This window comes from Nicotiana sylvestris, chromosome 6 (genome assembly GCF_000393655.2).
Source record: "Nicotiana sylvestris chromosome 6, ASM39365v2, whole genome shotgun sequence".
In the NCBI taxonomy this organism is placed as follows: Eukaryota; Viridiplantae; Streptophyta; class Magnoliopsida; order Solanales; family Solanaceae; genus Nicotiana; species Nicotiana sylvestris.
Genome location: NC_091062.1, coordinates 188,461,906 through 188,606,084, shown reverse-complemented (window position 1 = coordinate 188,606,084; position 144,179 = coordinate 188,461,906). Strand labels below are relative to the sequence as shown.

Sequence of the window (144,179 nt, the reverse complement as noted above, 5' to 3'; positions counted from 1 at the left end):
TCAGCACGGCAGAGGTCGTCCATTCATGCATGCTCAACCAGCTTGCCCAGGTTATCGTGGGGCGTCATCGGGTCATGGTTATCACAGTTCTCATCAAGGCCAGTCATCACTTAGTGCCTTTGCAGCTCAGAGTTCATTCCGTGCTCCATTAGTTCAGGGCTCTTCTATGCCGAGCGCATCTGCTAGTCACTTCGGTGCGAGGGGTTCCCTTAAGTCCCCTTCTCCAGCACCTGGGAGTTGTTATGAGTGTGGTGAGATGGGTCATATATGGATGCAGTGCCATCATCGTCTTGCGAGCTCATCTCAGTAGAGGGGTCAGTCATCGGCTTCAGCGCCAGTTACTTCACCACCACCCGCCCAACCAGCTAGGGGTGGAGGTCAGTCAGCTAGGGGTCTCCCCAGAGGGGTAGGTCGATCAGGTGGCAGTCAGGCCCGTTTCTATGCACTTCCAAGAATACTCGATGCTATTGCTTTAGATGTTGTTATTACAGGTATTGTTTCAATCTGCCACAGAGATGCCTCTGTATTATTTGATCACAATTCCACCTTTTCTTATGTGTCATCATACTTTGCTCATTATTTAGGTACGCCCCGTGAGTTTTTTGCTTCACCTGTTCATGTATCTACCCTAGTGGGCGATAATGTTGTTGTAGACCGTGTGTATCGGTTGTATGTGGTGACTATTGGGGGTTGGAGACCCGTATGGATCTTTTATTATTATATATGGTGGATTTCGATGTCATTTTGGGCATGGATTAGCTATTTCCGTGTCGTGCTATTCTGGACTGTCATGCTAAGACAGTCACATTGGCTATACCGGGTGTGCCACGGATCGAGTGGCGAGGTGTGATTGATTATGTTCCCAGTAGAGTGATCTCATTCTTGAAAGCACAACGTATGATTGGGAAGGGTTATCTTTCGTATCTAGCCTTTGTAAGGGATGTCGGTGCTGAGATTCCCAGTATTGATTCTGTTCCAGTTGTGAGGGATTTTCCCGATGTGTTTCCTACAGACCTGTCGGGCATGCCACCGGACAGGGATATTGATTTTGGTATTGACCTGGCGCCGGGCACTCAGCCCATTTCTATTCCGCCTTTTCAGGAACTAAAGGAGCAACTTCAAGAACTCCTTGATAAAGGGTTCATTCGGCCTAGTGTGTCACTTTGGGGTGCGCCGGTTCTATTTGTAAAGAAAAAGGATGGCACTATGAGAATGTGCATTGATTATAGGCAATTAAACAAGGTAACGATTAAGAACAAGTATCTTTTGCCTCGCATTGATGATTTATTCGACCAGCTTCAGGGAGTGAGAGTGTTCTCCAAGATTGATCTCCTTTTAGGTTATCACCAGTTGAAGATCGGGGACTCGGAAATTCTTAAGACAGTTTTACGACCCGATATGGTCATTATGAGTTCTTAGTGATGTCTTTTGGGCTGACCAATGCCCCAGCAGCATTCATGCATTTGATGAACAGTGTGTTCCGGCCTTATCTTGACTCGTTTGTCATAGTCTTCATTGATGATATTCCGGTATATTCACGTAGTCAGAAGGAGCACGCAGAGCATTTGAGAGTTGTGTTCAGAGATTGAGAGAGGAGAAGCTTTATGCAAAATTCTCCAAGTGTGAGTTTTGGCTCAGTTTAGTGGATTTCTTGGGGCACATGGTGTCAAGCGAGGGTATTCAGGTTGATCCGAAGAAGATAGAGGCGGTTCAGAGTTGGACCAGACTGTCCTCAGCCACAGAGATTCGCAGCTTTCTTAGTTTAGCGGGTTATTATTGTCGTTTTATTCAGGGATTCTCATCTATCGCATCGCCCTTGACCAAGTTGACTCAGAAAGGTGCTTCATTTGTATGGTCGGACGAGTGTGAGGAGTTCTTTCAGAAGCTCAAGACAGCTTTGACCACAGCTCCAGTGTTAGTTTTGCCATTAGCTTCAGGTTCATATACCGATTATTGTGATGCTTCGAGAGTTGGCATTGGTTGTGTATTGATGCAGGAGGGTAGAGTTATTGCTTATGATTTTCGTCAGTTGAAGCCCCATGAGAATAACTACCTCGTTCATAATTTGGAGTTGGCTGCCATAGTTCACGCGTTGAAGATTTGGAGACATTACTTGTATGGTGTGTCTTGTGAGGTGTTTACTGATCATCGTAGCCTCCAACACTTATTCAAACAAAAGGATCTTAATTTGAGGCAGCGGAGATGGTTGGAGTTGCTTAAGGATTATGATATTACTATATTGTACCATTCGGGAAAGGCTAATGTGGTGGTCGATGCCTTGAGCCGAAAGGCGGTGAGTATGGGGAGTTTGACATATATTCCAGTTAGGGAGAGACCTCTTGCGGTTGATGTGCAGGCCTTGGCCAATCGGTTCATGAGATTAGATGTTTCAGAGCTCAGTCGGGTATTGGCTTGTGTGGTTTCTCGGTCTTCCTTATATGATCGCATCAGAGAGTGCCAGTTTGATGATCCGCATTTGCTTATCCTTAAGGATAGAGTTTAGCATGATGATGCCAGAGATGTAACCATTGGTGATGATGGGGTGTTGAGGATGCAGGGCCGAATTTGTGTGCCCAATGTGGATGGGCTTCGGGAGTTGATCTTGGAGGAGGCCCATAGCTTGCAGTATTCCATTCATCCGAGTGCTGTGAAGATATATCAAGATTTGAGGCAGCACAATTGGTGGAGGAGAATGAAGAAAGACATTGTGGGATTTGTAGCTCGGTGTCTCAATTGTCAGTAGGTCAAATATGAGCATCAGAGACCAGATGGCTTGCTTCAGCAGATGGATATTCCCGAGTGGAAGTGGAAGAGGATCACTATGGACGTTGTTGTTGGGCTTCCACGGACTTTGAGGAAGTTCGATGCTATTTGGGTGATTGTGGATCGGCTGACCAAGTCCGCACACTTCATTCATGTGTGTACTACCTATTCTTCAGAGCGGTTGGCAGAGATCTATATCCGGGAGATTGTTCGTTTGCATGGTGTCCCAGTTTCCATCATTTCAGATAGGGGCACTCAGTTTACTTCGCAGTTTTGGAGGTCTGTGCAGTGAGAGTTGGGTACTCAGGTGGAGTTGAGCACAACTTTTCACCCTCAGACGGACGGGCAGTCCGAGCGCACTATTCAGATATTGAAGGACATGTTGCGTGCTTGTGTCATTAATTTCGGAGGGTCATGGTATCAGTTTCTACTGCTTGCAGAGTTTGCTTATAACAACAGCTACCAGTCGAGTATTCAGATAGCTCCATATGAGGTTTTGTATGGGAGGCGGTGTAGATCTCCAGTTGGTTGGTTTGAGCCCGGCGAGGCTAGGCTAATGGGGACATACATGGTGTAGGATGCTTTAGAAAAGGTGAAGGTAATTCAGGAGAGGCTTCATACAGCGCAGTCGAGGCAGAAGAGCTATGCTGATAGGAAGGTTCGGGATGTGTCCTACATGGTTGGCGAGAAGGTTTTGTTGAAGGTTTCACCTATGAAGGGTGTTATGAGATTCGGGAAGAAATGGAAATTGAGTCATCGGTTCATTGGGCCTTTTGAGGTGCTTCGGAGGATTGGGGAGGTGGCTTATGAGCTTGCTTTGCCACCCAGCTTGTTAAGTGTGCATCCGGTATTTCATGTTTCTATGCTTCAGAAGTATATTGGGGATCCGTCTCATGTTTTTGATGTCGGCACGATTCAGTTGGATGATAATTTGACATATGATTTGGAGCCAATAGCTATTTTGGGTCGTCAGGTTCAAAAATTGAGGTCAAAGGATATAGTTTCAATGAAAGTGCAGTGGAGAGGTCCGCCCGTGGAGGAGGCAACCTGGGAGACCAAGCGGGAGATGCGGAGCAGATATTCTCACCTGTTTGAGGCTTTAGGTATATTTCTTGACTCGTTCGAGGACGAACGTTTGTTTAAGTTGGGGGGGTTGTGACGACCCGGTCAGTCGTCTCACGAGTTACCGCTCTGTTTCCCCTATTCCTGCTTCTTATTACTTTGTATAATGATTCTACATGTGATCAGGTTGATTGGTTAGGGTTCGGAAAGGATATGGTAAGGTTTGAGATACTTAGTCTTTTTTTAGGAAGGTTAAGTTGGAAAAGTCAATCGTATATTGAATTATGTGTTAGAGGTCTCGGATGTGAGTTTCGATGGTTCGATTAGCTTCGGGAGGTGATTTGAGACTTAGGAGCGTGATCGGAATGAGTTTTGGAGGTCCGGAGTAGATTTAGACTTGAATTGGCGAAAATGGATTTTTGGCGATTTCCGATTGGTATGTGAGATTTTGATACAGGGGTCGGAATGGAATTTCGAGAGTTGCAGTAGTTCCGTTGTGTCATTTGGGATGTGTGTGCAAAATTTCAGGTCATTCGGGCATGGTTTGGTTGGGTTTTTGATCAAAAGCGGAATTCGGAAGATTTTAGAAACTTAGGCTTGAATCTAGTGTGTTTTGGTTGATTTGATGTTGTTTGAGGGATTTTGAAGATTGGTACAAGTTTTAATAAGGTTTTGGAATATGTTAGTGTCTTTGGTTGAGGTCCCGGGGCCTTGGGTGAGTTTCGGGTGGTCAATCAAACCATTTCATGAAGTTTGGAATTGCAGAAATCTGCTGCTCAATGTTGCAGACAAATGACCTTCGCGTTCGCGAGAGGGGAGCCGCGATCACGAAGGGTTAGCTAGAGAAGGCTGAGATTTTGGCCTTCGCGTTCGTGAGGAAGGCTCCGCGTTCGCGAAGGGCTGAGAAGTGATTTATCGCGTTCGCATAGAGGAAATTGGCCAGCTGGGTTTAAGGTGTTTTGTTCATCGCGTTCGCGGGTGAGGGAGCGCGTTCGCGAAGAGTCAGGTTATGGAACCATCGCGTTCACGGGTGGCATGACACGATCGCAAAATAGGAATTTTGGTCAAAGGTGATTTGTGCTTCGCGAACGCGAGGCTTTGACCGCGTTCGCGAAGAAGGATTTCAGGCCTGGGCAGAATGTTTAAATACTCGTCTTGTCCGCGATTTTGGGGTTTATTTCTTCCATTGTTGATCGTTTTTGGAGCTTTTTGAAGGGGGATTGAAGAGACATTCAAGGGAAATCATTTGGAGGTAAGAATTTTGGGCTTAAAACTCGATTTTATTGTGAAATCTACCTAATAAATCATGGAATCTACGCCAAAAATTGAGGGATTAGGGCTTGAGATTAAGAGACTTTAAAATCAGAATCTGAGGGGTCATTTGGACTTCGATTTCAGTGTTCTTGGTATGTATGGACTCGTGGGGAGATAAGGAATCTATTGATGTAAAAATTATCGAATTCCGAGACGTGGGACCGGGGGTCGGGTTTTAGTAATTTCGAGATTTATGTTGTAAATTGATTATTTTTGTTTGGGCTTCGTTCCCTTAGCATATTTTGACGTCCTCGTTCTGATTTTGGATAGATTCGACACGAGTGGAGGCCGATTCGAGGGGAAAAGGCATCGCGAGCTAGAGATTTGACCAGTTCGAGGTGAGTAATGATTGTAAATGATGTTCTAAAGGTTTGAAACCCCGGATTGCACATCGTAGTGCTATATTGAGGTGAGGCACACGCTTGATGACGAGCGTGGGGTCGTGCACTATTGGGGATTGTGATTTGGTCCGTCCCGATTGATGATTTTACCGCGTATTTGACTGAAATCTATTTGCTATCATCATTATTTGGGTTGAATGCCATATTTGGGCCTTGTGCCAACTATTTGAATCCTTCGGGGATTTTTACTGATATTTCTTCACTGTTTTGACTTTATACTTGAACTCAGTCATGTTATATTTTACTGTTTTCGTACTCAACCATGTTTACTCTGTTTTAAACACGTACATGATCTTTTAAATGATATTTTTGGGCTGAGAATCATGTATTACTATTGCCCGAGAGGCTTCTGAGGATTTTGACTGAGTAAGGCCAAGGGCCTATATTGAGAGGAAACATTTGATACTGATTATGAGGCCGAGGGCCTGAGATATGTACGCCACGAGGTGGCTTGATTGATATGAGGTCGAGGGCCTAGTGATGACGCCATTAGATGACTTGATATTGCGTTTGGGTCGTAAGGGGCCCCTCCAGGAGTCTGCACACCCCCAATGAGCGCGGGTACCCATTGTGATGTGAGAGTGAGCCCGAGGGGCTGGTATTGTTCTGAGAGGTTTCCCGAGGGGCGGATTGTTGATACTGTGCCCGAGGGGCGAACTTCCATGTGTTCATTTTTCCTTAATTGCCTGTCAATTTCCTGTTACTTGTTGAAAAAGGATTTTTCTTATCTTTTCACTGGTTTACTGTTTTCAAATGGTTTTTACTGCTTCATGATAGAATGTTTTGTGTCTTACGTGTTTTCTTGCTTTCAGTCTTTATTTACATTTGTTACTCACTGAGTTGGAGTACTCACTTTACTCTTTGCACCCTGTGTGCATATTCAGGCGTAGCTGCTCCCCCTCCCGAGTGCTGATCATTTCCAGCTTTAGGTGGATCCGAGGAGTCTTTAGGTAGCTATTGGCGTTCGCAGCCCGAAGCTCCTCCCTATTTTGTTGCTTCATGTCTTTAGTTTTTGTATTGAACTCTGTAGTTGCATTGGGGTATTCCGTGTTGTTAGATGCTCGTGACTTGTGACACCCCGGTATCGGGCTGTGTTTGGGTTGTATTCCGCGTATTATACTATCATTTGCTTAAAACTTTGGTTTATTTATTCATGTTTAGATTGTTTCTTAAATGCTTAACTGTTAATAATTGAAAAATGGGAAGTGTCGGTTGGCCTTGTCTTCACAAGAGGCGCCATTACGACCGGGTCTGGATTTAAGGTCGTGACATTACCACACACACACACACACCCAACACACACAAAAAATATGTTTTCGAACAAATTAAATATATTATTGATAAATGATCTTTTTATTTCTTTTAAACCTCTTCATTATTTGTATATTGACTAATTTATTTTTTTTATGTAGCAATTTCTTCCCTCGTAAACTAGGTATGCGGGATTAATATTTTTAAATTTTTAGGAACATACACTTTTATTTATAATAACTCAACTATAATTTTTAATATAATATTAATATGATTTTTTAAAAAAAATAACCCACTTAGATAAGATTCACGCGCAACGTGCATATCATAAAACTAGTTATGGATAATAAAATCCTTTTTTGTGATTACAATTTTATTTATCAATAAAATCCTTTTTGTTTAAAATTATTTGTGATTACAGTTTTATTTTTCTGTATAAACTTATTGCAAACACTTAGAAACTAAATACATTGTACTGTTGCTATGAATTCAAAAATTAATAATTATTAAACTATTAGTTATTTTTATGATATATTTATACACTGTGTCGAAATAACTGAATTTAGGTGAATACAATTGTATTTGTCTCGAAGGAACCATGCGGGGGGGGGAGAGAATTTCATAGGACCAATGACATCAACATTGAATCACAACTGCTAATCATTAGACAAAGGTTGTGGTGAAGTGGTAATTACTTCTTCATCCTTAATCGAAGGTCTCGGATTCAAGTTCTGTATATGGAATCGCCTTTGTGAGAAAGCGATTTACCCAAATGTAAAACTTCTCGATACAAATCAAGATCTAGTCGGGCCTCAATGCAAATATACTGAACACCGGGTGAAAAACCAATAATCTAGAATTATTTTTTATTTCTTCACTTTACACTTATAACTAGATCTGTTGTACAATAATATTGGAAGTAGAATAGCGACACTTTTTTATGAAGTTTTGGTGATTATCAAATCATAGGCTCATGATACTCTTTGGGGTCAGCTTTCTTGGATTTTGTGTATTAAAGAAAAAACACAAGGAAACGTCCAAAGCAATTCAAATCATGTTACATTCAAAAACAGTGTGTTCTCTTCTTCTCTTATTCGCCCACGTTGCAGATTTTTGCATTAATGACCTCTAACTAGAACTTACCGCACAATATTTACAACAAATCATGTTATTTCTTTTCCACTATAGCACATCGATAAATTGAATCAAGGCGACACAATATTAATTACGATTATATATATAACAACAAGAACAACATACTGAGATTTAAACACAACTGAAGAATGATACGTAAATTTAGATGAATAGTAATGTTAAATTGAGTGCTCCTAGAATTTGCCTCAAAATACATTAAATTCAACAAGTAAAGATTAATTATCAAAACACATTAAACTCAACAAGTTAAAAAATTTCTTGCTATACAAGTCCATAGAAAGAAAATAAGGACGAAAACACAAAAGTCAGTGAAGAGAAAAGAAGTTCAAAATGCTAGGTAACAATAGTGACGATAACAACAAAGTTAGTACGTAGTAACAAACTTCTCGTCAGTGAAGAAGACAAGTAGCATTAATGGCTAATCAGAATAGGTGATGAAACAACAATAATAATAATAAGCGCCGGTACAAACTTGATATTCACCTATGTATATCCTTAATTTCAAGCTTACTTTTGCTAATCTTCTTTGTCGGCCTTTGAAGAGGCGGATCCAAAAGGAGTTCAATTGAACTTACTGTTTTCAACTCTGAACTATCTATGCATAAGAAGAGGCTATGGGCGTTCAATTGGACTTATTGTTTTCAACTCAAACTATCTATGCATACTGAGCTGCCGCTATGTGCGGGGTTTGGGGAAGGACCTATTGTATGTAGTCTTACAATGCATTTTTGCAAGAGGCTATTTTCACGGTTCGAACACATGACCTCCAGGTCACATGATGAAGAAAAGGTTAAATATGTAATTTATACATGTAATAAGATTACATTCATTACTGACTATATCCTGGAATCGTAATGGAACTGTCGACTCTAGATCCTGGAAACGCAACAACAACAAACTCAATGTAATCCCATAACCTTGTAGAGATAGAGAGGCTATTTCCGATAAACCCTCGGCTGGAACAGTGGAAATCTTGGAAATGCCAAGAACAGATTTAACTTACCGGTTTGATGTTGGATTCGGCCCGCTAGGAACTGCATGCTCACTAGCTTCAAATTGTCTCTTAGTACCACTAGAAGAAGAAGATGATGAAGATCTACGAGGATTTGTGGGGATCTTTCTTGAGTTCAAGTTAATCGTAGCTGTAGCTGAAGAGGAATGATCATTGTTATCATGATCAGAAGAAGACTGAACAAAAATGAGGAAGAGGAAGAAAAGGGTGAAGAGGAAAATGAAAGAGTGAGAGTTAAATGTGGAGATTTCAGATTTTCTCAATGTTGCCATGCAATAATTAATCAATTGAAGACAGCAGAAAGGGAAGAGAGAGAGAGAGAAAACAAAAGACAGAAAGAAGGGGGACGAAGCTTTAGTTTGGAGAAATTAAAGTGGATGAAAGCCAGAAAAAGGAGAGATCTTATGGGATACACATTTGCTTAGAGAATTGAAGAACAAAAAAGAAACTATCCAACATGCAGGGATTATATATTGAAGGTGCAAGATTATGTTGAAATTGACTTTGGTGACCCTTCTTAATAAGCATTTATATCAATTATTAACTAAAGTGATCACCCTAATATATCTGCTAAATTACATTGAGTGTTTTACCTTTTGTACGTGAATTTTATAGTATTTGGTCGCCTAAAATGTAACTATTAGTAATCATCCATAATTAGTAAGATTAGTAACCTATTTACGTGGATTTTGCGACAAGATTTGTGTGGTCTATTTAGTCATTTGATTTCACTTATAAGAGAAAAAACGACTCATTGATTTAGGTATTAAATCAGAAGATGAGAAAGAAAACAAGCAAACCAACAGCTGTAGATCTGCTATTCAAATATTGACAATTAGTGTCTAAAATAGGAAAAGAAATTAAACCAACCAATAATGTTTTCCATGACAAAGATTTAGGACTCAGAAGTCAAAGGAAAAGACCATTGACAAGATTATTTATGCAAATAGAGGATTGTGAAACGCACCAAAAAATAAGGAATATTGTAATTAGCACTTAACAGTATAACACAGCTTCTCATCCTTTTTTTTGTGTAATAACATTATATTCATTAACCCCAAGTTGGTACTGGTATTTAAGAACAAAAAATGTACAGATTACAGGGGGTCTTGTATCTTATAAGGAATCTAAAAAATTACAAGTGATTCTGCATCCTCTATAGAAAAAACAATTCAGCTTAATTCTTTGTATGGAACCCGACACAATTGGTTTGGTTTGGTAATTGTAAAATCCGAACCAACCCGGCCTATGTATACCCATATCTATAGATATGCAAGTGAACCTGGATTTTACTGGCACTATTTGAATATCATGACCCACTAATCTTTATTTCAACAAATGCTAAATAATCTCTCGAGTCTAATCTTGGTGCCAACTTGACAAAAATATTTATCTTATACTTAGCCATTTTCCAGGCTATTTATTCTATATCCATAACAAAGTAAAACATGAGTAGATATATAATTGCCAATAGGCATAAAATAAATTCCAATACCCCGGGGTGGGGTGGCGGGGTTGCAGTAGACCTGTCTTAATCTAATTTGGTTGATGAGGTACAGATGAAAAAAATCTTAGTACTATTTTTAGGGCCTTTGCATGAAACCATAAAGCAAAATAATAATTGTACCTGTAGGATCGATATAAAGCTTTAGCACCTAGTTTTTGCTTTTTTCTTCTTTTCTTTTCTTTTCTTTGTGGGGACTAGAGAGGGGCATGGGGCCAATAATGCAGAAATAGACGTATATATTGGTCCCTATTTCATTTACTTTTTCAATTAATCATTTGGTATTCAATGACCCATGCACTGACCCAACTAATTCGAATTAACGTGGTATAGGCCTACTATGTGGGAAGAGGTAAAGCACTCCCTACTGAACATTATTCATTCTCAGGGCTCAAAGCCGAGGTCTCCAATTACGTGTATTGAAGGGCTCGAAACTGAGGTCTCCAATTACGTGTATTGAAGGAATTCCATCCTATCAGACCTCTTGGTACATTAATACCTAATTGAAACACTGATTTTGAGCTGCAGATTCTTTTTTTCTTTTCTTTTTCTGGATTTTTTGGAGCATCTTGATTCACATACGTTTCTTTCTCCTTAGTTCTGATCTTCAAAATTGAAACATGAAGCAACAAACATCTCAAGAGGAATTGAATAAAAGTAACATATGCTTTTTCTCTTTTGTACTGTCAAATCTTGCATGCCTGTATGACTGATAAGTATTGACTGAGCTAACTAAGCATGCATCATAAAAGTACCATCTGCCTTCATCTTCCATTCAAAGGCAGATTATCTTGTGGTCCTTTACTCCACAAAAAATTGATTATCGTTTATCTTGAGCACAATATATTGTTCAATGATTAGTCTCTAATATCAAGAAAAAAGAAACGAGACCAACTGCAATGCCACCCCATCAGAGACAATTTGAAACTAACTATATTACACCCCACCTGTTCTAAACTCAACTTAAACTAGATTCTTCGTAAAGTGAGCACATTTACAACAACAACAAACCCAATGTGATCCCACATAGTGGGAGGGCAGTGTGTACGCAGACCTTGCCCCTATCTCGTGGAGATAGAGAGGTTGTTTCCAATAGTGAACACATTTACAAATTTCAAAATCTATTTATTTTAAGATTTAGTACCACTCAAGAAATAGTTGAGGTGAATCCATGATTTGTATTTGATCGGCTCAATCTTTAAAATTCTTAGCACTAAACTCGCTATACTTCAGAATTTATGGGTTCATATACATATTTGTTGAAAGCAAACTGTATAACCCTGATAATTAGGTCTCCTAGGGAAAGTGAAAGTTCAAAGTGGGAAAAGGTTACTTTATGCAAAGTGAAACACTATGAAATAGTGTGAATTAATTAGTGTATAACAAGAATTTTCTTAGAGACTTATCGTGTAAAGGTGGTAGGACACAACAGAAAGGTTATCCTCTGAGATTACTTTTGCTTTTCTACCCACTCTTATTACCTACCCTGGTCTTGTCCTTGTCTCCAATGTTTGCATCCATTGGTTTCCATAATACTTTAGTGATTTGTGCAAAGTTGCAAACGTGCTAACAATTTTGTGATTTATGAGCTGAAGATTCTCTAGCTTCGGTTCTGGTCCTAGCCAAGAGTTCAAATACAGAGTGCAACTTCGAGCTTGACAAATATTGTAGATAACAGAACACTTCCAGTAATGCTCATACTCGTGATCTACGAAAAACTTTAGCACAGTTTGAGACAAAGTGGATAAGTAGCAACCAGAGATGCTACTGAAATCAAAATGATGAGACTATAATTATATATAGCAGAAGCTTCCGAACTAGTAGTATTTAAAGTGTGTGATCAAATGGAAAAACTTTTTCCCAGTAGCTTGACTCACTCGTTGAGAAAAGAACATGTAAAACAGATAAAGTTAATAGTGCTTTCATTGAGCACTGAGGCTCTGGAATTCTAAAAGCATTGATTAGCTTTCTTTTTAATTTGTGTTTCTTATATATAATGGTTTTCAGACAGCTAAATAAGTTGGGATTAATCTTGAATGAATTTGAAAGTAAATCTGCAGATGAGAGATAGAACAGTACCTTGTAGGACTTCCCTTCAACTATTGAGAAAAAAACTGAAGAATCCCAGCTACAGATCTCAGTAATACTGTATTCTTTGTCAATACATGTTTAAGATAATGCATCGGGAAAATTTTGTAGCAAACACAAAAAGGAGACTGGCCAGTGCCTAGTTCTTCCACCGCAGGGATTGTCTTATCCCAGTGTAAATAAGCCCCAATGATCTCCCTATCAAACAAACCAGAAAGAATGAGATTGCATCACTCACCTTAGCGATAACAGTTCTCACCAATGGCATTGCAATATCAGCCAATTCAAGGAAAAGACTGTAGTAGTATCTCCTGTAAAGGATAAGAAAACACAGGTTGGTAAGTTAATTTTCTTTTGGACAATGCCTCCACAGGCAAAGAAATTGGGACCTATAGAGAATTGGAACATATTCAGAAATATAACAAGATGACGAGACTAATAGTAACTAGCATCTGATTTAAAATATAAAAAAATAAGAGCAGTTTTCCCAAGTATTCCAGGAATAAGAATTTTGACCACAAACCGCAATTAATCATTCAATAGTTTCATATGCCACATCGACAGCACATGAAACCTCAATACCAATTAAAGACAGCTTGACAACCTCAATATTTGAAATCAACCATCTCATGATTCAACATTTAACAGTCTTAGGACTAACTTTTTTATATAAATTTGAACTGTATTTCATAATCAAAAACCACTAACTAATACAGTTGCCAACCACGAATTTTTATAAATTCCTCAATCATCAACACTATTCTGGATTCCATTTCTTCTTTTGTACACTAACCCCCGCATTTTTGTAAATAATTTCTTAATTTGTCAAAAATGCCCGAGCTTTTAAGGTACCATCAAATCCTTGGTTTAGAACTATACATCTTCACCTGAATGTCCAGAATTACAAAATGTAACTCTCAAGTAAAGAAGTTACGCATTTCCTATTCCTACAATTGAAATAATCTCAATCGAGTTAATTTTCAGTCTGAGTTTGATACTTTGTTTAGCGAGTCAAGAACTGGAAAACAAAAGCTTAATTCTTCTAACAGTTGAACTTTTATTCTTTTAAATGTTAAAAGTAAATGTCCTGTTCTAACATCCAGTCTCAAATAGCATGAGTAATGAACTAGAATACCATAAAACATTATCACTAAGAATCTTGCAAATAGCCGACGAAGACCCAGAGGGCTTCACAGTGGACATAAAAGAAGAAAAACAGTCAATGTGATATGGAGGAGGTATGAGCTGTGAAGGCCTCTACTTACCACCCAGTCAAAGCCCTTAGTTCCTTGGTCCGCTTAACAGGCACAGATATATGGTCGATCACAAGAACATTCAATTGACGTGACACTGGTCTAGAACTTATTACATTAAGCTTCTTCCACCAATTAATAGTTTGATCCTTGTCCTTGCTAGATTCCTCAACAAGTTGGTATTGAAATGTGCACAAGTCAAACCGATCTTCATACATGGAGACAACTACTTCCATGTTCTGATGCAACCACTGATTGAGAGCAACCTGTTAAAATGTTTTAAAATGTGACATTAATCTCAGCATCTTTATAGTACAAAGAGTATGTTCCTTCATTCACTGCTGGTGGCTTATGGTAGTATACTCCAAGCCATTTATTTTCTCACAAAGCAGTAAAGCGAAAAGCACAAAGAACTGATAAGGTCCATGCAACTTGAAGCAAAAAGCAAGAAGTGAAGCACATGCTTCTTTGAAGTGAAGCGCACAATTGTAATTATTCTCAAAAAGAGCAAATGTGACTGTGTGAAGACTGAAGACAAGTTCTATATAATGCAGAGAGCATTCGGTCTCATAGCATGAAGCATTGACTTATACATGAATGCAATAACCAAATATATGGTGCCATAAGCAAAAGTTAATACCTCGTTGCGTAACTTCTGAAGTGCTCTGGTTGACATTGTACATAAACTCAAACCAAGGTTGTTCATTTCATTTGACATGCTACTATCAACAGAAATAAGGCCCAAATACATACTTGCAATCCCATCTGCCAACATAATCACCAGATCCTCCAGTATAGAGACCCCATGCTCCATAAACAAGCTGTTATCATAAAGGTCATCCTTCCTGTCATATTCAGCATTACAGCACATTAAGGCATCTTTTTGGACAATTTTCTTTCTTAATCAGGACTGGTTCGAAACTCAGAAGGAACATCTAATTAAACCAATTAAGAGGAAAATGTAACATAGTAACACATTAGAAGTTCCAGTTCTATTTATGTGGAGCTACAGTTTACCGCCATAGATCTCCATGTGAAAAGCACTTCAAAGTCTGCACATGGTAAAATCAGCATTGTTGAGGCGCGCTTTAGCGCGCGTCAGTCCTGAAGCTAGGTATAGTGCAACATAGGCACTCCCCTTTCCAATACAGACACAAAGGCGGTAAGCGCCGGAAGATAGAACAAAACAAAAATATAGTTGACAAAGTAATATCTTAATTGTTACAAGAATGTTAGCAACATGTATGTTAATGATAAGGAATTGAAAATCACAAATTTAGAATAGGAAATTAGCCACTTAATTTTATGTGTTATTTTTATTTTTTGGTAACTGAAAAATCTGTTGTTTCCAACTTCGAAACTCGGTGCATATTAGGCCCGCCTCTCTACCTACTCCACGTAAATACCAAACTTGGTTCAGCCGCCAAGATTCAAACTCGTACTCATGATGTGCGACTACACGTATTTCAGTTGTACAGCCTTAGCCCTTGAACCAAAGATCTAAGGGCTCATCTAAAATAGAGAATTATCTAAGGAATTCTCACAAAAAGATAAAAGATGCAAATGGGTCAATGACTCCTCCAACAAACCAGAGATGTAAGAAGCTTTAAGGCTAACGGTAGCTCTTCAGTGACAAGAGAGATTCAAACTGCAAATGAAGAGTAGCTATTTTTACCATATCTAAGACCGTAAGGTACACAGCTTAAATTAAGACATGGAATAGTGTTTAGGACCAGGTAGCAGTTAGTGAACCAAAGAAATCAAAGCATTCTCAACCCTCTCAAGGACAATGGTTAATAAAAGAATACAGAGTGATAATAACACCCAGTTCTGCTAAGTACAAGATACATGAACAATGCAGAAATTATTGTTGATGTCAGGGTTAAAATACTACTTCATTTAATTAAAAAGAAGGTAAAGAAACAAAAGAACACATCCTAAAATCATAGTCATTCTAAATTCACACGACTGGAAGAAGTGATATTACCTGATAAAACCAAATCTAAGAAAACAAATCAGTTCTGCATACAGATCCTCCTTCCCTGACTTTTTTATATTCATCAGGACATTACCATGTCCATCTAACTTATCAATCACAATGGAGAGACATTCCTGACAATATATTGGAAGAAGAGATACCTAAGTAAGTCACAAGAATGTACTTAACAAGAAAAGGATATATTTTTCAGGTCATACCTTGTTGGTTTTGTTACTTTTTAGAAGCAGTTCCTCTTCCAGCCAAGTTACACATAAAGGCTGACATGAGTTCTTAATGACATCATTATAAATGGCCAAGAAATTTCCCTTGCTTAAGGTAGCAGCATTCGCGGAAATACAATCAACCTGTAAAAGTTGCAAAATCATAAGTGATGACAACGAAACCACCTGCTTGTGTAGACAAAAAGAAATGGAAAATAGTCAAAGTGAATAATCATGAGTACTCCCTGCTAAAACCCTACTACAAAATTAAAAAGTACACTCCCCTTGTGTAACGACCCGGCCGGTCGTTGTGTGTATTTGATCCCCGTTCCCCATTTGATACTCCTCTTGTGTGTATTTGTTGTTATGTGACTTGCGGGGATAGTTGGTTTGATTCCGGGAAGGTTTTGAAGTGAGTTGGAACACTTAGTTCCATTGTTGGAAGCTTAAGTACCTCCAGTATCACAAAAAAGTAATATTGACCACGGAAAAAATGACTTAGAAGTATTCTTAGAAAAGGTCAAATCCTGAACACAACCTTGAGGGATGCAAAGGCATGCATCAATGAAATGGTAGTGCACCAAATGCATCAATGAAATGGTATTTAACATTTTCCTTTATCTTCTATAAGTTTCATTAGTAATTACATTTAAACAGCCTTAATTACCTAATGTGTGATCAAAGAGAAATCTTCCATTCTAAAAAATCACCAACGTTCTATTCAAATTCACAGGGCAATAATAGAGACAGTGCCTGCCTCTTTCTTGAGTAACTGAAAAGATGCCCAAAGTAACCTCAACCTTGGACCCTCGGCAAGAGCATATAAATTTGAAGGCTGTCTTCTACGGTTTTGTTCGAATTCAACAGCTGCAGCACCAAAGTCCAATTCTTCTTTTGCAGAAGACAGAGAACTCAGGAGTTTTCCTTTCACTACATCCCAGGCAAATTTTGTGTTAATGTCATTGTCCTTTCTCCTGGCACAGCAAATAAAAGAAGAAATATCAGCAATAAAGAATGATACGTAAATTAAACCAAGTCAAAGAAAGTGAGCTACTAATACTACTTGCATCAGTAAAATGTTTCATCTAATACCGTTCTTACCTACCATAAGAGGAAGTCCCATCACTGTCCACATTTTTGCTTTGGATCTGTTCTCTAGTATTTGAAGGTATTACACCAGCTAGATATGTAAGAAAAATACTAGTCATCAGAAGCATTTGATCAATGGCAGGAACCAATTCAGAAGTTATTGCTGCATCAGCATTAACAAGAGAAGCGACGCTAAAACCCCTCTTCCAACTATGCATGTTTGGTCTGCTCTCCAGTTTTGTTAAGCTAGGAGTAATGAGCTTTGATATATTTGATGAAGGCAAGCGAGATACTCCACAATTTCCAAAGCAAAATCCCCTGAACCAAAAAATTGCAAGTATCAGACTACCACATAAAAAAAAATTCAAAAAGCTGGCTGTTGAACAATAAAAGAGGAGAGCATATTAAATCAAGAACAATTAAACAGCGTAAAGGGCACGTATCTTTGAGCATTCCCATCAAGTCTAACAACCAAAATACTAAGAGGATAAACAAGCTTCAAGCTTATAATAATGGTCAAATAAAACTGGAGTTATTGAAAGAGGAAATAAGACCTGTGTATCAACATAGCTAAGCTTTTAGACACAGAGAGCTGCTCTGAGAAATTTCCTTTGACCAGCAGCCTAGAACTTGATGGAAAGGCCACGAGTTCTGCCATCTATATTTTGCAGTCTTCCCAGTCAGAAGATCCTGTTGCTGGTTCGCATCCTACGAAAGGCCCAATCTGTCTCGGTTTCCCAAGCAACAGATACATAAAGCAAAAATAAATTTCATCGGTTGAGAATGTAAGAAAATTATGCTCTCCTACAATGCAAGAATAAAACCACAAATATGCATCCTAAGTGATCTACAGAAGCCATACATTTATACACATATATTCCATAAGAAAACATATTTGCTTTCTGTTTTCTGATAAGTACATATTTGCCTTTGTTTGTAATTGTATTAATACAGGGCTCATGGGATACTAACAAACTGTTTTACCATTTTTGTGCTCAGAAAGGCACCAGAGTCACTCCTGTACCCCTACTCCCATTCCCTCTCTTTGAAGAAAGAGGCAGCTAGTAGAGGTACGGGGATCGATAATTGTCACAAATGTCAATCTTACATGTTCTTATCAGAAAAAAGAAATGAGGAAGCCAGCTAGCTAGGTAACTCACTAAACTCAACATCCTGCATCAGAAATGACCTAAAATGCACCTTACAATACATGCACATTGTAACCAGACTACGGAAAGCTAGAACTGACACTTGAACCCTTCAAGCAAATTACAGTCTGCTCTTATCAGCATGACACAAAAGTATGACATAAGATACACAGGTGCACTTATCGAGGACCGCTAACACTGGTAATTCACAGAGTTCACTTACTGCATTCTGCTTGAATTATAACAAATAATTTTACAGATTTTTTAAATATATTTATACTCAAGTCCAAACTATTTTCCCACGGATTTAAAGGTGTTAGGCTCCTCCTCTATTGCACTATAGAGAGTTCAAATGCACAATGTTGCAGAATGCGGTTACAGTCGTGAAGCACATCAATAAGCTACGGTTCATTTACCGCCTCGTATTCATCAACTTACCTGTACACTTGCTTGAATTGATTGGTGCTTAGACATTTTAAGCAATTGAAAACTTGAAATTGAGAGTGAACAATGAAAAATGCATTACCTAGAAGTGTAAAGCTGTAAATGAACTTGGAATTGGAAACAACGACATAGATCGTAATTACATAGCTCCAGTACAATGAAAAGTAGCATTAATGGAGAAGTCAAAGGAGAAAATGATAGCGAAAAGCAGAATAAGGATGAGGATTTGTGGATGAGAAATGTGCGTACCTTGAGCTGGGGATAACCAACAGAATGACCCGACGAAGCACCAAAGGCCCACTCCCTAGGCAACGAACAACCACTCGAGGGTGAGCTATTTTCCCCTCTCTTTTTTTTCTTTTTTTTCTTTTTTTTTTGTTTTTTTTGTTCTTCGCCCAAAGTACTTTTCGAAATTAAAAGTATTACACACCTCATTAGTTCATTAGTGTTATAAATATATTATATTATGGATGTTCATTTAGTATTTCGTTGTAAATAATCTTCCTGAAGAAGCTTATTCATATGGGACTCCACCGTAAATATATTTATCTATTTAGTACTCTATTGTAAATAAGCTTCCTGAAGAAGTTTATCACTTCGGTACCCGGTTATGGATAAACATTATCCTAGGTAGAAGATTATCCATACCGGGTATAATAAGTTTATCCATTCAGTACTCCGTTATGGATAAACATTGCTCTCAGTAGAAGATTATTCATATCTCGTATAGTAGCAGCTTACACAACAACTTGCGTAGCAGCTTACACAGCAGCTTGTAGTAGCAGCTTGCGTAGCAGCTTACACAGCAACTTCCTTTCTTCTATAAATAGAAGAGATTTCAGTTCATTATGTACATCAGTTTGAAGTTGAATAATATATCAGTTTCTCTCTATACTTGTCTTTACTTTATAGTCTTTATTTTATAACACGTTATCAGCACGAGACTCTGCCATCTCGAGCAAATATTTTGAAAGTATTTGAGGTAAGAACTTTCTTTTCCTAAATAATGTCAAATCTTTCTAAACTTGAATTTGTAGCCCTGGATATATCGGGCAAAAGCTACATGTCTTGGGTGCTTGATGCTGAAATTCATCTTGATGCGATGGGTCTGGCAGACACCATCAAAGACAAAAATCAGGCATCAAACCAAGACCGTGCCAAAGCAATGATATTCCTACGCCATCACCTTGATGAGGGCCTGAAAATGGAATATCTTACTGTTAAAGATCCAGTCATACTGTGGAATAATTTGAAAGATAGATATGACCACCTGAAGATGGTCGTTCTTCCACAGGCACGTTATGATTGGACTCATCTAAGGCTACAAGATTTTAAATCTATCAGTGAGTATAATTCTGCTATGTTCAGAATTATTTCCCAATTGAAATTATGTGGTGATAATATTACTGATCATGATATGTTGGAGAAAACTTTCACCACTTTTCATGCCTCGAATATGCTCCTGCAGCAGCAATATCGAGAGATGGGATTCAAAAGGTATTCTGAACTTATCTCACATCTTCTTATAGCTGAGCAACATAATGGGCTATTAATGGAAAATCATGAAAGTCGATCTACTGGTTCTTGTCCATTCCCTGAAGTGAATGAGACGAACTTCCACCAGGCTAAACGTGGAAAAGGTCGTGGCCCCAGTCGGGGTCGGGGAAGAAACTCTAATCATGGTAATAATAATGCACCAAAGAACCCTCCTCGCCACCAGCAGTGGAAAAGGAAGGAACAAAAGCATGAAGCGGTGCAAGCACCAAATGCAGAAAATGCATGCTATAGATGTGGAGAAAAAGGGCACTAGTCACGTACCTGTCGTATGCCAAAGCACCTGGTTGAGCTTTATCAAGCCTCCCTAAAGAAGACAGAGAAAAATGCTGAAGCAAATTTTATTTCTGAAGATAATTTAGACTTCATGCATTTGGATGTAACTGATTACCTTGCACTCCCAGAAGGAGAAACAAGTCATGTAATCGGTGGTGAATCTGTAGAAATGTAAATATTTTAATTTTTGTTGTTTGTAATAGATACTATGATTATGTAATTGTTGTACGTAAAGAAAAAAAATTATGATTTGATAATGATGTTTACTATAATATATCTTATTTATGTCATTTTGAAGAATATGGATAATATTATTAGATCAACTTAAACTCTAGCAGAGTTTGCAAGAAATATACAACCACCAGAAGTAGTTATATTTCATATATCTCATTGTAATTATATTTTGTTAACCACCAGAAGTGGTATATGTCTATGATCACCAGAAGTAATAATTTAGGCTTTCTATGGTTACAATTGAAGATAAGCTACATAAATATTCTCTATATTAAATGCACGTCTCGATTTGCTCCTGAAGTAGTAAATATTTTAAAAGAGGTTGAGGCATCACAATTTGATGTGATTAATGCGCATTCAGATAATTATGTTCGATTTCCTGAAGGATGAGAACTTTGGATAATATTAATCCATTCCCTGAAGTGAATGTGACAATATTAATATTCGGGTAAATATGAACACGCTCTTGATGTGAATATATTACAATTCACCTTCAGAAGAGGTAATATAATTAAGAGAATATATACTCAATATTTCATATTTTAAATTTGCTCCTGAAGAAGTAACACAATTGAAATTGCCTCCTGAAGTAGGAAAATATTATGAAGAAGAGTTTTCTTATGCTTAAACAATTATTTTACATTGTTTATTTGATTGTGATTTTCTCTCATGATACAAGAAGTGTATGAGAAATATTTGATAGTACAAAATGTATCAACAACTCCTGAAGAGCTAACTGTTTGCCTAAAGGATACATGACACCAGTAGTGCCCGATAAATATTAGACTGTGGATAATTAATGAAGGCTCTCGAAGAGCTTATATACAAATATGTCATTTATATTATATGATTATGGTCAAAACATATGTTGTAGTAAACCTGAAGTTTACTAATACAAATGGCTATTATATTGAGACTACAAATGATTGGAAGATTGATAATCTTCATGTTTCCACAATCATAGGGGTAAAATAATATGTATGTGAGAAGTTACCTGTCTTATTCTTTAATTTGTACTATATCATGTATCACAGTAAACCAGAAGTTTACTAAAGCAAAAGTTTATGCCATAGTAAACCAGAAGTTTACTAAGAGATAACACATGACATGATAAACTTGAAGTTTTCATTTGCCATTTTTAAATGAGCTATTTGAGAATTCAGATAAGCATATACTAAAGAACTAGAAGATTCTTCAGGAATTCTCATGTGTTGCTTGTTCTCATAATGAATTGATTATACCAGCTAAAGTTGGGACTAAGACCCCTGATTCTGAAATATATAAAAGGTGAATATGGGCCCGTTCACCTATCATGTGAACCACTTATAGGTGCATATATGAGATGGTTACATGTGTAATTATTGTCAACCTGCAGTTTGGCATTTGGAATTGCTTTTCTCGATTAAGAGCATAATTTTCAGATTATGAAATCAAGACAGTTCATCTTGATAATGCTGGTTTATATCCAAGCTGGTTTAGCATTGAATACCTCCTATTAATGGCTAAACCATTGCTTATGAGAACAAAGCTTCATGTGTTGGTCTAAGATTTTCTAAATTGCATATAGCAGCACTTGTATGCATCAGATCAACAATATATGATAAGTCCTCCCTTCACAATTGGTTTAGGATCAGAAACCAAATATTTTTACTATCTTTTGTTGCGTGGTATATGATTAATTTCTCTACCATAATACACAAAGATATGTTTCCCAAAGATGATTGGGGATATATGTTAGTTTTTCTAACATTTGGGGGATGGAATAAACAGTTGAAAAATATGCTATATGAATCGAATTATCATGATCCTCACTTAGAAGATAATTCAAGTCGAATGCCAGAAGCATTTGCTGATCCAAAATTAAATATCATATTTCAGCTGCAAATGCTCCTATTAAAATTAAAGTCCCTGAAGGATAGAGTTTACTGTACGCATGAAGCGTGGTAGACCAATCGGTTCCAAAGGTAACAATCCTTGAAAAATAGTAGGAGCTAATGATCAAAATGATCATAATGAGGAGGAAATAAGCTCTAGAAGAGCCCACGACATAACATTTCATGAAACTCCCGAAAAAGTTCAGGTACCTGAAAATAAAGAAAGTGATGAGATCTCCACAAGTTATGTCGCTTCGGAACTGACAAAAAATGATCGTCGACGATATATTTAATACAATATAGTGCACAATATTGTAAAAGATTATGAGGATCAGACTAGCAGTCCGACACTTGAAGATGTCATACCATTTAGATACAAGTCTTCACCTATATGACTTATTTGACTAAATCTATATGAAGATCCTTGAAGGACGGCAAATGCCTGAAGCATATAATTCAAAGTCTTGAGAAATGTACTCGATCAAATTATAAAGATCTTTGTACGGTTTAAAGCAATTTGTGCGTGTGTGGTATAACCGCCTCAGTAAATATTTGCTGAAAGAAAGTTACATAAATTATGTTATTTGTCCATGTATTTTTATAAAGAAAATGTCATCAGAATTTGTTACACTTGTTGTTTATGTTGGTGACATAAATTGGAACTCCATAAGAGCTCCAAGAGGGTCTTAAAAATGCTTTTACATAGACAAAGTGTACCCATTAAGTACGCCAATGGATATTCAATCACTTGAATTGAATAAGGATCCGTTCCAACTTCTATAAGAGGATGAGGAGCTCCTTGGTCCTGAAATACTTTCTCTCGGTGTAGATGGTGCACTTATTTATCTTGCTAATGCTAACAAAAGTGGTGTAGATCGTATTGGTAATAAAGATGCAGGTTATTTATCTGATACTCACAAAGCTCAATTTCAAACCGGCAAGCAGAGAGTGCATATGATTGAGATCAGTGATTCATTCGAGAAACACGTGGGTTGGAATGTGATAAAAGACCCACAATATTATACGAAGACAATGTTTCATGCATAGCACTATTAAAGGGAGGATTTATAAAAGGAGATAGAACGAAGAACATTTCACCAGAATTATTCTACACACACGATCTTCAGAAAAGTGGTGACATTGATGTGCAACAAATCCGTTCAAGTGATAATCCAACAGATTTATTCATTAAATCTTTGCCAACTTCAACTTTTGAGAAGACGGTATATAAGATTGGAATGCAGAGACTCAAATATTTGAAACAAGATTTTCATTAGGGGGAGTAAAATATGCGATGCGCTCTTTTTCCCTTATTAAGGTTTTTTCCCATGGGGTTTTCCTTATAAGGTTTTTAATGAGGCACCTAGCAATGCGTATTACTAAATATGTGTACTCTTTTTCCTTCACTAGGATTTTTCCCACGTGGTTTTTCCTAGTAAGGTTTTAATGAGACACATTATATTTTAATGAACATCCAAGGGGGAGTGTTATAAATATATTATATTATGAATGTTCATTTAGTACTCCGTTGTAAATAATCTTCCTGAAGAAGCTTATCCATATAGGACTCTACCGTAAATATGTTTATCTATTTAGTACTCTATTGGAAATAAGCTTCCTGAAGAAGTTTATCACTTCGGTACCCGGTTATGGATAAACATTACTCTAGGTAGAAGATTATCCATACCGGGTATAATAAGTTTATCCATTCAGTACTCCGTTATGGATAAACATTGCTCTTAGTAGAAGATTATCCATATCTGGTATAGTAGCAGCTTACGCAGCTTACACAGCAACTTGCGTAGCAGCTTAGACAACAACTTGTAATAGCAGCTTATACAACAGCTTGTAGTAGCAGCTTGCGTATCAGCTTACACAGCAGCTTGCGTAACAGCTTACACAGCAACTTCCTTTCTTCTATAAATAGAAGAGATTTCAGTTCATTATGTACATCAGTTTGAAGTTGAATAATATATCAGTTTCTCTCTATACTTGTCTTTACTTTATAGTCTTTATTTTATAACAATTAGTCCCTTTTTACATGACACACTTTACTTTTTAATTTATTCAAAACAAATTATTTTTTTCTCTATTTAATAGGAAAGCCATCGCATTTTATCTATATCGTTTCGCATAGTCCGGACTCCGGAGCAACAAATCGTGTTTTATTAATTAATTTTATTAATCAATAAGGACGAAAATATAGCTCATTTTTGTAATAATAAGAGCATAATTAACTCTAGAAATTATCAAGGCATATATACGGTCAAACCTCTCTATAATAGTCTCATTTGTTCGCAATATTTTTGGATGTTATAGCGAAATGTTATTATAGAGAACATATATTATAGCGTAACATGAAAATTGGTTCCGAAAAAACTTCACTTTTATAGAGAAGAGTTGTTATATAGGGATGTTGTTATAGAGATGTCTCACTGAAGATCATTTTGCATAGTGCATGAGCAAATCTAACCGTTTTAAACACAAAAAATAAAATTAACGCAAATGTTACAAGTAAATAAAAATATGGCATGAGAAGTCTATTTTCACCGGATGATTATAATTTTGAATGTTCATCGACGAGTAAATTGTACTTCAATGGTTATATTGTAACGACGTGCATACATATAATTCGAATTTCGATCTTCATAAATAAAAAAAATAAAGGAATTTTCAAAAAGCATTATAGTTTAGTGGCTATTAACTTCCTATAGCTACCATATATACCTTTGATTCCTATAGCTAAGATTTTGTTGCAACCTGACTGTATTCGTTGTATTCGCGCTACTGTATTCATGAATACAATTGCGAAATACGCCTAATAAGTAGTGATTACGGGTGTTTAATAACGGAAAGGGATCAATTAACGTGTATCACTCCTAATTTCCAGTTGTTTAATTATGTATTCCATCTATTCACGCGAATGTATTTATAAACATAGTGAGGTAATACGCCTAAAAAATAGTGATTACGGGTGTTTAATAACGGAAAGCACAATATTGAAGTGTATTTAATTTCACTATATTGAATTTAGTTGTATTCAAAACAATAAAAAATCTTGAAATAAGGTGTATATCGTTCTATTCAATACGACTGTATACATTGTACTCAATTCACCGATATTCATTAGGCACTATTATACATTGTATTCAATTCACCATATTCAATTCGATTGTATTCAAACAATAAAAGATCATAAAAAATAGTAATATTCGGCTGTATTAAAAAATATAGACCTTAGGAATACATAAAATATAGGCAAAAAAATTAATGTATTTATATAAAAATATAATATCTTTGAGCGTATTTGTACAGAATACGATGTATTTGTATCATTGTATGTGGCTCAATAGCAAAGAAGATAAGAAATCTGTCCAAGCAGAATACTATATACATTGTGTTAAAGCTAAAATGGAGACGAATAAAAAATCCGGCCCTCAAATCTTCTCCGGAGTCTCTATTTCAGATTCCAAAGGCTCAATCTGTAGTCATGGCTAGATCCGTTCGCCTACTCTCTCTTCGCTTCAGATCTATTCTCTTTCCTTCAGAAAGTCCACCACCACCATAAAAGATGGCTGCTACGACGGTTGCATTGATGGATAAGAGAGAGAGATTTGAGGGAGAATAGAGAGTATTGAGAATCTTGATGAAAGAACATAACAAGCATATTTCACGCGTATGATATAAAATAAGTACCCATTTTGCTATAAAATAGAAAGGGTAGCTATAACTAATAATATTTTGAGCTTACTTTGGTTTATAATAAATAGGGTGTAATAGTTTGTCGTAGAAGGTAAAATTTCCTAAAGAAAAATTGGAGTTAGATGTTAGCAGTCAACAGGATTATAGGTTAATAGTAAAGACAAATGAGGAAACAGACATCTGGGGTGGTGGCGCAGTTGGCTAGCGCGTAGGTCTCATAGCATATCGAGTGATCCTGAGGTCGAGAGTTCGAGCCTCTCTCACCCCATTAATCTTTTGCTGTTTTGCAGTTTCTCCCATTTAAGGACCCTTCCCCGCTTCGAATAAACCCGAAGACCATTGCCTATTTGACCCGCGTATACGAAACCCGACCTTTTTGGATAGTTCCCCCTCCCAAAACCCTACGCTTAACTCATAAACCCTAAATCAATTTCCCACTTCCTCTCTGAAACCGTACAGTTCTTTTCCAGCAAACAAAAATGGTGAAGAAAAGCAAGAGTAAGCACAATTACTACTCTAATTCTATCAATATTCAAAAGTTTCTTTTGATTTTTGGTGTTGATTTTTTTTTTTTTTGGGTGTTGTAGAGAGTAAGAGCAACAGGGTATCACTGAAGAAGAAGTACAAGATTATAAGGAAAGTAAAAGAGCATCACAAGAAGAAATCCAAAGAGGCGAAAAAGTTGGGCCTTAATAAAAAGACTAAGGCAGAAAAGGACCCAGGAATCCCCAATGATTGGCCATTTAAGGAACAAGAGCTTAAGGCTCTTGAGGCTCGTCGTGCTCGTGCTCTTGAAGAATTGGAGCAGAAGAAAGCTTCCCGAAAAGAAAGGGTAATAATTTTTTTCTATTGATGTGTTTTAATTCCAAATAAAGTATAATATATATTGAGGATTCATATAGCTGACTTTAACTAGTTTGGAGTTGAGGCGTAGCTGTTGTTATTGTTGTAAGATAGTTTTGATGCGTTGCTTTACCAGATTATCTGTTATTGGAATGTTATCTTACAATTGAGAGACCGCGCAAGGGTTGCACTGGCTTGGGTATCATAAAAAAGAGATCTTTTTTGCTAAATTTTCAAAATTTTATTGATTGAGGCTTGTCACTTTAATCTTGCTTAACTTGAAATGTTGAATGGCCTTTGTGAGCTTGCATTTACTTGGTATCATAAAAAAAGATATTTTTGCTATATTTTCAAAGTTTGATTGATTAAAACTTGTCGCACTAATCATGCTCAACTTGAAATGTCGAATGGCCTGTGCGGAATCTATATTGGGGACTCAAATAGCTGACTCCAACTAATATGGAAGCATAGTTGTTGTTATCGTTGTAAGATGGTTTTGATGCTTTGCTTCTCCTGATCAATCAGATATTCTGTAATTGGAACATTGTCTTACTATTGAAAGGCTGTGAAAGGGTGCCTTGACTTGGGTATTCTAAAATAGAGATATTTTTGCTATGTTTTCAGAGTTTGATTGACTAATGCTTGACTTCTTGTCATGTAATCATGCTCCACTTGAAATGTTGAACTGCGTTTGTGTAAATCATACAAATAATTGTAGAATTCACTGATTTTCACAGGTTCTCTGCAAGAATAAATTGATTTAAAAATGCTTTACTCAATTAACACAATATCCTTGAAGTGGGTAAGAGACTGCATGGCCATGTTCATTTTATGGTGGGAAGAACTTGTCTTCCCTAGCGGATAGCTTTTCTTGCTGTCAGAGCTTTATCGTCCCACAGTTCTTTTTCTTCATGGTATTTGTGGCAGTTATTTAACTACCATGCATTGGCTTCCAGGCTAAGAAGAGAAAGCTAGGACTGATCGAGGATGATGATATGAATAAACCTCCCAACATGGCTTCGACAATGGAGGAACGAGGAAAGGGCGATTCAACTACTTTTGTTAAAATCCGTGGTATGTCAAAGCCTTCTATGCTTCGCATTGTCATGGGTCGGTTGTGGGAGGAAGTTTAGTGGGTTTGCTTTTCTTCTCTTTGGTATATTACACTTGCTTGTCTGATGCAGATAACTCGGAAAGAGCTTTCTACAAGGAGTTAGTCAAAGTGGTTGAAGCTTCTGATGTAATTTTGGAAGTGCTTGATGCCCGAGATCCTCTTGGTACTCGCTGTCTTGACATGGAAAAAATGGTGATGAGATCGGGACCTGAGAAACATCTCGTGCTACTCCTCAATAAAATTGGTATCCCTTTTCTCGTTTAATTTATAGTAGCATTATCATGTATCCGCTTTAACTTTCATTTTATGGAGAATTAGATGAAAGCTACCCATGTGTCTGTGCTATTCTAAGTAAAAGGTGGTCAGCTCTGTGGTTCTTGTTTGACCAGTGAATGAGTGACCAGTGACTTATAGAAGCAAAAAAGAAGTGGAATGATTTTTTCCGTGATACAAGTATATGTTTGGATAAATTTGTATATATATACCTTGCTAAAAAAAATGTACTATATATTTACACCTCTGTTTCTTCTTTTTAATATATGTCAGCAGACCTTCTCCAGGGGGGGCTTTGATTATGCAATATTTTGATAGCAAGCTTCAATTAGTTTATGCACTATCTAATATGATGGTTTGAAAAGTTACTCCTTACATTTCATAGGGATGACATTATTTACTTTTTGACTTTGTAATCAGATCTTGTCCCTCGGGAAGCCGCAGAAAAGTGGCTAAAGTATCTGCGAGAGGAACTACCAACTGTTGCTTCAAGTGTAGCACCCAAGAGCAGAAGTCAAATTTGGGCTGGAAGTCTTCCTCAAGGGCTGGAAAACCTACCAATCTTTTGCAGACAAGTGATTGTCTTGGAGCTGAGCCTCTCATAAAGTTGCTAAAGAATTACTCACGGAGCCATGAGGTATTTTCAGCATCATTTTCTTTGTTGGGTTCTCACCTATTTATCTTGCTGCTCAGCTCTGGAATACGCCTTAACTTTAACTTCTATATTTTGTGTACTGTGTCTACTCATGCTTCTTATTTGGTTGCATGTGCAAACTCAGCTACGTTTGTTCTCACCTGGTTTTCAATGTAATCAAGTTGAGTCATTGTTCAACCTACAGCAACCCTCGTCCTTTATGTAGAGAGACATCTGGCAATGCCAAGCTCACAGTTGTGGAATTTAAATTGCTGGTTTTGTTACAGTTGCAATAGGTCTGGGGTTTGCAATGACTTGTACGTCTATGTAGGGATAAATATGAGATGTAGAGAACCTAATTTGCCTGAAAAGACAATTGTTGCAGCATTGGAATTAATTGGGACCGAATAGAGCAGAATTGAAATAAAGGATTCATATAGCCGGCTCTAACTAGTTTGGAGTAGAAGCATAGTTGATTGATTGAGATTGATTGTACAACTCTGCTTGCCTCTTGGGACCACAAAGTTCCATGGGGACATCAGATAGATGCTCTCTGATTCTAGTAGATAACCCTGGATAAAATTCAAAGCTTGAAGAAGCTTCAACTCTTTAACTGTCTCTCCATCCTCCCCTTCACCTGGATATCTTTCGACACTCTTGTCTCTCACTGGCTCAATCTGTCCAATCATGAACAGTAACTTGCTTTTAGGTCAGTATCTAACTTGCACTTATCATAGCGTTTCAACCTCGAAAATCCGTCATGGTGTGCAGCACCTATAATGGTTTGGTGCCGCCACCAAATGACTGTCTTAACTCTTTTTAGTGCACTTTGAGTAATTTTTTCCATAATGCCTATGGCATCCTTTTCTCGATGAATTTCTTGGCTTTCTGGGTGTTTGGGGAAAAAAGAAGGGAGTAATAAATGAAAATAAGGAAATTTAGCGTACTGCATTGGACTTTGGTGTATGGGACATGAACTACCAACCTGTCTTTAGTCAATGCTAATGTAATTTTAATTGCATTTTTTGCTTTAGTTATGCTGGTTCTATGCTAATGGTAAGTCTTTCTGCAGATTAAAAAATCAATCACTGTTGGTATCATTGGTCTGCCAAATGTTGGTAAAAGTAGTCTGATTAATAGCTTGAAGAGATCTCACGTAGTCAATGTTGGTGCTACACCTGGATTAACTAGATCCATGCAAGAGGTCCAGTTAGACAAGAATGTTAAGTTGTTGGACTGCCCTGGGATTGTGATGCTTAGGTCATCATCACAGAATGATGCAGCTATTGCTCTTCGAAATTGCAAGAGGATAGAGAAGTTAGATGCCCCAGTTGGTCCTGGTAACTGGATTTGGTTTTAGCATCTTGAAATAACTTTTATGTTCTATTTCAATTAGTATATCAATGTGGCTGACTTTGCTAGTACTGTGGTTTGTGCAGTAAAGGAGATTCTTAAACTATGTCCGGCCAGGATGTTGGTAACTATATACAAGGTTCCTAGCTTTGATTCAGTCGATGACTTTCTTCAGAAAGTCGCTACTGTTAGGGGTAAGCTGAAAAAGGGTGGAGTTGTTGACATCGATTCTGCAGCAAGGATTGTGCTGCATGACTGGAATGAGGGTATGTGTGATAACTGCTAGTTTTCCTCCAGGAAAGATTTGAATTTGAAATAAATGCATATTTATGCATATGCTAGTAGTTTGATGTCTCCTTGACAAATTTCAGGGAAAATACCATACTACCATGCCCCCGTCTAGGAATGAGGGGGAGCATTCAGAGGTAAAGATAGTTTCAGAACTTGGAAAAGAGTTCAATGTGGAAGAAGCTTATGGAAGTGAATCCTCGATTATTGGAAGCCTGAAATCAGTCAATGATTATCACCCAGTTGAAGTTCCATCTAATCACCCTGTTCAACTTTGACGAGACCGTGCTAGAGGTGTGTGATTTGCTTCAAGATTGTTTTCTTTTTTAATCAGTCCTTTTATGCATTCTTCTTAACATCCTGTTGATTCTGTAACTGATGTTCACTTGCTCTGCAAATTGAAATGTTGCCTACAGTGCTCATTATGCACTAATAGCACTGTAATATTGTTGATTCCTGAACTAACAAATGGGATTTGATCGAATGGAATACATCACTTGTTATGAATTTAGATCAGAAGCTGCATAATTAAGTTATAGAACTTCTTGTCATTGTTTAATTATCTTCAGGTTTCTGTTATTCAAGAATTTAGGTCTGTTCAAAAACCTTTTTTTTAAGTCTTTCAATATAAGAGCACCTATAAGTAAAAAAGAAAACAAGAGAGGGGCTTCTCTTGAATCCAAGTTTGTTCAAATTATCCTCTGCCTCACCCATGTCTGAACAAGTCGTGACATCTATTAACAATGCATTTTTAAACTGCAGGACAATTTGGAGCAGCCAGTGACTCGGAGTGCTAATGCAACGGACAACCTTGTTAATGAAGACAGAGATGAGGCGATGGACGCAGGAGAAGATGATGTAGGCCAGACAAGTGGCAAGAGTGCTAGTAGCAGACAAAATGAGAAGTTATATGCTGAGGAAGGCATGTTAAATAACAAACTTAGAAAAGCTGAGAAGAAAAGGATGAGGAAAGATAAAGCCTCTACTACCAGTGATATGATGGATGATGATTATGACTTTAAAGTAGATTATTTCAGTAAGGAATCAATCATGGATAATGCTAAAGATGATGTGATAACTGGTGAAAGTAAGAAAAACAGATTTGAGATACCATCTGGATTGGGAGTGAGTTGGATAATGAATGAAGAGCTGCCGCAATGAAATATCGTTTTTGGCGGTGGACAGAATTCCTCGGTACTTGTACTGGTGGAAGATATTGGTGCGTTATAGAACTCGAGGTGCGCCTAAGCTGGCTCGACCTCTACGTTTTTGGAAAAAAGAAAATTGTTGTTTTTTATAAGATCTCATGGTGGAAAGTTATTTGCCTTGTAAATTTTTTATTTGAGATTAAAATTTTCCTGTTAACTACATAAATTAAGGCAATTTTAATTTAGGTAAACTTGTCCTGTAGATATGTATTTTGTTTCTCTGCTAAACAAATTTTATCACTTGGCAAACCAAAAAAGGAAAAAGGAGTCATGAAACTCTAATCATTACATAGTTGCAGAAGGGAACAGTTAGCTTAGATGAGAAAACGTACTTAATTTAGATGCATCTTTGCTTGAAAAGATCATTGCCGAATAGTACGTTCGTTTGATATGGACTGAAAATACGCAAAATCAGGAATCCAAGAATACAGTAAATTAGCACAATCCGTGCGTGATTGTAGTATTAAGTCTTCGTAAATATCTAAAAAAACAAGTCTTTTAATTAAGAATTTAGCTTCTAGACAATGTAAAAGAAAAAATATTTGTGCGTAATTGTTGTATTAAGTCTTCGTAAATATCTAAAAAACAAGCCTTTTAATTAAGAATTTAGCTTCTATATGATGACAGTGTAAAAAAGAAAATATTTGTAAGCTGTGTCAGCTAGCACCTAAGGGTGTGACTTAGTGGTCAATGAAGTGAGTGAGACCTTGAAGTCTTTGGTTCAAATCCCAGCGAAGACAAAACACACTAGGTGATGTCTTTCCATGTGTCCAAGCCATGAAGATCTTTGATGCTAGACAGTTGATGAATTATTTGATGAAGTTGCAAATTTTTCATAGCCACTTCATACCGGACTTTTGTAGCCACTTTTTAGAGGAGTTCTATATTCAAAGAGCAAGAATTGCATACCAACTAATAGTTTTTATTTGATAAAGAAAACAAAATTAAACTTTAAGCATATTTTATTCCTAATCATGCATCTTGAAAATCATGTCGCATTCAAAATCTTTAAGATCTTGAGTAGTTAAATATTGTTATTGAACAAGTGTAATTTCTGGTAAGAAATATCTGTCTTCCTAGCACACGGATTGTCATGGAAAAGAAATGACCATTCAAATCATGCAAATTAATGTATGACCTATTATTATCTTGCAACATCTGAAGTTATTGAGGTGAAAGATAGGCAGTTCCTACTGCTTGAGGAATTAGCAATTTGCTTTTCTTTTTTACAATCATCCGAAGCACTTAACACTTTTGTTGTAAGAAGAGTTACATTAGCCCCACCAACATTGTCAATGAATTGTTGTACCTCATCCGACACTTCTGCTATTACAACTGCTGCATTTTGATTTGGATGAACCTCACCAGCCCCACCAACATGCTAGACTTCACCTGCTGCATTTTCACCTACAAATTGCCCATTTCCAATTTCAACGTTTTCTAATCCAACACCAAACCCTTCATTATTTCCACCAAGTCCAATCAAATTACCATAGTTCCATAAGCCTATTAAGATCATGATGATTGTCTTGGCCATTGATAATTTCAAGATTGTTAATACCATCAAGATTATCAAGGTCTACACAATCAAAATTGTTAACACCATCAAGATAGTTAACACCCAAATTGTTTGGCAAGAAAATTTCTTCAGATTTTGGAGGTATTTCCTCATTTAAGAGGTGAAGAAAATCTAGAAGTATTTCTTGGTTTAGTTTTTTTTTTTAATTGTATATCAAGAGCATGTGGAGGAGGAGCAACTTCATCCATTTTGGAAGAAAGAGAATCCCAAGCTTTAGATAATATGAACACTAAGATTGAGCCATCTTACATCCATCTTCATCATTCACCGGCAACATGCAACCTCCCACTAATAGAGGTATATGATAACTCTTGCAATATTTTAAGAAATATTTAAGGTTAATGTAATATTTTTCAAATTCTCATCGCCTAATAATGTCAATTTTTACCATTGAGTAGAATATAAAAAATAATTATATATATTGGGATAGTGCAAACTTATTTTAAATTAAAAAGTTAATCTTTAATTTAAAATATGGTGGAAAGGTATTTGCCTTGTAATTTTTTTTATTTGAGATCACAATTTTCCTGTTAACTACATAAAATTAAGGCAATTATATTTTAAGTAAACTTTTCCTGGAAATATATATATTTTGTTTTTTTTTGCTAAACAAATTTTATCACTTGGGAAATCAATAAAGGGAAAAGGAGTCATGAAACTCTACACTATTAAATAGTTGCAGAAGGGAACAATTAGCTTAGATGAGAAAAAGTACTTGATTAAGATGTAAGCATGTACGAAGTGCATCTTGCTTGATGTATTGGATGAGAACTAAAGTAAAGCCAATGTATAATCACTTCCAAAAATACTTGGCATTTATATTAGGGGTGGTAAATGAGCGGGTTGAGCTGAATTTGGGCAGGGTGATAATTTGAACCCAAATCCATCCAACTCGCCCAGAGATTAATGGGTTGAGCTACAAATATTTTAGCTCATGGGTTTATCTGGGCTGAGCCCAAGTTAACCCATTATAGCCCATTGTGACCCATTAAGCATCCCAAATACAATCAATGAAACTCACCCAAAGGCCAAAACAAACAAATCTCAACCCAACTTATTTAGAAATTTACTTAGTTGCCCCAATTTTACCTTTTTTTTTTTTGTGTTTTCAATTTTTTATTTTTTTGTTTTTCTGCACCACCCACCCACCCCTATCCCCCCAAACCCACTAAAATTTTTTTTACTTTTTTTTTGTATTATTAATTTTCTATTTTTATTTTTGTTTTTCTACACCACCCACCCACCCTACCCCTATCCCCGTGCGCGCTAACCCCCTCAATTTTTTTCTTTACTTTTTTTTTGTATTTTTAATTTTCTATTTTTTTTTAATTTTTCAGCATCACCCCCCCCCTGCGCTAACCCCCTCAATTTTTTCTTTATTTTTTTTGTATTTTTAATTTTTAATTTTTTTATTTTTCTGCACCACCCACTCACCCTACCCTCATACCCCCCTTCAATTTTTTTTTATATTTTTAATTCTCTATTTTCTATTTTTTCGTTTTTCTGCACCACCCACCCCAATCATCCCACCTCCACCCGCAAAATATTTTTTAAGTTACACATATTAAGGTAAAAGGCCTTTTTTATGTAAGATGAACATGATTCTAAAACATGGGTCAAGTTGAGCGGTTTGGGCTATGACCCATTGTTTAGCCTATCTTGACCCATCCCATCTTAGCCCAAGTACACTTTGGGTTGGGATGGACAATGACCCATTTATTGACCTAACACATCTTGACCCGCTCAAATTTAGCCCAACCCACCCATTTGCCACCCCTACAAGAAATGCACTAGAAGAGAAAGCTTTAAACAACAAGATGTCTTTCCACAAATTACATCGAATATGCAATTTGTAATCCAAAATACACAAGAAATAAAAGGTCCAACGAATCTAAAAAAGGACTATTATGTCCCTGCAAAAGCTCTAAGAGTTGATGTAAGTACAAAAGGGGCTACTTATTTGGCAGAGTTCGACTTGTGACAGTCAAACCTTATTATTTCATCACTATCTTTCCATATTTGACAAAAATGCATACAATATAATCAACAACGACAACAACAACAACATTCAACCTGCATTCATTGTCTTTTAGCTCTTTATTTATTTCTTTCTTTTTCTGTGCTATGCATAACCATACCAAGTGATAACTGGAGTCTACAAGCTCCAAATTACCAGTTTACATACAACAACACTAAGAGCTAAATTATCAAGAATAAATAACATAATCCATAAGGAAAAGGTTCTCCAAAAGCGCTCAACTTTCCAAACAAGCAATCAACGCAATAAGATCTACTCCAAAATCACCTACTCGGTTGAAAATCATAGCTTTTATAGCTACTTTATAAAATCTTAAGTAATCAATTGAAATCCTAACTTTAAAGGGGGGAAAAAAGAAACTTTTTTCCCGAGCTCAATTCAAAACCCTATGACCTATTTTCTTGTACGATCAAAACTAGGTGATCCATCAATATAAATGTAGATAAGGAAGGCGAGACTACAAAGAGAGATGGAGAAAGAGAGAATGTTGCGATCCTAGCGAAGACAATTGAATTTGATCAGAAACAACACCGTATATCAACGGAATGTAAAAGGATGATTAATTGATTATTATTCACAAACAATAGTATCAGTACAAAGAATGATCTTTGCAATTGAACACCACAAAAAGAATTATTGTAAGTCTCTATGACTAAAAACATTCCCACTTTATTGACTTATGGAAAAATTACAAGTTTAGTAAGACCCTCTTGGTTTATATATGACCATAGCCTCACTAATTGCCCTTGCTGCAGTCCCAATATTTGAACAACTCTATTCCAATTTCCGCAAAGAAACATCTGTCTTCCTCGCATCCGGGTTGTCATGGAAAATAGATGACCATTCAAATCATGCAAATTAATATCTGACATATTATTATCTTGAAACATCTGAAGCTGTTGAGGTGAAAGATAGTCAGTTCCTACTACTTTAGGAATTAACAATCTGCTTTCCTTTTTACTAACATCCGAAGAACTTAACACTTTCCTTGTATGAAAAGTTACATGAGTGTCACGACCCTAAATCCAGACCCGGTCGTGATGGTGCCTCTCGTAAATACAAGGCCAATCGACACTTCTCATTTTTTCCAATTATTAACAATTTAGCATTTAGAAACAGTCTAAACATGAATAAATAATCCAAAGTAGCAGATAATATCATAAATACGCGGAAGAATAACCCAACACAGCCCTAACCGGGGTGTCACTAGTCATGAGCATCTATAAAACCTAATACAAAACTAAAAGGTCTACAACTAGTACAAAAGTCTGATATGAGATAGAAATGATAAAGAGGGAGAAACACGGGTCTGCGGACATCAAACAACTACCTTGTGAACTCCGAATGTCCGCCGGGAGCTCTCAACTCGCACTGGCGGATCATCAACACTTGAATCTGCACAAAGGGGTGCAGGAAGTAAAATGAGTACTCCAACTCAGTGAGTAACAAATGTAAATAAAGACTGAAAGCAAGAAATCACGTAAAACACAAAGCATTCTATAATGAAGCAGTAAAACCATTTAAAAATCAGTGATTTAGTGAAAGATAGGCAAAATCCTTTGTATCAAATTTTACTTCCTGAAAAGCCTTTTTCAACAATTAAGCAGGTAATTGACAAGCAATTATGAAAAATAAACACATAAAAGTTTGCCCCTCAGGCACAGTATCAACAAATCCGCCACTCGGTCAATATCTCAGAACAATACCAGCCCCTCGGGCAATCATATAGAACAATACCAGCCCCTCAGGCTCAATCTCACATTATAATGGGTACCCGCGCTCACTGGGGGTGTGCAGACTCCTGAAGGGGCCCCTTACGGCCCAAGCGCAATAACAAGCCATCTCGTGGCATCAAACTAGGCCCTCGGCCTCATATCAATCAAGCCACCTCGTGGCGCACATATCTCAGGCCCTCGGCCTCAAATAAGTATCAGTGTTTCCTCACAACATAGGCCCTCGACCTTACTCAGTCAAAAATCCTCACAAGCCCCTCGGGCAATAGTAGTGTCACACCTCCTTTATATACCCCCCTAAAGAGCATATATAAGGGAGTTTTTCCAATTAAAGGACAATCGAAACGAGATCTATTTATTAAAATTTAGAGTCGCCACTTGAGATATTTAGGGTGTCCCAAGTCACCGGTTCCAAATCCCGAATCGAGGAAATTGACTCTATTTATGGTCTGCGAACACAGAAATCCGGGTAAGGAATTCTGTTAACCAGGGAAAAGGTGTTAGGCACTCCCGAGTTCCGTTGTTCTAGCACGGTCGCTTTGATTATACTTGGCTTTGACTAAATTGTTTAATTACTGACTTTAGACCCTATATGCATTTATCCTTTACCGCTTTTTAATTAAGAAAACTATCTTGAAACGGGTCACGCGTACGTGTACCCATTTGTTTGGCGTGCGAAAAATCATGTCACGCGAACGTGTCCACAATTAATAACACTTTATTATTATAAAAAAAAAAGAGATTTGGCTAAAGTTGCACGTGTCTAAAGCAAACTATAAACATTTGTCATTTTGTATGATTAAATGGTAGACGACGCAACTCGAACTATATGAGCTAATTTAATTAATAACCTACGAAAACCCATTTGTATTATTAAGAATGTTTGTTCGAAGTTGCGCGAACGCATACTACGAATTGGTTTTTAGAATTGTAATCATATCACGTGAACGTGTACACAATCACAATTGTATTTTAAACGGCCCTAAAGGTTTCTCTACGAATATTTGTTACTGTACCTTTATATTATGAGATTAGCACAAGAAGACATTTCTTACTAAGTGTCTAATTATGGCTCACCTCTTAATTACTCGGAATGGCCTGACTCAAATAAAGAGGAAGCCCAAAAGAACTCAAAAATGATAACTTAAAACTAAGCTTAAAAGGGGATAAATAAACAAGGGATCCGTTCCTTTTGAGTCTAAACCCCACGACGTATTTGCAATTACAACACTTAAGAATTGAAATAAGTTGGGCCAAACTCGTTAACGGGCCCAACTTGTACACACGAGGCGGAAAAGGAGAAATTCAGGGTCAAGGCTTAATGCCTTATTCTCATCCCAGACCAACCCTCTGAGGAGCCCAAATGGGCATTTCACGTTTCCAATTTCACATTTCACCATACCAAATAGGAGATTGATCTTTACCATTTTTACATTTCCAATCATCAAACAAATGGTCAAACAAATATAAGCTTTAACGTTTATGGACAGACCATAATGCATGAAATGACCAAGTACAAACACCACTGAACTGAATTTGACAAACTGCAGCTACCAGTTATCATCCTCTAAATATTTGGATAGCGTATATGCTTAACCCATCACAGTCAACTTGAGATTAATCTATAATTTGCAAAACAGAAGCAACAAAATAGCAGATGCAGCGAAACTCATACCCAAAAGCACAAAACTGCATGACTGTTTTACCAACACAATTAAGCTGAGTGTCTTTCCCAGTCCTGTTAAACTACTACGCAACTAATCAAACAATATTTATTGCGGCTAATTTTCATGTTAGCAACCTATTAATTACAACCATCATAATAAACAATCACTGCACTAAGTAGACACCAAATCATGAGACACGGAAACAGTAGCACTGATCAAAGGAGCCCAGACATATTGGAACTATTTCATTTCATTCTGCAAATCAAAGCTTCATACATAGCTTCTAAATTCAGAAAATGTATACCTAGAGAGCAAAATAAGATAAACGATGGGGATCAACACAACAAGATAGTATCAGTAGATAAGCAACAACACCAGCTAGAACACAACCCCGGATTGAAGGAATTGAACCCACAGAATCAATTAAGTCCAATGGAACAGTAATTTTAAGCAACTTGACCCAAAACTTTCCAGGAATTAACCTCAAGTCATGTTAAATCTATGTAAATCAGAAAACAGCTCCAGAAAATCAGAGAAGTTTTTAGATTTCTAGCTTTTCCCAAATCTCCTGTGAATTTTTTTTTTGTATATATTTTTTGATTTCAGTCTTTTTTTGGTCTCTCTAAGGTGTAAAAAAAAACTGTCTTGAATGAGAAGAAGACTTTCTTTTAAAGGCTGAGGGTCTGCTGTGTGCTTTCCAAGGCAAGGCAGTTAGATTTTTTCCAAAATACCCTCATAGTGCATCTTTCAAAACTGATTTTTGGACAGCTGTCCAGTTCCTTCAGATATTTTCAATTTGCAGCCTGTTTTCCCTAACCATTTTGGGCAACTGTCCATTTAGGAAGCTTCCCATCAGTTATTAAAGATTCTTTAAGTTGAAACAATCTCCAAAATTACCCCCTAAAGTTCCCCATTATTCACTTACCCCCCTTAAATTCTGAATGCTCACAATCACAATAGCTTGAATACCCTTCATACATAAACATGAATTCAGAAAATGTTCTTGAAACAAGAATTAAGGCGAACGATGAACTATACTTGACTCAGTTCCAAAATTAATTCACAAATATGAAATGAAATCCAGCGGAAAGAAGAAAATCTCGTGAATTGAAACCAAATTAAACTCAAACCTTACGAAGCCGATTATCATCGACAACTATGCAAACAAGCTAACTAACAAACTTACAACCAGAATATAATGCAATTAAGCAAGAGACGAAAATTCTGAAGAACGAAAACTGGAAAAACAAACAACCAAGCAAACAAACAGAAGAGATCAACAAGAAACCAATCGACGAAAAGGAAATTCTCCCAAACCTGCTTCGGCAAGAACTGCATGAACTTGAACAACCTTGGAGGAGACAGTGAACCTTTAACGGTCATTAATCGGTTGTCCTTAGCAAAAGACAAACGGTTAATGACGGTATTGGGTTCACTTGACCTTGCTAAGCCAGAAAGGAACCCAGGGAGAAACTTGGCTATCCAGACCTCTGCTCTACTACTGACGGACCATTTTGAAACGAAACACACACGTATTTGTGGCAGGAAGGAGATGAGGGGTTGCATGGTGTGATTTTGATTCGAGGCGATGGAAGGGGATTTGAGAAGAACTGTTTGGAGATTTGGGACGGGGAGGTGGAAGGGAGTTCATGGTGTTAATTCGGTGGCGATTGGACGCCGATGCCGCCACCGGACGGTGGGGAATTCTGGGGCGGCTACTAGGGTTTGGGGGGCAAGGTTCTGAAGTTGGGGGCATTGGGACGAAGAACTGAGGGTGTGTGTGTGTATTAGGACATATATATATACTCCCCAGGCTTTAGTTCCGAGCCGTTCTATCAAGTGGGGATCAACGGCTCAGATTGACACTGGTCGAAACGGCGTCGTTTCGCTTGAAGGGGAATTCGGACCGGGTCAGGCGGGTTTGGGCTGGGATTGTACAGATATGGGGGGCAATTGGGCTGAAGGGGGGTTTGATTAAATGGCCCAAATCCGAATTTCCCTTTATTTTTTTGAACCTTTTCTCTTTTTCAATTTCCAAATTTCTTTTCTTTTCAAAATTAGAAATAAATCCTAAATTAATTATTAAAACTAATATTATCCTATAAAATTAAACTAATTAAACTCTAAAAATAATTACCATAATTAATTAAATACCAAATTAAAGAAAGCTAACAAAATTCAAGAAATTAAAATTATAATGCAAAAATGAACTATTTTTGTAATTTTTCCATTTTTATAAAACACTAAATTACTAATTATTTCAAACATGCAAAAAATTAAATCCTAAATGCAAATACAGCATATTTTGTATTTTTCATTAATTAACAAACGAAATGCACAGACAAAAAATGCAAATAATAAATAGCAAATGCCACAAAATCCACAAAATTGCAAATAATGAAACGAAATTACTTTATTTTGAATTTACGGGAGTATTTCATGTAGGGCAAAAATCACGTGCTCACAGCTGCCCCTATTTGTTCGGAAACACGAAGAGTTTTCGTGCAAAGATAAAGTGAGCGGATACGAGCGATTTTTGCCCGTTTGAATACTCCGTGGAAAGCATTTTTGAAAGATTTGACTGCACCCTGCCTCTGAGGTTGCCTACATATTCTTGGCTAAAAAGGAATCATGTCAGTGTAGTTCGGGAAGTTTTAGTAGCTGGGACTACCATGAAGCTGTGATTTCACTGTTGTTGTTGTTGTTGTTGCTGCTATTGCTTACTGAACCTCCTTATTACACCATGTCAAAATAAAACAAAAAGCTATACTAGACTATGATCTATGGATTACAAAAGTCCTATCTATATCTTCAAACTTGATCTTGTGCTTCTTGTTGCCTTGTTGTTCTCCATTCTTTTGGAGACATCCGTTTGTTGTCATCTTGAATTGTAAACTGAGATGTTTTCCCCTTCTTCAGGTGGGTGCCTGACTGCTGAACTTGATATGTATTCCCTACTCTCCAGGCGGGCTCCTGACTGCTGACTTGAAAGTATTCCTTGCTTTCTAGGCGGGCTCCTGACTTCAACTTGAAATGTATTCCCTGCTCTTCAGGCGGGCTCCTGACTTCAAAATAAACAAAACAAAGAATTTGAAAGCTAAAACTTAAATTGTACTCCCTTGTTCTCCAGGCGGGCTCCTGACTGCTGCGCTTGAATGTATTCCCTGCTCTTCAGGCGAGCTCCTAACTTCAACTTGAAATGAATTCCCTGCTCTCCAGGCAGGTTCCTGACTTCAAATAGACAAAACAAAGAATTTGAAAGCTAAAACTTAAATTGTACTCCCTTGTTCTCCAGGAGGGCTCCTGACCGCTGACTTGAAACATATTCCCTGCTCTCCAGGCGGGCTCCTGACTTCAAAATAGACAAAACAAAGAAAAATTTTCCGCCCCAGTTTGGTGGCTGGGCACAGCTGTGAGTGTAAAACTAAATCATATTACCAAGTATTACTAAGAATTGAAAGCGAAATCCCATTATTCAGGGGATCCTGACAACTCTTAACTAAACGACAATTTAGAATCTAAGTTATATCTTCTACAGGTCTGACTTCTGCTAAATCTTGCTATCTAAGAGGATCTTTAAACTACTCCCCATTATCCAGGAGGGTCCTGAAAATCAAAAGTCCAATTTATTTTAAGAGTGACAACTTTTATGGCTGAATTATACTACCCTACAACAGACTTTACGCTAAATGTTATTATCTAATTGAACTCTTAAACTAAGTCCAATTATTCAGGAGGGTCCTGAAAACTCCTAATTGAATTCTATCTCGAACATGCACACTTCTAAGTCAACTTATATTCCTTTGGGATACATTTATGCTAAATTATGCTATTTCTGAACTTTTAAACTAGGTCCCATTTTCCAGGAGGGTCCTGAAAATCAAAACAAACCTGTTTTGTGACTGCCTTTCTCCACGGAGAGTTTCTCCGAATCCAACGAATTTTCTGCCCCTGTTTCAATCAAAGAAAATTTTGTTAGTTTAAAGTGGTGGTTAGCTGATGACATTCTTGCTGAAGGTCTTTCTGCTGCAATGTTTGTTCTGACTGGCTTCTCCGAACTGGCCCTGAACCGCTTTGACTTTCTGACTGACTTTCAAACCCCATGACTTTGACGAGCCGAGTGTTCTATACCCCCGTTGTTGTCTTACCTCTGACCCCTTTATCTGAACTTTTGCGTCTCGCATGACATTACCAAACCATTCCACCGATAAAGCTTCCGGTGATTCCTTGTATTCCCCTCTTTCGTCGTGTTATCCTTAGTATGCTTTGACCACTCCATGCTTTGCAATTTTGGAAGTAGGTAGTGAGCTTTGAAATCCTTTTCACTCGATTTGAACAAGACTGACATTGAAACATCTTTAGATAAATACCCAAAAGAAAATGAAATGTAATAACTTCGCGGGTTAAGGATAAGAAGAATCCAAAACCAGATGACTGCTACCAAAGGAGAAAGAAAAGAAACTTATCTGGGTGGACAGCTGGTACCAATGATCATGACATGCATTTCGGATTAGTCGGCCCAATCTGTCCAACCAATCAACTTTCAGTTGCCGTACTTTGTTGCCCCATAATTTCTATGACTTGACTACTTTTTACCCAAACCTCGGCCTTGTTCATCCTGCGGTGCCTTGAAACAGTTTTCCCACCAACAGACCTTTCTCACTTGTTGACTTTTGAACTCACTATCGCCTCAAGGTGCCCGTGAGGGTTTTCACCAATAAGACTCTCTCGTTTTAATTTCTCTCAACTCCCGTCACCTTACGGTGCCCATGAAGGTTTTCACCAATAAGACTCTCTCATTTTATTTCTCTCAACTCCCGTCGCCGTACGGTGCCTGTGAAGGTTTTCACCAATAAGACTCTCTCATTTATTTTTCCTGCTGGAACCAGAGTGCTGCCCCTGACGTGAATTACCATTAGCTGCTTGACTTGGAATTTCTCAAAGACTGATCAGAAGGTCTTTCTTTGGACCGTAATGTGGGCTTCTGGACGGGGTTAGAAAGAAAGGGTATAAAAGGCTCAAACAATTCAAATGAGTTAGAATTACAACTTTCGGAATTAGATTTCTCACAACAACCACAACTTCTGACCCAGTTTCTTTCTTGGGGACTTTCGGATTTTTGTTTTGATGAGACCAACCGTGAGGCTGCCTACGTATCCTTAAAAGGAATCAGGTCGAATGTAGTTCATGTCATAGAAATTACTTTGTTGTTGCGATTTTTCTTTTCTCTCTTTCTTTTCTTTCTCTCTTTTTTTCTTCTGTTATTCTTCTTTTCTCTCTTTTTTCTTTTTCTCTTTTTTTTTTTCTCTTTTTGCTTTTCTCTTTTCTTTTCTTTTCTTTCTCTTTCTTCTCTCTTTTCATTTTCCTTCTCCTTTTCCTTTCTTGTTCGTTCTTTCTTTTTCTTTTTACTTACTTATCCTCCGCACTTGCGTTTCTGAATTGTGTCGTTGATCTCGAAAGAGGGGTATGAAAGAAAATAAATAAGGCTCAAAAGGGGTGACAAGGGATAAAGTGTTTAGATAGCAGAACAAAACGTCTTCGTCATTTCAATCTTCAAAATATGCCAAATACAAACAAGTTCAATCAAAGAAAGGAATCATACATAGTATCTCTTGACTGCATCGGAATTGATAGCCATTTCTATACATTTTCCTTCTACATCTGTCAAATATAACACACCATTGGACAACACTCTAGTTACAACAAAAGGCCCCTGCCAATTTGGGGCGAACTTTCTCTTTGCTTCAGCCTGATGAGGCAAGATACGTCTCAACACTAACTGACCCACTTCAAACTTCCGTGGACGTACCTTCTTGTTATATCCCTTGCCATTCTCTGTTGGTACAATTGGACGTGACACACTGCTGCCAATCTCTTTTCATCAATCAAACTTAATTGTTCCAAGCGAGTTTTGACCTATTCAACGTCATCAATTTTTGCCTCAGCAACAATCCGAAGGGATGGGATTTCAATTTCTGTGGGTATTACTGCCTCCGTGCCATACACCAACAAATAGGGAGTAGCCCCTACTAAAGTACGGACAGTAGTGTGATATCCCAGCAATGCAAACGACAACTTTTCATGCCATTGTCTAGAACCTTCCACCATTTTTCTAAGTATCTTCTTTGTATTCTTGTTGGCTGCCTCGACTGCTCCATTCGCCTTAGGGAAATATGGGGTGGAATTGCGATGTATAATCTTAAACTACTGACATGTCTCTGTCATTAGATGACTGTTGAGATTGGCACCATTATCCGTGATGATTACCTTCGGAATCCCGAACCGATAGATGATATTTGAATGCACAAAATCGATCACTACTTTCTTGGTCACAGATTTGAAAGTTTTCGCTTCAACCCACTTGGTGAAATAATCAATGGTTACCAGAATAAACCTGTGTCCATTTGATGCTGCTGGCTCGATCAGACCAATGACGTCCATGCCTCAGGCAACAAAGGGCCATGGTGCCGACATTGTATGCAATTCAGATGGTGGGGAGTGAATCAAATCTCCGTGTACCTGGCATTGATGGCACTTGCGCACAAAACTGATGCAATCTCGCTCCATAGTGAGCCAGTAATAACCTGCTCGGAGAATCTTCTTTGCCAGAACGTACCTGCTCATATGCGGTTCATAAACTCCGGAGTGTACCTCATTCATGATTACTGTGGCCTGTCTTGCATCTATGCATCTTAACAATCCAAGATCTGGAGTTCTTTTGTATAACACCCCTCCACTGAAGAAAAATCCGCTTGCCAATCGTCGAATTATTTTTTTCTAATCACCTGTGGCCTGTACCGTATATACCCCCATCCGGAGGTATTCTTTTATATCATGGAACCATGGCTCCCCATCAAGTTCTTCTTCTACCATATTACAGTAAGCATGTTGATCACGGACCTGAATCTACAAAGGGTCTACATAAGCCCTATCTGGATGATGTAACATTGATGCCAGAGTGGCCAAAGCATCAGCGACTTCATTATGGATCCTTGGGATATGCCTGAATTTTATCGACTGAAACCGCTGGCAAAGATCATGCAAACATTGTTTGTACGGTATGAGTTTCAAATCCCATGTTTCCCATTCTCCCTGAATCTGATGCACCAGGAGGTCCGAATCACCCAAGACCAAGACTTCCTGGACACCCATATCCACAGCTAACCTCAAACCCAGAATACATGCCTCGTACTCAGCCATGTTGTTGGTACAGTAAAAACGAAGCTGAACCGTAACAGGGTAGTGCTGCTCTATTTCAGAAATAAGTACTGCTCCTATCCCCACGCCTTTCATGTTTGCGGCTCCGTCAAAGAAAAGATTCCATCCAGGCTTCTCTCCTTGTTCTAACTCATCAATGTGCATCACCTTTTCATCAGGGAAATATGTTTTCAAAGGTTCATAATCTTCATCAACGGGTTCTCGGCCGAATGGTCCGCCAAGGCCTGTGCTTTCATTGCAGTTCGGGTCACGTAGACAATGTCAAACTCTGTGAGCAGGATCTGCCACTTTGCAAGCCTCCCTGTGGGCATAGGCTTCTGAAAGATATACTTCAATGGATCCAAGCGAGATATGAGGTAAGTAGTATAAGATGACAAATAATGTTTCAATTTCTGCGCCACCCAAGTTAGGGCGCAACATGTCCTCTCAAGCTGGGTGTACTTAACCTTGTACGGTGTAAATTTCTTGCTGAGATAATATATGGCCTGCTCCTTCCTACCAGTGATATCATGTTGACCCAGTACACAGCCGAATGAATTGTCCAATACCGTCAAATATAGAATCAAAGGTTGCCATGGTTCTGGCGGGACCAACACGGGTGGATTTGACAAATACCCCTTTATCCTATCAAAAGCCTCCTAACATTCATCTGTCCATCTGACCGCAGCGTCTTTCTTTAACAGCTTGAAGATGAGCTCACAAGTTGTCGTGAGCTGAGCGATGAACCTGCTGATATAATTCAATCTCTCCAACAAACTCATCACCTCGGTCTTGTTCTTCGGAGGTGGCAATTCCTGGATGGCCTTGACTTTTGATGGGTCCAATTCAATAACCCGGCGGCTGACTACGAACCCCAGCAACTTTCCAAACGGCACCCCAAAAGCACACTTTGCAGGATTAAGCTTGAGATTGTACCTGCGAAGCCTTTAGAAGAACTTCTTCAGATCCCTGACATGGTCAGACTGCTTCTTAGACTTCACGATCACATCATCCACGTACACCTCGATTTCCTGGTGTATCATATCATATAATATTGTTGTCATTGCCCTCATGTAGGTTGCCCCAACATTTTTCAAACCAAATGGCATGACCTGATAGCAGTACATTCCCCATAGCGTGATGAATGCCGTCTTTTCAGCATCTTCCTCGTCCATTAAAATCTGATGATAACCCGCGTAACAATCCACAAAAGAACCAATCTCATGTTTGGCACAATTGTCAATCAATATATGGATGTTTGGCAGGGGAAAATTATCCTTCAGACTTGCTTTGTTGAGATCCCGTTAATCAACGCACACCCTGGTCTTGCCATCCTTCTTTGGCACAGGCACAACATTGGCTAATCAGGTGGGATACCGCATGACCCGAATGACTTTCGCATCGAACTGCTTGGTGACCTCTTCTTTGATCTTTACACTCATATCCGTTTTGAACTTTCTCAGCTTCTGTTTGATAGGAGGGAATGCCGGGTCAGTGGGCAACTTGTGAACCACTAAATCAGTGCTTAGACCCGGCATGTCGTCATAGGACCATGCAAAAACGTCTTTGTATTCGAACAGTGCTTTGATTATCTCCCCCCTGAGTGGAGGTTCCAGATGGATACTTATTTTAGTTTCACGGACATTTCTTGGTCCCCTAGATTAACTGCTTTTGTATCATTCAAATTAGGTTTGGGTTTTTTCTCAAAATGACTTAGTTCCTTACTAATTTCTTCATAGGCCTCATCATCATCAAATTCCAACTCGTCATCACACTCAATTTCTTGTATTATTATTTCAGAGTTAGATTGGCTTCTAAAACTGAGCCGAAGATTCCTCATGCATGTCATGTCATTGATATCAGCATAAAAAGAACTGTACAAAAGAAGAAAACAAAAATAAAATTAGAAGAAATGAAAGAAAAGGAACAATTGCATTTCATTGAATATAAAGATAACAGGGTTCTAACACATCCAACTGGACGGAACATAACATCTGAATTACAGACCCTAGAATGATCCAAACAACTAAAAGAAAATCAAAACCCACTACCAAGACTCCCTCCGGATAGGAAGAGGAGTAGCTTCCCAGTTGTTGACTTTTGCACGTGGTCCCACAAATTGCACATCTGCCTTGCTGGACCCTTCCCCAGCCTGAATCATATTGACCTCGGCGAATAACCTTTCGAACCCCTTCTCCAAATCTCCATCGGCTCTAATCAGTGGTCTAGGGACCCTTGACAATAGTTGCTTTCTGGTACCCGGCCTGACGAATGACCTAGACAGATGCGGGACTGGATTTGGCAATGCATATGCTTTCTTTTTCATTTTCCTAGCTCTTTTCACGTCTGCAACGGTAGGGTTGAACCCCAGACCAAAAGTATCTAGATTCCTTGGAAGGGAGACTGGCTGCACAATACCTTGCAGAGATGTACCCAAACCCTTGCCCGATACGAAACCGTTTTTCAACATCTCGACAGCTACCATGACTGATGCCGCAACCATATTTGGAGTTGGCACGCACTTTCCTTCCGGAATTTTCTCTACCGATACTGTGTCAAAAACCTGATAAACCCATGGTCCCTTGCCATCGTCAACCTCTATGAACGGCACAATGGCACCCTTGGGCACACACAAATTATCTTCGCCATGTACAATAATTTCCTATCGATCCCATTCAAACTTGACCATTTGATGCAGAGTAGATGGGACTGCTTTGGCAGCATCGATCCAGGGTCGTCCCAACAACAGATTGTATGAAACAGCCACATCGAGCACCTGGAATTCCATAGTAAATTCAACTGGCCCTATTGTGAGCTCAAGCACTATATCCCCGACTGAATCCTTCCCTCCACCGTCGAATCCCCGAACGAAAATACTGTTCTTGTGAATTCTTTCATCCTCCACTTGCAGCTTGTTCAATGTGGTGAGAGGACAGATGTTCGCGCTAGACCCGTCTTCAACCAGTACCCGAGTAACCGCGGAGTCTTCGCATTTCACCGTCAGATAGAGGGCTCTATTGTGCTCGGTGCCCTCCATGGGCAACTCATCATCGGAAAAGTTGACTCGGTTTACCTCAAATATATTGTTAGCTATCTTTTCCAAGTGGTTTACTGAGATTTTGTCAGAAACGTGCGCTTCGTTCAATATCTTCATCAAAGCTCGACGGTGCTCATCAGAATGGATCAGTAATGACAAGAGCGAGATCTGAGCCGGTGTTTTCCTCAACTGCTCCACAATGGAATAATCCTGTACTTTCATCTTTTTCAAAAATTCCTCTGCTTCTTCCTCGGACATAGCTTTCTTCACCGACACTGGATTGTCTTTGGAAATTTCAGCTTTTCTCAACTCTTCGGGGGCAAAACATCTCCCCGATCGAGTCAAACCATGGGTCTCGCACACTTTTTCTCTAACCTCGTTCTCCTGGTAAGTTACTGTCACTCGTTCATAATTCCACGGGACCGCCTTGCTTCTGATCACTGGAAGCTGAGTTACTGGTTTTATAATAACAGGCTCTGTGCGAGCACCTTTCACGACCATGACAGGTTTATTTGTAACCCCTGGTACCACCACTTTAGCTTTCTCTGGTTTCACTGCAACAGTACTTGACGACCCTTTCTCGGCTACCACAGCTGGCTTGTTGTCTACCTCTTTCCGCTGGACCACTAATTTCCCACTGGTTACCTTTTCCTTTGAATTGGTTTCACTAGAGTAGATCATCATCACCGTCTGCGAGAGTTTCTTAGCCTCCCCTCCCTTGTGTATTAACTCAATCATATGAGTTTCATGGTGAGTTGGTAGCGGATTCTGGTTGATATTTGGTGTTTCTGGGGCTTGAACCTCGATCCGATGAGTATCAATGAGCTCTTGTACAACTGTTTTTAGTTTCCAGCATTTCTCTGTGTCATGGCCCAGGGCCCCTGAACAACTCACAATTTACCGAGCGATCAAGATTTCTGGGAAGGGGATTCGACATTTTAGCCTTGATCGGATTCAACATGACCAACTGTCTCAATTTGTGGAATAGGCTGGTATATGATTCTCCCAATGGAGTGAAAGTCTTCTGCTTCTGCACCCTTTCATTCTTAAAGGCTAGATTGGGACGAAACCTGTTCCAGGGGGGTTTTTGTAGGCTTTTGGGTATGGATGGGTATTTTGTGGATTTTGGTAGGGACTCTGTGGAGCTGGCGTACGCCATTGCGCGTGAGCGGGAGGTTGGTATAAGTTTATGCGTGATAGACAGAAAAATGGGGATCTGGCGGTGGGTAGTAGTTTTGTGGTGGGCTATATGGAGTGTGAGGGTATGTTTGGGGATAGGGTCGAGGCTGGTTGTTGAATGGTGGAAGGTTCCTAGCTCCACCCCAAGCTGCCGACTCGATCGTTGCAATATCCTCTTTCTTCTTCTTTTCGAGTACACCCCAGTACCGTTTTGAATGGCCTGGGTGGTTGCTTTGATTACTGAGTAACTCATGATCTTATTGGACTTGAGTCCCTCCTCAACCATGCCTCCCATTTTCACAACTTCATTAAAGGACTTGCCCACTGCTGACACCAAATGACCAAAATAAGTGGGCTCCAAAGCCTGCAAGAAATAATCAACCATCTCGCTTTCTTTCATCGGGGGGTCAATCCTCGCTGCTTGCTCTCTCTAACAGAACCCATATTCTCGGAAACTCTCACCGGGCTTCTTCTGAATCTTCGTCAATGACAGACGATCTGGGATGATTTCGAGATTATACTGAAAATAACAGGCGAAGGCTTGGGCCAAATCGTCCCATGTATACCACCTGCTATGATCTTGTCTGGTGTACCATTCTAGCGCTTACCCACTTAAACTTTGGCTGAAATACGCCATCAACACTTCATCTCTTCCACATTCTCCTCTCATCTTGCTACAGAACCCTCTTAAGTGTGCTACCGGGTCGCCATGCCCATCGTACAGATCAAACTTGGGCATTTTGGACCCCGCTGACAACTGAACATCTGGGAACAGACATAAATCCTTATAGGCCACACTTACTTGGCCTCCCAGCCCCCTCATATCTTAGAACGATTGCTCTAAACTTTTGACCTTTCTGATCATCTCTTCATGCTCAGGATTTCTGGGTGGTTTCTCGGTCTCTACCGGGATATCAAGTTGAGGAGTGTAAGGATATGGCTCTGGAACTTTGAAGGTGGGTTCAGGGGGATAGTACTGGTTATCGTGAGTTTGGAACAAGGGTTCACTGGATGATTGATGTAATGTAGCATGTGAAGGTGCCACAAAAACAGGTGTAATTGGCGGGGGAGGGTACAGGACTTGTTTGGGTGGTGGAGCTTGACAAGTATGGGAAGTGGTGCCTTGGCATTGTTGGTAGAGGGGAAAGGCTGGAGATGAGTTCACAGTAGGAGGTTCCTGAGGTTGGGCTAATAGTGGGATATAAGCAGGATTGGCAGGATAAACTAGTGGTGGATGCCCCTTCGCCCAAGCTTGGTACATTTTAGCCATCTACTATTTCAACTTATACATTTCCTCCCTCATTGCATTAACGTCCATTTCTTCCACCTCTTTCGATGGGTCGATAATACTTGTTTCCAGTTCCTGGTCGATCATATTCAGCCTGTCTTTCGATCGGATGTTGTAGGAGTGAGTTGCCAGAATGCCAGTCAACTAACCACCTGCCTGAACTTAATACATCAAACAAATAACCTTGTTAGCGATTAGGCTTTAACAGATTGGTAACCGCACATTGGGCGTGAATGCACCTAAACAGTTAACCGTCTCTCTATTATGTATTTGATCGGTTGCATGCATCATCTCGGCCTTTTCTTTCTTTTAGTTGCAAACATCCCCTTTTCTTTTCTTTCCTTTCCCTTCCTTTCATTCTGGCCTTTGTTCTCTCCTTGTTTTTACTCTCTCTTATTTTCTCTTTTTCTTTCTTGTTTTTACGCTCTTTCCTTTTCTTTACTCTCTTGTTTTTCCTCTTATTTCTTTCCCTTTTTTTTTCTCTTTCTTTTTCTTTCTTTTATTTCTTTTGGTTATGGTTGAATCCTATGGAGATTGACTACATATCATGACCCCGCATGAATCAAACCGAGCGTAGTTCTGGTGGATAAGTGTAAAATAAAGTAAAAACATTTGGGATTTTCAATTTTCATATAAAAACGCTATTACAAAGACTGAAACTAATAGACTCAAAAGAAACTAATAGACTCAAGATACAGACTCAAAAACAAACAACTCGCATGCTCTAATAACAGAAATACAGACTCTGAAACAACTGGCAGACTTTAACAAAAAGAAAACACAGACTCAAGAAATCACGAATACACCAATGCCTCATCTGTCCCTGGGACCCGGGGGGCGTCATTCGGCCTTGCTGTGGCCGACTTGCTAAATCCTCCTGAAGGTGGTAGAGATCTTCTATTGCCCGACGAACAAAAATCATCATAGTGGCGAAGAACATGGATCTCGTCATATCCTCACAGCTACTGCACTTCATTGCGATATAGTTGGCAACCCTTTTGACTCGCTCTCTTATGACGCCCTTCTCTTGCAACAAACGCCCAATTTGTTCAGTTTTGGCTTCCAAAGTTCGTTCAGCTACCTGGTTCTACTCTTGGAGTTGTTGCAAGTCCCTTTCTAGCCGTGCCATTAAGGCATAACAATGTTCTCTTTCAACCTTAAAATTTTTGGCTTGTTTAGCCATTTCCCCCTCGAGAATGCCGATTGCCTTTTCCCAACCTGTGACCCCTCTTTCATATCTTTCTTTCATATGTTGAATGAAAGCTGCACACCCCTCAGCGCTTTTGGCCAACCTTGCCTGTGCTTTTGCTAGTTCAGACTCAGCTTTCTGCAGGTTATCTTCGTAGTCACGTACCTTTTGAGTGAGGTTGTAAATGAGCCTCTCATCTTTCCTGCTTCGGCCCGGGTTCTCGGCTTCAATTTTCAACTGTCGAACTTGAGCTCTGAGGGCCTTATTTTCCCGCACCAATCTTCTCCTTTCACCTTTGGCCTCTTGTGCATGCAAATCATTGTTGAAGGTGACATTTCTCAATTCTTCTCGCAGACCGTGGATAATGGCCTTATATTCCTTCTCCTTATCCCCCCAAGCTAACCTCTCATGAATTTTATCATCAAAGGCTTGAACATGAGGCCTTTTGGTGGGCCTCTTGGGATTTGGCACGTTGTTTACATAAGACATTTCCTCAAACCAAGCAGCATAATTTGGATCTACTTCCCCCTTGGTGACGTCTGGTACCTGGGTTCCATTTTTGAGATACCGGTAGCTATTCCAATCCTGCTGAATTACAGCCTCAGGCAATGCAGCTTCTGGATGCAACTCTATGACCTAGATGCTTAGATCTTCATCTTCAGGCACAATCTGATACCTCCCCAATTGCCTCAAGACCCTCTGCGGTGCATATGGCTGAATACTCCTTACACCCATTATCCTCAGGTATCCTTTGGTAGCAGTCAGATAGATGGCTTCTGTCCTTGGGAGCCATCCTATAGTCCACTCAACCTGACCTGCGTCGAGAGCTTTCAAATGAGAAACCCATACTTCAAATCCTTCTGGTGTGTTGTAATCTTTTATCCTCTCCTCGTAACTAATGATGAAGTTGTTTGGGCTCGAACTGTAACTCATGAATCTGGGATGATGGCGAAGATGCTCGATCAACCACATTTGCAGAATGGTACTGCAACCCTCAAAATACTGAGCCCCTGCTTTGCATACAGTCAATGCGTGATAGATATCTGCTAGCACCAACGAAGCAAGTGTATGATCTTCCTTGGTAGTGAGAATTTGTGCAATTCTAGCCATACGAATGTCCACCATTCCTTTCTCATTTGGAAAAACCATGATCCCTAAGAATGCCACAATAAATGCGAACCGAAAAATGAATTTGCCAAAGGCCCTTGTTTTGTTTGTTGCTCAGGCCCTTTTCATGCATTTCAAAACCAGAGGAATGCCCGAACCTGAAGTATAAGAAATGGAAAGCACAGCACCCGTTGCTCACACGTTCCTTATTTGTCTGTTTACTAATATTTAAGAGGTCAAAGAACTTGTGCACCGATGGAGCCCTTGGAAATATTAGTTGTTGCTTCCTCAAGTCCCGCCCGAATTCAATGTACCCGGCTATTTCCTCCAAAGTAGAGGTGATCTCGAAATCTGAGAAATGAAAGACATTGTGGACAGGAACATTCGTCTAGATCATTCCACCACATACGCAAGTGTAGCCGAGCATATTCCCTGACCACTTCTGGCGGTTCTTGGATGGTACTCATTGTTCCTGTGGAGGATTAAGATTAGGGTTTGACTCGAGTTGACCCTTTTGTAAACAGTTTTTCGAAGAAGAAAAGAAAAAGAACAAATAAAAGAAGAAAAGAACCATAATCTCTTCCCCTGTATGTCAACTTTAGCCAAATAGCTGTTTTCGCAAATGCGGCCCCTTCCCAATTTCACGCAAATTTTGAGGCCGGGGGAATTATTTTATGACCCCTCACAAGCTTGTCTATTCTTTTATGAAAATAGCCTTTCGACAACTAAAAAATACTCTGAGGCTACCTCGGCAAGAATAGTTTAAGACATAGCCGAAGCTGGATCGACTTATTTTGACCAAAATCAAGATTGCATTCACTCGACCACCGACTCTCTTTTCTTGTTTTTCTTTTCTCTTATTTTCAAAAATAAGGCCGAACCTTATGTAGGTTGCCTACGTATCCCACATCCGGTGAGAATCAGACCTTCGTAGTACGGTCAGTTTTGACACATTTGAAAGAACACAATGTTTGACTCTTTTAAAAATAACCCTTTTTTTGAAAAATTTTTGGGCAGAGTTTCAGGACGCTTTTCAAATACCGGGATGTTTTAGAACCGGGTCTTATTTCCTTCCCTATATCACTCTTGGTTTTGCTCTCTTCTTTTTTCGCTTTATTTTCCCCAGCCGGTCAGCATGCAAGCCAAAACAAATAAATATTCACATAGCACATAGGCTGCATCAGGATAGTCTGTTATTTCGGGCACACCTGTCCTAGATGGACCCAACCCCTGTGTTGAGTCCCCTAAGTTAAATGCACATGATGCAAACAAACGTTCCTACTAGGGATCCGACATGGAGCTGTGTTTTTCTAGATTTAAATCCTGGGGTTTTGGTCTAGACTTGGGGTACCCGAGCGGAAAACTGGGGCCGAGGAGGGGGCGACGTATCGGGAGCACTGAAGTCTACCCAGCCTTGTTGCTTGCCCAGACTCGTTCTATTTGGTAGAATTTCTATAGAAAAAGCGGGCTACGTGAACGTATGCACCATTTTTAGAAGACTCAGATGAGTGGCGTAAGAAGACAGTTATATACAATCCAAATAATATTAAAGCGGTAAACAAACATCATTTAGCACAAAAGGTTCACATAATACAGTAATATCAACAATAAATAAAGCCAAGTAAAAATTATGTTAACAAGCTCGAATTCTTGAAACCTGAACTAGAGATTCTGGGTTCGATCTCCAGCAGAGTCGCCAGAGCTGTCACACCTCCTTTTTACACCCCCCTAAAGAGCGTATATAAGGGAGTTTTTCCAATTAAAGGACAATCGAAACGGGATCTATTTATTAAAATTCAGAGTCGCCACTTGGGATATTTAGGGTGTCCCAAGTCACCGGTTCCAAATCCCGAATCGAGGAAATTAACTCTATTTACGGTCTGCGAACACAGAAATCCGAGTAAGGAATTCTGTTAATCCGGGAGAAGGTGTTAGGCACTCCCGAGTTTCGTGGTTCTAGCACGGTCGCTTTGATTAAACTTGGCTTTGACTAAATTGTTTAATTACTGACTTTAGACCCTATGTGCATTTATCCTTAACTGCTTTTTAATTAAGAAAACTATGTCGAAACGGGTCACGCGTACGTGTACCCATTTGTTTGGCGTGTGAAAAATCATGTCACGCGAGCGTGTACACAATTAATAACACTTTATTATTATAAAAAAAAGAGATTTGGCTAAAGTTGCGCGTGTCTAAAGCAAACTATAAACATTTGTTATTTTGTACGATTAAATGGTAGACGACGCATCTCGGACTATATGAGCTAATTTAGATAATAACCTACGAAAACCCATTTGTATTATTAAGAATGTTTGTTCGAAGTTGCGCGAACGCATACTCCGAATTGGTTTTTAGACTTGTAATCATATCACGCGAACGTGTACACAATCACAATTGTATTTTAAACGGCCCTAAAGGTTTCTCTACGAATATTTGTTACTGTACCTTTATATTATGAGATTAGCACAAGAAGCCATTTGTTACTAAGTGTCTCATTATGGCTCACCTCTTAATTACTCGGAATGGCCTGACTCAAATAAAGAGGAAGCCCAAACGAACTCAAAAATGATAACTTAAAACTAAGTTTAAAATGGGATAAATAAACAAGGGGTCCGTTCTTTTTGAATCTAAACCCCACGACGTATTTGCAATTACAACACTTAAGAATTGAAATAAGATGGGCCAAACTCGTTAACGGGCCCAACTTGTACACACGAGGCGGAAAAGGAGAAATTCAGGGTCAAGGCTTAATGCCTTATTCTCATCCCAGACCAACCCTCTGAGTTTAGGCTCAATAGAGCCCAAATGGGCATTTCACGTTTCCAATTTCACATTTCACCATACCAAATAGGAGATTGATCTTTACCATTTTCACATTTCCAATCATCAAGCAAATGGGCAAACAAATATAAGCTTTAACGTTTATGGACAGACCATAATGCATGAAATGACCAAGTACAAACACCACTGAACTGAATTTGACAAATTGCAGCTACCAGTTATCATCCCCTAAACATTTGGATAGCGTATATGCTTAACCCATCACAGTCAACTTGAGATTAATCTATAATTTGCAAAACAGAAGCAACAAAATAGCAGATGCAGCGAAACTCATACCCAAAAGCACAAAACTGCATGACTGTTTTACCAACACAATTCAGCTGAGTGTCTTTCCCAGTCCTGTTAAACTACTACGCAACTAATCAAACAGTAATTATTGCGGCTAATTTTCATGTTAGCAACCTATTAGTTACAACCATCATAATAAACAATCACTGCACTAAGTAAACACCAAATCATGAGACACGAAAACAGTAGCACTGATCAAAGGAGCCCAAACATATTGGAGCTATTTCATTTCATTCTGCAAATCAAAGCTTCATACATAGCTTCTAAATTCAGAAAATGTGTATCTGGAGAGCAAAATAAGATAAACAATGGGGATCAGCACAACAAGATAGTATCAGTTGATAAGCAATAACACCAGCTAGAACACAACCCCGGATTGAAGGAATTGAACCCACAGAATCAATTAAGTCCAATGGAACAGTAATTTTAAGCAACTTGACCCAAAACTTTCCAGGAATTAACCTCAAGTCATGTTAAATCTATGTAAATCAGAAAACAGCTTCAGAAAATCAGAGAAGTTTTTAGATTTCTAGCTTTTCCCAAATCTCATGTGAATTTTTTTTGTATATATTTTTTGATTTCAGTCTTTTTTGGTCTCTCTAAGGTGTAAAAAAAACTGTCTTGAATGAGAAGAAGGCTTTCTTTTAAAGGCTGAGGGTCTGCTGTGTGCCTTCCAAGGCAAGACAGTCAGATTTTTTCCAAAGTACCCTCATAGGGCATCTTTCAAAACTGATTTTTGGACAGCTGTCCATTTCCTTCAGATATTTTCAATTTACAGCCTGTTTTCCCTAACCATTTTGGGCAGCTGTCCGTTTAAGAAGCTTCCCGTCAGTTATTAAAGATTCTTTAAGTTGAAACAATCTCCAAAATTACCCCCTAAAGTTTCCCATTATTCACTTACCCCACTTAAATTATGAATGCTCACAATCACAATAACAGTAAACAAACGGGCTGACACTTTCAAACAAATTGAAATTCAAAACAACTATTGAAATTATGAGAAGCTAGCTTGAATACCCTTCACACATAAACATGAATTCAGAAAATGTTTTTGAAACAAGAATTAAGGCGAACGATGAACTATACTTGACTCAGTTCCAAAATTAATTCACAAATGTGAAATGAAACCCAGCGGAAAGAAGAAAATCTCGTGAATTGAAACCAAATTAAACTCAAACCTTACGAAGCCGATTGTCATCGACAACTACGCAAACAAGCTAACTAACAAACTTACAACCAGAATATAATGCAATTAAGCAAGAGACGAAAATTCTGAAGGACAAAAACTGGAAAAACAAATAACCAAGCAAACAAACAGAAGAGATCAACAAGAAACCAATCGACGCAAAGGAAATTCTCCCAAACCTGCTTCGGCAAGAACTGCATGAACTCGAACAACCTTGGAGGAGACAGTGAACCTTTGACGGTCATTAATCGGTTGTCCTTAGCAAAAGACAAACGATTAATGACGGTATTGGGTTCACTTGACCTTGCTAAGCCAGAAAGGAACACATGGAGAGACTTGGCTATCCGGACCTCTGCTCTACCACTGACGAACCATTTTGAAATGAAACACACACGTATTTGAGGCAGGAAGGAGATGAGGGGTTGCATGGTGTGATTTTGGGTGGATCTGGAAATTTTAGGGTTTCCGGCGCTAACCTCAGATCTGAGATTCGAGGCGATGGAAGGGGATTTGAGAAGAACTGTTTGGAGATTTGGGACGGGGAGGTGGAAGGGAGTTCATGGTGTTAATTCGGTGGCGATTGGACGCCGGCGCCGCCACCGAACGGTGGGGAATTCTGGGGCGGCTACTAGGGTTTGGGGGGGCAGAGTTCTGAAGTTGGGGGTGTTGGGACGATAAACTGAGGGGTGTGTGTGTGTTCGGACATATATATACTCCCCAGGCTTTAGTTCCGAGCCGTTCGATCAAGTTGGGATCAACGGCTCAGATTGACACTGGTCGAAACGGCGTCGTTTCGCTTGAAGGGGAATCTGGACCGGGTCAGGCGAGTTTGGGCTGGGATTGTACAGATCTGGGGGGCAATTGGGCTGAAGGGAGTTTAATTAAATGGCCCAAATCCGAATTTCCCTTTGTTTTTTTGAACCTTTTCTCTTTTTCAATTTCCAAATTTCTTTTCTTTTCAAAATTAGAAATAAATCCTAAATTAATTATTAAAACTAATATTATCCTATCAAATTAAACTAATTAAACTCTAAAAATAATTACCATAACTAATTAAATACCAAATTAAAGAAATCTAATAAAATTTGAGAAATTAAAATTAAAATGCAAAAATAAACTATTTTTGTAATTTTTCCATTTTTATATAACGCTAAATTACTAATTATTTCAAACATGCAAAAAATTAAATCCTAAATGCAAATGCAGCATATTTTGTATTTTTCATTAATTATCAAACGAAATGCACAGACCAAAAATGCAAATAATTAACAGCAAATGCCACAAAATCCACAAAATTGCAAATAATGAAACAAAATTATTATTTTGAATTTATGGGAGTATTTCATGTAGGGCAAAAATCACGTGCTCACAAGTAGAACAATGTTTCTCAGCCCAAACATCATTTAAAATGTCGTTTAAGTATTAAAACTGAGTAAACATGGCTGAGTAGTAAAATAGTGAAAAATAACATGACTGAGTTCATATTAAAGTCAAAACAGTGAGGAAATATCAATAAAAATCTCCGAAGGATTCAAATAGTTGGCACTAGGCCCAAATATGGCATTCAACCCAAATAATGATGATAGCAAATAGTTTTCAATCAAATACGCGGTAAAATTATCAATCGGGACGGACCAAGTCACAATCCCCAATAGTGCACGACCCCACGCTCGTCATCAAGCGTGTGCCTCACCTCGATATAGCACTACGATGTGCAATCCAGGGTTTCAAACCCTCAGAACATTATTTACAATCATTACTCACCTCGAACCGGTCAAATCTCTAACTCGCGATGCCTTTGCCCCTCGAATCGGCCTCCACTCGTGTCGATTCTATCCAAAATCATAACGAGACGTCAAAATATGCTAAGGGAATGAAGCCCAAGCGAAAATAATCAAAATACAACACAAATTCCGAAATTACCAAAACCCGACCCCCGGGCCCACATCTCAGAATTCAATAATTTTTACCTCAATAGATTCCTTATCTCCCCACGAGTTCATACATATCAAAAGTTCTCAAATCCGACCCCAAATGGTCCTTCAAATCCACAATTAAAAGGCCTAAGTTTCCAAGCCCTAGTTTCCCCAATTTTAACCTTTGATTTCCATAATTTCTAGCTCTAATCCATGAATAATAGCATAGGAACGAGTTTTAGGTCCAAATTCCTTACCTCAATGAAGTTCTCTTGAAATCCCTCTCTCAAATCGCCCAAAAAGCTCTCAACCCGAGGTAAAAAATGGTGAAATAACTCAAATTCATGAAATGAAATAACTTATATGTTCTGCCCAGACCTTTTCGCATCTACGACACAATACCCGCTTCTACAGTACCGCATTTGCGGTTAAATCCTCCGCTTCTACGAAAATCACTTATCCAGCCTAAATCGCATCTGCGACCACACTGTCGCAGATGCGGTCATCTTACCGCTTCTGCGGTCTCTGCTCACCTGACCCTTTTTCGCTTCTGCGATGGATCTCCCGCACGTGCGGCGCCGTACCTGCTGTCCCTAATTCGCAGGTGCGAAAATATCAGAAGCAGCAATTCAGCAGCTGGAACACAATCCAAACTTCCCGTCAACCATCCGAAATCACCCCGAGGCCCTCGGGACCTCAATCAAAAGCACAAACATATCCTAATACCTTATTCGAACTTGTTCCAATCATCAAAACACCTCAAACAACATCAAATCACCCAAAACACATCGGATTTAAGCCAAACTTTCTAAATCTTTCGAATTTTGCTTTTGATCAAAAACCCAACCAAACCACATTCGAATGACCTGAAATTTTGCGCACAAATCCCAAATGACACAACAGAACTACTGCAACTCTCGGAAATCGCCAAAATATCAACTTCGCCAATTCAAACCTAAATCTACTCCGAACCTCCAAAACCCATTCCTATCGCACTCTAAGTCCCAAATCACCTCCCGAAGCTAACGGAACCACCAGAACTCACATCTGGGCCTTCTAACACAGAAGTCAATGTCTTGTTGATTTTTCCAACTCAAGCTTCCTCAAAAGAGACTAAGTGTCTCCACTTTAACAAAATCATTCCGGATTCGATCCGACCAACCTGATACCACATAACACGGATAACAAAGCATAAAAAAGCAGAAATGGGGAAAACAGAGCGGTAACTCATGAGACGACTGGTCGGGTCGTCACAATGAGCCCTGTCACATCTCCTTTTTATCCGAGGGGGATATAAGAGAGTTTTTCCAATTTAAGTGACATAAATCGAAATGGATTATTTAATTAATTCTATAGTCGCACACTAACCCCCTCAATTTCTTTCTTTACTTTTTTTTTTTTGTATTTTTAATTTTCTATTTTTTTATTTTTCTGCATCACACACCCATCCTCCCACCCCACGCGCTAACCCCCTCAGTTTTTTCTTTATTTTTTTGTATTTTCGATTTTCTATTTTTTTTTTCTGCACCGCCCACTCACCCTACCCTCGTATCCCCCCCGCGCAAACCCCATCAATTTGTTATTTTTTTGTAATTTTAATTCTCTATTTTCTATTTTTTCGTTTTTCTGCACCACCCACCCACCCCAATCCTCCCACCTCTACCCGCAAAATATTTTTCAAGTTACACATTTTAAGGTAAAAGGCTTTTTATGCAAGATAGGCGTGATTCTAAAACATGGGTCAAATTAGGCGGTTTGGGCTATGACCCATTAATTAGCCCATCTTGATCCAGCCCATCTTAGCCCCAGAACACTTTGGGCTAGGATGAGCAATGACCCATTTATTGACCTAACACATCTTGACCCGCCCAAATTCAGCCCAACCCACCCATTTGCCACTCTACAAGAAATGACCTAGAAGAGAAAGCTTTAAACAAGAAAATGGCTTTCCACAAATTACATCCAATATGCAATTTGTAATCCAAAATACACAAGAAATAAAAGGTCCAACAAATCTAGAAAATAACTATTATGTCCCTGCAAAAGCTCTAAGAGTTGGTGTAAGTGCAAAAGGGGCAACGTATTTGGCAGAGTTCGACTTGTGATAGTCAAACTTTATTATTTCATCACTATCTTTCCATACTTGACAAAAATATGTACAATATAATCAACAACGACAACAACAACAACATTCAACCTACATTCAGTATCTTTTAGCTCTTTATTTCTTTCTTTCTTTTTCTGTGCTATGCATAACCATACTAAGTGATAACTAGAGTCTATAGGCTCAAAATTACCAGTTTACATACAACAACACTAAGAGCTAAATTAGCAAGAATAAACAACATAATCCATAAGAAAAAGGTTCTCCAAAAGCGCTCAACTTTCCAAACAAGCAATCAACGCAATAAGATCTACTCCAAAATCACCTACTCGGTTGAAAATCATAGCTTTTATAGCTACTTTATAAAATCTTAAGTAATTAATTGAAATCCTAACTTTAAAGGGAAAAAAGAAACTTTTTTTCCGAGATCAATTCAAAACCCTATGACCTATTTTCTTGCACGATCCAAACTAGGTGATCCATCAATATAGATGTAGATAAGGAAGGCGAGACTTACAAAGAGAGATGGAGAAAGAGAAAATATTGCGATCCTAGCGAAGACAATTGAATTTGATCAGAAACAACACCGTATATCAACGGAATGTAAAAGGATGATTAATTGATTATTATTCACAAACAATAGTATCAGTACAAAGAATAATTTTTGCAATTTGAACAGTGTGAGCACGTGATTTTTGTTTCGCACGACAATCGCTCCAAAAGAAATAAAAAAATAATAATAATTGGCCCTGCTGTACAAATTTTGGATTTTTACATGGCACTTTGTTGGTTATTTACGATTTTTGCCCATTTTTACTTTATTAAAACAAAATACAAAAAAATCTGTGTGTCATGCATAATTCGAACCGTAATCCGGTCGTTAAACAGAAAATCATAAATAGGCATCTTCGTCCGTGATTTTATTTTGTTTGATTTTACCTGTTTTGAAATATTTTAGTGTGTGTGCAAATAATTGTATTGAGTGTGTATTTAATTTTAATTTGATTTTTTTTGCTTAGTTTTGTTTTTAAAATAAATAAGAAAAAGAAATAAAAAAAATCTTTTCTTCTTCCGGATTGGGCCAATTTATTAAAATTGGCCCAAACAAACAACGTTCAAACCAGGCCTGCCCGGTCCGCACCAGCTGATACCCAGGGTGTCCAAACGACGCCGTTTTGGTCCAAACTGATCTGGGCCGTTGATCTCAGATTGATCAACGGCCAAGATCGCCTCCCCATAACCCACTAATGACCCCGACCCGTTTCCACCCGGACTGACCCAAACCCTCTAAAAGATGAAACGACACCGTTTCCCTCAAGCTGAAGGATCCTGGCCCTTCATCACATCTCATCCAACGGCCAGGATCCGCCCACCCACTAACTATATAAGTCTCTAACCTTACCCTGCCCCCCATCTGATACCCCAGCTCCCGTCTTCACCATCTTCCCCATCAAACCCTAGAGCCGCCCCTGCATCCTTCACCATGAAAACCGGCGGCACGGACGCCGGTGACCTCGCCCTTAACACCATAGAACCCCCTTGCCGTCCTGAACCCAAATCTACCAACCACACACCTCGAATCCTATCCCACCTTCTCGAATCTTCATTTGAAGATTCGAGTCGGAACCTAATCTACACCGATCTGCCCTAAACTCATACCAGACACTCCCCAGACCCCCCTCGTGACCAAACCATACTTGGTTTGGTCCGAATCTGACCAGGAAAGCATGAATCCCAGATCTGATTTTGGAACTCTGTGGTTCTCCGTCACTGGTCCACCTTGTCCAAATCGAAGAGATTAAGGTCTAATGGACCTTAATCGAAGTGTTTCTCATCTGAGAAACACTTCGATTAAAGTCCGTTCAGCCTTAAGAAAGGCCTGACCGAGTTCGAGTTTAAGGTTTTGATTTTTCAAGGTTTAAGGTGAGTTCTTTCGTTTCTTATTTGTTTTGGTTCATTTGATTGTTGTAAGGGTCTGTTCATGTTCTGTTTGGGTCCTTGACTTTTATCAACTGTGCCTTGACCACTTTGCCTGAACCTCTGTTGTTTGATTAAGCCTTTCCATTTTTTCTGATAATGTGTATGTAAGTGTTATGCAATTAGCTGATTTTCAAGTTTGGACTGACTAGTTGACTCCTCGAGTGCAATTCTGCTTAGTCAATATAATGCGAACCTTGTGTGATACTGTTAAATGTCGGATTTTTGGCTACGATTGTATGTGTTATAACTAATATAGTCGAGTCGACATGTGTCGTCAATTAGTTTCAACTGTCTGAACAAAAATAAATCGATTTGCTTCTGTTGAACATTGCCTGAATCAATTAAGAACCAAGTTCAGTTACTTATAGTTGTCAATATGATTTCAGAAAACCTAAGGCTTGGTCTGTAATTGAAATCTGAGTTGATGGCATGTGCACTTGTGCACATCATGTGCATTGTGCACAGCCTGGGTCCCTGCATAAAAGAGCTTTTGATTTAAAAATGGTTTGACAGCATATGCTGTCAGATATATTCTACTGCCCATACTTTGCTTTAGTTTAAAGAAGTATTAAACCTTTTAAAAGGGTAAATCTGCCAGGGAATGTTGATGGGGGTTAATACTTAATTAGCTAAAGTGGAACTGAAAATGGAAGGCACATGGGAGGGGTATGGTGATATTCTAAACAGGCTGTTAAAAGGGGTAATGTGAAGGCTTATAAAGAGAGGTTAGAGGACATCTGATAAAGGAGAAGACCCTGAGGATTAGAGGATTAGAGGTTAGAGAACCCTGGAGATTAGAAAAAAAAAACACACAGACACACACAGATAGAGGGAGGCACACTGTGAGAATTATTTTGAAAGAGAGGGTGATACACATTGAGTGATATACACACACACACATAGAGATAGACATTGACAAGAACAGAGTAATTTGAGAGGAGAAACTTTCAGGAGAGGGAAGTTCTGGAAACAGAAAACTGGAAAAGAATTTTTGTCTGATAACTCAGACAGACAAAACTAGAAATTTCTTTCTTTCCTGTTGTTTTGATTTCACTAAATCTGGGCCTGTTTGTGCAACACTGTTTTCCTCCAAATCCCAGCTGAGTCTGCTTGGTTGTTGTTATTTTACTCGAGGATTTGGTCTAGTTGAGTATTTCCAGTTGAGGTCTTGATCCCACTCCAATTGTTTCGTGTGTTGTTGTTGCTGCTATTCTGTTCCCTATTTCTGCTGCCATTCTATGTCCTGCTGCTACTGCTAGTCCTGTTTCTTGCTGCTGCTGATTTCCCCATCTTCTCCTTCTTCTCCTTTGCATTTTCAGTATTTCCAGGTACACATTTCGAGCCCCATCTTGGTGTAACCAAAACAGTTTGAAAGCATGAAATGAAAAAGGTTGAAGAAGTTCAAAGTTATTTGTTGTAATATTCATGGTATATTAATGGGCCTGTGTAGTTGTTAGTTCACAATTCAATAGTACAAAAATGTATGTTAATTAATACTCATCTGAGCTTAGTCCTTCATGTTTCAGTTTGTAGTTATTTGTTAATACGGGGTATGGATACTCCAAACTTATACTATACTGACTTGTTTTATTTTAGTTTTTTTGCTGGGTCTCGTTAGGCAGTACATAAGATCATATTCAAATCCCATTAGTAACAACGCCTAGTAGTTAATTCCCTTAATTCAGCCCCAATAAGTCTAGTTAAATTCAATTCAAGAAACGTTTGGACACAAGTATAACATTGGGTCAATCTCGAATGTAATTTCTTTGTCCAATTAAAGTATGTTTCACAAGTTATGACATCCCTCCACTTTGTAAATAATTAATCAGAAATTAATAAGAATCCGGATTAGGCAAAAGCATATAGTTAAATTAGCATGTTCCTTTTCTTTTAGTTTTAGGGACAAACGTAATAGAAATGTAGTCACTGTAGGATACCCTTCTAAAATAATGAGACGAGCCTCGCCAAATAAAAATGCAAATTGCGGGGCCCTCAATAAATAACCATAATAAGTATTTTAGAAGTCGGGCTAGGCCGCTTAGTGAATCTCACGGCCTTCCACCAAATAATAACGCGCTAGACTCTTCAGGCACGGTTTAAGTAAATTATATTCTTAAATTCGGGTGCACATTGATGTGACCCAAATCCAAATCTCAACGGAGTCAAAATGTGTTAACAACTACGGGTGCATTGATTGTGACGTGGTTCGAGATGCATTTTCACGACGTTGCAATTCTATAAAAATAAGTGATAATGATAAAAGCGGTTTAAACTTAATAAAAGCACGTAAGTCATAACATGTATTTAAATCAGATATTTAGCCATTATAACAATTTAAGCGACCGTGCTAGAACCACGGGATTCGAGGGTGCCTAACACCTTCCCTCGGGTCAACAGAATTCCTTACTTAGAATTTCTGGTTCGCAGACTTCATTTGGAAAAGTCGAAAATTTCCTCGATTTGGGATTCAAGATAAACCGGTGACTTGGGACACCAAAATCCAAACCTTTCCCAAGTGGCGACTCTGAATTAAATAAATAATCCCATTTCGAATATTGTCACTTAAATTTAAAAAACTCCACCCGCGCATTTACCCTTCGGGGCCGGGCGCGCAAAAAGGAGGTGTGACAAACAGCACAAAAAGAATTATTGTAAGTCTCTATGACTAAAAATATTCCTACTTTATTGACTTATGGAAAAATTACAAGTTTAGTAAGACCCTCTTGGTTTATATATGACCATAGCCTCACTAATTGCCCTTGCTGCAGTCCCAATGTTTGAACAACTCTATTCCAATTTCCACAAAGAAACATCTGTCTTCCTCGCATCCGGATTGTCATGGAAAATAGATGACCATTCAAATCATGCAAATTATTATCTAACATATTATTGTCTTGCAACATCTGAAATTGTTGAGGTGAAAGATAGTTAGTTCCTACTGCTTTAGGAATTAGCAATCTGCTTTCCTTTTTACTAACATCCGAAGAACTTAACACTTTCCTTGTAAGAAAAGTTACATGAGTCCGTTCACACCTCCTTTTTATCCGAGGGGAATATAAGGGAGTTTTCACACCTCCTTTTTATCCGAGGGGAATATAAGGGAGTTTTTCCAATTTAAGTAACATAAATCAAAATGAGATTATTTAATTAATTCCAGAGTCGCGCGCTAAAGCCCTCGATTTTTTTCTTTACTTTTTTTTTGTATTTTTAATTTTCTATTTTTTTTTATTTTTTTTCTGCATCACACACCCATCCTCCCACCCCACGCGCTAACCCCCTCAGTTTTTTCTTTATTTTTTTGTATTTTCGATTTTCTATTTTTTTTTTCTGCACCGCCCACTCACCCTACCCTCGTATCCCCCCCGCGCAAACCCCATCAATTTGCCTAAACCCCCTCACTTTTTTTTGTAATTTTAATTCTCTATTTTTTGTTTTTTCGTTTTTCTGCACCACCCCCACCCAATCCTCCCATTTTCCACCCTAGCGAGACTTACAAAGAGAGATGGAGAAAGAGAAAATATTGCGATCCTAGCGAAGACAATTGAATTTGATCAGAAACAACACCGTATATCAACGGAATGTAAAAGGATAATTAATTGATTATTATTCACAAACAATAGTATCAGTACAAAGAATGATTTTTGCAATTTGAACAGCACAAAAAGAATTATTGTAAGTCTCTATGACTAATAATATTCCTACTTTATTGACATATGGAAAAATTACAAGTTTAGTAAGACCCTCTTGGTTTATATATGACCATAGCCTCACTAATTGCCCTTGCTGCAGTCCCAATGTTTGAACAACTCTATTCCAATTTCCACAAAGAAACATCTGTCTTCCTCGCATCCGGATTGTCATGGAAAATAGATGACCATTCAAATCATGCAAATTAATATCTAACATATTATTGTCTTGCAACATCTGAAATTGTTGAAGTGAAAGATAGTTAGTTCCTACTGCTTTAGGAATTAGCAATCTGCTTTCCTTTTTACTAACATCCGAAGAACTTAACACTTTCCTTGTAAGAAAAGTTACATGAGTCCGTTCACACCTCCTTTTTATCCGAGGGGAATATAAGGGAGTTTTCACACCTCCTTTTTATCCGAGGGGAATATAAGGGAGTTTTTCCAATTTAAGTAACATAAATCAAAATGAGATTATTTAATTAATTCCAGAGTCGCGCGCTAAAGCCCTCGATTTTTTTCTTTACTTTTTTTTTGTATTTTTAATTTTCTATTTTTTTTTATTTTTTTTCTGCATCACACACCCATCCTCCCACCCCACGCGCTAACCCCCTCAGTTTTTTCTTTATTTTTTTGTATTTTCGATTTTCTATTTTTTTTTTCTGCACCGCCCACTCACCCTACCCTCGTATCCCCCCCGCGCAAACCCCATCAATTTGCCTAAACCCCCTCACTTTTTTTTGTAATTTTAATTCTCTATTTTTTGTTTTTTCGTTTTTCTGCACCACCCCCACCCAATCCTCCCATTTTCCACCCTAGCGAGACTTACAAAGAGAGATGGAGAAAGAGAAAATATTGCGATCCTAGCGAAGACAATTGAATTTGATCAGAAACAACACCGTATATCAACGGAATGTAAAAGGATAATTAATTGATTATTATTCACAAACAATAGTATCAGTACAAAGAATGATTTTTGCAATTTGAACAGCACAAAAAGAATTATTGTAAGTCTCTATGACTAATAATATTCCTACTTTATTGACATATGGAAAAATTACAAGTTTAGTAAGACCCTCTTGGTTTATATATGACCATAGCCTCACTAATTGCCCTTGCTGCAGTCCCAATGTTTGAACAACTCTATTCCAATTTCCACAAAGAAACATCTGTCTTCCTCGCATCCGGATTGTCATGGAAAATAGATGACCATTCAAATCATGCAAATTAATATCTAACATATTATTGTCTTGCAACATCTGAAATTGTTGTGGTGAAAGATAGTTAGTTCCTACTGCTTTAGGAATTAGCAATCTGCTTTCCTTTTTACTAACATCCGAAGAACTTAACACTTTCCTTGTAAGAAAAGTTACATGAGTCCGTTCACACCTCCTTTTTATCCGAGGGGAATATAAGGGAGTTTTCACACCTCCTTTTTATCCGAGGGGAATATAAGGGAGTTTTTCCAATTTAAGTAACATAAATCAAAATGAGATTATTTAATTAATTCCAGAGTCGCGCGCTAAAGCCCTCGATTTTTTTCTTTACTTTTTTTTTGTATTTTTAATTTTCTATTTTTTTATTTTTCTGCATCACACACCCATCCTCCCACCCCACGCGCTAACCCCCTCAGTTTTTTCTTTATTTTTTTGTATTTTCGATTTTCTATTTTTTTTTTCTGCACCGCCCACTCACCCTACCCTCGTATCCCCCCCGCGCAAACCCCATCAATTTGTTATTTTTTTGACTTTTTTTTGTAATTTTAATTCTCTATTTTTTGTTTTTTCGTTTTTCTGCACCATCCCCACCCAATCCTCCCATTTTCCACCCTAGCGAGACTTACAAAGAGAGATGGAGAAAGAGAAAATATTGCGATCCTAGCGAAGACAATTGAATTTGATCAGAAACAACACCGTATATCAACGGAATGTAAAAGGATAATTAATTGATTATTATTCACAAACAATAGTATCAGTACAAAGAATGATTTTTGCAATTTGAACAGCACAAAAAGAATTATTGTAAGTCTCTATGACTAATAATATTCCTACTTTATTGACATATGGAAAAATTACAAGTTTAGTAAGACCCTCTTGGTTTATATATGACCATAGCCTCACTAATTGCCCTTGCTGCAGTCCCAATGTTTGAACAACTCTATTCCAATTTCCACAAAGAAACATCTGTCTTCCTCGCATCCGGATTGTCATGGAAAATAGATGACCATTCAAATCATGCAAATTAATATCTAACATATTATTGTCTTGCAACATCTGAAATTGTTGAGGTGAAAGATAGTTAGTTTCTACTGCTTTAGGAATTAGCAATCTGCTTTTCTTTTTACTAACATCCGAAGAACTTAACACTTTCATTGTAAGAAAAGTTACATGAGTCCGTTCACACCTCATTTTTATCAGAGGGGAATATAAGGGAGTTTTTCCAATTTAAGTAACATAAATCAAAATGAGATTATTTAATTAATTCAGAGTCGCACGCTAAACCCCTCAATTTTTTTCTTTACTTTTTTTTTTGTATTTTTAGTTTTCTATTTTTTTATTTTTCTACATCACCCACCCACACCCATCCTCCCACCCCACGCGCTAACCCCCTCAGTTTTTTCTTTATTTTTTTGTATTTTCGATTTTCTATTTTTTTTGTTTTTCTGCACCACCCACTCACCCTATCCCCCAGACCCCCTCAAAGAATTTTTTTTTTTTACTTTTTTTTTTTTTTTGTAATTTTAATTCTCTATTTTTTTTTTTCGTTTTTCTGCACCACCCACCCACCCAATCCTCCCATTTGCCACCCCTACAAGAAATGTACTAGAAGAGAAAGCTTTAAACAAGAAGATGGCTTTTCACAAATTACATCCAATATGCAATTTGTAATCCAAAATACACAAGAAATAAAAGGTCCAACGAATCTAGAAAATGACTATTATGTCCCTGCAAAAGCTCTAAGAGTTGATGTAAGTGCAAAAGGGGCAACTTATTTAGCAGAGTTCAACTTGTGACAGTCAAACTTTATTATTTCATCACTATGTTTCCATATTTGACAAAAATGCATACAATATATCAACAACAACAACATTCAACCTGCATTCAGTGTCTTTTAGCTCTTTATTTCTTCTTTTCTTTTTCTGTGCTATGCATAACCATACCAAGTGATAACTGGAGTCTACATGCTAAAAATTACCAGTTTACATACAACAACACCAAGAGCTAAATTAGCAAGAATAAACAGCATAATCTATAAGAAAAAGGTTCTCCAAAAGCGCTCAACTTTCCAAACAAGCAATCAACGCAATAAGATCTACTCCAAAATCACCTACTCGGTTGAAAATCATAGCTTTTATAGCTACTTTATAAAATCTTAAGTAATCAATTGAAATCCTAACTTTAAAGGGAAAAAAAAACTTTTTTTCTGAGCTCAATTCAAAACCCTATGACCTATTTTCTTGTACGATCCAAACTAGGTGATCCATCAATATAGATGTAGATAAGGAAGGCGAGACTTACAAAAAGAGATGGAGAAAAAGAGAATGTTGCGATCCTAGCGAAGACAAATGAATTTGATCAGAAACATCACCGTATATCAACAGAATGTAAAATGATGATTAATTGATGATTAATTAAGTCTTTATGACTAAAAACATTCCTATTTTATTGACTTATGGAAAAATTACAAGTTTAGTAAGACCCTCTTGGTTTATATATGACCATAGCCTCACTAATTGCCCTTGCTGCAGTCCCAATGTTTGAACAACTCTATTCCAATTTCCACAAAGAAACATCTGTCTTCCTCGCATCCGGATTGTCATGGAACATATATGACCATTCAAATCATGCAAATTAATATCTAACATATTATTGTCTTGCAACATCTGAAATTGTTGAGGTGAAAGATAGTTAGTTCCTACTGCTTTAGGAATTAGCAATCTGCTTTCCTTTTTACTAACATCCGAAGAACTTAACACTTTCCTTGTAAGAAAAGTTACATGAGTCCGTTCACACCTCCTTTTTATCCGAGGGGAATATAAGGGAGTTTTTCCCATTTAAGTGACATAAATTGAAATGAGATTATTTAATTAATTCTAGAATCACCACTTGAAATAATTTATTTAGTGTCCCAAGTCACCGATTTATTTTAAATCCCAAATTGAGGAAACTTTGACTCTATTTAAAGTCTGAAAAACTAGAAGATCGGGTAAGGAATTCTGTTAAATCGGGAGAAGGTGTTAGGCATTTCCGGGTTCCATGGTTCTAGCACGACCATTTAACTACTAATAATTGGCCTAATTATATGATTAATTACAAGTTTTAACCTATTACACATTTTTAACCCTTTAAACCGCTTTTAATTATTTATGGAGTTATTTCTGAAACAAGTTATGATTGTCGTACACTTGTTTATTTTTGTATATATTGCGAATCATGTCACGGGAACCGTACCCACGGTCAACAACATGTGTATTTTATTATTATTCGAAATTGTGGTCGGGTCACATGAAATGTGCATTCGAATTTGGGAATTAGGTATCACAACTATGTTACGGGAACCGTACCCATAGCCGTGATGATTTATTTTATTAATCGCGCTTAAAAGTAACTACACACGTTAATAAGATTCAATTACTTGTCTATAATTTGAGATTACATGGGAGGGTCCGAAATTGTGAAATTAATTGGGGGCAGATGCGTATCTGAATACTAAAAGAAGTATCACAAATGGTCATAACTAAAAATTAAAGAACTAAATACAATCAACTTTGAGTCAAGAATATGCGAACTGAGTTAAAACAATTGTGAGTTTTAATTACAAGAAAATGGGCCAGATGTATAGTCTTGTTTCTGAAAATATTGGGCTCTCATTGCCTCGCTGAAATTCCTTATTGGGCTGATAACTAACTTCGACCAAGCCCATCACAATGAGTAAATACAAACTCTTTACATAAATAACCAAATTTGTGGTAATTATCCTAGGACAAAATACCAAAATCATACTACTTTTTACTGAATATCTTGAAATATACGTTTGGCAACATGCTGAATTCTGACAGTAAGCTAAATATATTAACTTTTTCATAGAAACTTCGGAGAATGATAAAAGTATTGTTTTTAACAGGAATTCAATTACACCTTTCAAAACAAACTTATACACTGTGAAGGGTACAATCAAGTACTTGTATGCTAAAGCTATAAAAAGATCTCAAAATAACTATTCCTCATTTCACCATACTAAAATTCCAGCAAATACAACCAATCAATTTTGTAGTTCAGTCTTTAATACTTCTGACATTAGCCATCTACTACAACTTCAATCTGTATTCAACAAAACATGAAATTGATGAACTTCTCAATCTAATCACTAAGCTTGTTGAGATAATACTTATTCAAAGATGAAAGGGAACAAACTTATTATCTTCAACATCATTTCTGATATAAATCAGTATCCAAACAGAGTATTAATTCAAACAATGAACCATTTATGTGAATGATAACTGATAAAACCCTTAGTTCAAATATCATACACACATGAAATAGATTATTAGAGAAGGAAATCCAAGCAGTTTGCACAGCTAAATTATCAATTCATTAAATCAGACTTGAGTGTTTAAAGAAACCCAATATTTCATTCACAAAACTCAATAGGGAATACAAAAGATCAGAAACATACCTAGAAAAAAGGAAAACAACAAGAAGAAACAAAAGAAATCTAAAGTTCTTAGTTTAGCTCAGCAAAACCAGCAATCAATAAACCCAAAATTTCTGCTCCAACTTCTGAAACCTAGCAAAAATACCTCAAGACCAAAGAAAGCTCGAAATTTCTCAAGAACACTTTTTAGAAAAAAGAAATTTTTTGTTTTCAGCCGTTTGCCTATCTTTTTCTTCTCCTTCCCTTTTTTTCATGATTGGAAAAGAGATCTTTTATAGAGGAGATTTAGGGCAACAAAGCCTGTTTTTCCTCATTCAAATGTACCCTTTAAACTTTTAATTTAATTCACTTACACCCCCGCCCACAGAATTTTCCCCCTCTTTTTTCTAAAAAGATCTTTGTCAGCCCTTATCTAGAAGCTTCCCATTTGTTAAGATAAGATTCCCTCAATCCCTATCCAATTTGAACCCCTCAGTACCCCTGTATTTACCCCCTTTTATTTTACTATTTTGACACTTACCCTAGGTGGTACTGGACCTCTGGGCTACTTAAACCATAAGCCAAATATTTCACTTGGGCCCTTGCACTAACAGACCCAAATCTGAACCCAACCCATAAACCAAAATAGTTCTATGAAGAATTAAATCAAGCTCTGACTAAACAAAGATTAATGATGCATTTTAAAAAAAAACTATATATTACGAATGCAATTATATCTAATTATTGAGCTACTAACACTGATGATCAATCATGCACAAAAAAAATAATTTTTAGACATAAAATTGTTATCACAATAGGGGTTATGAAAAATAGGAGGAGAGGTACACCGGTTGAATTGCCAAAAGCTTCAATATCTTTGAGAAAAGCAGTAACGACTTGATTTTATCACGACCCAAAATCCACTAAGGGTCGTGATGGCGCCGGACACTGCTGTCAGGCAAGCCAACCAAAATACTTAATTAAATTATCGTTTTAATAATTTTGAAAAACTATGATTTTTCTTCAATTTTACCAGTAAAAGATAATCGTTTCAAATCAAATATGAATGTTAAGAAGTTAATACAAGATAACCCGTAATCATCCCAGAACCCGGTATCACAAGTGCATGAGCATTTACTAGGGAATGAAATAAAATACAATAACTGTCCTGAATACAAAGTGGACAGAAATGAAAAGAACAGTAAAATACTCTTAAGGGGACTCTACTGGCTGCGGGTCGTCTTGATAAATGCAGCTCACCTAAGTCCGTACCAACCATGCTGCTATGCTACTAAGCCACTAGCCACATATGAACCTGTGCAACAAAAATGCACACCAAGTGTAGTATGAGTACGAAAACAACGTGTGTAGACATGTGATTTTTGACCCTCCCCGGGAATTTTCACATTTTTAGCGTAAATATTTAATTTAGGTCTAATATAGCTATTTTGACTATTTTACTCTATTTCGTCGCAAAAAAGAAAAATTACAAAAAAAATATATATAAATTTTAGTTTATGTATTTCTCATAAACTTGAAAAAATACAAAAAATTGTACTTTATTTTTGTACTTTATAAAATTTCAAAAATTTACAAAAAATATAGTTCTATTAATGTTTTGTAGTCATTTTAATTTTGAAAAAATACAAAAATATTACTTTATATTTTATCTTTATATAAAAACGAAAATTACAAAAAAATAGTTTTATTAATATTTTGTAGCTATTTTAATCTTGAAAAACATTAAAAAAAAAAGAAAGATATAGTTTTGTTTTAAATATTAGTCTTATTTTGGTAGTTATTTTGCTTACATAGGATTAGTTGAGCAACGTCGTGTTCTTATTCTCGGGTCCGGGCAAAAGAATAATATTCGGGTTCAAACTACCCGTTTTTAGGCCTAATTTTCGGGCCTAGCCCATAATAATCCGAGTCCACCACACAAGGAGGACAAACGTGAGGAACACGGACGGAACACCGTACACGGGGAACCCCACCACACGTGGGGGTCATAAGTCTTGAACCCCACCACGCACGGGGGTCCATTTTTCTTTGCAAAAGGGTACAAATGCACGGGCAAACAAAAAATGTAAGGACAGATTTGAAAACCAACGTGCACTGTTCATGCTTCTTCTTCCTAAAGAAGAAGAAGAAAAAACCCTAGCAAAGACCTACCCCAAAACCACCATCAACAACCCCAAAACCACCATCAACAACTCCACCACCCGTCACTGCCCGTCGACCACTGCCCAAACAGCCCCTCGCATCCCCAGCAGTCATCTACCACCATCGCTGCCCGCTACCAGTTGAACCAGCACGATCGCCACCACCCGTCACTGCCCGTCGACCCTACATCCAAACTACCAGCCCACGACCACTTCTTCTCCTTCGTCGTAACCAAAAAACTAGTCCGGCGATCCTCCATTAAATCCGACCATCACTGCTGTTCCGTTCAGCCCCCTCACGTCCAAATGACCACCTGGAAAAACCAGTCGCAGCCATGACTCATTTTCAGTCCGTTCGTGTTCGAGTTTCTGGTCCATGGCTCTGTTCGTCTCTGTTTGTTCAGGTTAGTAAACTTCAAGTATTAGACAAGGAAATGTTACGGAATGTTCAAAGATGCAATATAGAAATTGGTATGGTAATTTTCTGCCTATGTTTCACTGTATGCATTTTGCTTCATTTTTATGTTATGTTATTCTTGTTTATTTGATGTCATTTGATTAAGTTGTATTACGTGTTCTATGACACAGTTTGACGTTAATTGGTTCGTCCCTTCCTTTACTTAGTGCATTTAGACAAAATTAGTATTAGCACATGTCGTTACTACTCCCGAAACACTCATTCACTAAACTCCTTTTATTAAATTTCTAACGAGTTATGAGATTTTAGTGGTAAAGAGGCTGTAAGGTTTAGTATTGTTAAAGGCATAAAAATGGCATCCTTTTAAAACTAGAAAAAAAAAAAACGAGACGAGCTTCGCCAAAATAAAAAAATGTACAGATTGCGGAGCCCTCACAAAATATATGTATTAATACTTAGATTCCGGGACGAGCCGTTTAGCAAATTTCACGGCCCTACCCAAAATAATAATGCGCTAATTGCTTTAGGCGCGCCTTTAATAATTTATTCTCCCTAACTCGGATGCACATTTATGTGACCCAAATCCAAATCTCAACGGAGTCTAAATGTGTCTGTAATCGCGGGTACATTGATTGTGACGTGGTTTGAGATGCATTTCCATGACGTTGCAAATTCCTTTTAAAAATAATGAATGAGACGAGCCTCGACAAAAAAAATGCACAAGCTGCGGGGCCCTCTAAATGTATATATTAAAATACTTAGAATTCGGGACAGGCCGTTTAGCAAATTTCACGGCCTTTTCCCAACATAACAATACGCTAGTTGCTTTAGGCGCGTATTTAATAATGTTATCTTCCTAAACTCGGGTGCACATTTATGTGACCCAAATCCTAATCTCAACAGAGTTGAAACGTAGCTCTAACCACGGGTACATTGATTGTAACGTGGTTCGAGGTGTGTTTCCACGATGTTGCAATTCTTGATAAAAATAACATTAAATGATAAAAGCGGTTAAAAGATAAAATTTGCACATAAGTTCATATTTGTATAAAATCAGATAATCAAGCCGAATATAACAGTTGAGCGACCGTGCTAGAACCACGGAACTCGGGAATGCCTAACACCTTCTCCCGGGTTAACAGAATTCCCTATCCGGATTTCTGGTACGCAGACTGTAATATGAAGTCATTCTTTTCCTCGATTCGGGATTAAAATTGGTGACTTGGGACACCCTAAAATCTCCCAAGTGGCGACTCTGAAATAAATAAACAAATCCCGTTTCGATTGTCCTTTAATTGAAAAAACTCCCTTGTACCCTCGCGGGTACGTAAAAAGGAGGTGTGACAGCTCTGGCGACTCTGCTGGGGAATCAGACCCAGAACCACTGGTTCAGGGTTAGAAATTCGAGCTTAGATAAATTGTTATATTTGGTTTTATCTGATTTTGTTACATGTTTGGGCTCAATGTGCTAAATGATGTGTTTTACCGCTTTGATATTACTTGGACTGTATATATAAAATGTGCCGAAACCCCTCTCTTCTCTCTTTTGAGGAGTGCACGCTGGTCGTGACTTCTTTCTGTTAGTGTCATATACCAAAATAGAACGAGGATTCGGAGGAGTTGCAAAACCGGATGACCCTTTGGTTACCGGTACACAACTCCCATCCTCGGCTCGAGTTGTCCGCTCGGGTATGCCAAGTCTAGAACAAATACCCAGGTTATGAACTTAGAATAACGCAGCTTCATGCCGGATCCCTAGTAGGAACGTTTATTTGCATCATGTGCATTTGACTTAGGGGACTCAACACAGGGGTTGAGTCCATCTAGGACAAACAACCTGAAAATAATAGACCATCTTAAGGCATCCGATGTGCTACATGTTGTATTTATTCAAGGGTAAAAGGGTCGTTTGGCGGACCAATGATAGTTGAGGACAAATGACACTCCTTATCATGCTGATCACGTTAAATAAGAAAGTTGCACGATTTTTTGTAGATAAGCATGTTATTATGTTAATTAAGCACATGAGGAACATTTGTGGAATCCAAGAAGTCTTGGAATTCCCTATGTCCCCCATGCTTCATATTTTGGGAAAAGCGCATGGGGAACATTTGCGGAATCCAAGATGTCTTGGAAATCCTTATGTCTCCCATGCCACATTTTTGAAAAATAATAATAAATATAAAAAATAAAAATATGCATAAAAAAAAAGCATTGAAAATTCAAAAAGATTTTACATGTTGTCATCATTCTCCACAAATTAGAAAATCGTGCAAAAGAGGAGAAAATAACAGTGTAGAGATATAACTACTTATTTTTGAAAAAAAAAACCAATGTCCAAGTAGTGTCGAAACTCTGCCAAAATTTTGAAAAAAAAAAGAAAAAAAGAAGAAGGAATGTTTTATGTTTTACATTAGTTTGTTTGTTTTTATGAAGGAAAATAATAATTTGTTTGTTTGTTGTGGAAAAAATAGAAAATGGAAAAGGATCTTATCAAAAATAGTTTATTTGCCCGAACTACGCGGGTTAGATTCTCACCGGATGTGAGATACGTAGGCAACCTTCATCGGGTCCAACCCCACCTTTTGCTAAAAAGCCAAAGCCAAATAAATAAACAAAAAAAAATATGTCAAGGTTTTTTAATTTTGTCATAAATAAGTCGGGTGATGTCCAACTTTCCCTTTTACAAAAAAAAATAGCAAAAATATATATGTCAAATTTTTAAGAGGTCGGGTGACGCTGTTTTATCAAGACATAGCCGAATGTTCCCGAAAGGGCCGCCGGAAGGCTGACTTTGCATAAACGGTCACTTTTGGGTCAGGTTAGGATTTGGTTCAGTTGACCCACACAACCTTAAAAATCTTCGACCCCGAGACGTTGAAAGGCCGTGTTTGCAATATTGAGTTTGCTAATTTGAAAATGATAAAAAGAGTCATAAAGAAGTCGAGTGACGCTGTTTTACCAAGACATAGACGAATGTTCCCGAAAAGGAACCCCGGAAGGCTGACTTTGCATAAACAGCCACCTTTGGGTCATTTTAGGATTTTGATCCAGTTGACCCACTCAGCCTTAAAAATCTTCGTCCCCGAGGCGCTGAAGGGCCGTGTTTGCAACACCAGTTTTTTTTGTAATTTTGAAAATAAAAAAAAAACAAAGAGTCAGCGGTTAGGTGAATACCATTTGAATTTTGTCATAATAAGCCGAGCCAGCTACGGCCGCATCTTAAACCGTTCTTGCCGAAATAGCCTTAGAGTATCTTTCAGTTGTCGAAAGGTTATTTTCGTAAAAGAATGGACAAGTTTGTAAAGTGTCAAAATAATCCTCCCCGGCCTCAAAATTCATGTGAAATTTGGAAGGGGCCACATTTGCAAAAATAACCATTTGGTTGCATTTGTCAAACGGGGAAAGAAACTGGCAGTTTGTAAATCTTTTAATTAGAATATGTGGGTGTTTTGATTTGCGAGTTTGTAGGTCATCTTCAAACCTTTGAAACCCAGTTTGTTTTAATATAAAAATTGAAAAAATGTTCATTATTGTTTATCTTTTATTGGTCCGAACTGCGCAAGGTCTGATTCATGCGGGGTCATGATACGTAGGCAATCTCCATAATATTCGACCACCACTAAAAAAAAAATATAATAAATGAATAAAAGAGAGTGTGGAAGATTTTCAGGGGGCACAATTGTCTAACTGCTTAGGTACATTGTATCTCTGATATATGATTGTCTGTCCAATGCCCTAACACTAACGTGATGGCTTCCCTTTGATGTGTCCATATATAGAAAGTGGTTGGTTGTGGTAACTCCTCCCTGCAAAGCAAAATCAAAGGACAATGGCTCAGAACCGCAGAACCGAGTGGATCGGTACTGATGACCGACAACAATTGGTCGAACAGAACAACAGGTTGGTAGAAGAAGTGAAAATGCTGAGACAGCATGTGGCAGACATGTATCAGGCATGGATAACGGGAAAAGCACCACCCCCTCCACCGCCAAGCCTCTTGAACTCGGTCATTTCCCAAGCACCCAACACCATAATGGAAGATTCTCCATACTCTCCATCCCAACCCACTTATGGCAGCTTTCCCAGCTATCCGAGTAGCTCCATCACTCTTCAATGTTTCTCCGCTCCCCAACACCACTTCTTTCCCCGTGACCTCAAAAGCCATACCTCACTTCCCAGGTACCCGACTCCACGAAATGCTTACCCACCCATACAAGCCTACCAAAAGCCATCTGGATCAGGTTTCCGGCCCTGTCAACATGCAAGAATGAAGAGGTTGCTGAAACGAGGAAAGGCTCTCACCCCTATCGGGGTATCTTATGCCAGTCTGTTTGAAAGGCTAAGGCATGCTGGCTCGATTGAGCCACTCCCCGCATGTACTCCAAATCCACTTGCAAGGAACTTTGATCCGGCAGCGCGATGCGCATACCACTCCAATGTCATAGGGCACAACATTGAGAGCTGTCATAGTTGGAGAAGGGAAGTAGAGAAAATGATCCAAGAAGGGCGGATTGTGATTAATAACAGTGACATGGAGCACTCGATCCCCCTCGAGAACTTGCTGACGGAGGTTGATGATGTTGAAGCTGGTAATGGTCTTGGCAGTATTGATGCAAAGCTCAATGGCTAAGATGCCAGTTTTTGATAAAGTAGGAGGACACTTCGTTCCTTGGTTAGCAAGAGAGAAGATTGTGGTGGCTTATTTTGTTGTCATTTCTGTTGTTCGGATTATTAGGGTTATAATTCGGATATTGTCGTGTGTCAAACTGACTTAACTTTCCGTTTTGTCATAGCGTTTGTTTAAATTTTGTCCAATTTGTTTTAGGATTTCATTTTGGTTTGTTTTGTTTGTTTTATTATTCAAACCATTTCGCCAGTAGTCTAATACAAAAGCCGGTCTTTTATTGTTTCCAGTCATCTTTTTGTTTAGTCCTTTTATCATTTTTGTTCAGCGCCGATTCTCGTGACATGACATGCGCACACAGTTTGGGCCTAATTTTAAAAGTTAATCATAAGACTCTGGGAAGGTGATCAAAAGCATCTAAAGGAAATAAGAACGGTTTGGGATTATTTGAAGCCCGAGTCATGTGGAACTGGGGCAAGTTAAGCACAAAGAAAACCGTTAAAAGCAAGATTCGCCAAATTGGCATGAGGGTCGGTCATGATAATGAGAGTGTCGCCCAACGGTGCTTAGAAATGACAAAGGAAAAATAAAATGTTTAACATAATTGTCAAGTCCAGCACCATCAGAAGAGACTACAAATTTAAAGTGTGTTGTTTGCACTTGGCATGTTTTGAAGACTGGAATGACGAAGGCATTTTGTTCTGCTACCTAAACACATTATCCTTCGTTACCCCTTTTGAGCCTTATTTATTTTCTTTCATACCCCTCGTTCGGAATCAGTAGCAACGAAAAAAAAAACAACAAAACGAAAAAAAAGAAGAAAAGAAAAGGAAAATGATAAAAAAAAAAAACAAACAAAAGAAAGTCAGAATGAAAAAGAGGAATTGGGAACTACATTTGACCTGATTCCTCAAAGAGGATACGTAGGCGCTTCACGGCTCGGTCATAGTTTTGAAAAATGAAAAAAAATCAATCAATTAAAATATCCCCTAGCAAGAAACTGGGGCAGATGTCGCGTTTGTTGTAAATAAATCTAGTTCCGAAGGTTGTAATTAATAACCCAAAATCAATGCATTTTTGAGCCTTTAATACCCTTTCTTTCTAACCCTATCCAAAACCCACATTACGGTCCAAAGAAAGACCTTCTGACCAGTCTTCAAAAGATGCCAAGTCAGACAAATGAGAGTCTTACCGGTGAACATAACACTCTGTTCCACAGCAGAAAGGACTCTAAGCCCCAGCAGAAAGAGTCATGCCGGCAACACGCCAAATCCCCAGCTGGAAAGTGATATAAATGAGAGAGTCTTATCGGTGAAAATCTTTACGGACACCATAAAGCGATGAAAGCTGAGAGAAGAACCAAAATGAGAGAGGCTTGATAGTGAAAACCCTTCGGGCACTACCAGTCGAATAAGATTGAGAATCAGATGGGGAATTGCCAATTGAATATCTTGAAAGATGATTGACAGTGGAGGATAGGCCACATACGCATGTCATGACCATTAGAGTCTGTATCTGCATTTGATAGGTTTTTATTTATAGTTTCTTTTGTTAAAGAGTCATTTTTCCTTTGTCTTTTTATTCTGTTCCCTTTTATCTTTTTCCTTTCATAGAAAAATCCCCAATAGAGTCTGTTTGGTCAGAACAAGTGTGAATTGACTTCAAAATATGCCATCAGCTTTCCAAATATGCAAGATGAGATCTGACTAGTACATCCAAGTGGTATAGTCAGCAAGGAACAAGCGCGAGGCCAATGTCAAAATATATATCCCCAGCAAAAGGCCCGTGAACAAAGCAAGGAAAGCAGTGAGCAGGATTTGGGAAATTCATACTAGACTAAAAGGTCGGGGAAATGCCAGTTTTCGAGCTATGCCACAAAAGAAGAGGGATATCCCCAGCAGGAAGGGATTATCCCCAACAAATAATATCATCCCCAACAAGTTGTTGAACGCAGAGCAAGGAAGGAGAAAGGGAAAAGCCATCCCAGTAGGAGTATCACAACCAACCACCATGTTTTAAACTAACAAATTTTGTTTGATTTGAAACAGGTAAAGGAAATGGCGTTGATGCCAGAAATGCATGACGCAAGGGATATTATCAAACTGGGGCAGAAAATTTTCTTTCCATTTAAAATTTTTTCTGGAAGTCAGGTACCCATTCGGGGAAGAATAAAGATAACGCCAGTCTCAAGGGAAGTGGTCTTAGAACCAGTGTTGCCCCCAACATAATAAGTTTCAATGGAGGAAGTTGTTCCCCGACAGAGGGATGAAACTTGAGCTCAGAAAAGCAAGAGGCCAGCATCATTCCCAACAGCCTCCCGAAGAGTGAAGCACTAGTTCTGAAGGAATCAGAATCCCCCAGCAGTGTTATCCTCGACAGCATTATCCCCAGCTGATAACATTTTACCCCCAACAGGTAAGTAAATAATTCCCCAACAGTGTTATCCCCAGCAGTTTCGAGGAGTCCAACACAAGTTTGGTGAAAATCGGTATCCTCAGCGGTTCCTTTCGGGGAAAGACAAAACGAGTCTTAAGGAAGTTAGTCTGTAAAGGAAGAATCTAACAATAATAATAATAATAAAAAATAATAATAATAAAAAAAAGGGGGAAAGTAGTTTGCAGATGAATGAATCATCCTACTTAAAGGGAAGTAATTTTGGAAGGAGTAAGATAACATATTTACTCAGCAGAGTTATCCTCAGCAGTGTTAGCCCCAACAGGGTTACTCAGCAGTTCGCAGTGTTATCCTCAGCGGATCATCGAGATGTAGAAGCATCCTCGACAGAGTTTTGGGCAACCCAGAGTGGGTAAGGAAAAAGTGAAAATTCATCCCCCGCAAAATAATCCCCAGCAAGTTTTCGAGGTAAGACATTTTCAAGTCTTAAAGATATTTTGGGTTCATCCGCCCTCGAATAGGATATGTCGGGTTCATCCGCCCTCGAATAGGATATGTCGGGTTCATCCGCCCTCAAATAGGATATGTCGGGTTCATCCGCCCTCGAATAGGATATGCCGGGTTCATCCGCCCTCGAATAGGATATGTCGGGTTCATCCGCCCTCGAATAGGATATGTCGGGTTCATCCGCCCTCGAATAGGATATGTCGGGTTCATCCGCCCTCAAATAGGATATGTCGGGTTCATCCGCCCTCAAATAGGATATGTCGGGTTCATCCGCCCTCAAATAGGATATGTCGGGTTCGTCCGCCCTCAAATAGGATATGTTGGGTTCATCCGCCCTCAAACAAGATATGTCGGGTTCATCCGCCCTCGAATAGGATATGTTGGGTTCATTCGCCCTCAAATAGGATATGTCGGGTTCATCCGCCCTCGAATAGGATATGTTGGGTTCATCCGCCCTCAAATAGGATATGTTGGGTTCATCCGCCCTCGAATAGGATTTTATTTTCAAAGTTGTTGTTGAAGATAGGCGCCCACCTGAATAACGAGAGGAATACTTTTTTGTCTGTTCATTTCATATGGCAGGCGCCCACCTGAATAACGAGAAGAATATTTTTCAGTCTTTACATTTCATATTAGGCGCCCACCTGTATAACGAGAGGAATACTTTTCAGTCTTTACATTTCATGTCAGGCACCCACCTGTATAACGAGAGGAATACTTTTGAGTCTAATACTTCAAATTTTGAAATCAGTAACCCCAGCGGAAGGCAGAAGGTTATAACATGAGACACACTTCCTAAGTTTAGTTTCAACCATAGGAGATGCATTTCCTCCTAAGTTTGTTTTAGTTTCACCCATAGGAGATGAATTTCCTCCTAAGTTTATTTCACCAACAGGAGACGCACTTCATAAGAATAGTTTCACCAATAGGAGACGCACGTCCTAAGGAGACGCACTTCCTAAGATAAGTTTCACCAAGAGGAGACGCACTTCCTAAGAATAGTTTCACCAATAAGAGACGCACTTCCTAAGTTAAGTTTCACCAAGAGGAGACGCACGTCCTAAGTTAAGTTTCACTAATAGGAGAAGCACGTCCTAAGGAGACGCACTTCCTAAGTTAAGTTTCACCAAGAGGAGATGCACTTCCTAAGTTAGTTTCACCAACAGGAGACGCACATCCTAAGTTAAGTTTCACCAAGAGGAGACGCACATCCTAAGTTAGTTTCACCAACAGGAGACGCACATCCTAAGTTAAGTTTCACCAAGAGGAGACGCACTTCCTAAGAATAGTTTCACCAATAGGAGACACACTTCCTAAGTTAGTTTTGCCAATAGGAGGCGCACTTCCTAAGTTCAGCTTTGCCAATAGGAGACGCACTTCCTAAGTTAGTTTCACTAACAGGAGACGCACTTCCTAAATCTACTTTACCAATAGGAGATGCACTTCCTAAGTTAAGTTTTACCAACAGAAGACGCACTTCCTAAATCTATTTTACCAATAGGAGACGCACTTCCTAAATCTATTTTACCAATAGGAGACACACTTCCTAAGCTCATTTTTACCAACAGGAGACGCACTTCCTAAGTTTATTTCACCCAATAGGAGACACACTTCCTAAAGTATAGTTGTACCCATAGGAGATGCACTTCCTAAGTAAGTTTTACCAATAGGAGACGCACTTCCTAAGTTTAGTTTTTCCCAATAGGAGAAGCACTTCCTAAATCTATTTTACCAATAGGAGACGCACTTCCTAAATCTATTTTACCAATAGGAGACGCACTTCCTAAGCTCATTTTTACCAACAGAAGACGCACTTCCTAAGTTTATTTCACCCAATAGGAGCCGCACTTCCTAAAGTATAGTTGTACCCATAGGAGACGTACTTCCTAAGTAAGTTTTACCAATAGGAGACGCACTTCCTAAGTTTAGTTTTTCCCAATAGGAGACGTACTTCCTAAGTTTATCGTACCCATAGGAGACACACTTCTTATGTTTATTTTACCAATATGAGACGCACTTCCTCAATTTAGTTCTACCCAATAGGAGACGCACTTCCTAAGTTAAGTTTTACCAACAGGAGACACACTTCCTAAATCTATTTTACCAATAGGAGACGCACTTCCTCAGTTTATTTTTGCCATAGGAGACGCACTTCCTCAGTTTAGTTCTACCCCATAGGAGACGCACTTCTTAAGTTTAGTTCTACCCCATAGGAGACACACTTCTTAAGTTTATTTTACCCATAGGAGGCGCACTTCCTAAGTTCAGTTTTACCAGTAGGAGACGCACTTCCTCAGTTTAGTTTTACCCCATAGGAGATGCACTTCCTCAGTTTAGTTTTACCATAGGAGACGCACTTCCTCAGTTTATTTTTACCATAGGAGACACACTTCCTCAGTTTATTTTTACCATAGGAGACACACTTCCTCAGTTTAGTTCTACCCCATAGGAGACGCACTTCCTAAGTTTATTTTACCCATAGGAGATGCACTTCCTAAGTTCAGTTTTGCCCATAGGAGACGCACTTCCTAAGTTTACTTTTACCAATAGGAGACGCACTTCCTAAATTAAGATTTCACCCATAGGAGACGCACTTTCTAAATTATTTTCATTCATAGGAGACACACTTCCTAGTTCAAAATCATTAAGGTTTCACCCATAGGAGACGCACTTCCTAAGACTATTTTACCCCTAGGAGACACACTTCCTAAGTTTAATTTCATGCATAGGAAACACACTTCTGAATTAAGTTTTCTTTATTAGGAGACGCACTTCCTAGTCTGGTTCGCTCAGGTTATATTTTTGCTTTAGGAGACGCACTTCCTAGTCTGGTTCATTTAAGATTTCATTCGTAGGAGACGCATTTCCTAGTTTGAGTCATTGGGATTTTACCCATAAGAGGCACACTTCCTAATATTGATAGTCCATTTATAGGAGACACACTTCCTAGTTTGGCTTTTTCAGGTTATATTTTATTTCAGGAGACGCACTTCCGGAATTGAGATTTCACTCTTAGGAGATGCACTTCCTAGTTTGATTCATTTTAAGTTCGACCATAGGAAACACAATTCCTAGTCCAGTTTTTTGAAGTTTACCCGTAGGAGACGCACTTCCTAATCAAGGTCTTTCAAGTTTTTTAGGAGACGCACTTCCTAAATCGAGATTTTATTCATAGGAGACACACTTCCTAGTTCTAGTCACTGAAGTTTTCACCCTTAGGAGACGCACTTCCTAGTTTAGTTCATTCCGATTCGACCATAGGAGACGCACTTCCTAGTTTGAGTCATTGAGGTTTTATTTTAGCAGACACATTTGCTAGCAAGAGTTTTGGTTTTACTCATAGGAGATACACATCCTAGTCTAGTCTTTAGTTTACCCTCATCATTGCATCAGTAGTATAAGTAAGTTACAATTTTGCTAACGACTCACAAATCTTCCCAGTGCAAACTGGGTTAGGAAATTTTCATTTGTTTTGTTTGTTTTGGTTGTCAGGAGTCCGCCTGTAGAACAGAGGAATATTTTTCAAGACCAAGCGGTGACCCACTGGAAGGCAGAAGGTTACAACAGAAATCTCCAGCATTCAATCCAAGTTAGAAATAGTAGAAGCTCACCTCAAGAATGCGAGTCAACAGTCTGGGATGATCAACAGAAGCTGGTCACAAAAACAAAAAAAACAAGAAGAGAAAAAAAAAGAGCAAGCATAGAAAAAAAAAAGGAACCCAAAGTACGGAAGTGGAGAACAGATGCGGTCTGCTCGAGAACTAGCACCTACAACTAGCAAGTCAAGGTTCAAATCCAAAGTCTGTATGAAGAACCATTCAAGACTCAAGACCAAGTTTCAGAAGACTTAAAGATAGGAATCCTTGTAACTAGTAGCTGATAGGCTTAGTTAGTCTTTTTCAATTTTCATTTTTGATGTAATGATAGGACCGCGGACCGGAACCTCAACGGAACGACACCTTGATCGGCTCTTCACCACGGTACAATCTACCATCTCTCATTTCCGAACTACACGTGGCCTGATTCCTGTATAACCAAGGATATGTAGGCAGCTCAGATACCAGGGCTCGGTCACATCCCCTTCCTTTCCTTAGTGTAGTCCCTCCAAATAATGGTCGGGTCAAAAACATGTCTAGTCGTTCTTTGTCGGAAAACTCTTCGTGTTTCCAGTCAAAGAGGGGCAGCTGTAGACATGTGATTTTTGACCCTCCCCGGGAATTTTCACATTTTTAGCGTAAATATTTAATTTAGGTCTAATATAGCTATTTTGACTATTTTACTCTATTTCGTCGCAAAAAAGAAAAATTACAAAAAAAAATATCTATAAATTTTAGTTTATGTATTTCTCATAAACTTGAAAAAATACAAAAAATTGTACTTTATTTTTGTACTTTATATAATTTAGAAAATTTACAAAAAATATAGTTCTATTAATGTTTTGTAGTCATTTTAATTTTGAAAAAATACAAAAATATTACTTTATATTTTATCTTTATATAAAAATGAAAATTACAAAAAAATAGTTTTATTAATATTTTGTAGCTATTTTAATCTTGAAAAACATTAAAAAAAGAAGAAGAAAGATATAGTTTTGTTTTAAATATTAGTCTTATTTTGGTAGTTATTTTGCTTACATAGGATTAGTTGAGCAACGTCGTGTTCTTATTCTCGGGTCCGGGCAAAAGAATAATATTCGGGTTCAAACTACCCGTTTTTAGGCCTAATTTTCGGGCCTAGCCCATAATAATCCGAGTCCACCACACAAGGAGGACAAGCGTGGGGAACACGGACGGAACACCGTACACGGGGAACCCCACCACGCGTGGGGGACATAAGTCTTGAACCCCACCATGCATAGGGGTCCATTTTTCTTTGCAAAAGGGTACAAATGCACGGGCAAACAAAAAATGTAAGGACAGATTTGAAAACCAACGTGCATTGTTCATGCTTCTTCTTCCTAAAGAAGAAGAAGAAAAAACCCTAGCAAAGACCTACCCCAAAACCACCATCAACAACCTCAAAACCACCATCAACAACTCCACCACCCGTCACTGCCCGTCGACCACTGCCCAAACAGCCCCTCGCATCCCCAGCAGTCATCTACCACCATCGCTGCCCGCTACCAGTTGAACCAGCACGATCGCCACCACCCGTCACTGCCCGTCGACCCTACATCCAAACTACCAGCCCACGACCACTTCTTCTCCTTCGTCGTAACCAAAAAACCAGTCCGGCGATCCTCCATTAAATCCGACCATCACTGCTGTTCCGTTCAGCCCCCTCACGTCCAAATGACCACCTGGAAAAACCAGTCGCAGCCATGACTCATTTTCAGTCCATTCGTGTTCGAGTTTCTGGTCCATGGTTCTGTTCGTATCTGTTTGTTCAGGTTAGTAAACTTCAAGTATTAGACAAGGAAATGTTACGGAATGTTCAAAGATGCAATATAGAAATTGGTATGGTAATTTTCTGCATATGTTTCACTGTATGCATTTTGCTTCATTTTTATGTTATGTTATTCTTGTTTATTTGATGTCATTTGATTAAGTTGTATTACGTGTTCTATGACACAGTTTGACGTTAATTGGTTCGTCCCTTCCTTTACTTAGTGCATTTAGACAAAATTAGTATTAGCACATGTCGTTACTACTCCCGAAACACTCATTCACTAAACTCCTTTTATTAAATTTCTAACGAGTTATGAGATTTTAGTGGTAAAGAGGCTGTAAGGTTTAGTATTGTTAAAGGCATAAAAATGGCATCCTTTTAAAACTAGAAAAAAAAAAAACGAGACGAGCTTCGCCAAAATAAAAAAATGTACAGATTGCGGAGCCCTCACAAAATATATGTATTAATACTTAGATTTCGGGACGAGCCGTTTAGCAAATTTCACGGCCCTACCCAAAATAATAATGCGCTAATTGCTTTAGGCGCGCCTTTAATAATTTATTCTCCCTAACTCGGGTGCACATTTATGTGACCCAAATCCAAATCTCAACGGAGTCGAAATGTGTCTCTAATCGCGGGTACATTGATTGTGACGTGGTTTGAGATGCATTTCCATGACGTTGCGAATTCCTTTTAAAAATAATGAATGAGACGAGCCTCGACAAACAAAAATGCACAAGCTGCGGGGCCCTCTAAATGTATATATTAAAATACTTAGAATTCGGGACAGGCCGTTTAGCGAATTTCACGGCCTTTTCCCAACATAACAATACGCTAGTTGCTTTAGGCGCGTATTTAATAATGTTATCTTCCTAAACTCGGGTGCACATTTATGTGACCCAAATCCTAATCTCAACAGAGTTGAAACGTAGCTCTAACCACGGGTACATTGATTGTAACGTAGTTCGAGGTGTGTTTCCACGATGTTGCAATTCTTGATAAAAATAACATTAAATGATAAAAGCGGTTAAAAGATAAAATTTGCACATAAGTTCATATTTGTATAAAATCAGATAATCAAGCCGAATATAACAGTTGAGCGACCGTGCTAGAACCACGGAACTCGGGAATGCCTAACACCTTCTCCCGGGTTAACATAATTCCTTATCCGGATTTATGGTACGCAGACTGTAATATGAAGTCATTCTTTTCCTCGATTCGGGATTAAAATTGGTGACTTGCGACACCCTAAAATCTCCCAAGTGGCGACTCTGAAATAAATAAATAAATCCCGTTTCGATTGTCCTTTAATTGAAAAAAACTCCCTTGTACCCTCGCGGGTACATAAAAAGGAGGTGTGACAACGTGTACTCAAGAGTATCCCGTCTAGTCTCGAAGAAGTAGAGACGAGAGGTCGACTTCGATCTTACTAATGGTCCAATGATAATATAGCAACAATGTGGGGAACTCATGGATTTCATAAAGCAAAATTTAACTCACAAAGCCGGAAAGCGGGTAAACAACTTCTCAAATAATAAAGGATTTCCAAGGATTTACTTTTCATTATCTTTATCCATTTATCTCTGGCCAGGAAAAGCAAGTATCAACATTAAAAATTCTCAGGCAAACAATATAAGCATGCGCATATCATGCCGAGGTCGTACGACCTGATCTAACATAAATGTAAAATGTGCACTGCTGAGGGTCGAACGACACGAACCATAGATACATCTATTACCCCGCTCGCAAATCATCCATGCGACGTGGTCAACATAAAATAAAGAAACTCCCTACTCGCGAATCATACATGCGACGCAGGTACACATAGAATCACATATTCAAACAGTTAATCAAGACTTCATTAGGGATTAACTATCCAAGAAAAATCCAAATTCTCCCTTTTTAACGATTTAAGAAAAATGAAGTTTAATCCTTTTAGAAATTCATTTATTAATTCGATAGAATTTAAGCAATTCAAATCGTCAAGAGGATTACAAATATTTCCAAGTACAACATGCTTTTGGGTCCTAGACTACCCGGACAATAGCATAATAGTAGCTATGCACGGACTCTGTCACCTCGTGCATACCTAGCCCCCACAAATAGGAGCACATAACCAATTAGCTCACCTATGGGGACAATTCCCTCTTATACGGTTAGAAAGGAGACTCACCTCGCTCAAAAGATCCATAACTACCAATTAGCTCACCTATGGGGACAATTCCCTCTTATACGGTTAGAAAGGAGACTCACCTCGCTCGAAAGATCCATAACCGGCATTCCACGCCCTTCCGAAGACTCGAATCGATGCACAATGCTCCAAAACTAGCCAATAATTATGCAAATCCATTAATATATGTTCAATTACTCATTACAATCCAATTTATAACAATTCCTAACCCCGATCGAAAAGTTGACAAAATTGTCCTCAGGCCCACGTGCCCGGACTCCTAAATGTTTCGAAGTTAATGCTTACCCATGAACTCACGAACTCAACTACATGATTTTCTCTTAATTTCATACCCAAATCATGGTCAAAATCCAAGAATATCAATTTTCTAGGTTTTCCCTCAAACCCCAAGTTTCTACAAATTTTCATGCTCAAAGCCATAACAAAACCATGTATTTAACGTCTAATGAGTGGGAACAACTTACCTTGACATAGATGAAGAAAATCTCTCTTTCGAAAGCTCCAAAATCGTCCAACCCGAAGTGAAAATGGGTGAAAATGTACCAAAACTCGATTTTTAAAAAGAGCTCACTACCTCTAGTCCTTTTGCACCTGTGGTCTCTTGACCGCTTCTGCGGTCCCGCAGGTGCGGACCAATTGCCGCTTCTGCGGTCTGAGGCTCCCAGCCCGTTTTCGCTCCTACGCTCATTCTTCCCCAGGTGCAGTCCCGCTTCTGCGGTGACCTGGCCGCATCTGCGGTCCCAGCCTTCTCCCTTCACCACCGCATCTGCACCCCTTTGGCCGCTTCTGCGGCTCCGCACCTGCGACCAAAACTTCGCAGGTGCGGTTATACCAGATATCAGCTGCTTCAGCTATTCTTTCCAACCCCAATTCAATCTGTTAACCACCCAGAATTCACTCGAGGCCCTCGGGACCCCAACCAATCATACCAATCAGTCCCAAAACACATTACGGACTTGTTCGAGGCCTCAAATCATATCAAACAATGCTAAAATCATGAATCGACCCCCAATCCAAGCTTAAGGAACTTTAGAATTTCAAACTTCTACATTCGATGACGAAACCTATCAAATCACGTCCGATTGACCTCAAATTTTGCACACAGGTCATATTTGACATTATAGACCTACTCCAACTTCCGAAATTAGATTCCGACCTCGATATCAAAAAGTCCACTTCGAGTCAAACTTCTCAAAAACCTTCAAATTTCTATCTTTAGCCAAATGACTCCAAAATGACCTACGGACCTCCGAATTCACTTCCGATCGCGCTCCCAATATCAGAATCACCATACAGAGCTATTCTCAGACTCGGAATCGCAAACAGACATTGATAACATTGAAATGCACTTCAACCCAATCTTATGAAATTCTTCCAAAATGCTAACTTCCACAATAGGTACCAAAACGTTCTCGAGTCTTCCAAAACCTGGTCCGGACATACGCCCAAGTCCGAAATCATCATACGAACCTGTTGAAACCTTTGAATCCTGATTCTGAAGTAGTTTACTTAGAAATCCAATCTTAGCTAATTCTTTCAACTTAAAGCTTCCGAAATGGGAATTCTTTTTCCAAATAAACTCCACATTCCCCGGAATTCAATTCCGACCGTGTGCACAAGTCATAATACCTGAAGTGAAGCTGCTCATGGCCTCAAACTGCTGAATGACACGCTAGAGCTCAAAACGACCGGTCAGGTCATTACATTCTCTCCCACTTAAACATACATTCGTCCTCGAACATGCTAAGAACTATGCTGGTGTTGCTCGAAATCACTGTTTAACACCCCGAGCACCTACTCGTGCTACCATAACTCAGTTGGATACCCTAGCTCGATCAATCTGAAGATACCCTTTTCACTTCGGCAAATAAGCCTTAGAGCCCAATTCCAACATCCAGAATTCTCTGCCAGGCCTGTTTCCAACATATGAACACCGTTTCAATCACCATACGATGTACCAGAACATGACTGCATACCCTTGCTGAATTCACACCTTGAACCGCTTTATTCACAGAACCACAATAACATTCTCTGAGCATAATAGTCAAAATTCCACGAATATGATGCTCCCATTGCACCTCATGACATACATAGGTCTTGCTCTAACTCTTACAATACCGCCACGACGAAAGAGATGTGTAGAAATTCATAGCCAACTGCTGAATCAACAAATCATTGGGGCTATACTCATGACAAGAATCATTACCTCCTTCTGAACCAAATAATGGTATTTGCTCTTTAATATTCTTCATATAATCCGATTACACTGATCTTAGTTCCGATAATCCCATCTCACCCAGTACGAACTACTCATGCAATAAGCCATCCAGACATGACCAAAAGTCTCATATGATGCCATAATGTGCCAATAGGCTACCAATTCGAACGCGATACAAAAGGAAAACGAACTTTGAAAAGGAATCTGATTACCCCGCTCACGAATCATACATACGACGCGGTCAACATAATTAAACAAACACCCCGCTCGCGAATCATACATGCGATGCAAGCACATAACTAATATGAGGTTTCCTTAGAAAGATAGGAAACAAAACACATAAAAACAGATATAGGAATCTGTACTCAACATCACACTATTGCGGCGTGCAACCTGATCCAAATAACATACCCATGGCGGTGTGCCACCCGATCCACACATAAAATTCACATAAGGAGATACACACCGAGCTAGATTGCTCATTACATCAAAATACCGAATGTCAGTCACCAGCACGTCAAGTGCATAATACCATCCCTGGGGAGACATATAGCGCCATAAGCTACAAACTCAAGCACAACTAAGGTGCGATATACGGTCTGAATATCAAGAGCCACTCCGCTCATATAACAACATCAATACGCGGAACCTCAACATATAAGAAATTCACCAATCCATCTCACAACTCACACAGCGCAATTTATCATTACATGAAATAGCTGACGACGAAATAACACCCCGACTACTCTTCCATAAGGAGCGCATTGCGGAAATGAACACATCTGGCCTGATATAGAGATTATATTCACATTTAAATCCATCCACAGACCTCAAGCTGATTCTAATCGCACTGAACTTAGCTAATAACCTTTCAAAGGTCCATAATAACTCCCCTTTTCTCATAACACACAGGAACAACCATCATAATCGGAGTAATCCTCCACAGTCCACAACCCAATAGACCGAGTGCCCTCCAAGCATCAATTCTCAATTTAACGTCATCACCGCAATCTTCATACCTAGCTTAACTCTTCAATCAATCAAGTGACAACATGACACACTTATACAACCTTCCCGTGGGGCACGCTCCCACAACCTTCCATAACAGATAACAGGTCTGTACATCTAAACCACCAACCGCACTAACGCTGAAAAACAATCAAGAATCCTTAACCAGGATGCAAAGCCTTTTTCACAAAACACTGATCTCAGGTGACGCTTAAGACAATACCAACTTACCTTAAACATCAAAACTCCTTTCCTGCTCATCCAAGCTCGTGACATCCTTATCAACACCGAACTGCAACCTTGATCCTCACCTCAATTCCATACCACTCACTGCACCCAACATGCCAATATACGATAAAACACGTTTTTCATCATAACTTCGGAACCACTAATAGATTAACACTTTATCATATAAAAACTTTTCACTTAACTACCTTCAGGAGAACCATAGCAACACACAGGTGAATTCTCATAACTATGGAATATGAAAATCTCTAAGTAGTGGTCTAAGCCACCATAGCCCTTTTGGGATTCGCCTACACATAACAGGCCATAACAGTAGAATACTTCTGAATAACATCAATTTCAGCGGCCGACCGGCCTCACACGTACCGTCACAAATCACTTGCATAACTTGGTCTCGCTGCAGGAACTAATTACTACCACCAATATGCCAATTCAACTATGGCTAATCAATCTATCTTCTTCCAATTTATCCTTGATTGCCTTAGAAATAATAATAACTCCATTCAACACATAACACACCCCATCCGCACATCCCGAGTGACCTTGAATCATGAGACCACACTATCTTCAATCCCACGAACTGTTTCATACCTCCCTTGTGCGCACATTCGCATCCTCAACCAGTATGCCCATTCTAATAATCCCTTTACGAATCCAAAGTCTTTTCTCATTTTCCTCCAAAATGCTACACTGCAAGTCAAAACATCATAGAACATTCTGGACCTCTTCTCATAAGCTGCTACAAAAGCTTGATTCTTAACCGTACTTGTAGGCTCGAAATCATTAGGCACCACACTTTAACTTTTGAATTCACTAGGACCGTTGTTGAGAGCCACCCACTCTGACTTGGCCCCGATTATAATCAACTCTACGAACCTTCTAGCACATGAATACCCTCACGGCAAAGCACCCAGCATGATCACTTCCCTTGAAACCCACATCCATACAAGGCATAAATCCTGAATCCTTCCCCAAGTTTGAACATGAGCCAATAAGGCCAACCATAGCACACCTTTAACAATTCTTTTGCTCAAATTACCACTTATGTTCTTTTCCCATAGCTGAAATAACCCATCAATATGCTAATAACCAGAAACCTCGCAAGTAGTTAGCTATGCAACCCAATCCTAAGCGGTGGGACTCTCCCACTTAGTTTGAATCTTCTATTACACAACTTTGGAATTCACCAGGATTCTTTATCTCTTATTGACATAACCTTGTGCAATTGACCACAAAAATTCTCGGAATCTTTCTGTGAAACCCCCTTTTCATACTCTGAATCATTAACCACATTCGCACGACCGATCCCTTTGCTATATAACCAATAGAATTCTTCGCAAAAGCTTCGCCAATCCATGCGACCACCGAGCTGTTCACTGGAGATAACCCACCTATGGAATTTACGTGCCGACGTCTTCCAATGCTGCTGCACGGGGTACAATCACTACGACATCAATAACCCATCCTGAGTCTGAGCTCACTCTCTAGCTGAACAAGTCCATTCACCCCTCGTGAACATCAATTAAATGTTCAGCAACATCCTTCCAATTCAAAGTTACGTTGTATCCTTCTTCATTTAAAGTAGCTCCTTTCCGTTATATCAAATCTCCTACCACATAATAGCTCATACTTCAAATTAGATCCATAGACCCCAATCATCAATTACTAAAATTCCCAAGTCGTTCCAAACTCTCCTTAAGGTGCGTAGTCTACCTAATACAAAGCCCATATGCAACTCTGCCACTCTCCCACTTTGGAGGAACTCACCCCTCTAATCAACCACTCGACCTTTGCTTCTTATACCTGGCCTTCTAAAAATTTTAACCACCACCTGACACTCCCCACATGTCCTTCCTCATCCTTTGCTGCTTAGTTGTTGCCTTAATAAAATCTATCTTCTTAGCACTTGAACCCACAAATAACTACAAACTTTAAACCTTTCCGGAGATCATATTTCTCGAGCTGTCGACATTAGAAACACCGATTCAATCCTGAACCACCGCACCCCACGATATCCAACCGTCGTTTATCCAATATTATTTCACAATATCCTACCCCAAGGGCGAATTGCAGAATACCATAACACCGGCAAACTTAACACATACAATTAAGGACGATGACACTACATCGTAGATGAAAATTCCACCACGCTCAAAAATACCAAGTCTCATTACTCCATAACCCTAAATCTGGACATTCATAGGCCAATTGCTTCTCCTCCGCCAGAAATGAGATATCCGATCTATGAATCGTGCACTGAGTAGGCTTCCTTTCAAGTCTTTCACTGCCCCAACACATAGGCAAGTATCATGCTATCAAGTCATTACTGTGCGATAACCAATCGAGAGCATCATAGAAACCTGTGCATAGCCTCTAAGATCTTAGAAGCACAACTACCGAACCGAAATGATTGAAAATCCTTTCGCAAGGCGATGACAATAGCCCAATCAACTATACCAGGAGAAACATCCCGCACCACGTTCGTAGTACCATTACAATTCCTCAATTCTCGATTTATAACAAGCGATTCACGTCGCATAAGGTTGAGTAGGAAGGAAACAAGGGCATAATCCTCAAGGAATCAAATCACACGATGAGGAATCAAGAAGGGAGGTGCTTCTAACAGTCCGGTAGCCTCTCGAAGATAAGTACAGATGTCTCCGTACCGATCCGTGAGACTCTACTAGACTTGCTCATGACTCGTGAGACCTAAGGGAACCTAGTGCTCTGATACCATGTTGTCACGACCCAAAATCCACTAAGGGTCGTGATGGCGCTGGATACTACTGTCAGGCAAGCTAACCAAAATACTTAATTAAATTCTCATTTTAATAATTTTGAAAAACTATGATTTTCCTTCAATTTTACCAGTAAAAGATAATCGTTTCAAATCAAATATGAATGTTAAGAAGTTAATACAAGATACCCCATAATCATCCCAGAACCCGGTGTCACAAGTGCATGAGCATTTATTAGGGAATGAAATAAAATACAGTAACTGTCCGGAATACAAAGTGGACAGAAATGAAAAGCACAGTAAAATACTCTGAAGAGGACTATGCTGGCTGCGGGTCATCTCGATAAATGCAACTCACCTAAGTCTCCGTATCAACCATGCCGCTATGCTACTAAGCCACTAGCCACATATGAACCTGTGCAACAAAAATGCACACCGACTTCGACACTTACTAATGGTCCAATGATAATATAGAAACAGTGTGGGGAACTCATGGATTTCATAAAGCAAAATTTAACTCATAAAGCCGGAAAACAGGTAAGCAACTTCTCAAATAATAAAGGATTTCCAAGGATTTACTTTTCATTATCTTTATCCATTTATATCTGGCCAGGAAAGGCAAGTATCAACATTAAAAATTCTCAGGCAAACAATATAAGCATGCACATATCATGCCGAGGTCGTACGGCCCGATCCAACATAAATGTAAAATGTGCACTGCCGAGGGGTGAACGGCGCGAACCATAGATGCATCTATTACCCCGCTCGCAAATCATCCATGCAACGCGGTCAACATAAAATAAACAAACACCCTGCTCGCAAATCATACATGCGCCGCAGGTACATATAGAATCACATATTCAAATAGTTAATCAAGACTTCATTAGGGAATAACTATGCAAGGAAAATCCAAATTCTCCTTGTTTAACGATTTAAGAAAAATGAAGTTTAATCCTTTTAGAAATTCATTTACCAATTCGATAGAATTTAGGCAATTCAAACTGTCAATAGGATTACAAATATTTCCAAGTACAACATGCTTTTGGGTCCTAGACTACTCAAACAATAGTACAATAATAGCTACGCACAAACTCTCATCACCTCGTGCGTACGTAGCCCCCACAAATAGGAGCACATAACCAATTAACTCACCTATGGGGATAATTCCCTCTTACAAGGTTAGAAAGGAGACTTGCCTCGCTCAGAAGATCCATAACCGGCATTCCATGCCCTTCCGAAGACTTAAATCGATGCGCAATGCTCCAAAACTAGCCAATAATTATGCAAATCCATTAATATATGTTCAATTACTTATTACAATCCAATTTATAACAATTCCTAACCCAGATCAAAAATTTGACAAAATTGCCCTCGGGCCCGGATTCCTAAATTTTTCGAAGATTAAGTTTACCCATGAACTCACGAACTCAACTATATGATTTTATCTTAATTTCATACTCAAATCGTGGTCAAAATCCAAGAATATCAATTTTCTAGGTTTTCCCTCAAACCCCAAGTTTCTACAAATTTTCATGCTCAAATCCGTAACAAAACCATGTATTTAATGTCTAATGAGTGGGAGCAACTTACCTTGATATAGATGAAGAAAATCTCTCTTCCGAAAGCTCCAAAATCGTCCAACCCAAAGTGAAAATGGGTGGAAATGAACCAAAACTCGATTTTAAAGAGAGCTCACTGCCTCCAGTCCTTTCGCACCTACAGTCTCTTGACCGCTTCTGCGGTCCTGCAAGTGCGGACCAATTGCCGCTTCTGCGGTCCCGCAAGTGCGGACCAATTGCCACTTCTGCGGTCCGGGGCTCCCAGCCCATTTCTGCTTCTGCGCTCCTTCTTCCACAGGTGCGGTCCCACTTTTGCGGTGACCTGACCGCATCTGCGGTCCCAGCCTTTACCCTTCACCACCATATCTACACCCCTTTGGCCCCTTCTGCGGCTATGCACCTGCAACCAAAACTTCGCAGGTGCGGTTATACTAGATATCAGCTGCTTCAGCTATTCTTTCCAACCCCAATTCAATCCGTTAACCACCCGGAATTCACTCAAGGCCCCCCAGGACCCCAACCAATCATACCAACCAATCCCAAAACAAGTTATGGACTTGCTCGAGGCCTCAAATCATATAAAACAATGCTAAAATCATGAATCGACCCCCAATCCAAGCTTAAGGAACTTTAGAATTTCAAACTTCAACATTCGATGATGAAACTTATCAAATCACGTCCAATTGACCTCAAATTTTGCACACAAGTCATATTTGACATTATGGACCTACTCCAACTTTCGGAATTGGATTTCGACCCTGATATCAAAAAGTCCACTTCCGGTCAAACTTCTCAAAAACCTTCAAATTTCTATCTTTAGCCAAATGACTCAAAAATGACCTACGGACCTCCGAATTCACTTCCGATCGCGCTCCCAATACCAGAATCACCATACAGAGCTATTCCCGGACTCAGAATCCCAAACAAATATTGATAACACTGAAATGCACTTCAACCCAAACTTATGAAATTCCTCCAAAATGCTAACTTCCACAATAGGGGCCAAAATGTTCCCGGGTCTTCCAAAACCTGATTCGAAAATATGCCCAAGTCCTAAATCATCATACAACCCTGCTGGAACCTTTGAATCCTGATTCCGAGGTCGTTTACCTAGAAATCCAATCTTAGATAATTCTTTCAACTTAGAGCTTCCGAAATGGGAATTCCCTTTCCAAATCAACTCCGAATTCCCTGGAATTCAATTCCGACCGTGCACACAAGTCATAATACCTAAAGTGAAGCTGATCATGGCCTTAAACTGTTGAACGACGTGCTAGAGCTCAAAACGACCAGTCAGATTGTTACAGATTCGAACTCCGATGAACTAGAATCTCGGCCAATGGTTAGAATTGTAACATGAACACTGGCCTGACTTTCTTCCACAGCTAGTGCTTCATGTCACAATCCTCAACACATGCCAAGAAAGGGACGAGGCAGAGGCTCAAGGAAATTCGGACACTCAAAAGTTAAGTGTCTAGAATCGGGCTAACTAAAAGATGGGTTATCTTTACAAGTAATCGATTCTTCATGTTGAAATTATGGGATTCAAGTGGGTTTAATCATGAATTGAGGTCCATATCAGGAAAAATCAAACAAAAAGCAAAAAGTTCAGATTTTTATTTCTAGATCTCTAATTCAGAGAAAATGAGTGGTTTTTTGGTGAAATCAATGGCGGAATATGAATGAGGGGGTGGTGGAGGTTGTGTGATTGAAAATTGAGGGCTTTTGGAGGTGATCCTCCGCTGTGAGACGATTTCCGGGCGGCAGAGGAACGACGAAACATGCGGTGGTCTCTGAGTGAGTCAGGAGCTGGGTCTAAATCAATTGGGGTGGATTATGAGGCCAGGGGTTAGGTTTAGTTATTTAATGGGGTTGAGGAGTTGAAACGACGTAGTTTTGGGGTGTAACTACGTCGTTTAGGTGGTGGGAAGACTGGACCGGGTGTGAGGGTATTGGGCTTTGGGCGAAATTGGGCAGGAAATGAAATTTGGGCTACTGACTTTTGTTTTGGGTGGCCCAAAATCAGAAACCCAAGTTATTTATCCTCCTCTTTTTTTTATTTGTTTCTTTCTTTTCTTTTTCTTTAAAACCCTAATTAAATTAATTAAAGTCTTAAATTAAATTCTAAATTAATAATCTGTAAAATCAGGCTAATTATCTATTTAGAATATTTACAAAATTAATTAATCCTAAATTAATGAAGAGAAAATTACTAATATAATATTAAAAGCTAAAAATATATAATGTAATATTTTTTGCGATTTTTATTTTAATAAAACAATTAATTAATTAATTAATCCTAAAATATGAATATAAAACCTAATATGCAATGCATGAATATTTTTGACGTTTTTGTGGTATTTTCATGATTTTAATACAATTAAATGTGCACAAAAATACAGACAATTAATAAAATTCTACAAAAATCCTATAAAATTGAAAACAATTTTAAAAAAAAACTATTTTCTTTAATTCTGTAGGTGCATTTCTAATAGGGAAAAATCACATGCTCACAGCTGCCCCTTTTTGCTCGGAAACATGAAGAGTTTTCGGGCAAAGATAAAATGAGCAATTATGAGCGATTTTTGCCAGTCTGGATACTCCATGGGAAGCATTTTTTGGGAAAAAGTCTGACCGAACCTTGCTTCAGAGGTTTCCTACATATCCTTGGCCATAATCACGTCAGTGTAGTTTTGGAAATTTTGGTAGTTGGGACTACCGAGAAACTGTGATTTCATTGCTGTTGCTGCTGTTTCTACTTGCTGAGCTCCTTATTACACCAAAATCAAAATGAAAAACTAGACTAACTAAGCCTATCAGCTACGAGTTACAAGATTCGTATCCATAAACCTTCTGAAGTTTGATCTTGAGTCTTGGCTGGTTCTTCATACAGACTTTGATCTGAATCTTGATGCTTGTTAGCTGCAGGTGCTAGTTCATTCCTCTTTAGCTTTCGAATCAAAATGGGACATACAAATCTTGTGACTTCAATCATGTCTTGAGCATTCCACATCTTTTCTCCGCTTCTGCACTTTGAGTTCACTTCTTTTCTTTTGTTCTTTTTCTTTTATTCTGGATTGAGACTTCTTCTTTTAGTCATCTCGAAACTTGTTCCTCAAGGTAAAAACTTGCTCAGGCACCAAAACAAACAAACGAATGAAATTTCTCTGTCCCAGTTTTCACTAGGAAAATTTCGTGAGTTATTGTAACAAAATTCTAAAATACTTCTTTATTGAAAGTAATAAAAGTCAAGGTTGTGTATCCTTGGGAAAAAGGAGATTAGGGAGTGGAGACCCTATATCTAAAACAAGATCAACTAGGGGTTGGAGACCCTAGGTTGGAAAGATCACCAGGTTATGCTAGCATCAACTAGGGAGTGGGACCCTATGTTGGAAAATCATCGAGTTATGCAGGCATCAACTAGGAAGTGGGACCCTATGCTGGAAAAGTCATCGGGTTATACCAATATCAACTGGGGAGTGGGACCCTTATGTTGGAAAAGTCATTGAGTTATGCCGACATTAACTGGGGAGTGGGACCCTATTTTGGAAAAGTCATCGGGTTATGCCGGCATCAACTAGGGAGTGGGACCCTATGTTGGAAAAGTCATCGGGTTATGCCGACATCAACTAGGGAGTGGGACCCTATGTTGGAAAAGTCATTGGGTTATGCCGGCATCAATGAGGGAGTGAGAGCCTGTATTAGAAAAGTCATGAGGTTATGCCTGCATCAACTAGGGAGTGGGACCCTATATTGAAAAAGTCACAGCTAGGAATTGGAGACCTATACTACCATGATTTTGAATTTTCTTCTTTCCTTTCCTTTGATTTCACTTTTCATTTTATTTAGGTGCATGAATAAAGAATTTAGAGGGGACTTCCCTTTTTGGGTTAACTTTTGCTGCAGACCCATTTTGGTCTCCGCGTACTTTTCTTTTATTGCACCTGCTTCTTGCAATGTTGTTTTGGATTGCACCTGTTTTCTTGTTTTCAAACAAATAACAATTTGTGAGTTTTGAAGCGGTGGTTGGTTTTGTGGCCTTGATTGTTTCAATCACTTGATCTTGGCCAAGCTTTTTCAATAAATATCTCCATTGCTTGCTTTCTCTTTGGGAATCAGTTTCATCTCTAAACCTCGGGGGTTTTGACTTTTCCCAAACTTCACATGATGATTAACCCGTGTGGGACTTGGCCTTTATCCACCTTGTTTTGCCTTTATTGGCATTTGACCTTGATTTCCTTTCTTTTCATGAGTTTTTGACTCTAAAGCATCGGCCATTATGTCCAGTCGACTTGATGCACCTACTGAGGATGGGTGCTTTCTCGAATATTGGCTTTTTGTCAAACAAAACCCTGTAAACCAATCTTGCCATCTTTCTTTGTTTTAAATTCAGAATAGAATTAGACCGAAAGGGATTCAAAAAAATAATGGACAGGATAATGAATTTAAGCGAGAGGTGTCACTTTCGGGAAAAGGAAAGAAGGACTTATCTGGAGTGTATGCAGACTTCAATGGACATGACATGCTTCTTGGACTGGATACCCGATCTGCATAAACCATCCAACTCTCATAACCCATCCTAACCCATACCTTAATCGAGAAACCTTGCCAGGACTCTATGAATACCAATGGTTATACGGATCCACCTTTCGATCAACGACACCCTTTGCGGGTTCTTACCAGCTGACTTCTCTCATTTCTCTTCTCACTGTCGCCTTTATAGTGCTCTTTGCGAGTTTTCACTAACAAGACTCTCTCATTTTTAATTTCTCTGCTTACCATCACCCTATGGTTCCCGTGTGAGTTTTCACCAATAAGACTCTCTCATTTTATTTCTCTCATTTGATTGTATCAGATCCAAGTAACCACATCCTCCAATTTTGAACATCTTTACCGATTGATCAGAAGGACTTGAACATGATTTGGGGTAAAAAGGATTTGGATTGAATTACAACTTTGGAACCTTTCAGGCAAAAACTATTGCCAGATCATTATAACTTCTGCCCCAGTTTCAACTTTGGGGAAAATGTGGATTTTTGTTTTGGTGTGACTAAACCCCAGAGAGAGGCTGCTACGTATCCTTTCGGAATCATGTCGAACATAGTTCAGGAAAACTTTGTTATCAGATTTATTTTTAAAATTCATTTTCGGATTCTAAAGAGGGTAATCAAAGAAAGGTAACTGGCTCAAAGGGTTTGCAAAGGGTTGACAATGTTTGGGTAGTGAGAATGAAAGCCTTCGTCATCCCAATCGGAGAATATTAGTACCGCAAAAGGGCTAAACATAATACCTTTTGACCGCGTCCGCATTGACAGCTGTTTTGGGGTCATTTCCTTCAATGTCCCCCAAGTACAATGCCCCTTTTGGCAACAATTTTCTTATAATGTACGGACCCTTCCAATTTGGAGTGAACTTTCCTTTTGCTTCCTTATGATGTGGGAGAATACGTCTCAAGATGAGTTGCCCTACTTCAAAGTTTCTAGGCCACACTTTCTTGTTATTGGCACGAGCCATTCTTTGTTGATACAACTGCCCGTGGCAAACTGCGGCCATCCGTTTTTCATCAATCATGGTTAACTGTTCTAGATGGGTTTTGACCCATTCATTGTCCTCAATCTCAGCTTCAACAATGACTTGAAGAGATGTAATTTCAACTTCTGCGGGTATTACAACTTCAGTACCATAAACCAATAGATAGGGTGTCACCCCAACTGATGTGCGCACGGTTGTGCAATATCCCAACAATGTAAAAGGCAACTTTTCATTCCATTGTCTAGAACTTTGAATCATTTTCCTGAGGATCTTCTTGATATTTGTGTTTGCTGCTTCAACAACACCATTAGCTTTGGGCCGATAAGGGGTATAATTTCGATGCGTGATCTTAAATTGTTCGCATACCTCCCTCATCAAATGACTGTTCAAATTTGCAGCATTATCCGTAATGATAGTCTTAGGAATACCAAAACGATAGATAATGTTGGAATGCACGAAGTTCATCACCAATTTCTTGGTGACGACTTTGAAAGTGACTACTTCAACCCACTTTGTGAAATAGTCAATGGAAACTAAGATAAATCCGTGCCCATTTGAAGATTTCGGCTCGATTGGCCCAATGACATCCATACCCCAAACAACGAATGACCACAATGTTGACATATGATGCAATTCTGAAGGCGGTACATGAATCAGGTCACCGTGTACCTAACACTAATGACACTTTTGGACAAAACTGAAGCAATCTATTTCCATGGTCATCTAGTAATAACCTGCCTGAAGGATTTTCTTTGCAAGGACGTATCCGTTCATATGGGGTCTACATACTCCTGCATGCACTTTATTCATGATTTTTCCAGCCTCTTGGGTATCCACGCATCTTAAAAGGTTCAGGTCTGGAGTTCTTTTATACAAGACCTCTTCGCTCAAGAAGAAGCTACTGGTGAGACTTCTAATGGTTCTCTTTTGGTCTCCACTGGCTTGCTCAGGATATTCCTTTGTTTTCAAGAATCTTTTGATATCATGACACCATGGATAAATATCTTGTTCTATTTCAACTGTATTGCAATAACCATGTCTTTCTCAAATTTGTAGTTCTAGTGGGTCGATGTGGATATTACCCGGATACGGCAGCATTGAGGCCAAAGTGGCCAGTGCATCAGCTAACTCATTGTGGAATCGAGGAATATACTTGAACTTGATAGACTTGAACCGTTTGCTGAGATCTTCTACATGTTGCCTATATGGGATAAGCTTGATATCACGAGTTTCCCATCCACCTTGAGCTTGTCGAATAACCAAATCAGAATCTCTCATGATCAACAATTCTTCCACATCCAGGTCAACTTCCATGTCCATGCCCATAATGCAAGCTTCATACTCGGTAGTGTTGTTCGTACAAAAGAACTGAAGCCGGGCTGTGGCCGGATAGTGTTGACCAGTAGGCAAAATCAAAATTGCCCCAATCTCGATACCCTTTGCATTTACCGTTCCATTAAAGAACATTATCCAAGCATTGGTGCCTTCTGGAATTACCTCAACTGAACTTACTTCCTTGTCCGGAAAGTAAGTACTCAAAGGCTGATATTCATCATCAACAGGATTCTCAGCTATGTGATCTGCCAAGGCTTCAGCTTTCATCGCCATGCGGGTGACATAAACTATGTCAAACTCGGTGAGCAGGATTTGCCATTTTGCTAACCTTCCTGTGGGCATCGACTTTTGGAATATGTATTTCAAAGGATCCATTCTGGTTATGAGATATATGGTGTAAGCCAACAAATAATGCCTAAGCTTCTGGGTGACCCAAGTTAGGGTGTAACAGGTTCTTTCTAACAAAGTGTACTTGGCTTCATAACTAGTGAACTTCTTGTTAAAATAGTATATGGCTTGCTCTCTCTTCCCGGTCACATCATGTTGCCCCAGGACACAGCCAAAAGAATTTTCCAGGATTGTAAGGTACAAGAACAAAGGTATCCTAGGCTCGGGTGGGACCAACACTGGTGGATTTGACAGATATTCGTTGATTTTGTCGAAAGCTTCTTGACACTCATCCGTCCACTTGATTGCCACATCTTTCTTCAATACTTAAATATGGTCTCACATGTGGTAGTCAGCTGAGCAATGAACCTGCTGATGTAATTCAATCTTCCTAACAGACTCATAACCTCTTTCTTGGTTCTTAGAGGGGCAGATCCCGAATAGACTTTATCTTTGTTGGATCTAGCTCAATGCCCCTCCGACTGACTATAAACCCCAAAAGTTTCCCAGATGGAACTCTGAATGCACATTTTTCTGGATTTAACTTCAAGTCATACTTACGCAGACGCTCAAATAACTTTCTCAGATCCCACACATGGTCATCCTGCATTCTATATTTAATGATTACATTATCCACATACACCTCAATTTCCTGGTGCATCATGTCGTGAAAGATGGTAGTCATTGCTCTCATGTAAGTTGCCCTGATGTTCTTTAAACCAAATGACATGACCCTATAACAGTAAGTACCCCAAGGTGTGGTGAAAGCCGTTTTTTCTACGTCTTCTTCATCTATTAGAACCTGGTGATACCCAGTATAGCAATCCACAAAAGACTGTATCTCATGTTTGGCACAATTGTCAACAAGAATATGGATGTTTGGTAATGGGAAGTTGTCCTTGGGACTTGCTTTGTTCAAATCCCGATAATCAACATACACTCGGGTTTTCCCATCTTTCTTTGGCACTGGGACCATATTATCCAACCATGTGGTGTATCGGACCACTCGGATCACACCGGCTTTCAACTGTTTGGTGACTTCTTCTTTGATTTTGTCACTGATATCTGTTTTAAATTTTCTCTGCTTTTGTTGAACAGGTGGATAACCGGGATAAGTTGGCAATTTGTGCACCACTAAATCAACACTCAGTCCTGGCATATCATCATATGACCAGGCAAACACGTCTTTGAATTTGAATAAAAGTTGGACCAATGCATCTCTACTTCTTTCATTAGCGTGAATGCTTATCATGGTTTCCTGGATCTCTTTCAGACTACCCAAATTAACTGGCTTGGTCTCATTTAAGTTCGGCTTAGGCTTATTCTCAAATTGTTCCAGTTCTCAGTTTATTTCCCTAAAAGCCTCATCTTCATCATATTCTGTTTCTTGATTCATTATTTCACAGTTAGACATCGTATTAAGATCTAGGCATGAAGTCCGCAAGCATGTCATGTTATTTAAGTCCGCATTATTAGAACTGAAAAGAGAGATAAGAAAAAATAGTAAAAATCAGAAAAAATAAAGAAAAAGATTCATAGACGATGAAATATTGATTTCATTTAATTGAATTTGAAGATAGGAGGATTTACATCGGAATTTAAAAGACAATAAACTAAAAACATTTGAGTTACACCCTGAAATAACTCGAAATGCAGAAAAGATGGCAAGACTGAACTACCAGGATTCTCGCCTAACTGTGAACATCGTAGCCTTCCAATTTTGAAGCTTAGAATTTGACCCCATATATTGCACCTCAGTAGTGCTTGAGCCTTCACCCGGTTGGACCATGTGAACCTCGTACAACATTTGCCTTATTGTCCCACAGATGTCCTCAATTTCTTTGGCCGTGAAGGCCTCTTATTCTTCTTCTATGTATCTTGTCTTAACAAATGTCCTGGAGAGATGCGGGACCGGGTGAGGTAGGACCCACCCATTGTTCTTACATTCATTAGCCCATTTTACATTGGCCTCTGTAGCTTGGAAGCCTACGCCAAAGAACTTCTCGCTGGCAGTCAAAGTGATGGGCTCTCTAATGCCTTGCAAATATACCCTGAGCCCTTTCCCGGGCTTGTACCCGTGTTTGATCATTTCACTGGTGAACATGATTGATGCGTTTGATAAGCAGGGTTGAGGACATTGGGCTCCTTCCTCACACTGGTCTGCGACCACGACCTCAAAAGCTTGGTAGACAATGTGTTCACTACCCTTTCTAGCTTCCAAGCATAGGACTAATGGGTCCCTGTAGATTGATTGTTCATCTTCTCCGTGGACCACTATTTCTTGGTTTTCATGTTCGAACTTAACCATTTGGTGGAGAGTAGAGGGTACAGCTCCTGCAACATGAATCCAAGGCCTTCTTAAAAGAAAGTTGTAGGAGGTGTCCATGTCCAAAACTTTAAATGTTACTTCAAAATCTATAGGGCCAATAGTTAGGACCAAATCAATCTCCCATATCGTATCCCTCTTGATGCCGTCGAAAGCACGTACACAAACATTGTTGGGTCTAATTCTTTCATTTCCAATTTCCATCTTCTGTAAGGTTGATAGAGGGAAAATTTCGACCCCAGATTCGCCGTCCAACATAACTCTTTTCACATAATATCCTTCGCACTTAACAGTCAAATGAAGAGCCTTATTGTGAGCAGCCCCTTCTGGAGGCAAGTCATTTTGGCTAAAAGATATTCGGTTGACTTCAAAAAATCATTCCGCCATTCTTTCCAACTGTTCAACCATGGTCTCGACCGGAATATGCCTCATTAAGCATCTTTAACAACACTTTCTGATGCTCATTCGAGCTTATCAATAGGGACAAAAGTGAGACTTGAGAGGGGGACTTCATGAGTTGATCAATTACAGCGTAGTACGAGGTTTTCATCTTTCAGAAGAATTCCTCTGCTTCTTCAGCACTGACTGGCTTTTTAAGCGGAAAATGCTTCTGCTTTGTCTTGTTCAATTCTTCCAAGTTGAGGTACTTCCCAGAGTGGTTCATTTCATTTACTTCACCCATGATTTCTTTTCCCTTGTATGTGACCACTGCTTTATTGTAGTTCCAGGGGACAACAGTGGGGTCTTTCATAGGATTTTGTGGTACGCATCTGATAACCATGGGCTCAGTCAGCCTGGGTGAAATTATCGGCACCTGCGCCACATAAGTCCACTTTGGCACGTACATCTTTGGTACCTTCAGCGTAACCTTGTTTTGCTCAAACCTTTTAGGAGGACTCAACACGAAGTGTTCCTTTCTGGGGGCCCTGAGAACATAGAGAATGGCATCTTTAGGAGGTGCTATCCCTGTCTTGGTTTCCACAACTTTTTCTGCACTTTGGGGAGTGGAGTTGATCTTCTTCTCACCCTTGGATTGCTTTGCTACCGCTTTGGGTTCCTTTTCTATGTCGGTGATAGTAATGATATCTTTCAAAGCTGGGTCAAACTCTTTATCCTCACATATCATCTCAATGAATGGCTCGTTATAGTGAGCCGTCAATGGGTTATTAGTTACACTAGGTACTTCCTCGTCCCTCAACACTACCCGCTTCTATTCGATTAGATTTTCAACTGCCCTCTTAAGGGTCCAACAATCTTCAGTGTCGTGCCATTCCGCCCCTGAGTGATAAGCACATCTGGTGCATGGTCAATAGGATAGTGACTCTAGGTTTTGCCTGTTTGGAGGTACGGGCTGTAGCAGGCCCATTTGGACTAATTTTGGGAATAGACTGGAATATGATTCCCCAATGGGTGTAAAGTTAGTTTTTCTTGGTGGTTCATAGGGACGGGCATTATATGGATAATTGTTCTGTGTTGGATGTGGATTATACGGGGCTTGGTGAGGAGGGTTATTTCTTGGAGGTGGATCTCAGTTCTGATTGTAGTGTTGTTGTGGCCAAGTTTATGGTTGGGCGTTCATTACTGCATAAGGATGAGGGGTCATAGCATATGCGGCGTCTTGATGGGGGTAGTAATATTGCGGGGTGTTGGAAGGGGAACCAAAGTAACCTCGCGGTTGACGAGGATTTCTCAAACTTGAATCCATCATTGCTCCCTCTTCTTTCTTTTACCGATTTGCTACACCCCCGACCCACTTTGGATGGCTTGGGAAGTGGCTATTATAGCTGATTGACTCATGATGCAACCCGTTTTCAACCCACTTTCCACCATTTGTCCAAACTTGATGGCTTCTGTGAACGACTTTCCCATGACAGATATCATGATTTGAAAATAATCGGCCTATTAGGCCTGTAAGAAAACACTGGCCATCTCGGCCTTATCTATTGAGGGTTTTACCCTAGCCACTTGTTCACGCCACTTGATAGTGTATTCTCGGAAGCTTTCTGAAGATTTCTTTTTGAGATTGGACAAAGAATTCTTTCTGGAGCTATGCCTACATTGTACTGGAACTGCCTGACAAAATCCCGGTCCAGGTCATCCCATATGTGCCAACAAGAGATGTCTTGGTCCATATACCACTCTGATGCAATTTAGGTTAAGCTCTCCCTGAAATAGGCCATCAAGAGTTCTTCCTTTCCACCCGCCCCTCTCAACTGATTGCAATATCTTTTCAAATGGATGATAGGGTCCCCATGCCTGCTATATCTTTTGAATTTTGGCATCTTGAAGCCGACAGGAAGATGAACGTGAGGAAACATGCACAGATCGGCGTAGGAGATACTCTTTTGGCCACTCAGGCCTTGCATGCTCTTGAGACTTTGTTCAATGCTTTTCATTTTCTGAGTCATCTCTTCTTGCTCAGGGTTCTTCATAGTTCTTTATTATTCCATGGGAGACTCATACTGGGGGTGCTAAAGGTAGGAATTTGGGGTGACATGAGTCGTGTCTAGTTGAAATTGTGGTACTTAGAAAGTGAAGGCTGACGGTTCGAAACATGGTCTAGGCACTGTTGGCTGTGTCGTAGTTGAGACCGGTGATGCAGTGAATATCGTGGAAGATGCTACTAAGAACGGTGCCTGGGGGCGAACTTCAGAAGGCATACCGGTGAAATTAGCTGACATAATGGGGTACCCGAATGGTATGAACGAGTTGGTTACGAGAATAGGGACATTGGAAGCTCCACTTGTCCTGGGAACTAGTTCGAGAAATCCAGGGATTGCACTGGGTGATTCTCTACCATTAGAGCAATTGTCCTACATCTCCAACATGCGAAGACGCAATATTTTGTTTTCTTCAGCAATTGCTGACTCTGAGACCGAGATAACTGATACCGGGCTATCCTCTGAGGGGTTAACTATTGGTAGATGACTCTCTAACGTCATTTTGACACTCCCTTTAGATCTTGTAAAGTAAGGGTGCGAAGCCAAGTTACCACAAAACCAACCACCTAAAAACAGAACCTTGTGTTAAACAGCATACACAACAAATCGGTTAGTTTGAGACATTTAACACATAGAGCATCGCATGTTGGATAGTGCAATTCACCTAAACAGTTAAACGTTTTTCTATATGTTTTTGCGACGGTTGCGTGTTTCATCCCGGCTTTCCTTCCAAATCCTGAATCTTTTCTTTCTTTGCGCGCTCTTATTTTCCTCTCTCTCTTTTTTCAATTTTTCTTCTCTCTTTTTTTTGCTCGGGTTATCTATATCTATGATTGGATCCGATGGGGATTGCCTACGTATCACAAAGCCACATGAATCAAATCATTATGTAGTTTAGGGGATAAATGTGAAATAAAAGAAAGAAAAATTTTGGGTTTTCAATATTTCATTAAATAAAAACTGCAGGTTTTCATCTATTACAAAGACTCCGACATATAGACTTAAGAACTAGAAAACAAAATAGACTCAGAGAAGACTAACAGACTCTAAACTGAAATACAGACTCGAAATGAAAATCAGGAATACATAAGTGCCTCCAATACTACTCTAAGGGCCCACAGGACATCAGTCGGCCTCGACGCGAGCCTACGTGCAATATCTTCTTGGAGTCGATATAGGTCGTCCATTATCTGACATACAAAAATCATCATTGTGGTGAAAATCATGGATCTGGTCATATCCTCACACTCATGGCATTTCATGACGACATAATTAGCAATTCCTCTAATCTTTTCTCTAATGATGCCCTTTTCTTGGAGTAGACGTCCAATCTGCTGAGACCTGACCTCCATAACTTGGGTGGCCGTATGGTTTTGCTCTTGTAACTACTGCATTTCCTCTTCCAGTTGAGACATCAATGTATAACAATGCTCTCTTTCCGCTTTAAAGTTCTTTGTTTGATGAGTCATTTCATTTTCAAGAGTAGTCAGCTTTTTCTTTAAACTCGTGACTCCTTTGTCATACTTTTCTTTTAGTTGCTGAAAAAACCTCGCCCATTCTTCTGCATTCTTTTCCAAATCAGCCCCATAATCACACACTTTTCGCCTAAGACCGTTTATGAGTTTTTCATCTGTTTTGCTTCTTCCAGGGTTTTCAGCAGCTATTTTCATCCTCTGAATTTGGGCCCCGAGGACTTCGTTTTCTCAGGCCAACCTTTTCTTCTCTCCTTCATCCACAGTGGCCTGCAAACCACTATCAAATTAATGTCTCTTATTTGCCCTTCTAATTTGCTTATGGTAGCCTCTTAGTCAGTCTCTTTGGTTAACCAAGCCCAATGTTCTTGTGACGCGTCAATAAATTCTTGGATGTGGGGCCTTTTGGTTGGCCTTTCAGATTCATCATTTGCCTCAACTCTCTTCCCATACCAAGCAAGATAAACAAGCAAAATCTCACCCCTGGATAAATCACACACTCAAGTTTTTGCCCCCAAGTACTGGCATTCGCTCCAAATCTGGCGAACCACTTCTTCAGGAAATTGAGCCTCGGAGCGGATTTCAACTATGTGAATACTAAGATCTTTAGGTCATCAGTTGTATTCTAGACAACTCGTGAATAGTGTTCTTTTACCATTTTGAGTAATTTTACATTAGTTTCATCATTGAATCTTCAAGTTTTATCTAGTAATTAAATATTATGGGTTTTTCTTCATCTATTTCTTTGTTTTCTTTTACAATCATGAGTAGCTAGACCCATTAGCTAGGGTCGTGGCTCAACCCTAGTGTGGGTAATTGATGGGTCTTGTGTTTAAAGGCTTGAATGTCTATGGGTGTTTGATATTTGGACTAATTTATGGTTTAAATGTTGAATTAGAGGTTGCAAACATTAGTTTATGCCTAGTTGACTTTGGCTCTTCTTGAGAAAGAGAGCCTAAGTTTATGAAATTGACCCAACAAGGAATTGAGGCATATTCAAGAGATTGATAGCCCCAATTAAAGGGTTAAACCTAGAGATAGTAATACCCGACTTGAACCTCAATTGCTTGCACAAAATGTCATACCCAATTGGTCTTGAGAAAGTTAAATAGGGAAAAATCACTCGAACTACCGAGAGGTATAGATTGAGTAGAATCGTGCAATGGTTATATCGTAATCCCCAAATATGACAACCTAGCCTTAGACTCGAGAATTCGTCAAGTATCCACATAGGTGAAAGTCATTTCCCTAGTGCCTTTTTAACTATTTAGACAACCTTCAATAGTTTACTCTTAGCTTAAGTTAGCTTAATTTCGCATCTTAGTAGTATAAATTTAGAAGTAATATCAAAACCAATTATGAATAGAAGTGCAGTTAGGAACAACTACGCAATTCCAATTTAGATAGAAACTCAACTCCAATCTCTAGCTCCCTGTGGAAATCGATCCTGACCTTCTCGGGTAAAAGCTGCTTCGACCACTCTTGCTACTTTGCAGTAGTACAGGGTTGGTCTCGATCACTTTTTTGCGCCGTTGCCAGGGAGCTAACAGTTTTGGCTATCTATCTAAATAGTTTTATGTATTGTTCTTCTTTCCTTCTGCATTACTAATTTGTGTGTGTCACAACTTCAGGTACAAAATGGAAGCAAACAACAATGACCCTCTTGGAAATGTGATTGCAGGGGAGGAGGTAGATGACGTCGGAGATGATGAGGTGCCTTTTGTACCTCAAGGAAAACATAGAGGCCACCAGGCCAATGCCAATGACAATATTCCAGACCCTCCTCCGCCACCTCCAAGAGTGGCTCCTCGAGTACTTCCAAACCAAGGCTATGCAAGTGCAATTGTCCCACCCCGAATTCGGGCGAACAATTTTCAAATTACCAATGTGATGCTGACTTTGCTGGAGAAGCGTGGATATTTCACGGGCGCTGCCAATCAAAATGCTTACAAACATCTTAAGGGTTTCGTATATACCTATTGGGGGAGCAAGCAAACTAATGTGTCCGAGGATGCACTTCGATTGAGACTCTTCCCATTTTCACTTAGAGGGAAGGCATTGGATTGGATTGAGCGACTTCCCAACCATTCCATCACTACTTGGGATGAGTTGGCGGATAAGTTCATTGCAAAGTTCTTCTCACCGGGGCATATGGCAGCATTGAGAGATGAGATCTTGGCTTTCAACCAGGAGCCCATCGAACCATTACATGAGATTTGGGAGCGCTATAGAACAATGGTAAAGGAATGCCCCAACAATGATATAACTGAGACGATGATCCAACAGACTTTCTACCGGGGCATTAACATAATAAACCAATGCATAGTGAACCGACTTGCTGGGGGAAACTTCATGAAGTTGTCTTATGATGAGACTTGTGACATTCTTGATGAGATGGCTGACACTTCCTCCGCTTGGCAAAGTATAGCCAATGTGCCCCAGGGTGACCCCACAGTCACTCATTTGCACAAAGAGTTACATGATCATGGGCAGGCTATAGCTGAGTTGACAACTACAATGAACCAACTAGCAAAGACACATTTGCAACAAGTTCAAAATCCTCGCCAAGTGAATGCCATGGAGGGTGTAAACATTCTAGTGAACAAAATAAGACAAAGAGGTTAACAGAACCAAGGAAGTTCGGATCAATTTGACAATGATTGTGGTGGATTCCAAGATGATGGTTATGATGGGCAGAATGAAGAGGTGCAATACGTGAATAATTATCAAGGCCAAAGGGGCAATTCTTCCAACTAACAATAATGGAGACCCCAAGACAATTGGGGAAATCAACAACAACAAGGCAATGGTAATTGGGGGAACAACAACCAAAATTCCAATTGGGACAATCAGAAAAATCAGGCTAATTGGAATGGCAACAACAACAACTGGGGTGGTAACAACAATCAGGGTGGTTGGAATAATGACAATCAAGGAAATCGGGGGCAAGGCTTTCATAGGCCCCCAATGTATCAACAACCGAAAAATCTACCCCCATTTCCATCCCAAGGTCCTAGTTCTTCCAATAATGATATGGGTAGAATTGAAATGATGTTTGAACAGATGATGAAAAAGAGTGCGGACTCTGATGCTCTGTCTTCCCACAATACTTCAATTAGAAATTTGGAGGTTCAATTAGGCCAAATCTCATAGTCCTTGAATACTTGCCCTAAGGGTGCTCTACCAAGTGATACAGTAGTAAACCCGAAGGGGGGGGGGGAACAATCATGTTATGTTAGTAACTATAAGGAATGGATGGGGCAGTGATATGAATGCCTCCAAACAAAAGCAAATTTTGAGTGATGAAGTTGAGTTGCAAGAAGATGAAGTTCATTTGGCGGTTGAAAATGTGATTGATGAGGATGTGAATGAAGAAATGAGGATTGATATTCAAGATGCCGAGGTGGAAACTCAGAATGACGTGAACCCGTCTAGGGAACACGTAATAGACAAGCCGAAGCCGGTTGTGCCTAAAGTCAAGGCTCCTTTGCCAAGGCCACCTCCACCTTATCCTCAAAGGCTCGCGAAGCAGAAAAATAAGAATCAATTTAAAAAGTTTATTGATATGATGAAGAGCTTATCCATTAATGTGCCTTTGGTGGAGGCTCTTGAACAAATGCCGGTCTATGCTAAATTCATGAAGGACTTGGTGACAAAGAAACGACCCATGGATCGTGAAACTATAAAGATGACCCACCAAGTTAGTGCAATAGTGTATTCAATGGCCCTGAAGCTTGAAGATCCCGGTGTTTTCACTATTCCTTGCACCACTGGGAGTGCGAACTTTGCTAAGGCTCTATGTGATTTGGGGGCAAGTATCAACTTGATGCCCTACTCAGTTTTCAAGACTTTGGGTATTGGGAAACCAAGGCCGACTTCCATGAGATTGCAAATGGCGTATATAACGATGAAGAGACCATTGGGTATTATTGATGATGTCCTTGTCCGGGTGGACAAATTTATCTTGCCAGCTGATTTTGTGATCTTGAATTGTGAGGTAGATTATGAAGTTCCAATCATATTGGGGAGACCTTTTCTTGCTACTGGGAAGGCTTTAGTTGATGTGGAAGCAAGGGAACTCACCTTCTAGGTGGGTGATGAAAAAGTGGTCTTTCATGTGTGCAAGTCAATGAAGCAGCCCAATAGTTCCGAGGTGTGCTCTTTTGTGGACCTTGTCATGGCAGTAATAGTTGATGATACCAGTACAATGATCAATGTGGAGGACCATTTAGAGGCCATATTGTTGAATCTTGATGTCAATGATAATGAAGGCCAAGTGGAGTGTGTGAATGCTCTACATGGGATGAGCTCTTACTCTTATGAGCCTAGGAAACTATCTTTGGACCTTGAGAATAGGAAGACTCCACCAACAAAACCTTTAATTGAGGAACCTCCAGTGTTGGAATTGAAACCATTGCCTCCACACCTCAGGTATGAGTTCTTAGGCCCTAGTTCTACTTTGCCAGTTATTCTTTCCTCTTGTCTTACTAACATGCAAGTTGATTCCACATTGGCGGTGCTCCAGAACCGGAAGAAGGCAATTGGATGGACTTTAGATGATATTCGGCGAATAAGCCCCGCATTCTGTATGCACAACATTATTTTGGAAGCTGATGCAAAGCCCTCCTTAGAACATCAAAGGAGGTTGAACGAGACAATGCAAGAAGTTGTGAAAAAGGAGGTGATCAAGTGGTTGGATGTCGGGGTTGTATACCCCATTTCTGATAGCTCTTGGACTTCTTCGGTGCAATGTGTACCGAAGAAGGGTGGCACGACCATGGTTGCAAATTTGCAAAATGAGTTGATTCTTACCAGAACAGTCATCGGTTGGAGGGTATGCATGGACTACCGCAAGTTGAATACAGTGACCCGTAAGGATCACTTTCCATTGCCTTTTCTTGATCAGATGCTAGACCGACTTGCTGGGCGTACTTTCTACAGTTTCTTGGATAGGTATTCTGGATACAACCAAATCTTGATTGCTCCAGAAGATCAGGAGAAGACCACATTCACTTGTCCATATGACACCTTTACCTTTTCTCGGATGCCTTTTGGGTTGTGTAGTGCATCGGCTACATTTCAGCAGTGTATGATGGCCATTCCACTGATATGATAGAAGATATTTTGGAGGTATTCATGGACGACTTTAGTGTTGTGGGTGATTCATTTGATGAGTGTTTGAAAAATCTTGATAGAGTGTTGGCCCGTTATGAAGAAACCAATCTTCTTCTTAATTGGGAGAAATACCACTTCATGGTGGAAGAGACATAGTTCTTGGGCATAAAATTTCAAAGCATGGTATCGAGGTGGACAAAGAAAAAATTGATGTGATTTCGAGGCTCCCTCCCCTACCTCTGTCAAGGGAGTTAGAAGTTTTCTTGGGCATGCGGGGTTCTACCGGAGATTTATCAAAGACTTTTCGAAGGTAATGAAACCCTTATGCAAGTTATTGGAAAAAGATGCCAAGTTTGTGTTCGATGAGAGATGTATACAAGCCTTTGAACTTCTCAAGCACAAGTTGACCACCACTCCTATCATTACTACACCTTATTGGAGCTTGCCCTTTGAGATCATGTGTGATGCGAGCGATGCTGCGGTTGGGGTGGTTTTGTGTCAAAGAGTGAATAAAATGTTTCATCCGGTGTACTATGCGAGAAAGACAATGAATGATGCTCAAGTAAACTACACGGTGACCGAGAAAGAACTTTTGGCTATTGTGTTCGCAACAGAGAAATTTTGGCCATATCTTATGGTTGCTAAGGTCATAGTCCATACGGATCATGCCGCACTCTGGTACTTGATGAAGAAGAAAGATTCCAAAGTTAGACTGATGCGATGGGTCTTGTTACTTCAAGAGTTTGATTTGGAGATTGTGGACCAGAAGGGTAGTGAAAACCAAGTGGCGGACCACTTGTCCCGCTTGGAGGAGGAGGGGAGGCCTCGTGATGGCCTAGAGATTAATGATTCATTTCCCGACGAACAATTCCTTTTGCTGTCGGTGAATGGTATCCCATGGTTTGCGAACGTTGCTAATTTCCTTGTGACTGGTATAATCCCGTGTGAGCTCACTTCTAACCAAAGGAAGAAGCTCCAACGGGATAGTTTGGATTTCTATTGGGATGAGCCGTACTTGTTCAAGATTTGCACTGATGGTGTAATCTGAAGGTGTGTCCCGGAGAAAGAGCAATTGAGTATCTAAGAGGCTTGTCATTCCTCTCCCTATGGTGGCCATCATGGCGGGGCGAGGACGGCTTCCAAAGTTCTTAGTTGTGGGTTTTATTGGCCAACTTTGTACAAAAATGCAATTGAACTTGTGAAGAGGTGGGACGAATGCCAAAGAGCGGGTGGAATTTCGAAGAAAGATGAGATGCCTCTCAATACCATTCTTGAAGTTGATATTTTTGATGTATGGGGCATTGATTTTATGGGCCCGTTTGTTAGCTCGTGTGGGTATGTTTTAAAGTGGGTTGAAGCCGTGGCTCTACCCAACAATGAGGCCCGGAGTGTTGTTGCGTTTCTCAAGAAGAGCATTTTTACAAGGTTTGGCACTCCTCGTACAATCATAAGTGATGGGGAGTCTCATTTTTGTAGTAGAGCTTTTGGCACTTTGCTTGCAAAGTATGGTGTCAACCACAAAGTTTCTTTTCCTTATCATCCTCAAGCGAGTGGCCAAGTTGAAGTCTCAAGCAAGGAAATCAAGAGTATATTATCAAAGACGGTCAATGCAAATATGACTGATTGGTCAAAGAAGTTGGATGATGCTCTATGGGCTTATAGGACTGCTTATAGGACTCCGATTGGTATGTCTCCGTATCGGTTGGTGTTTGGGAAAGCGTGCCATCTACCAGTTGAGTTAGATAACAAGGCCATGTGGTCTTTGAGGAAGCTGAATCTTGAATGGGATGTGGCAGCAGTGTGGAGCAGCTTAATGAACTTGATGAATTCCGATTCCATGCCTACTCCAGTTCATCCTTGTACAAGGACAAGATGAAGTACCTTCATGATAAATATGCTCATGACAAGGAGTTCAAAGTGGGTGATTTGGTTCTCTTGTTCAACTCTCGGTTACATCTATTTCCAGGAAAACTTAAGTCAAAATGGAGTGGACCTTTTGAAGTAGTGTTTGTGACTCCGTTTGGTACAGTTGACTTGACGAACAAAAATGGGGAAGTTTTCAGAGTGAATGGGCATAGGGTCAAGCACTACCTGGGCAAGATTGATGACAGCCACGTGGTGGCACTTCTTCATCTAAAGTGATTTGATGGTAACCTGTGTCGTGCCGCAACGTTAAATCACGCGCTTTTTGGGAGGCAACCCATGTGTCTTTCTTTTTGTTTTTCATTGATTTCCTTTGTAGTATAGGATTTATTTTTGGACTGACTCGTTGTGAGATGTTGTAGGATTGTGTTGATGCAGTGCAGGAACAAGTTGAAAAATGATCACTCTCTAAAGTTTGCAATGCGGACCGCGCTCATTTTGTGAGGCCACAAAGGCCTTTGTGCGGGGGCAAGAAATCAATGCGGACCGCAGAAGTGATTTGACAAAAGTAAGGAGTCTCTGAAGTTTTCTACCGTGGCCGCATTGCATTTTGTGCGGTCCGCGGTGGTCGACTGCGGCCGTACTGGATTTCTTGCAGTCTACAATGGTCAATTTCCAAGTGCTTCATGGTTTTGAGCACCGCGGTCCGCGGTGCCATTTTGTGTGGTCCGTGGTGGGTAGGTGAGTTGTGGCCCGGGACCTTTTTCTATAAATAGAACCCGAGGCCCTATATTTAAACTTTTCGATCTTTTTATCTCAGAAGCCTAAAAAATCACTATTCACTCTCTAAATTGCACGAATTCAACTGCTCATTCTTGATTAATCATTAGTGCATCTCATTTCTGGTAACTTTAACTCCTTCTCAATTGTTTAATTTGTTTTTCTTAGTTCTTCTTCCTTCCCTTCCCGTTTTTCTTTCAATCCTGTAGCATAGGTTAGTTAAATCCCATTTTACTTAGGACTAATTAGTTAAAACACTGAGGCAAAACCTAGGGTATCATCAATAGGTAAAGTTTAGACTAAAAATGGACAAAATTTGAACCCTAGGTTGGTGTTGCTTCTGGGCACTCAGTGCGGACCGTAATGGATTTTGTGCAGTCCACAGTGCCTCTGTGCGGTCCGCAATACCATTTTGTGCGGACCGCGGTGGATTAAGTTCTGAAAACTGACACTTGAGGACCGCAGCCGCAATGGATTTATGCGGTCCACGGTGCCTCAATGCGGACCGCAATGCATTTTGTGTGGTCCGCGGTGCATAGATTCAGAGAGTGGGTAGTCAGAACCCCACCTCTGTGCGGACCGCGATGGATTTTGTGCGGTCCGCGGTCTGCAACTTTTGACTATCTGTAATTATTTTCCTGCAATTGTGAACTTTATTGATTCTGTTGATACTAACAAAGCAGAACTGAATGTTGCTTGCAGACAATGGTGAAATCACGAGGCAAAGGTGGTAAACAATCAGGAAGAGGAGAGTCCTCCCGGGGTAGGGGACAAGGAATGATAAAATTGACCCCGCAAGTCCGACAAAACATAAAGAACACAAGGAGGATCATAAGAGCTACAAACAGAGCTATTGACCAATCAGGAAGTGAGTATGAGCCTTCTCGAGAGGCATCATTAGACTCCGTGCAAGAATATGTTCTTGATTGGCCGGAAAGGAATAGGTTGATGGATACACCTCCAGGCTCACCCACTGCCCAAGCATCAGTGCATATATCTTCTGAGTCATCTGAGGGCTCAGCTGCCAGTAGTGGAAATGAATATTCCACCTCTCCTACAGATTCACTATCCGAAGAGGGTCCAGTAGAAAAAGAAGGGGAAGAAGTAGAGAGTAGAAGGGGTGAGCCCCAAGTAGGAGGGGTAGAGAGGACTAGAAATCCGGAGGCATGGCAAGACCGGTTTGTGAGTGAGGTTGCCTACCAAAAGTTTAGAGAGTGGTGGCCCGAGAGGAAATTGATACCTGAGCGTAAGTTTATCACCTGAGATCTTTTGCCTCACAATCCCAATGTGTTGAGGCAGTTCAGAGAGAGAGTTGGATGGGACTACTTCATAGGCCATGTGGAGGACACCAATGAGCACTTGGTGAAGGAGTTCTCCTCAAATGTGGCCCACATCAAAAAGGGTACCACAGTCACCAAAGTGCGAAACTTGAAGGTGAAATTGGATGGCAAGACCATAAATGATTACCTGGGCTTCACGGAGGAAGATGAGCCATTATATTTGGAGAAGATGGCATTGGGTGAAGAAGCACGTCCTTGGTTGGCGGAGTACTTGGCAATCCCAGGTACCACCCCTGATTGGTTGACTGCGGGAGTGAAGATTTTTGAGGAGAACTTTGAACTTTGAGGCTAAGGGGTGGGAGACATTTGTGTGCAGCAGGATAGACCCCACCACCCATGACAACTCACTCCCTATTCACCGGGCTATTTTGGTAGCATATATCATGGTAAGGTACCCAATTAACATCGGGAATGTGATGTCCCGAGTTATTACACGGGTGGTGAACGAAGGTGACAGATCTTATCCTTTCCCCAACTTCCTGACCATGTACCTGGAGGACTTAGATATGGAAAAACGGAAGTTTGATATGAAAGTGAAGGCGAAGGCACCTTTCTCATGGTATAGCCTACAGGGTGATGATAACCCTAAGGGCAAGCACTTCAAGGCAAAGCCACTACTTGAACTGGCCAGTCTGAAGAGCCAGTAGTGGTAGTGGCTCCTACTCAGCCACCTTCCACCCAGACATGGCCCCAGGTCCGTCCACTTCTACAGTTCCAGAGATACCCTCCTCCACTGCATACCCATTGACTGCCCACCGCCTAAGCCAGGCCCTCGCCAGCATCAACAACTGGATGCAGACAACTACTTCTAAGCTGTCTGTACTATCTACTACGGTGGCAGCCTAGTCAGCACCTCCTCCTCCACAGGTCCCACAGTCCATTAAGGACACTCTCAAGGAGCTTCTGGACAACCAGAAGAAGATCCTAGAGAACTAAAAATTGATTACGGACGCTGTTGATTCACATGGAAAGGCAGTAAAGGAACTTGCTAGGGAGGCGAAGAAAATGAGGAAGACCCGAGTTTCAAAAGAGTCGATGAAGGAGCTAAGAGTCGAGGTTGAGAGGTTGAAGGCGGATCACCTGCCTTTATATTTGCTATTGCATGACCCAGCACCAGCAGCCCAGCCCCAACCAGAGTAGGAGTCCGAGAGGCCACCCAAGAGGAAGAAGGTGATTCCTTGTTCTGACGATGTAGTCATACAGTTGGAGGATCCGCTAGGAGGTTCCTCCTGCCAGCCCCAGGATTCAGCCCAGGACTCAGTCCAGGTCCAAGCCCAGGTCCCAGCAGAGCCACATATCACATGGAGCCAGTCACAGGTTTCCGAGTAGACAGAGGACCCAGGGACCTAGACTCAGGACCCCATGCAGACGGAGGGCCCATAGGGAGTTTCTTTTTCCTCTCTTCTCTATTTTTGTGCTTATAATGGTTAGTTGGCATTGAGGACAATGCCAGCTTTCATTTGAGGGGGTATCCCTATTTGGATATTTGGATGACTGTACATATGATAGTATTTTATACTTTCTTTCCTTTTTATCTTTGGTATGTATATAATTTTATCATTTTATTGCACTTTTCGTACTTTTTACTTTGTGTCTATATATAAAAGTTACGTTCTTATGTATATACTCATTCCCCCTATTGTATATTCAATTAAATCCCCTCTTGTACATATTCATTTTACTTTTCGCATTTTTCCTTTCTTAGCTTCTTATTTTATATTCGTAGCTTCTTGTTTTGAGTTTTTGCAATAAGCCTTTGGTTTTCCTTAATGCCACAGTTCTTTCCAAAGGTGGAATTTGTGTGAACTGGGTGACTCTTCCCGATGATGGATGGCATGACAACCTTCTTAAGGGTTTGCGTCTGTTTTCTTTTTGCTTTTTAGTAGTTAGTTAGTAAGGGTGCCTCAAGCAAAGACACCTCTTTTAAGGATGGTGTTAAAAGAGAGAGTCGCCACCTAACGAGTTTGAGGTGCGTTAGGGCACATATTTGCAAATAACTCAGGTTTAACTAATTCGCGTCACTAAAGATTAGGTAAGGGATCAAATTACCTCGAAGAGAAGGTGTTACAAATATGGGTCCCGGCCGAACTCGAATTATATGAATTAGTCAGACAAACAAAAAAGAAAGCAAGAAGTTTGGGAAGTTTTATTAAACAAAAATTATAATAAAAGTAAAGAAATACAGAAGGTTAAATAGAGAACGAGAAAAATCATACCAAAAATCATTCACTTGGGCCTAACACATTTGTCTTTGATCCCATGGTAAAAAACAAATCGTTGTGTATAGGATGGTGAAAGTTGTGACCTTGAGACTCTTGTGTTGGCCGATAATCATCAAGTGGTTTTTTGGGACCATTGTGCTGCTCAGATCTTATCTAAGGTTGTTGTGGGCCCCTGAATCCATGTCTTTAGCAATCCCAAAGCTTGTGTGGTAAGAATTTAAATTGCAAGTCCAAGTCCCGAGCCATTGGTCTAGAACTTGCCCTGAATGTTTGTCTAGGCGAAATCCTGAGTGTAATTTGACTTGAGATATGATTATAGGCTCTCTTTAATCTGAATGATATCTTAAAAACTTCCATAGCCTACCAATGATAAAATCTAAAGTCAACCCTTTTGAGCCTTAGACCTTTTTCTTTCAAGGACCATGATACAAGCCTTTACCCATTCTAAATATACCCTCTATTGGCACCCGATCTTTCCCTAGCACATGGAAAACGCATAAGTTTAGGGGGAGAGACGAGGATTACAACAAAGTGGCAAAAGGTACAAAATGAAGAAAAGGAAGGGCAAGGAAAAAGAAAGAAAATCAAAAAGACAAAAAAAACGTTCAATGTAGAAAAGAATGAAGGGATTCAATAAAAGTAAAGAATGAAAGGTGTGGAAAGTTGAGAAAGGAGAAAAATATTTGAAATGAACAAGAAAGAGTGACAGTGTGTCTCTTTAACCCCTTCAGAAGAAGTGAAATGACTTAAAAAGTCAAGTGTGTGCCAAAATGAAGCAAAAGAAGTGCTAAAGGGAAGATTGAACGTACTTAGACCAAATATTTCCTACCCTAAACCAAAAGCCTTCACTATGTCTCCACAAAAGCCCTATATAATCTTGAGTTGAATGAAGCTTACATTAGTGGTGACTCACATAAGGGGAAAGCATATGGTACTTAGAGCCAAACTTGAGAATTTTCTTTGAGAGAGATGAGTGTATTTCCATTAACCTCGTTCTGAGTGCTACAATCCTAAAGGTGAGGTTTGCTTAGGGAGAGTTGAGGATGTGTGAGTTTGGGTTTCACAATGACCAAAGTAATAGAAAGAGTTTCTTTGATGTATTGAGTCAACTCTTGATGGTCTTGTGTCGCACTAAATCCATGGTGTTTAAAAGAGTGAATGTTGTTAATGATTCATTTGAACTGAGGGCAATTGTTAGTCTTAATTGATGCTAGATGAGTTCACTTTAGGTCAGCTGAATTATCTTGGATTTACTCTTTAGGGGTGGGTCTTATTTTGTTTGCTTGAGAACAAACAAAAGCTTAAGTTTGGGGGAGTTGATAACTAAGGATTATGATGCATTTTACACTCCTTCTTACTTGAGTTTTGATTAGAAAGGTGTATAAAATAGTCTCAAAGGCTTACATGTTGTACTTGATTTCAGAGCTTAGTCAATAACATGACAATTCATCAAAAGCAACTCAAAAAGGAGTGAAACATGTACAAGTACCAAGAACAAGTTCAAGCTCAGTATAACAGGACCAATGCGGGCGCACTCCATTCTGTGCGGCCCGCAAAGAGGAGGTTCAGAGAGCGCTCATTTCAGGCAGTCAAGCAATGTGACCGCAAAATATTTCATGCGGACCGCATTGACTTTATTGCGGCCACACTCAATTTTGTGCAGTCCGCAAAGCTCAAGTTTAGAGAGTTGCCAAGTTAGAGGAACATTGCCAATGCGGTCCGCGGTCCATTTTGTACGGACCGCAATAGAAGCCACCGCGACCGCGGTGCATTTTGTGCGGCCCGCGGTGGCCAAGTTCAGAGAGCAGATTGTTTCAGCCAAGAGCCTTAGTGCAGCCGCACTAGCCCCGCAGGGGTATTTTTGTCCAGAATTTTCGGCCTAGTATAAATAGTTTCTTTTCCCATTTTTAGGTCATCAGTTGTATTCTAGACAACAGTTGCACTCGTGAATAGTGTTCTTTTACCATTTTGAGTAATTTTACATTAGTTTCATCATTAAATCTTCAAGTTTTATCTAGTAATTAAATATTATGGGTTTTTCTCCATCTATTTCTTTATTTTCTTCTACAATATTGAGTAGCTAGACCCATTAGCTAGGGTTGTGGCTCAACCCTAGTGTGGGTAATTGATGGGTCGTGTGTTTTAAGGCTTGAATGTCTATGGGTGTTTGATATTTAGACTAATTTATGGTTTAAATGTTGAATTAGTGGTTGCAAACACTAGTTTATGCCTAGTTAAATTTGGCTCTTTTTGAGAAAGAGAGCCTAAATCTATGAAATTGACCCAACAAGGAATTGAGGCATATTCAAGAGATTGATATCCCCAGTTAAAGGGTTAAACCTAGAGATAGTAATACCCGACTTGAACCTCAATTTCTTGTACAAAATGTCATACCCAATTGGTCTTGAGAAAGTTAAATAGGGAAAAATCACTCGAACTACCGAGAGGTATAGAGTGAGTAGAATCGTGCAATGGTTATATCGTAATTCCCAAATATAACAACCTAGCCTTAGACTCGAGAATTCGTCAAGTATCCACATAGGTGAAAGTCACTGCCCTAGTGCCTTTTTAACTATTTAGACAACCTTCAATAATTTACTCTTAGCTTAACTTAGCTTAATTTCTCATCTTAGTAGTATAAATTTAGAAGTAATATCAAAACCAATTATGAATAAAAGTGCAATTAGGAACAACTACGCAATTCCAATTTAGATAGAAACTCAACTCCAATCTCTAGCTCCCTGTGGAAATCGATCCTGACCTTCTCGGGTAAAAGTTGCTTCGATCACTCTTGCTACTTTGTAGTAGTACAGGGTTGGCCTCGATCACTTTTCCTCTCTTTTTTTTTCAAAATTTCGGTAGAGTTTCGGGATATTTTGAACACCAGGTTTTTCAGAAACGAGTGATTTTCTTTCTCTCTCTCTCTCACCTCGATTTTGGTTTTTCTTGATTTTTCTTCCCTATTCTAGAAACCGATCAACATGCAAACCGAAACAAATAAATGTACAAGCAGCACGTAAAAATGCATCAGGATGGTCTTTTGATTTTTTGGGTACACCTGTCCTAGACGGACCCAACCCCTGTATTGAGTCCCCAAAGTCAAATGCACGTGATGCAAACAAGCATTCCTACTAGGAATCCGTCATGAGGCTATGTTATTATAGGTTTAAAACCTGGATGTTTTGTTTTAGAACTGGCGTACCTGAGCGGACAACTCGAGCTGGGGGGGGGGGGCAACGTACCGGTAACCAAAAGGTTATCTGGTTTTGTAACTAATCTGAACCTCGTTCTAAATTAGGGTATGACTCTAACAGAAAAGAAGTCACGCCAGCATGCACCTCCCAGAAGATTTAGAAGACTCAGAGAGAAGAAGGGTTTCGTAACAGTTTATATACAGTTCAAACAATATCAAAGGGGTAAAAACGACATTTAGCACATTAGGCCCAAACATGTAACAAGAATCGGATAATAAATAAAAGCCAAGTATAACAGTTATTCTAAGCTCGAATTTTGAACCCTGAACCAGAGATTCTAGGTTCTTATCCCCAGAAGAGTTGCCACAGCTGTCACACCTCCTTTTTACCCGAGGGGGGTATAAGGGAGTTTTTCCAATTTAAGTGACATCAATCAAAATGGGATTATTTAATTAATTTCAGAGCCACCACTTGGAATAATGTATTTGGTGTCCCAAGTCATCGGTTTATTTTAAATCCCAAATCGAGGAAAACTTGACTCCGTTTAAAGTCTGCAAAACCAGAAGACTGGGTAAGGAATTATGTTAACCCGGAAGAAGGTGTTAGATTTTTTCGGGTTCTATGATTCTAGTACGATCGCTTAACTATTAATAATTGGCCTAGTTATCTTATTAACTACAAGTTTTAAATCTATTGTGCATTTTTAACCCTTAAAACCGCTTTTAATCATTTATAGAGTTATTTCTGACAAAAGTTACGATTGTCGTACACTTGTTTGTTTTTGTACATATTGCGAATCATGTCACGGGAATCGTACCCACGATCTACAACATGTGTATTTTATTATTGTTCGAAGTTGTGGTCGGGTCACATAAAATGTGTACTCGAATTTGGGAATTAGGTATCACAACTATGTAACGGGAACCGTACCCATAGCCGTGATGAATTATTTAATTAATCGCGCTTAAAAGCAACTACGCATGTTAATAAGATTCAATTACTTATCTATTATTTGAGATTACATGGGAGGGTCCAAAATTGTGAAATTAATTGGGGGAAGATACATATCTGAATACTAAAAGAAGTATCACAAATGGTCATAATCAAACATTAAAGAACTAAATAAAATCAACTTTGAGTCAAGAATATACGAACTGAGTTAAAAAAAATCGTGAGTTTTAATTACAAGAAAATGGGCCAGATGTATAGTCTTGTTTCTAAAAATATTGGGCTCATATTACCTTGCCGAAATTCTTTATTGGGATGATAACTAACTTTGACTAAGCCCATCACAATGAGTAAATACAAACTCTTTACATAAATAACTAAATTTGTGGTAATTATCCTAGGACAAAATACCAAAATCATACTACTTTTTACTGAACATCTTGAAATATACGTTTGGCAACATACTGAATTTTGACAGTAAGCTAATGAATTAACTTTCTCATAGGAACTTCAGAGAATGATAGAAGTATTATTTTTAACAGGAATTCAATTACACCTTTCAAAACAAACTTACACATTGTGAAAGGCTACAACCAAGCACTTGTATGCTAAAGCTATAACAAGATATCAAAATAACTATTCCTCAGTTCACCATACTAAAATTCCAGCAAATACAACCAATCAATTTTGTAGTTCAGTCTTTAATACTTCTGACATTAGCCATCTACTACAACTTCAATCTGCATTCAACAAAACATGGAATTGATGAACTTCTCAATCTAATAACTAAGCTTGTTGAGATAATACTTATTCAAATATGAAAGGGAATAAATTTATCATCTTCAACATCATTTCCGATATAAATTAGTATCCAACCAGAGTAGAAATTCCAACAATGAACCATTTATATGAATGATAACCAATAAAATAATTAGTTCAAATATCACACACACACGAAATAAATTATTAGAGAAGTAAATCCAAGCAATTTGCATAGCTAAGTTATCAGATTCATCAAAACAGACTTGAGTGTTTAAAGAAACCCAACATTTAATTCACAAAACTCAACAGGGAATACAAAAGATCAAAAACATACCTAGCAAAAAGGAAAACAACAAGAAGAAACAAAAGAAATCTGAAGTTCTTAGTTAAGCTCAGCAAAACCAGCAATCAATAAACCCAAAATTTCTGCTCCAACTTCTGAAACCCAGCAAAAACACCTCAAGACCAAAGAAAGCTCAAAATTTCTCAAGAACACTTTTTAGAAAAAAGAAATTATTTTCAGTCGTTTGCCGATCTTTTTCTTCTCCATCCTTTTTTTTAATGATTGGAAAAGGGATCCTTTATAGAGGAGATTTAGGGCAACAACGCCTGTTTTTCCTCATTCAGATGCACTCTTTAAACTTTTAATTTAATTCACTTACACCCCTACCCACAGAATTTTCCCCCTGTTTTTTTTTTCTAAAATGATCCTTGTCAGCCCTTATCTAGAAGCTTCCCATTTGTTAGGATAAGATTCCCTCAATCCCTATCCAATTTGAACCCCTCAGTACCCCTGTGTTTACCCCTTTTGTTTACTATTTTGACACTTACCCTAGGTGGTACTGGACCTTTGGGCCACTTAAACCACAAGCCTAATATTTCACTTGGGCCCTTGCACTATAGACCCAAATTCAAATCCAACCCATAAACCAAAATAGCTCTATGAAGAATTAAACCAAGCTCTAACTAAACAAAGATTAATGATGCATTTAAAAAAAACTATACATTACGAATGCAATTATATCTAATTAATGAGCTATTAACACTGATGGATCAATCATGCACAAAAAATAATAATTTTTAAACATAAAATTGTCATCACTGTTGGGGTTATAAAAAATAAGAGGAGAGGTATACCGATTGAATCGCCAAAAGCTTCAATATCTTTGAGAAAAGCAGTAACGACTTGATTCGAACTTCGACTAACAAATATCACGACCAATGGTGAGAATTGTAACATGAACACTGGCGGTACTTTCTTCCACACTAGTGCTTCATGTCACAATCCTCAACACATGCCAATAAAGGGTCAAGGTGGCTCAAGGAAATTCGGACACTCAAAAGTTAAGTGTCCATAATCTGGCCAACTAGAAGATGTGTTATATTTATAAGTGATCGATTCTTCATGTTGAAAGTATGGGATTCAAGTGGGTTTGATTTCTGTAAAATCTTGCATGTTGAGTTGATCACAGTCGCTTCAAGATATAGGGAATTCCTTCGGATATTTGAAGACTCTCCTTATGTTATTCCATGTTTCGGAGTCAAAGTCATGCTAGAAGCCGGTGTACTCCTCTATAACGTATTGTTAGAATATACTTCTAGTGGAAGTTTGGTTGATTGCTTAAATTGTTCAGGGAAAGGGTTGCCAGAGGTTGAAGTTAAAACACACACCAAAAACGTCGTTTTAGGGCTCAGTCGCATTCATGATGCGGGAATCATTCACTACAATATAAAGTCTCACAACATTCTACTTGTTACTCCTACTGATGCTACAACAAAGATTGCCAAGATTGCTGATTTCGGGTTTGCTATGACTTTGGAACAATGTTGGATACAAAAGCAGGGATTGAGAGGAACTAAAAGGTATATGGCACCTGAATCTGTGCTTAAGCAGGAGTACGGTCTAGAGGCGGATATTTGGGCTCTTGGTTGCATTGTATACGAGTTAATCACTAGGAAACCCCTCTAGGAATCATCCAATTCTGATGCTAAGACTGATGAAGTGCTACGCTGGATTGGATCCAAGGAACCAAATTTTGAGAATGCGAAACTATCAGTAGAGGCAAAAGATTTCGTGAGAAGTTGTCTAGTCAAGAATCCGAGCTCACGTTGGATGGCAGACATGCTGTTGAATCATTCTTTTTTTGAAATTAGCCAAAAATGTCCAGCCTGCAACAAAGATAAGGAAGAAGCAAAGTGGTTACTTGTCCATTTTGCGCAGACCCCATCGAAAGACAACATTCAAGACACAGCCACACAAACACGATTTGATTATATAACTTTGATGTAGAGTCTGAAGAAACAAGAGGCTGGAACTCGTGGAACACATAGTGGTACCTGAAAATATTAGATAGATTGATTAAAGGAATATTGGTTTGTAATATATATAAATAAAGAACTACGTGCGGGCTTGATCCCCCTCATAAGGATTTGTTTGTCGGGGTACATAGGCGTCATGTTCAATGTGCAATGCTAATCCAATTTCAAACTTTAAGTTCTATTGCAGATTTATGAATTTTTCTTCTGCATCTCATAATTATGTTTATATTGTGCAAATCAGGAAGTTGCATGAAATATTCTGAAGCATGTCTTTTGTCCATCATTGGATTGTTGTCATATTGTCTTTTTGAGCATCTATGGTCCAGGCAAAAAATTGGAAGCTAGTAGTGCAATACACATAATTCTCTAATTGAGTTTCGTTAATATGATTCATCTGCTAGGTTTCAAAAATCTTTGGTTTCATTAATATGAGTGTATTTGCTACTCTGTAATTTGGACGTTTCCAAATTTTTGTACTGCATTTTTTGTTAACCATTTTAGATGTTGGATGTTCTATATTCTACTTGGATGTTGGATGTTCTATATTCTTGTGAACATTGTAATAATAACTAGAATGATGATGAAAAATACAGAGAAGGCTGGTTTTTCCTTTTAATCATGTCAGTCACACTATCATTTAGTCCATCTTAGTTGAAAATATTATCGAAGAAGAATCAAATATTTAAGAGAAAATTTAAGGAGTAACTTCTCGAAATACTTAAAGACAATAAAGAAGAAAGAAAGACAATTCTGAATAATCTGTAAGACAATTCTGAATAATCTGTAGGAATCTACTTTCTAGTGTGAATGGCAGTATTTTTGCCTGCTATATAATCAACTTTAAGCTACAATTTTGCAAAAGAAGATGATTATGACCTAATAAATAAGAAGCTGTTGGTTATTCCATTCTTGTTGCAAAGAAGAAGCTGAACAGTAACATGAAGTAATCAAGAGGAACAATGTATTGTGAAGATCTGCAGTAGCTACACCTCTCTTGATTAGTGAAATGATGTAGTCATGAAGGCTGAATCGCATGAGAATGTAATAGGACCATCACTTGGCAGCCCAAACTCTTCTTTCGCCATATTTAAAAGTTGCATGATGACTTTATTTTCAAGATGAGATAAAGGAAGCGCAAAGCAACTTTGATCGGTTGTGTATACTACAAAGTGGCCTTTTCCAGCTATAGAGGATGAAGATGTACTACAATTGTCTGTTACTTGGAAGTGAAATCCTCTTTCTCTATGTGGCCACAAACTTCTGCCATCTCCTAGCCATCTTGATGAGTTTCTTAGTACTTAGCATTGTCACTTCTCTAGAAGAATGGAAACAAGAAAGTGAACTAGAAATATAGAGACTTTTGGTGGCTAAATTAATATACAAGAGGCTGGAGACTTGCTTTGAGTTGGAGCTGAAGTTTTTGCCACTAATAACCTAAAGGCGAAGCCATGTGCTGATGCATCTCGGCAATTGCTGATATAGGGCCTTAAATTTGTGGTAGATGCTAACTGGTAGGACTTCTCATCAATGTATAGTAGTTTGAGACCTTCAAATGAAGTATTGATTACTCAGTAATATATTATGTTTTGCTGGTAAAAGGCGAAATCATGTTATGATGTCTGCCTTAGCAGGTAGATTAGGAGCTCCTTAATAATTAGTTGCTAGGTTTGGGATTTCTTTGTGTAGCCTCGTTGCAGTAATTAATCAACTTGTGGAATTTTTGGTCAAGTAGTAGGAAGATATTCAATACAAATTATTGAAACATTTGTTAGGACCGAAAAAATCAGGTGTCATACAGAAGCTAGCAATGCAAGCATTGAACGGCGATAAATCAGATAACAAAAGAGGAATATACCATAAGAGACACAAACATCTAACTATGACGACCCAGCCAGTCATCTCACGAGTCACCACTCCGTTGTCCCCACTTCTACTTCTTATTGCTTTGTTTATCATTTTAATGAGTGATCGGGTTGTTTGGCTGGGGTTCGGAAAGGATTTGGTAAGGTTTGAGATATTTAGTCTCTTTTGAGGAAGGTTAAGTTGGAAAAGTCAACTAGATGTTGACTTATATGTTAGAGGGATCGGATGTGAGTTATGATGAGTTGGTTAGCTTTAGGAGGTGATTTGGGACTTAGTAGTGTGATCAGAATGAGTTTTGGAGGTCCAGAGTAGATTTAGGCTTGAATTGGCGAAAGTGGATTTTTGGCGTTTTCCGGTTGATAGGTGAGATTTTGATATAGGGGTCAGAATGGAATTCTAAGAATTGCAGTAGTTCTGTTGTGCCATTTGGGATGTGTGTGCAAAATTTCAGGTCATTCGAACGTGGTTTGGTTGGGTTTTTAATCAAAAGCGTAATTTAGAAGATTTTGGAAATTTTAGGCTTGAATCCGATGCGAATTTGGTGTTTCGATGTTGTTTTGAGTGTTCCGAAGGTTGGAACAAGTTTGAATAAGGTTGTGGGATATGTTTGTGCTTTTGGTTGAGGTCCCGGGGGTGTCGGGGTGATTTCGGATGGTTGACGGAGGAGTTTGATACATGGTGAAATTGCAGATTTTTGTTGCTTTTTGTATTTCCGCACCTGCAGATTGGGGACCGCAGGTGCAACGCCGCACATGCGGAAAAGAGATCACAGAAGAAAAAGTTGGGAAGATGGCAGGAAATGCAGATGAGGTTGTGGGACCGCACCTGCGAAGGCACAGGTGCAGAGTGTTGACCGCAGATGCGAAGTTGGCCGTTTAAGTGATTTCCGCAGAAGCAGTTCAAGGACCGCAAATGCAGTAACACAGAAGCGGGTATATGGACGCATATGTGAAAATGCCTAAAACTCGTTTCCATGGTATTATTTCGCAGATTAGGCTTGTAATTTATAGAATTTAAGGATCAAAGTTTGGGGAAACTAGGGCTTGGTATTGGAGATCTAGACTTGGGGGTTTGAGGGACCTATTGTGGTCAGATTTTGGTACTTTTGATATGTATGAACTCGTGGGGGAGGGGGGATAAGGAACCTATTGATATGAATTTTATCGAATTCCGAGACCTTGGCCCAGGGGTTGGGTTTTTGTAATTTCGGGATTTGTGTCGTATGTTGATTATTTTCGCTTGGGCTTCGTTCCCTTAGCATATTTTGACGTCGTGATTTGGTTTTTGAATAGATTCGATGCGAGTGGAGGCCGATTCAAGGAGCAAAGGCATCGTGAGCTAGAGATTTGACCGGATTGAGGTGAGTAATGATTGTAAATGATGTTCTGAGCGTATGAAACCCCGGATTTGCACATCGTCGTGCTATTGAAGTGACGCACATGCTAGATGACGAGTGTGGGGTCGTACACTATTGGGGGATTGTGACTTAGTCCGTCCCGAATGACTATTTTACCGCATATTTGATTGAAATCTATTTGTTATCATCATTATTTGGGTTGAATGTCATATTTGGGCTTCGTGCCAACTATTTGAACCCTTAGGGGACTTTTATTGATATTTCCTCACTGTTTTGGCTTTATACCTAAACTCAGTCATGTTAAATGTCACTATTTTCGTACTCAGCCATGTTTACTCTGTTTTAACATTTAAATGATCTTTTAAATGATCTTTTGGGCTGAGAATCATATTTTACTATTGCCCGAGTGGCTTGTGAGGATTTTGACTAAGTAAGGCCGAGGGCCTATGTTGTGAGGAAACAAATGATATTGATTATGAGGTCGAGGGCCTGAGATATGTACGCCACGAGATGGTTTGATTGATATGAGGCCGAGATCCTAGTGATGACGCCACGAGATGGCTTGATATTGTGCTTGGGCCGTAAGGGGCCCCTCCAGGAGTCTGCACACCCCCAGTGAGCGCGGTACCCATTGTGATGTGAGATATAGCCCGAGGGGCTGGTATTATTCTGAGATATTGCTTGAGAGGCATATTTGTTTATACTATGCCGGAGGGGCGAACCTTTATGTGTTTATTTTCCTTAATTGCCCGTCAATTACCTGCTTAATTGTTGAAAAAGGCTCTTTTATGAAGTTTAATTGAGTTAAAGGATTTTTACCTATCATTTACTGAATTACTATTTTTACTGGTTTTACTGCTTCATTATAACATGCTTTGTGCCTTACGTGATTTCTTGCTTTTAGTCTTTATTTATGATTATTACTCACTGAGTTGGAGTACTCACTTTACTCCCTGCACCCTGTGTGCAGATTCAGGCGTATCTGGTCCCGCTCCCGAGTGCTAATCATTCCAGCTCAGGCGGATCCGAGGAGTCTCTAGGTAGTTGTCGGCGTTCGCAGCCTGGAGCTCTTCCCTGTCTTATTTCTTCATGTTCTTAGTTCTATATTAAACTCTATAGTTTTCTCTGAGTATTCCGGATTTGGTTAGATGATCATGACTAGTGACTCCCCGGTATCCGGTTGTGTTGGGTTGTACTCCGAAAATCATGCTATTAACTGCTTATACTTTGGTTTATTTTATCATACTTTAGACTGTTTCTTACTGTTTAATTGTTAAATACTGAAACGGGAAGTGTCGGCTGGCCTTGTCTTCATGAGAGGCTCCATCACGACCGGGTCTGGATTTAGGGTCGTGACAAGTTTGTATCAGAGCCTAAGTTACATAGGTCTCACGAGCATGAGCAAGTTTAGTAGAGTCTCACGGATCGGTACGGAGACGTCTGTATTTATCCTCGAGAGGCTGTAGAACCTTTAGGAAAAACTTCATATTATTGAAATTCTTGTCGTGCTAATTTGTTCACCCGAGTACTAAACTTTTGTTATTCTATTCTCTCACAGATGGTGAGAACACGCGCTACCGGTCAGGATGGATGACCACCAGTACCACCAACTATGGCCACTAGAGGCCGAAGACGCGGTCGTGGTCATGGTAGAGGAAAAGGTGTGGCTCGCACAACAGATAGGGCAGCACCTACAGATCCACTAGCCGCCCCAGTTTAGGATCAGGTCCCAGTTATGGACGCTCCAGCATCACCAGCTCAGGCACCAGTTGTGCCCATTGTGATTTCGGGTCTTCATGAGGCCTTGGCTCAGATCTTATCAGTTTGTACTGGCCTATCTCAGGCGGTTTCAGCCACTACAACCACAACTATTTCTCAGGCCAGGGGAGGCAATCAGACTCCCACCGCTCGTACACCTGAGTAGTTCGTGCAGGGACTTCAGACACTGGATGCACATCTAGTCCAGCCGGTTGTAGCTGCTCAAGACTATGTAGTCCCTACCATGCCAGAGGACGAGCAACGTAGGTTGGATAGGTTTGGTAGACTTCAGCCTCCGACCTTCAGTGGTGCATAGGGCGAGGATGCCCAGTGCTTCTTGTATAAGTGTCAGAGGATGCTTCGTACAGTGGGTATTCTGGAGACCAACGGGGTCGCTTTCACTACTTATTAGTTTTCTGGAGCTACCTTCACTTGGTGGGAGGCTTTTAAGAGGTGTAGGCGTGTTGGTGCAGCACCCCATACCTGGCAGCAGTTCTCCATTCTCTTTCTGGAGAAGTATGTGCCGCAGTCCCGCAGAGAGGACCTATGTAGGGAGTTTGAGTGGTTGCATTAGGGAGAGATGACTGTGACGCAGTATGAGATGAGGTTCTCCGAGTTAGCTCGTCATGCTATTTGGTTGGTTCCGACAGATAGAGAGAGTATTAGGAGGTTTGTTGATGGCCTCACTTATCATCTTCGTATTCTCATGACTAGGGATAGGGTAATTAGTGCTACCTTTGAGGAGGTTATAGACATTGCTCGGGAGATTGAGTCTGTTCGTCGCCAAGAGCATGATGAGAGGGAGGCCAAGAGGCCTCAAGGATCTGGTAGTTATAGTGCTACTCCTTCGAGAGGTCAGCTTCAGCAAGACAGAGGCCGTGCATTCAGGCATTCTCACCCAGCTCGCTCAGGTTATCGTGGGGCGTTATCGGGTCATGGTTCTCACAGTTTTCATCAGGGCTAGTCATCACTTAGTGCCCTTCCAGCTCATAGCTCGTCCTACGCTCCATCAGTTCAGGGCTCTTCTATGCCAGGTACATCTGCTAGTCACTCCGGTGCAAGGGGTTCCCTTCAGTCCCCTTCTCCAGCACTTGGGAGTTGTTATGAGTGTGGTAAGATGGGTCATATGTGGAGGAAGTACCCTCGTTGTCTTGCGAGTTCATATCAGTAGAGGGGTCAGTCATCGGCTTCAGCGCTAGTTACTTCACCACCATGCTTCCAACCAGTTAGGCATGAAGGTCAGTCAGTTAGGGGTTACCCCAGAGGGAGAGGTCGATCAGGTGGCAGTCAGGCCCGTTTCTATACACTTCCAGGCAAACCCGATTCTATTGCTTCAGATGCTGTTATTACAGGTATTGTTTCAGTCTGCCATAGAGATGCCTCTGTATTATTTGGTCCTGGTTCCACCTTTTCTTATGTTTCATCATACTTTGCTCGTTATTTGGGTACGCCCCGTGAGTTTCTTTCTTCACTTGTTCATGTATCTACCCCGGTGGGTGATACTATGTTGTAGACCGTGTGTACCGGTGTCACGACCCCAAATACCGGTCGTGATGGCGCCTATCACATTACTAGGCAAGCCAACCAAATCATCTAACTACAACCCCTTTTTCCTTACATTAAGACATTTTCTAACACAGGTTAAAATATCAATTTTTCATCATAAGTGTTTAAAATGGCAAAATACATGCGGAAGTCAATAAAACATAAAACTACATAGCCCCCAAGTATCTGGTGTCACGAGTCTAAAGTCTCTACCACATAACTGATTATCAGATACAACATAAGTCTAGAAATGCAGAAAAGAACAAGATAAGAAGGAGAAAACAGGGTTGCGGACGCCATATAGCTACCTTGAAAACTCAGGCAACCTATGGATCAGCTGAGAACCCTCACTCTGCCACTCGGGCACCTGGATCTACATACAAATTGTAGAGTGTAACGTGAGTACGCCAACTCAGTAAGTAACTAAAGTAGATAAAGTCTGAAAGCAGTGACTAGCAATTAAAAATCATATAAGTGAATATACAACAGGATAACAGAGCAAATTCCACAGCTTAAAACCAGTCCGTCATAAAATCATCAATTTTAGTTTCAATACTTGAAATCATATACTTAGAAATTTTCAACAGAGACTTATTTAAAAGAAGAGTGAAAAATTAGTGAAATATCATAACTGGGCCCCTCGGTCAAGGTATCACTCGGAATATGGCCTCTCGGGCAGCCTCTCAGTCACTCGTGACTCAACTCTCGTCACTCAGTACTCACTCTCAGCACTCAGGCTTATTAGTATCTCATAATAATGGAAATTATAGTAACTGTTAAAGCGTGCAACCCGATCCATAATTTATAGTCGACTACGCTCATTTGGGGTGTACAGACTCCGGAGGGGCTCCTACAGCCCAAGTTTCATATCGTTGTGGCGTGCAGCCCGATCCAATACATATATTGATGTAGCATGCAGCCCGATCCATATAAGTATCGCTGTGGTGTGCAGCCCGATCCATAATATATACATATAATATCCTCATTATTAGGTTCTCAGCCTCTTTCAGTCATTAACCTTACAACCTCTCAGGCACAACGATAGAAATTAGGGAACTCAGCCTAAACAGTCCTCACAATTAAAAATTGAAAGATAAAACCAGTTTTAAACATTTGAATAGGTAAAAACATGACTGAGGGTATGCTTTCAACAAGTAAAGTGAGGAAAAATAGTAAAAATGCCCATAAGGGTCTCAACAGGTCGGCACAACGCCCCAAACATGGCGTACAACCCATAATACAGTATAAATGACTAAAGTATGGAATAATATAAGATTCCAAATCAAATACGCGACTTAATAGTCGCTACGGAATGGACCAAGTCACAATCCCTACCGGTGCACGCCCACACGCTCATCACCTAACATTTGCGTCATCGCATTTATCAAAACAAGTCAAATACTGGGGTTTGTACCCTCAGCTCCAGATTTACAATGGTTACTTACCTCAAACCGGTGAAAATACTACTCTGTGACGCCTTTGCCCCTTGAATCGGCCTCCACTTGCATATTCCAAAATCAAAATCACGACGTCAAAATATGCTAAGGGAACGAAGCCCAAGCAAAAACATCAAATAATACTAAAAATCCTGAAATTACCAAAAATCCGACCCCCGAGCCCACGTCTCAGAATTCGATAATTTTTACATAAATAGATTCCTTATCTCCCCACGAGTTCATACACATCGAAAGTTCTGAAATCCGACCTCAAATGGTCCTTCAAATCCTCAAGTAAAGGTCTAAGTTTCCAAGCCCTAGTTTCCCCAATTTTAGCCCTTAAATTCTATTAATCATAGCTCTAATATGTGAAATAATAGCATAGGAACGAGTCTTAGGTCCAAATTCCTTACCTCAATAAAGTTCCCTTGAAATCCCTCTTTCAAATCGTCAAAAAAGCTCCAAAGCCGAAGTCAAAAATGGTGAAATAGCTCAAAATTCGCGAAGGCCACAATTTATGCCTTCTGCCCAGACATTTTTGCATCTGTGGCCCAATATCTGCTTCTGTGGTACCGCATTTGCGGTTCTTCCTCCGCTTCTGCGGAAATCACTTAACTCCCCTACCTGCATCTGCGACATCGCAGATGCGGTCACCCTAACCGCTTCTGTGGTCTCTGCACTTCAAGCCCCTCTTCGCTTCAACGACCAATCACTCGCACATGCGGCGTCGCACCTACGGTCCCCAATCCGCAGGTGCAGAAATACCAGAAGCAGCAAATTCAGCAGCTGCAACAAAGTCTCAAACTTCCCGTCAACCATCCGAAATCACCCCGAGGCCCCCAGGACCTTGACCAAAAGCACAGACCTAACCCAATACTTCATTCAAACTTATACCAATCTTCAAAACACCTCAAACAACATTAAATCAACTAAAATACATCGGATTCAAGCCTAAGTTTCCAAAATCTTCTGAATTCCGCTTTTGATCAAAAACTCAACCAAACCACGTCCGAATGACCTGAAATTTTGTACACACATCCTAAATGACACCAAGGAACTACTGAAATCTCGGAATTCCATTCCGACCCCTATATCAAAATCTCGCCTACCAACCGAATATCGCCAAAATATCAACTTCGCCAATTCAAGCCTAAATCTACTACGAACCTCTAAAACTCATTCTGATCACCCTCCTAAGTCATAAATCATCTCCCGATGTTAACCGAACCATCAGAACTCACATCCGAGCCCTCTAACACATAAGTCAACATCCGGTTGACTTTTCCAAGTTAAGCTTCCTTAAAAGAGACTAAGTGTCTCAAACCTTACCAAAATTATTTCGGATTCGATCCAACCAACCCGATATCACAAAACACGGATAACAAGTCATAAAGAAGCAGAAATGGGGGAAAACAGAGCAGCAACTTATGAGACAACTGGCCGGGTCGTCACATCTTCCCCAACTTAAACAAACGTTCGTCCTCGAACGAGTCAAGAAACATACCTGAAGCCTCAAACAGGTGAGGATATCTGCTCCGCATCTCCCGCTCGGTCTCCCATGTAGCCTCCTCCACGGGCGGCCTCTCCACTGCACTTTCACTGAAGCTATATCCTTTGACCTCAACTTTCGAACCTGATGTTCCAAAATAGTTACTGGCTCCACATCATAAGTCAAATCATCATCCAACTGAACCATGCTGAAATCCAAAATATGAGACGGATCCCCAATATATATATTCGGAGCATAGAAACATGAAATACCGGATGTACACTCGACAAGATGGGTGGCAAAGCAAGCTTATAAGCCACCTCCCCAATCCTCTGAAGCACCTCAAAAGGCCCAATGAACCGAGGACTTAATTTCCCTTTATTCCCAAATCTCATAAAACCCTTCATGGGTGAAACCTTCAGCATAACCTTCTCACCAACCATGTAGGACACATTTCGAACCTTCATGTCAGCATAACTCTTCTACCTTGACTGCGCTGTACGAAGCCTCTCCTAAATCACCTTTACCTTTTCTAAGGCATCCTGCACCAAGTCTGTCCCTAATAGCCTAGCCTCACCCAGCTCGAACCAACCAACTGGAGATCTATACCGCCTCTCGTACAAGGCCTCATATGGAGCCATCTGAATACTCGACTGGTAGCTATTATTATAAGCAAACTCTGCAAGCGGTAGAAACTAATCCCATGACCTTCCGAAATCAATGACACAAGCATGCAACATGTCCTCCAATATCTGAATAGTGCACTCGGACTGCCCGTCCGTCTGAGGGTGAAAATCTATGCTCAACTCAACTTGAGTACCCAACTCTCGCTGCACAAACCTCCAAAACTACGAAGTAACGGAGTGCCCCTATCTGAAATGATGGAAACTGGGACACCATGCAAACAAACAATCTCCTTGATATAGATCTTTGCCAGCCGCTCTGAAGAATAGGTAGTACACATAGGAATGAAGTGCGCGGACTTGGTTAGCCGATCCACAATCACCCAAATAGCATCGAACTTCTTCATAGTCCGTGGAAGTCCAACTACAAAGTCCATAGTGATCCTCTCCCACTTCCACTCTAGAATATCCATCCGCTGAAGCAAGTTATCCGGTCTCTGATGCTCAAATTTCACCTGCTGACAATTGAGACACTGAGCTACAAATCCCACAATATCTTTCTTCATTCTCCTCCACCAATAGTGCTGCCTCAAATCCTGACACATCTTTGTGGCACCCGGATGAATGGAATACAGCGAGCTATGGGCCTCCTCCAGAATCAACTCCCAAAGCCCATCCATATTGGGCACACAAATCTAGCCCTGCATCCTCAACACCCCATCATCACCAATGGTCACATCTCTGGCATCGTCATGCTGAACTCTGTCCTTTAGGACAAGAAAATGCTTATACTGACGCTCTCTGATGCGATCATACAAGGAAGATCGAGAAACCACACAAGACAATACCCGACTAGGCTCCGAAATATCTAACCTCATGAACCGATTGACCAAGGCCTGAACATCAACTACAAGAGGTATCTCCCCAATTGGAATATATGCCAAACTCCCCATACTCGCCACCTTTCGGCTCAAAGCATCGGCCACCACGTTGGCCTTTCCCGCATGGTACAATATAGTAATATCATAATCCTTAAGCAACTCAAACCACCTCCGCTGCCTCAAATTGAGATCCTTCTGCTTGAACAAGTACTGGAGGCTACGATGATCAATAAACACCTCACAAGACACACCATACAAGTAATGCCTCCAAACTTTTAGCGCGTGCACTATGGCAGCCAACTCCAAATCATGAATGTGGTAGTTCTTCTTATGGGGTTTCAACTGACGAGAAGCATAAGCAATAACCCTACCCTCATGCATTAATACATAACCAATGCCAACTCTCGAAGCATCACAATACACGATATATGAACTTGAAGCTGATGGCTAAACTAACACTAGAGTTGTGGTCAAAGCTGTCTTGAGCTTCTGAAAGCTCTCCTCACACTCGTTCGACCATACAAATGAAGCACCCTTATGAGTCAACTTGGTCAAATGCGATGTGAAAGATGAGAATTCCTGAACAAAATAGCGATAATAACCCGCCAAACCAAGAAAGTTGCAAATCTCTATGGCTGAGGACGGTCTGGGCCAACTCTGAACTGCCTCTATCTTCTTCAGATCAACCCGAATACCCTTGTTGGACACCACGTGCCCCAAGAAAGCCACTGAACTGATTCAAAACTCACACTTGGAGAATTTTGCATAAACCTTCTCCTCCCTCAATCTCTACAACACAACTCTCAAATGCCCTGAGTGCTCCTCCAGACTACGCGAATACACCAGAATATCATCAATGAAGACTATGATAAACGAATCGAGATAAGGATGGAATACACTGTTCATCATATGCATGAACGCTACTGGGGCATTGGTCAGCCCAAAAGACATCACCAAGAACTCATAATGACCATATCGGGTCTTGAAAGTTGTCTTAAGAATATCCGAGTCCCTGATCTTCAACTGGTGATAACCTGAATGGAGATCAATCTTGGAGAACACTCTCGCTCCCTGAAGTTGGTCGAATAAATCATCAATGCAAGGCAAAGGATACTTGTTCTTAATTGTTACTTTGTTCAATTGTCTATAATCAATGCACATTATCATAGTGACATCCTTCTTCTTTACGAATAGAACCAGCGCACCCCAAAGTGACACACTAGGCCGAATGAACCCCTTATCGAGGAGTTCCTGAAGCTGCTCCTTTAACTCCTTCAACTCCACTGGTGCCATACGATACGGTGGAATAGAAATGGGCACAGTGCCCAGTACCAGGTCAATACCAAAATTAATATCCCTATCCGCTGGCATGCCCGACAGGTCTGCAGGAAACACATCAGGAAAATCCCTCAAACTGGGACATAATCAATACAGGGAGTCTCAGCTCCGACATCCCTCACAAAGGCTAGATACGAAAGACATCCCCGCCCAACCGTACGTTGGGCCTTCAAGAATGAGATCACTCTACTAGAGACATAATAAGTCAAACCTCGTCACTCAATCTGTGGCACACCCGGTATAGCCAATGTGATTGTCTTAGCATAACAGTACAGAATAGCACGACACGGAGATAACCAGTCCATGCCCAAAATGATATCAAAATCCACCATATACTGTAATAAAAGATACACTCGGGTCTCAAGACCCCCAATAGACACCACACACAAACAATACACACGGTCTACAACAACAGTATTACCTATTGGAGTAGATACATGAACAGGTGAAACAAGAGACGTACGAGGCGTATCCAGATAACGGGCAAAGTATGATTACACATAAGAAAAGGTGGAACCGGGATCAAATAACACATAGGCATCTCTGTGGCAGACTGAAACAATACCTGAAACCACGGCATCTGAAGCGTGAAGTCGAGGACAATGCATCCTCATATTCCCTAACTCTCCACACTCATAACAACTCCCTGGTGCTAGAGATGGGGACTGAAAGGAACCCCTGGCACCAGAATGACTAGTAGAAGGACCTGGCAT

General features: G+C 39.5%; 2 protein-coding genes, 1 non-coding gene and 2 pseudogenes across 5 annotated transcripts; 3 read left to right on the top strand and 2 right to left on the bottom strand.

The window, feature by feature from the left end:
* Positions 1–12,523: 12,523 nt before the first annotated feature.
* Positions 12,524–19,021, bottom strand: LOC104222535 (uncharacterized). Of its 3 annotated transcripts, none has more exons than XM_009773773.2 (9): positions 18,933–19,021; positions 17,646–17,815; positions 17,104–17,409; positions 16,760–16,976; positions 16,000–16,146; positions 15,791–15,915; positions 14,444–14,648; positions 13,816–14,069; positions 12,524–12,861 (listed from the first exon to the last, which is right to left on the bottom strand). In XM_009773773.2, exons 2-9 carry the CDS (start codon positions 17,747–17,749, stop codon positions 12,690–12,692), a joined length of 1,530 nt encoding a protein of 509 aa, XP_009772075.1. In that variant the 5' UTR covers positions 17,750–17,815; positions 18,933–19,021; the 3' UTR covers positions 12,524–12,689. The 3 variants fall into 3 exon arrangements, with proteins under 3 accessions (XP_009772075.1, XP_009772074.1, XP_009772076.1); XM_009773772.2 differs by lacking the exon at positions 18,933–19,021 and adding an exon at positions 18,766–18,926; XM_009773774.2 differs by lacking the exon at positions 18,933–19,021 and adding an exon at positions 18,678–18,760.
* A 7,484-nt stretch (positions 19,022–26,505) lies between these two features.
* Positions 26,506–26,591, top strand: TRNAM-CAU (transfer RNA methionine (anticodon CAU)). The gene is given in 2 exon segments: positions 26,506–26,543; positions 26,556–26,591. It is a non-coding gene; the product is annotated as a tRNA-Met (tRNA).
* Positions 26,592–26,664: 73 nt separating this feature from the next.
* Positions 26,665–32,227, top strand: LOC104222536 (guanine nucleotide-binding protein-like NSN1; annotated as a pseudogene).
* Positions 32,228–65,601: 33,374 nt separating this feature from the next.
* Positions 65,602–104,930, bottom strand: LOC138871839 (uncharacterized). The gene is made up of 2 exons (XM_070149746.1): positions 104,431–104,930; positions 65,602–65,713 (listed from the first exon to the last, which is right to left on the bottom strand). Exons 1-2 carry the CDS (start codon positions 104,928–104,930, stop codon positions 65,602–65,604), a joined length of 612 nt encoding a protein of 203 aa, XP_070005847.1.
* Positions 104,931–122,415: 17,485 nt separating this feature from the next.
* On the top strand, positions 122,416–131,136 carry LOC104233026 (mitogen-activated protein kinase kinase kinase 20-like; annotated as a pseudogene).
* Positions 131,137–144,179: the final 13,043 nt, after the last annotated feature.

Bases quoted from the DNA above. Each gene is read 5' to 3' on its own strand.
- LOC138871839 (XM_070149746.1), bottom strand. From the start codon at position 104,930: ATGATTCAAAGTTCTAGACAATGGAATGAAAAGTTGCCTTTTACATTG. The intron at 65,714-104,430 runs GTATTATGTTTA...GGTTACACCAAG, and splicing joins AATGCGGACGCGGTCAAAAG to ATGGGGCTCGAAATGTGTAC.
- LOC104222535 (XM_009773773.2), bottom strand. From the start codon at position 17,749: ATGGCAGAACTCGTGGCCTTTCCATCAAGTTCTAGGCTGCTGGTCAAA. The intron at 17,410-17,645 runs GTCTTATTTCCT...TTTTTGGTTCAG, and splicing joins TTAGCTATGTTGATACACAG to GGGATTTTGCTTTGGAAATT. The intron at 14,070-14,443 runs GTATTAACTTTT...ACATTTTAACAG, and splicing joins TTCAGAAGTTACGCAACGAG to GTTGCTCTCAATCAGTGGTT.